At 39.6% G+C, this 144,179-nt stretch overlaps 9 protein-coding genes and 1 long non-coding RNA gene across 13 annotated transcripts; 7 read left to right on the top strand and 3 right to left on the bottom strand.

Moving 5' to 3' along the window:
• The first annotated feature begins 5,922 nt into the window (after nucleotides 1-5,922).
• LOC116504171 (olfactory receptor 1019-like) lies at nucleotides 5,923-8,052 on the top strand. The gene is made up of 2 exons (XM_032211040.1): nucleotides 5,923-5,950; nucleotides 7,013-8,052. The coding sequence occupies exons 1-2, from the start codon at nucleotides 5,923-5,925 to the stop codon at nucleotides 8,050-8,052; spliced, it is 1,068 nt and encodes a 355-aa protein (XP_032066931.1).
• A 2,147-nt stretch (nucleotides 8,053-10,199) lies between these two features.
• Nucleotides 10,200-22,032, bottom strand: HTATIP2 (HIV-1 Tat interactive protein 2). 3 transcript variants are annotated; one of them, XM_032212382.1, is made up of 6 exons: nucleotides 21,279-22,032; nucleotides 19,594-19,768; nucleotides 17,943-18,050; nucleotides 16,912-17,049; nucleotides 16,081-16,142; nucleotides 10,200-10,684 (listed from the first exon to the last, which is right to left on the bottom strand). In XM_032212382.1, exons 1-6 carry the CDS (start codon nucleotides 21,350-21,352, stop codon nucleotides 10,468-10,470), a joined length of 774 nt encoding a protein of 257 aa, XP_032068273.1. In that variant the 5' UTR covers nucleotides 21,353-22,032; the 3' UTR covers nucleotides 10,200-10,467. The 3 variants fall into 3 exon arrangements, with proteins under 3 accessions (XP_032068273.1, XP_032068274.1, XP_032068275.1); XM_032212383.1 differs by lacking the exon at nucleotides 21,279-22,032 and adding an exon at nucleotides 21,144-21,268; XM_032212384.1 differs by lacking the exon at nucleotides 21,279-22,032 and adding an exon at nucleotides 20,608-21,137.
• Nucleotides 22,033-26,384: 4,352 nt separating this feature from the next.
• On the top strand, nucleotides 26,385-27,239 carry LOC116504166 (1-phosphatidylinositol phosphodiesterase-like). The gene has a single exon (XM_032211029.1). The coding sequence runs from the start codon at nucleotides 26,385-26,387 to the stop codon at nucleotides 27,237-27,239; it is 855 nt and encodes a 284-aa protein (XP_032066920.1).
• A 19,668-nt stretch (nucleotides 27,240-46,907) lies between these two features.
• On the top strand, nucleotides 46,908-47,840 carry LOC116504161 (olfactory receptor 13H1-like). Its single transcript, XM_032211022.1, has one exon. It carries the CDS (start codon nucleotides 46,908-46,910, stop codon nucleotides 47,838-47,840), a length of 933 nt encoding a protein of 310 aa, XP_032066913.1.
• Nucleotides 47,841-56,412: 8,572 nt separating this feature from the next.
• On the top strand, nucleotides 56,413-57,345 carry LOC116504159 (olfactory receptor 13H1-like). The gene has a single exon (XM_032211019.1). It carries the CDS (start codon nucleotides 56,413-56,415, stop codon nucleotides 57,343-57,345), a length of 933 nt encoding a protein of 310 aa, XP_032066910.1.
• Nucleotides 57,346-62,414: 5,069 nt separating this feature from the next.
• Nucleotides 62,415-63,359, top strand: LOC116504149 (olfactory receptor 13H1-like). Its single transcript, XM_032211005.1, has one exon. It carries the CDS (start codon nucleotides 62,415-62,417, stop codon nucleotides 63,357-63,359), a length of 945 nt encoding a protein of 314 aa, XP_032066896.1.
• A 1,535-nt stretch (nucleotides 63,360-64,894) lies between these two features.
• On the bottom strand, nucleotides 64,895-90,856 carry LOC116504307 (lysozyme-like). Of its 2 annotated transcripts, XM_032211241.1 has the most exons (4): nucleotides 90,671-90,856; nucleotides 87,056-87,217; nucleotides 76,916-77,028; nucleotides 64,895-65,043 (listed from the first exon to the last, which is right to left on the bottom strand). In XM_032211241.1, the coding sequence occupies exons 1-4, from the start codon at nucleotides 90,702-90,704 to the stop codon at nucleotides 64,927-64,929; spliced, it is 426 nt and encodes a 141-aa protein (XP_032067132.1). In that variant the 5' UTR covers nucleotides 90,705-90,856; the 3' UTR covers nucleotides 64,895-64,926. The 2 variants fall into 2 exon arrangements, 1 of the variants encoding a protein (XP_032067132.1); XR_004254795.1 differs by lacking the exons at nucleotides 64,895-65,043; nucleotides 87,056-87,217 and adding an exon at nucleotides 79,420-79,498 and having other exon boundaries at nucleotides 76,291-77,028.
• Nucleotides 72,328-76,188, top strand: LOC116504305 (olfactory receptor 13H1-like). The gene has a single exon (XM_032211240.1). The coding sequence runs from the start codon at nucleotides 74,444-74,446 to the stop codon at nucleotides 75,386-75,388; it is 945 nt and encodes a 314-aa protein (XP_032067131.1). The 5' UTR covers nucleotides 72,328-74,443; the 3' UTR covers nucleotides 75,389-76,188.
• Nucleotides 90,857-91,017: 161 nt separating the features above from the next.
• On the top strand, nucleotides 91,018-109,154 carry LOC116504079. The gene is made up of 3 exons (XR_004254767.1): nucleotides 91,018-91,116; nucleotides 91,519-91,728; nucleotides 108,901-109,154. It is a non-coding gene; the product is annotated as an uncharacterized LOC116504079 (long non-coding RNA).
• LOC116504078 (lysozyme C, milk isozyme-like) lies at nucleotides 100,559-114,215 on the bottom strand. Its single transcript, XM_032210915.1, has 4 exons — nucleotides 114,033-114,215; nucleotides 113,120-113,281; nucleotides 111,844-111,922; nucleotides 100,559-100,863 (listed from the first exon to the last, which is right to left on the bottom strand). The coding sequence occupies exons 1-4, from the start codon at nucleotides 114,166-114,168 to the stop codon at nucleotides 100,797-100,799; spliced, it is 444 nt and encodes a 147-aa protein (XP_032066806.1). The 5' UTR covers nucleotides 114,169-114,215; the 3' UTR covers nucleotides 100,559-100,796.
• Between the last annotated feature and the right edge of the window lie 29,964 nt (nucleotides 114,216-144,179).

Raw genomic sequence — 144,179 nt, 5'->3', positions numbered from 1 at the left:
TGCGCCATTAGGTGCTTGGGCCACTAGCTCTTTGACTCCCCTGTCGCAGCCAGCAGCTCCACCCACCAGTCTCAGGAAAGTTGAAATGGTTAGGAAAATGGTCAGGAAAGTTGAAATGGAGGAGTTGTAGGAGGAGTTGAGTCCCCGGGAGGGAGGAGGTGCATTCCAGAGGAGTAAGAGGCATCTCAGCCAAGATCTTATATGTGAAAGATATGTTGTAAGTTGTGGGCTTCGTGCACCCCAGCTTCTATCATTTTTCACATCCATAAAAAGTAGTGATCATATCTCTTAATGATAACAGACATACCGAGGATCACCTCCCAATTTAAAAACTGAGGATTCTCCAAGAAAACACAAACTTCTGCAGCCAATGTGAATTATTATTGTTCATTATGTAGCTGATGGATAGCCGGAAGACAGTTCATCCCTAATAGTTCACAGGGTGTTTTGTAGATGCAGATAGTAAAGTGCTCAGTCATGCAAGATTTTGTCTATACATGAAGAACTTTTAAAGAACTGCTATGTGTTGTTCTTGATTTGGGGCCTGACATCAATCTTGTCAAATTCTTGTCAAGCAGAATTTGCCCTCTTTTCCCTATATGTGAATGAATTTGATGTAATTGTTGTCATTTGCTGTTGGTCTTAAATAATAAATTAATCAGAGCTGGTACTTTTCCTGGAATGTTATTTTGGTCCTTCCTCCCTCTCCCCATTCTTATGAGATCACAAAGGGACACTCATAGACGCATCACAGTTAATGGAGTTTTCAGGCCAGGTTACCCCTCCTCCAGTTCCTGTGAAGTCATAAATAAAAGCTCACAGATGCATCACAATTAATGGAATTTTCAGGCCAGGTTATACATCACAGATTTGTACATCTGACATAGCTCTTGCAAATGACCAGAGAAATCAAGGTCCAGAACTAAACTAAATGTATTTGTGGCTGATTTGTTGCCCCATTGGTAGCTTATTGTATTTAAGGTAAGTCTCCCAAGGAGAATGTTGCTTTAAGAGCCAGTGTATGTTGACAGTGTGGTCTTTCTTAAATATTCTTTCAGCACTGCCATAGTCACATCATTATATTAAACTCTCTTTCATACTTTTTCTTATATATGTGGGAATATTAACATGGAGTAGAAGAACAGTAAGCGAGCAGTCTTTATGTACCTGAAGAAATGTCATACAGAAGACTGTATGCTATTCACATATCATTCCAGAGTACCAGACATGGAGTACTTGTTTTTATAAGAGAAAAGGAAATTCCACTTGAAAAACTTCCTAACATTAAGAACAAATCAACAGCAGAAGCAATTAGCCATGACCAATTAGAGAGATGGTAAGCCATCTTTATTGGATGTAATCAAGAAGAAATTAAACAGCCATCCATCTGAGATGTTTTAATTTGGATTCCTGGACTAAGCAGCACACAGCAATCTTCCAATTCATGATTTTATGGATATTGCCTGAAAACCAATTATAGGTGAAGCAAGGATTATTCCAGGTCTTTATATGTGGATGGTCTAATTTTTACACTATGCAACTAACCCCAACAAGCAGATGATTGAAATATTACCTAGCTTAATGCATTATCAAGTTAATTTGGATGTTTTATTGTTTTTCATTCTTTTTATTGTTTTACAATGTTTTTAGTATTTTAATTGTAATATATTGTTTGAATTGCAAGTTGCCCAGAATCATTGACTGAGATGGGTAGTTATAGAAATTGAGTGAATGAATGAACAAACAAATGAATGAATGAGTTGTTGTACAGCTACTAATTGCATTAGACTTGTTACCAGAAGCTACTGTCAAAAACTTAAAGGATCGAAAATAACATCTATTTCTTTCACTTCTAAAATAAAAGGCATCCTTCCCCACAGAGCCAAGGATAAAACCTGTATCCTCCATCCATTGTCTAGATACATCTTTTACCACATTCAACTGAAATGATTTATGACTAGAAATGAGAGAAGGTATATCCTGAGCATCTTTACACCTCTCTATCTCCAATGCTATGATTAAGGAGAAGGCCTTTCAGAGTTATTTAATCTGGACACTTTTTACTGCTGAGGGATTTGAGGACCCAACATTTAAAAAATCTTATTATGAGGTAAAATATTTGAAGAATAGTTCATGGAATTGAAACAAATCATCCTCAATGGAAACTCAAGAATGTGCACACTGTTTTTTTTAACCTATTAATATATGTGAAAACTTCCAATGTGCCAGTGCTGGCTGGTGAAACATTCATTCTATCTTTCCCAAATTAGCATCCTTATCGTCTCAAATGCCGACATCCTCCCACCTACCCCTTTTGTTCCTTGCCAACAGTGATCTGATGATTCTTCTTTTGCAGCTTGCTGATAAATGTTCGAAGAGAAATCATGAACAGGTGAGTCAGTAAAACAACTTTATTTTACAGAGCTTAGTTGGAATGTTTGTTTTGTTTTGTGTTATGCTTTATTAAAATTTTAAAATGATTTTTAAAATGTTAAATCTTTCCAGTTTGCTTTTGAAAGCCAGTCTTGATATTCATAACAAGAAATAGATTTTAAATCAATCAAACAAAAGCCAATTTAGAATGTAATCCTATAGTCTCTGAGAGGACACAGAACCCAGTCAGATTTTCTGTAAAAAGATTTCCCCTTTACCATGACTGAAAGGCTCCATTCCTCTCACAACCTTGCTACTGACTTGATTTATTAAAAGTGAAAACAAGATATGCTAGGAACATATCAAAAACTGAGCAGGTTTCAACCTGATAGAACTAAAACCTCATTAAATTTTGAATGTGATCCCCCAAATAGAGGAGAAATCATATCAATTCTGAAGCTGGAGTAGTTAATTTTTCTTTTTGTTGGAATCAGATCCAGAAATATATTTCTGTTCAACTTAAGTTTATTGAATTAAACCTGCCCTTCACCTTATAAGTTGGTCAAATCTTGCAGGACTTCTGATCTGAAAAGATCCACCACAAATCATCTCCCTACTCTGTGGGTTTGTGTGGGTCGCTATTGCCAATCATTTAAAACAAATTCTAAAAACTGTGATTAATAGAGTTTGAAGAAATCAGTAGAATAGAAAAGTAACTATATGGCATTTATTCAGTATGTTGTACATTTTTACCCACATCATCCCTGGTTCTTTCATTTTTACCTTTCACTGGAATGAAATCAGGAGGTAGAAAAGGGTGATAACTGGATTTGGGAAAATATTCCACAAAATCTCCCAACAGAAGGAATGGAAAGAAGGAATGACTGAGCTCTGAAGCCAGCTCAAAATCTGGCGCCAAAGTTGAAGAGCAGTTGAAATCAAAGTGAAACAGGCATGAAAGCAGGGAGTAGGAATCTAAGTTCTGGAGCTGCTTTCCTTTCTGCTATCTTAAAATACTGATCATGTCTACTAAAAGTTAGCAAATCCTGCATGTAATACATTTCCAAAAATAATCAAACTTCTTTCCAACTTGACCCAAACATAGCAAGGCTTCCTGCTATGCTTCTACCTGTTCATTTGGTCTAATGGAGCAGGCAAAAACAGAGGGCTCAGCATGAGTGAAAGCTTCTGAGTTTGTGCATTGTTGGATTACCCTTGTCGTCTATTTACCCCTTGGCGGCCTTTCATATAAAAAATGTGTAGATTACAAAATACTAGCTTAAAATGAAATCTGTTAATTTCCTAGCCCGTCTCAGTGTACTATTTGTGTTGTAAGCTGCACAGAGTAGTTGGGTATGAGATGGGTGGCAAAAATATTTTATAAATAAAAAAGATGATCTTTAGTTACATATACAAATAATTCAGATGTGATAAACAGCTTTTAGGGTCCCCCCCCCACCTAAATGCATAATTAATTTGGCATATTTATTGTACAGTAACTCCCCTTTTTTATGACCCCAGAATGTCTTAATTCGTGGTAGAGTTGGGGGTGATTGGATGGAGCTGAGCATTTACTTATATATTATTGAGTGTATTTATTATACAAGAACATCATTTAGAAAACATTATTAAACTTAAGATGCAAGCTTGGCTTAGTATACTTTTTCCTTCTGGGTACTGGAGACTGTCTGTAAAAGCAGCCACAGAACTGGAGTTTAACTTGGAGCAGGATGGAACGGATGCTGGGGGCTCCAAATCCTCTCCTTTTGCTATAGTGGCAAAAATTAGCAAATTGTTTACAATGGAAAATGAAAATGATGCAAGAACTGCTTAGAATAGAATGACAAGCATTATGTTTTAAAGTAATGGCCCCCAATCTTTCGGGCACCAGGGATCAGTTTCGTGGAGAGAGTTTTTTCCGCAGATTGGAGGGGGTATGGTTTCATATGCTGCCCGCATTCAATAGATGGGGCTTTGCTTATTTGCAGGGCCCAATTTCTGGCATGCTGGCAAGCGGTGATGGACCACGGACCAGGGTTTGGGGATCCCTGTTAATGCCAAAGTTTGTAGACTTACATTTTACACTTAAATTGATGAGTTGCTGGTGAAGAACATCAGAAAGACTAAATGATTTTAAGTGGATGCATACAGTAGTTTGAATAGAATAATTGATAGGCAACAATGGGAGTATCAAGAGAAGAAAACTTGTCAAATTTGCAGCCAATATTTATGAGCCATTCATAGTAGACCGGATTTGGAAACCAAAATCATGCAGGGTAATATTATTTTTATTATAAGGTTATAATAACAGAATCTTGCAAGTCTGAAATGTGCTCCCCCCCACTCCCTTTGTCTTCATGAGAGGCAGGGAGGATCTAGTCTGAGATGTTTTGTTAGGTTATAATTCTTCTTTGGACTTTTATCAAAAAGTTTCTTTTATCTGTTGTTAGCAGTGACTTTTCTTCTTGTCCCTCAAGGTCATTCCTTCTGTCCATTACAATACTGGATACAGAGAAAATTGGTATAAGATGTTCTATCTATTACTCCAGTGTTGATTATGAAAATAGGCAACTCATTACGCAATTTGGAAATGTAACAATCATGTTGAATCACTTTTTCATATCAGTTAATAGTGTTGTAAAACCCAGTGATTTTGAAAAATGATTGGTCAGAGAATGAAACATATTTTAAAGGTGAATTTCTTCTCTCAGCTTGTTATTTTTTTTAGTTGAATATTATTAATACTAATATTCCTACAGAGAATACAAAACTAAAATTTTACATGGTAACAACTGCTAGGATTCTTTATTATTCTTTATTCTTTCTTTCTTATTGGAACAATCCTTTCTGCAGAAGAATAATTCATTAAATTATAGAGGCATGCACTGGTGTCAAAAGTAATTTCCTATCTGAAAAACAAATCTGATATAGAATGTAAATTTGGAAACCAGTTTTGAATTAAAATCTTATAAACAGTTGTATTATAACCCATGTTTGTGGTTTTCCGCACATAAATTAAAATGTTTAATTATATTACCATCTGATAAACACCCCCTCCCCAATTTTCTTGACTAGGCAGAAATTACTGTAATTTTTAAAATCACAGTCTATAACTTACAGATTGAATAATCTTTATTACAGTTGATTACTGTCGCTTTAAGATTTTACTTATTTTAGTACTGATTTAAACCTTCAAATTGATATGCCATTCAGAATGAGCTGAGGTCAGGCTGAGCTAGTTGCTGCCAGAGCCTCTAAAAAGCCTCTTAAAAAATGCCCTCTAGAGGAGGAGGCAGGAGAACGACGTGCCTCATCTACGTCAGGAATTTTTCGGCTTTTAACCCTTGCTTAGCTCTGCTCGAGTGATCATAAAGTCAGACTAGATGAGGCACCTCGTTCTCCTGCTGCCTCCTGTAGAGGGCACTTTTTAAGAGGCTTTTTTAAACAGTTAAGCACTAAACAGAGTCATCCATGGTGATTCTGGCAGCAACTAGCTCAGCCTGACCTCAGCTCTTGCCTTTTTCCTTTTACATTTTTTTTCTTTTCATGATGACAGTGGTGAGGCTCTGCCTCCCCTGCCTCCCCTGCCTGCACATCCCTGGCCATTCTAATATGCAGATTTATATCTTTATTAAGTCCCTTTGTTTTGTACCGCTGAGTTGAGGCTGGCCTTTGCACTGCTCTGTAATGCAGCCTAAGGGGCTGCTTGCAGACCCAGAATGACACAGAATGCCGGGGTTGGGATTTATGCTGTGGTGCAGCTTGGGGGCTTCTTGTAAATCCAGAGCCACAATGCGCAGAAAGTACCCCTTTTATGCTTCCTGAGACACAGCAGCAGCTTTGTGCCATACTGCTGGGGCTTCCCAGGGCACAGGAGCCTTGCGATGAGCTGCTGCAGTGGTGGGTTCCTATCGGTTCGGCCTGGTTTCAATGAATCGCTTAGTGATTGAAATTCCAGGCCCAATTGTGATCATAAATTGAGGACTACTTGTAGATCAGCTTCCCCCACGTTTTGAGGGACCAATTCCGTGCCAAAAAAAATTTCCACGGACCCGTGGGGGGGTGTCATGATTTTACATGCTGCCTAAATTCTGTGCATGCCCATGTGAAGATTCAACACTTGCATGGCCTGGTTCCAGTCCACAGCTTGGGGGTCAGGAACCCCTGTTGTAGACAGATATTTCTCTGTAGACTGATAGTGTCTTGTTCACTTACTTCAAATTTTCTGGCTTGTGTGTACGCATCTCTGTGTATATGTGTGTGTGTGTCTATGGCAATGGCGGGATTCAAAATGTTTAACTACCGGTTCTGTGGGCGTGGCTTTCTGGGCATGGTGTGGCTTTCTGGGCGTGGCTTGGTGGGCATGGCAGGGGAAGGATACTGCGAAATCCCCATTTCCTCCCGATCAGCTGGGACTCGGGAGGCAGAGAATAGATGAGGGTGGGGCCAGTCAGAGGTGGTATTTACCAGTTCTCCGAACTACGCAAAATTTCTGCTACTGGTTCTCCAAAACTGATCAGAACCTGCTGAATACCACCTCTGGTCAAGGGGCAATTTAATACTTACATAATCTAATCTCCCAATGCTTCTACTTTACTTCCACCTTCTTTTATGGAAATATCTTTGCTGGTATTTTAAGTTTTGCAATTACTTTTAAGCTTATGCCTATTTATTGTGATGTACCATGGCTATGGTTTTGTCTTAAGATCTCATAGGCCCAGCCACAGTTCCTCAGAATGCGAAAACAGAAGCACTGTGACCACTTTCATCCTCCTGGGCTTTACAGAGAGACCTGAATTGAATCCTCTGTACTCCAGCATTTTCCTTCTCCTGTATGTGCTGACAGTACTGGGCAATGGGTGGATGGTGACCTTGATCAGAACTGAACGTCGTCTGCACACTCCAATGTACTTCTTCCTCAGCAACCTCTCTCTCCTGGATCTTTGCTATTCCTCAGTCATTGCACCCAAGGCTCTGGAGGTTCAGCTACAACAGGGCAAGGCTTACATTTCCCTTCCATCTTGTGCAGTTCAGATGTTTTGTTTTACTACTCTGGTGACAACAGAATGTTTTCTTCTGGCTGCCATGGCCTATGATCGTTTCCTGGCCATTTGCCACCCTTTGACCTACACCTTACTCATGACCCACAAGAATTGTGTTTGCCTTGTGCTGGGGGCTTACAGTTGTGGTTTAGTGGGTTCCATCGTCCAGACTAGTGGAGCTTTCCGGTTGTCCTATTGTGGGCCAAACCATATCAACCACTTCTTCTGTGATATCCCTGCTGTCCTGAAGCTCTCTTGCTCTGACACTCAGCTTTCTGAAGTAATCCTTTTTGTTTCCACAACTGTCATTGCCATAGTAACCATCACCACCATCTCTGTTTCTTATCTCCGGGTCTTGTGGAATGTCCTCTGGAGCCACTCTACTCAAGGACGACAAAAGGCCCTCTCCACTTGCTCTTCCCACCTGACTGCTCTGAGCCTCTTCTATGGCACTGCCATCTTCATGTATGCCCAACCAAGGAACAAGGATGGATCACAAGATCAAGACAAGGTGGTCTCTCTGTTTTATACCCTGGTGATCCCTCTTCTGAATCCAGTCATCTACAGCCTGAGGAACAAAGATGTGAAAGAGGCCATGAAGCATCTGTTCAGCAGGAAGATCCTGGCCATGAGGTAGCTTGGAAGTTGGAAATGGTTGAACATCAGCTATAAGTTTGTCTTATGACAGTCTCAAGCATAGGCTGGTGATGAGAGAAGTCTCGTGAACCAGTTATTGCTTCTCCCCTTTATCTTTGTTTATTCAGAATCTCTATAGTCCATATGCAAGTGGCTAAGAATTAGACTTCTTATTTCTGAAAGTTTGTTGAAGCTTGGGTTTTTTCAGGGCTCTAGAGTAATTTAGCCCTGAGGGTTCCTCCTACTAGGGCTTACTATCACTACTCCTTTCCAGGAAGGCATCAAAGCCAATCTTAGGTTTTCTTTGAGCTGGCAGCCTTTGAACTCTATTCAAATTAAGCTCAGTGGAAACACTTTCAGCTCCATTTCATGCTCTCATTCATTTCAGCCAGTGTGTCCAACAATATAGTCCAAACTAAGAAACGGGTTTCAGTTTAACAGCTCTAGTAACAAAATCTTGCACGTCTGAATACAGTGTGCTTTCTCCTCCCGCACTTTATTTTTTGTATGAACAGGGAGGGGCTTGTCCAAGACATTTTCTCAAGTTATTTTCTTGGTCTGGGCTCAAGCCCCTCTTATTTGACCATTGACTTGTTAGTGGCTCTTCTTTCTGTCCTTCAAGGCTACTCCCTATATCCTCTATAGCAGAGCCTTTTCAACTTCTCTTTCACCTCTGTGCTGATCTGAAATTTGTTCTTTGATCTTGAAATGCTGTCATGATTGGTAGGTAGGATTCTTTCAAATGAATGGAGGGAAATAAGGCTACAGGGTCATGCTTTTTCCAAGTAATGAAGGCTTATCTTTCTTAGCCAATCTATAGAATAAAACCTTAAATCACCAGCATTGATGAAAGGTTTCTTTAATAATCTTAATAAATCCAAATCTCTACCTGATCCATGATGTATTGGTCATTTTTATACTTGTTCCATGCAGCTTGAGATAGGAATACAGCACGGAACTAACAGGAGAGCATGCAAATCAGACAGCCTGCATTCAGAAGTTTTGAAATAATTTATATAGTCAAAGAAGACCACATTGGCAGAGGAGTGGTGATGATATGGTTAAGGATTGGGCAAGAAAGCAGAAGCGATCTGCACTGTGGAAAGAATTGTGAAATGCAACTTATCTAATCTGGTTTGACATCTATTTTTCTGGAAGTACCAGCTTAAAAGGATTCCCTGGGAGGAATGAACTTGTCTGGGCAGATCCGGTATAACTGAAACAACTAGCCGTGTCTTACTTATTGCAGGTATTATAAGGATGTGACGATTAAAACCTTTTGTCTATGGAGATTTTCAGTCATCCAGGTCATGGTTGTCCCAAAGGTGCTTTTTCAGGAGGCAACTGGACTTTTTGGGTTTTCTTTGAAGACTTTTTGCTTCTTATCCAAAAAACTTCTTGGGCGAGAAGCGAAATGTGTTCAAAGAAAATCCAAAAAGCCTAGTTGCCTCTTGAAAAAGCACTTTTGGGACTTAAAACCTTTTAAAATCAATCTTTTCCTTGATCCACAAAACATGATTATTTGATCTTTTTACTACCTCCCTTCTATGTTTAGCATGTCTTGGTTAGGGATCATTCACAAATACAATGGTAATAAAAATAATTTCCCCATTATTACATGTATTTATTAAATGTATTTATCATCCATCTCGCCACAAGGCAACTCATTTACAATTTTTGTGCACCTGACAACAAAGTCTATCAGAGTGAGAGTAACATTGGTAGCACAGTATGAGAATTTTTAGATGGCTGTAAGGAGTGGACTTTCTTTCTTCCCTCAAGTTAAGTCATGTATTTACTTAATGACCATTTTGCTTAATGGCCTGGTTGCTGGACCGGAACTCAGTCACTAAATGAGGGGTTGATGTATTAGACCTAGGCACCTAGGCAACAAATCAGCCAGTCTCTGCAGCAGCCTATAAGGCCTGAAATGAGATTAATAGAAGTTCTTCCTAACATTCCTATAAAACCAGTGAATTTTGTTACAGGGAGCCTCTATATACAGCAGCTACTGTGTAAATATTTTTGCTTTCTGCTTGATATTCCCAGATTTTGATGATAATAAAGTTTATACCTTCATTCACTCCACAATACATTTCTAAGTTTCACTTTTAGTGTGTTAGTGTTTAATCAAGAGCCCCCACACAATTCCATTGGCAATTAATTTTATTAAGAGGCAGGATATACGTTTAAAGCTTCTGAAACAGCACCAATGACATTAAGGCTTTTAAAAAAGTCATTTCTGGATCACATGCTTCTGAGGCAACAATCATATCAAATGTAATTCAGAGGTATTGATATATTCAAAGACCCTCTGAAGTATAAAAAATATATGATTAAAGCTGGGCTTTGGGGAATCGGTGAAACCCCTTCATTATAAAGCTATCCAAAAAAAAAATCCCTTCTTCTCCGTTGATCACTTTGACTGACCGAGAGCATGAATGGCTGCATTTTCCAGCACCTCAACTTTCTCCCCGTCTTTTGCTGGCATCACTGCAAGATTGACCATTGCTCGGGCCACTGTCGTGGTAGGAATAGACATATATGTGGGAAAGAAATGGGCTACCACTCCTAGGGCTTTCCTGGTCACCCATTCACCAGGCCGAGATTCCTGGCGATCACATAGCAGCACCCTATGGCAGAAAGGCAGAAAAAGAACTTATTTTTTTCCTCAGTTATACAGTATGATACCTGGATTTTATTGCTCTCAACATAGCAGCAACAAGAAGGTAATATTTTCTTATTTTCAACAAAGATGTGCGAAGTAAGATAAATGCAAAACAAGCCACAGGAGGATGAGATAGGAATAGTGGGTTTTAGTATAGCAATAGCAATAGTAGTTAGACTTATATACTGCTTCATATCTCTAAATGGTTTGCAGAGTCAGCATATTTCCCGCAACAACAATCCGGGTTCTCATCAATGTACATGATGAGCCATCATTATAATGAATTATTGTTTGGTTATTGATACAAAGCTCGGTAAAATTTGCCTGCCTGTCAATAGAATATACTGAAAAGTTTGATTACAAGTGTAACATTATACGGTACCATACTAATGCTCAAGATGGTGCTTCTAGCTGAATTGATTTTTGTCCCAGAGCAATGCATTGGCTCTTTTGTATGAATGGAAATATTCCAATGCAACTCCTTGATTATATATTAGAGGGAAAAAGCACATTTCAATAAAGCTCTAAGAATTTTGAGACAGGAGCTGACGTCGCAACAGTTGATTTTTTTTGCTGCTGGATGGTGCTTTTGGACCTAATCCCGAAGAGACAGTGACAGGGAAGAGTACGTCTTGCTGATCTCAGGGACATTGCAAAGTCCCTGATTGATCCAAGAGAATCTCTTCTTGCCAGTGACAAAAGCACAGCCAAAAGCTGCTGAAGTTGGGACAGCTCCGCAATGGGAGGAAAGCGGAAAGAGAAAGTGTGTCCATCTGGTGAGGAAATTTTATTGTTATAAAAGAGACTTCCCCCCCCCCAAAAAAAATCAAAGCTAACTTAAGCTTGCAAAGAAAAGAAAATAAGCAGTGAAATTAAGCTATATTGGACAGTGTGATCTTTTTTTTTTATGGATGGAGATTCAAGGAGAGAAACTTTGACAAAAGCACTCCTGATAACCAAAGATAAGCTGATTAAAGAAGCTGACGGAGGGTCTCAAGATTTTACAAGGTATGTAAAAAGCAACAAGTTGCGAAGAAATTTGATTAAGGAAATAATCAGAAGATTAATTCCACAAATGGCAAAAGACATAAGACTGCACTATTACTGGAAAGACACAGGTTGAGATATGAAAACTAATAACAAAATATTAGTCAAATTTAGTTAAAATTAGAGCATTATGTTAAAAATGAAGTGATAATGGATAGTTAGATAATTGATAATGATAACAATGTACACATATGTATTGGTTTGATAAGAGGAAATTTGGTATAAATTCTAAAGGGTGATGATGAAAGGAAGTTTAGAAACTCTGTTATGTATGAAAGCTTATAATATTAAAAAAAGAGTAAGTTAAATTTAGTTAAACTAAGACCAAAAAAAATATATGAAATAATGATGGATATTATTAAATAAATGATTGATAATGATAATAATGTAATATTTGTATTGACATGATAAAAGGGAAATTGGATATAAATTGTAAACAGTGATTAAGAAAGGAGGTTTAGAAACTTTGTATTAAACATAATTAATTTTTATTTAGAAAGTTTTATAAAGATGTAATGTTGCTGGATGATATTGAAAATGGATAACGGAATGCCATCATGTGGTTTTGCTTTCAATTTTGGAATATTTTATATAAAGGGATGTAAAAACAATCATAGTCATATGAAGATTGAGATATGATGATAGTAATATATATATATATATATAAATATATTTTGATTTAAAATATATAATTTGATATGAATTGTAAGTGATGACTATGGAAGGGATGCACGAAAGCTCTTTGTAATCAATTGACACACTTCTTACAATTTGTAATGGAAGATATTTTTGTGGTGTTTGTTGTGTTTTGTCTGTGTTTATTCAAAAATAAAAAAAATATTTTGCTGCCCGTCTGCCCCCTCCCTAAGCAACCTCGCAGGTTTTCAAGATCATTCGGAGAGGCGTTTTTTAAAAAGAAAACCTTGAAAAAGCCGCAAGATCTGGAGAGATGGGCAGGCGGTCTTTTGGGGAGGGGGAAATCCCCAGAACCAAGTTGCCCAGCCAGCACCCTAAAGAGGTGCATGAGGGGCTCTGGTGGCTGCAAAGCATGTCATGAGGGGCAGAAGTCCCCGAACCCAGCGGGGAGCCTAAGCAAAGGAGGAGGCGGAGAACTGGGTGGAGGAAGGGGAAACTACTGCTACTGCTGGAGCTGTATTGCCCTGCTGGGTTCGGGGACTTCTGCCCCTCGTGCCGTGTTTTGCAGCCACCGGAGTCCTGGACTGACTTCTTTGGGCAACCTGGTTCTGGGGAGGAGGGATTCCTCCCAGCACCACAAAGAGGTCTGTGCAGGGAACCAGTGGGGGGGGGGGAACACCCTGGAATGCCTCCATGCTTTGCTGGTGGCCACGCCTCCTAGGCAAGTTCGGGGAGGTCCTAGGAAGCCGATCGCACCACATAAGGGCGGGAGAAGTGAGCGAGGGGGGTGGGGCAAGTGTTCTGTGACGAACCTCTTCTAACCGGTTCAGTAGATTTCTGGAACCTCCTCTACCGAAGAGGTTAGAACCGGCAGAAACCCACCACTGGTCACAGATATCTATTCAAGCTGGAAAAAGACAGCTACACCATGATAGTTGCATATTCAGTTCAGCTTAGAAAGCAATGGCTCTGGGAGAGGCTGTTGATAATTCCTTCTATTAGTCTGCGTGGTTCAAATGATATCTTGAACAGCCACAGGTGAGGGAAAATGGTTATCTGTGACCTGCAGTGTGATGTGGATGTGAATTTGGGATTTGCCTTGGAAGGGCCAGGGGATAAATTTCTGCTCATCGATAAAAAACAAAATAGGCTAACCACTCATTTACTTATTCATTTATATGTTAATCTACTTCACAGCACTGTGGCTTGGACTGCATTCCCAATTACAAACAAAATTAACTCTTGAATCTGACATAAATGATGTCTGTGGATTAGGTTCTCAAATTTACTCAAAACCATCGCTGGTATTAGTTTTGACCAATTTTCCTAGCCATGTGTGAATGGAAACATACTTGTACTTCCATCAAAGCAACATTTTGAAATCGGACACATTAAATGAAACCTTTCTACGTCTACGTTGCTTATTTGGTATACTTTTGACTTTAACAGCCCACAAGAGGACTGTGAAGTTTTTCAGTAACAACTAAACTAGCAGTTGAATTAATTAACTAATTTTGTTACAATGAGAAACTTCAAATCTTTACTAATAAGCAACACTCACAACTAATACAACTTCCTACTTTACTTTTTTTTTACTTTTATTAAACATTTATAGGCCGCCCTTTTCCCTGAGGGGACTCAGGGCGGCTTACAATAATAGGGGAGGGAAGTGCAGGACAAAACACAAAAAGAAAATGTGAGTAAAAATAATTAGCGGTAAAACACAACATTCACTCAACATTCGGGAGGGGCGAGAGTAAAGTCTTATTCCCAGGCCTGACGGGATAGCCAGATCTTGAGGGCTGTGCAGAAGGCCTGGACGGTGGTGAGGGTGCGGATCGGTGTTATGTGGGCGAACCGTGGTGCTCCCACAATCACTCGCGCGGCTGCATTCTGGACTAGCTGAAGTCGCCAGATGCTCTTCAAGGGCAGCCCCATGTAGAGCACATTGCAGTATTCCAGCCTAGAGGTCACAAGGGCTCGAGTGACTGTTGTGAGGGCCTCCCGGTTCAGGTAGGGCCGCAACTGGCGCACCAGGCGAACCTGGGCAAATGCCCCCCTGGTCACAGCTGACAAGTGATGGTCGAAACTCAGCTGTGGATCCAGGAGGACTCCCAAGTTGCGGACCCTGTCTGAGGGGTATAAATTTTGACCCCCCCAGCCTGAGTGATGGAACGTTGGCCAAATTGTTGGGAGGAAAACACAACAGCCACTCGGTCTTGTCCGGGTTGAGTACCAGTTTGTTAGCTCTCATCCAGCCTTTAACAGCCTCAAGACCCCGGTTCATCACGTCCACCGCTTCATTGAGTTGGCACGGGGCGGACAGATACAACTGTGTATCATCCGCGTATTGATGGTATTTTATCCCGTGCCTCCGAATGATCTCGCCCAGCGGTTTTATGTATATGTTAAATAGTAGGGGGGATAAGACCGAACCCTGCGGCACCCCATAAGTTAGGGGCCTCGGGGACGATCTCTGCCCCCCCACCAACACCGACTGCGACCTGTCCGAGAGGTAGGAGGAGAACCACTGCAGAACAGTACCGCCCACCCCCACCTCCCGCAGTCGTCGCAGAAGGATACCATGGTTGATGGTATCGAAAGCCGCTGAGAGGTCAAGGAGAACCAGGATGGACGCGTGGCCTCCATCTCTGGCTCTCCAGAGATCATCGGTCAATGCGACCAAAGCAGTTTCTGTGCTGTAACCGGGCCTGAAGCCGGACTGGAAGGGGTCAAGATAGTTAGCTTCCTCCAAGGTACGCTGAAGCTGGAAGGCCACCACCTTCTCAACAACCTTCCCCACAAAGGGGAGGTTGGAGACTGGGCGGTAGTTATTAAGAACGGCTGGATCCAAGGACGGTTTCTTCAGGAGGGGTCTCACCACCGCCGCCTTGAGCGCGGTGGGGAAGTGCCCCTCCCGAAGTGAGGCGGTAACAACCGCCTGGATCCAGCCTCGTGTCACCTCACTGCTGTTGGCAACCAGCCAGGAGGGACACGGGTCCAGTATACAGGTGGAGGCACTCACAGCTCGCATAGCCTTGTCCACATCCCCAGAGGCAACATCCTGAAACTCAACCCAGAGATGGTCTGCCAAGTCATTCCCTTGTGTCTCGGCTGGATCTGCGGGAGTGGAGTCCAGGTCCGACCGAAACCGAGCAACTTTGTCCGCCAAGAACTGAACATACTCCTCAGCCTTACCCTGTAAGGGGTCCCCCGTCTCCCTCCTATTTAGGAGGGAGCGGGTTATCCTAAACAGGGCGGCTGGGCGGGACTCGGCGGACGCTACCAAGGTGGCAATGTGTGTTCTTTTAGCTGTTCTTAATGCCCGAATGTATTCCTTGGTGCATGCTGTCAAAAGTGCCTGGTTCGATTCGGACCTATCGGATCTCCACAAGTGCTCTAGGCGTCTCCTCCGGCGCTTTATCTCCCGGAGCTCCTCGGTGAACCAAGGAGGCCTCCAGGAGCCGCTGACCCGGAGGGGCCGTAGTGGCGCAATCCGGTCCAGAGACTCTGATGCTGCCGAGTGCCAGGCAGCAGCAAGAGTCTCCGCCGAACTGTGGGCGAGAGTATCAGGAATAACCCGTTCCTATGTGGTGGAACGGTCATCCTTCTACATGCCCCTGAACTAACAGTTTGTCCTTCCATCAGATTCATGATTTACACATCCAATATACTTACGCTGGCCTAAATATGGAGAATCGTTCAAATCCAAGTGCCTTAATCCTGTTTTCTACTTCACCCTAAAAAAAGAAAGAAAAAACAACCTCCACTGAATGAGATCTCTGTCTTGTACATAGAAATACACAGAAGCTGAAAAGTATGCACCTCAAAATAAGGCAGAAGGAAGGATTACTGAAGATCCTCATATGACGGAGGAGATATACCTTCTTAAGCACTATTAGTTTCCACTCTTAGAATTATAAGCTGCAGACAAAAACTAACTTGCAGGCTCTGTAATGGTAAAATTTGGCAAACCATAGATCCTCAGCCAAGGAATGTCTTTCTTGTGAAAATGTATTGCCGCCTATGCTGCAGGTCATAATGTAGCATTTTCCTTTGAACAACATGGAATAATAATTGTAATAAATAACAGTATCTTCTGGAACCATTGCTGTAAATGGAACTTGTTTCCTCTGCTGAAGCAATATTTATTGGGGCTGTTGTGACTTGCCACTGAATGTAGCTAGAAGGCATCAAGTTGCCTCTTATGGAATTAGAGTGGTAGACTATGCTTGGGAAAACCCAAATTCAAATTCCCAGCTCTGCCTAACTATTTCACAGGGAGTTGGCTTAAATTAAGAGTAAATAACCAAGTATATAATCATGATTTCCTTGGAGGATACATTAAATAAGCCTCTTTCTCTGTCTAATCCCAAATGGCAATAGAATGGAAGATTTGGCATTTTGTATATCAAGATTAAACAGAACCTGGCTTCAAGAAACCCAACTCTGAAATCCGGTAGTTCTCTCACCCATTGCTTATCTCATTTTGCAGCCCATCAGACATACCTTGGTCTTTAGGTAGAGGAAACTGCTGGAGCTATCTGCACCTTTGCTTGACTCTAGGATAAAGTGATGGCAGCCACCAGCTTTGGCTAGCTTTGCTGCATGTTCAACATAATCACGGTCAACACGCACAAATCCATCCTGTTTAGAAAGTAGCATTTACTTATTTGAAAAAGTCACCCCTTTACAATCACCTGGAATAAGTTAGTGCTTATTTGAAGTATCAAGAAATGATCTATCAAGAATTATCCAACTTGAGACTTCATAAGCCGTGTTTACGACAATCAGGCAACTCAAAAATTGCTATTAATTTTAATGTGGAAGAAGGAAAAAAATAAATACATGCTGATCTGAGAATAACATAATACATAATCATGCTTAATTAAATTGTAAATGTAAATGCAAATTAACTGAGATCAAATTTGTTTTTTTGATGTGTTGAATTCTTCTCCACCCTTGTCATGCATTCAAATTAAGTGCAACCTTTGGTTCTTCCAAGGTGCAAGATAACTCCCAAAAAATTAAACTTGTAAACGGCCAATACAATGCACAACTAGGGTGACTTGGATAAAATTCTGTGTTAACTATGACAATTCGGAAAGATTGCATGCAAATTGGGTTACCATGGGCAAAAGATAAGCTAAGTTGATATGCATGTCTAGCTCCTTGGAAGAAACATAGTAGAGTCAAACTTCTAAACTCTTCACACCTGTTCATCATCAGCTAACTCATTCCCTCAAAATGCCAAGTACACAGTTCAATATCCTATCTCAAGTTCCCAAGGAACTTATCTTTTCCAGTTTGATTCCTCCAAGTATACTGAAGTCCAATTACAATCAGTCGCTTGAGTCACTCAAACTATAGTCCAATATAGTTGGAGAATGCCAAGTTGGGAAAGATTGAAACAATCCATGAAACCCAATTTACCAGCAAATTCCACACTAGGATGTATTTTATACTTCTTAACTTCCTCTCAGTCTTCCACCTTTCTCAATTCCTCCCTGACCCAGGTATTGCCCCCTTTTCCTCCTCACCGCTCCAGCTTTGGCTCTGCTTGTCCCCAAGCAGCAAAATCCTATGTCATGTCCTTGGAAGGCAGCAGCAGATTCATCTAGCTTCTCAAAGTCAACAACTTCTTGGACCTGGAAACAGACACCCCAAAAAATCAGATGTGAAAGAAAGAACAGGAGACTCCAATGGAGAAAATGAAATTTACGTGTCTCCCTGCTTCCCAAAACAAATGAAGACAGAACATCTCCTGACTAACAATGAAATTTCAAATCATGTTGAGAAATTATCAATCAATAAATAAAATGCACATATTAAAATGCACAACTTGGACATCAGAGAAGGAATGCTGAAGTTTCCATCCAGATGTGGTGTGATAAGAGGGAGTATAGAAGCAAATGTTTTCTGCTAGGCTCCCTCCTTGTATAATAAACTATACTCTGAAATAAGAAAAGCACCTTCATTGTTGATGTTAAGAAGCTAGCTAAGTTATGGTTATTCTGGACAGCATTTAGGAACTGAAGAATTGAATAGATTCATGTATCTGAGATAAGTAATGGATATTGGCAATAAATTACTGTGTTAGATTGTGTTACGGTGTTGATTATATATTACGTACTTGTTCTTTTTAATTTAACTTTACTATATTTTCTTATATTGTCTTGTATATTTATGTCTGTTTCCAAAGCACCTGAGGGCAGGACAAGAAGCAATGGATGGAAACTAACCAAGAAGAGACTTAACCTAGAACTAAGAAGAAATTTCCTGACAGAACAATTGATCAGTGGAACGACTTGCTTCCAGTAGCTGTAGGTTCTTCAACACTGGAGGCTTTTAAGAAGAGATTAGACAACCATTTCTCTGAAATGGTATAGGGTTTCCTGCTTGAGCAAGGGGGTTGGATTAGAAGGCCTCCAAGGTCCCTTCCAACTCTATTATTCTATATATCTATATCTAAACAGTTATGTAAATCAGTTAGATTCTTTTATTTTTATTTCAGACTTTTATTTCAGACACTTCTATGCTCCTTCTTTCAGTTAAAAGTGCCAGTAAGCTAACTTAAGAGCTACACCATATAAAAGAGGCTCCAGTCTCTTGAAATACAGGCAACTTAGTATGATGGAAAAGACTGAAGAAGACAATTTGATTCCTCCAGTTCATTTTTTATATGGCAGTTTTCTTTATGGCACTATATTCTTTACATTATTTATGTACTATATTAAGTCCCACAAAATTAATTTCTATTTTTTTTAACCATTTGAAGAAAGTGTTGGTAAACAAATAATCATTCGGTATGCATTTAAAATTGCTTGACTGTTTTATATTTTGGATAGAGTATTCATTAATATTTTCAATTATTTATGTTTTTGAGAAACTTTTAAAGTATGTAAGATATGTAACATAAAATTTATGATTACAAATATATTTCACCCACATTTCTGCCAAGGAATATTGAGAGATAAGACTGGATTTTCAGGTAGCATAAATTTACAGTAATTTTTCTGAGCACTAGGTTGAGGTTGACTATAATAATATATATCAAAAATCCACGTGGTATAGCATTTAGAATGCAAATTAGGTCCTGAGAGACCCAGGTTTAAATATCTATCAGTTCTAAAGGGAATGAGAAAGGGGACAAAAACATAATTTTTAAAAAAAAAATGTTTTGTTTCATACCACATTATTGTAAAGAGACCCTTCAAAATTGAGCTTTCGGCGGCCAATGAGGGTCACTCGAGAGAATTTTTGCTGCTTTAAGATTTCAAGTAGCAATTCTTTCCCAGTTTCTCCAGAAGCACCCAAGATGAAAATGTTTTTTTTCTTCTGTTCTTCTGAACTGGGAACCGCCATACTGTTGAGTAAGAAGCAGCAATGACTTTTTTAAAAAAAATGCCATTTACAGTTCAGTTCTCTACATAATGCAGATGTTAAGTCCCAAGAGGTTCAGTGACAGCTCCTCTCCCAAATAAAACCGTACAGGATTGCAGCTTCAACTTCACAAGAAATCAATTATTTGAAAACTGATAATGAAAATGAAAACATAGCCTTGTTGGAGCAAAGTAGTGTTTAATTTCTCCAAAACAAATCAAAGCAAAGCCATATTGTACAGCAAAAATCCAAAAAACTTTTACAATTACTGCCGGCTCATCATACGATCATGGCATGCCATATGCAAGGTTTATGACCTGAAATAAGGATAAGATTATGCTGACAGTGAACTAGGCATTATTATAGCTATATACAGGTAGTCCTCGACCTATGACCACAATTGAGCCCAAAATGTATGTTGCTAAGTGAGACATTTGTTGAGTTTTGCCCCATTTTATAACTTTTTTGTCACCATTAAGTGAATAATTGCAATAATTGTTAAGTGAATCTGACTTCCCTGTTGACTTCGCTTGTCAGAACTCAGAAGGTTGCAAAAGTTGACTCTGGGACACTGCAACCCTCATAAATATGAACCAGTTGCCAAGCATCTGAATTTTGATCACATGACCATGGGGATGCTGCAAGTCATAAGTGTGAAAAACGGTCATATGTCACTTTTTTCAATGCCTAAATGAATTGTTTGTAAGTAGTAGAGGATTACCTGTACTGGTGTAAGCTGTTATATAGTAAGATTATAAGAACAGCCCAAACCAGTATATAGCTGTAAGATTCTGTATTTCGGAGAAAATTACTACATTTTACCTTTCCATAAGTGAAGAATGGGCATTTTTCTTTTTTCTTAGAAAGCGTACAGTATTGTATTCCGCATTTTTTTTTTAAATCGAAGAGCGACCCAAGGAACCAAGAGGTTTCCCAGACCTTGTTGAACTACATATCCCAGAAATCCTTCCCTACCGGCTTGCAGCTGCTGGGAGGTGTTCAGCAACATCCCTAGAAATCGCTCCGGGCTGTCATTTGCAACAGGGAAGGGCCGATTGCAATAATAAACAAGGAGCTACTTTTCCTTTAAGAAAATATTTCGCTGCTGTTAAAAGTCACTGAAGACAGGTCTCGCTGTCTTTCTTTGACAACTCAGTTTCCCCTGAGAAAGGGGACCCGAGGGGGAATATCGTTCTCGCACCAGGCGAAGAACCCTTCCCGGCTTCTCCTCGCTGCCCTTCCCATTTTAATTCAGGCAAAACATCCAGCAACTCTCCCCCTCCCCTCCGGGGCTGCTATGGAGAGCCTCCTACCTAGCCTAATTAGATAGACAGAGAGAGAGAGAGAGAGAAACAAACCCTGCTGCAACCCTCTTTACACTCAGAAATACGGCGCCTCGTTTACGCGCCAGGCTCGCCAGTGGCATTTCAGGCGTCTGGACAGGCCACCCACGGGAGGGGGCTTCGCTAGCGGCGGAAGCCCCAAGCGCTCACCTGCGAAGAAAGCCTCGGAGAGACGCTCTGACAGAGGCGGACTCCCAGGTGCCGCCTCCCGCAAGGAGACGCATGCGCAGAATCGTCCTGCCGCTTTGCTTAGAAGGGATTCCCCCGCCGTGAATTGGGGACGGGGTTCCTCTGTTTTTTTTTCTCCCAGGGAAGAGACGAGGTCGCTGCTGGTGGCTCTTCCTCCGAGCGGGTTTACCTAAAAGACGTCACGCTCCTCTTCCAAATAATTGATCCTTTTGGATTTTCTGGGAATAACCGATGAGTTTCTCCTCCCCCCTTCCCCCTAATGTTTCGTTTATGACCGAGATTATCTGGAGTTTGCAAGGCATCCAGAGTCTCATACAGAGGAGAGCCGTAACGAATTTAATAAGATAAACTTAGAAGTTTTCTTTGAAAATAATTAATGAAACATAGAACTGTGTTTTTTTTAATCTGCAAGGATGGCTACTATAACTGCAATGTAGCAATTATTATTTTTTTAAATCTAGCTGTTATTAGTTTTTTTTCTTTGTGAAAGTCAAAGGAAACGCTGTATGCAGTTGTACAGCTAAGAACTCTTAATTTGGAGACAAGTTAATTGAAATTAATTAAATTGAAATGATTACATTTTCTGTGATCAGACATACAAAGTTAATTTATCTTATTTTTTTTCTCTTGTTTTTTTTTTTTCTAGCCATGAAATGCAACTCCAGGACAAAGAACAACATTTAATGAAATGCTGAGAATTAAAATGAAATTTAATTTGTATGTTAAAGCTACTATTTTCCTCTCATATTGTACTATTTGGTCATTCATACATTGTTATTTGGAAGTTGGGAAGAGTTTCTTTAATCTATTATTCTTAACATTTTAATCTACTTTTAAATGGATAGAAATTTTAAGTTTTATTATTTTTCCAAGGTAAGTAAAAGGAAACATAATAAATCTTCCCAAATTGGAAATAGTCCAGTTTGATTCTTCTGTTTGTTCAACCTAAATAATTTGTTACAAGAAAACTGCAAACATCTCTCTAAATTAATTAAGCAAATATATCAACATTTAGAAACATTTCATTCTGTCAAGACTCATATTAAATACAGTAAAATAGCAGCTTACATAAAGCTTCAAAGTGTTTTCCAGCCCTCTTCAAGCAGTTTACAGAATCAACAAATTAACCCCAATAATCTGGGTCCTCATTTTACCGATCTCGGAAGGATGAAAGACTGAGTCAACCTTGAACCAGTCAAGGATCAAACTCCTGACAGTGAGCAGTGAGCAGAGTCAGCCTGCAATACTGCATTCTAACCACTGTGCTACCATGGCTCAAATGATGACAGGTAGTATATCAAAATAAAGAATTGCAGATAGGATCTTGGGAACTGTTGAGCCACCTCAGCAGCCAAAAATTAATTGGAAGCCAAATTAGAATGAGTTGAAATCCATAAACATAATTTAAACTCTAGAGATAAACCTGAGGATATTGGAAGAGATCTAGAAGGAGAATTGAAAAAATTTACTCAAGACATATCCTAACCTCAACATAGATAAAACTCTGGAAATTGAAGATATCCATAGAATAAATTATTGGGTAGCATATAGGAGAAAATTGCCAAGGAATAAATCTGTTAAAAGTCACATATTTCAAGGCTATAAAGATTAACTGAAAATTAATTAACTGCCTTAAAACTTGGTGATACAATTTTAAGATTTTATCATATGTATGTGTAGATATAGAGTAGATATGAGATTTTAACAGCTGTTCTTCAGAACACAAAAAGTTTAGATAGAAACAGACAGCTAAATTTTGTGTGAAGGTCTTTGTGAATGGAGGCAAAGCTTTTGTATATTTTTTTCATGATGCTAACAGAATGGTTGAATCTTTATTGGTAACAGGGAAATAAAGATCAAGAACAGGCAGACCAAATATTGGGCCAAAATAAAAGGCCCAATGGGAATCAAGACCAAGAACAGACACAGTATCAAAAACAGGTCCAAGCAGCTGGTGCTTCTTCATAAATTAAATGTAGAACAATCATCATCAGTATCAAATATTGTTAATAGTAACGAGATGAATAACCATTCAAAATTTTAAAAACCTTGGTGAACAAAGTGTGTTTTATATGCTTTCAAGAATTACATATTAAAAATGATGGTCTAGGTCTGTTGGAATGTAATCATCTTGGTCAAAAATGTGTGGCCTCTGGTAAATGGAAAAAAAATGGATATAGCTATATGTTGTGACTCAGCAGACGTCTCCTGTGAGTCTTTTCGGGATGCAAGCTTAACAATGCAGCTGGGGCTCATTAGTGGGTCTTCTGGTGTTAAAAGGACGGATGGTGCCATGCCCTGGTTGCAGGAGTCAACGTTCCATCGTTCGTTCAACATTCATTGATCATCAGTCGTGGTTTATTTGAAGGACACTTGGAGAAGTGATTGGTTTTCTGTAACCCTGATTCAAGGAGACACTTGGAGAAGTGCATTGCTTTGTAAGAGTTTTGGTTTGGTATTCTGTTATCTCGTCAGAGACTTTATTTATGTTTATTTTTGGGCTCGCAGCCAGTCTGAGCCGAGAACTGATAAAGTGAGTTCCTTTTACGTTTGTCTGCCCGTCGTCTGTTAACGAGCGGAGAAGGGGGGACAGAACAGCTATATATGTGAAAAATTTACCATGAATTCTAGAGAAACAATTCCCATATAGGGAATATTATTCATTCAGATTGAATCTGGGGGAAAAGGCTAGAAAGTAGATGCACAAATATCTGGGAAGTTACATAGCCCTGTATCTAAGTGATTGTTCCATATTTGTGTTGTTGAAACTGTCAGCCCATTGTTTGGATAGCTGCTCTTTAATTTTAAAGACAACTTTTTACAGTTTTCCCCCCTTCTGTCCTTCACAAGCTTTTGGTGCTCAGGATCTCCATGACAGAACCACAAAAGCAACTAAAATGGTATACTGATAGTCCTCAACTTACCACAGTTCATTTAGTGACCTTTCAAAGTTACAACATCACATTGTAAGTGGGGAAAAAATGACGACAATTTTTCACACTTATGATCATTGCACCCCCATAGTCACATGATCAAAATTTAGATGCTCGGCAGCTTATTCATATTTACAAGCCCTGGGATCATGTAATTACCTTTTGCATCTTTCTGACAAGGAAAGTCAACAGGGAAGCCAGATTCACTTAACAATTGTGGCAAGAAAGGACATAAAATGGGGCAAAATCCACTTAACAACTGTCTCACTTAGCAACAGAAATGTTTGGCTCAATTGTGGTCATAAGTCGAGAACTACCAATACATGCCATCTCTGAAACAATGAATTGCATTCTAACCGCAGTATCTCCCGGCTGCTTACAATCCACCCCACTTGGAAATGATTAAGTTAATCATTAAAATTAAAATAAAAGGGCGTTGATCTGATATTTCAAGATAATTACAAAGCTCTGACAGGTTTTGGCATAAGCTGTCAAAAACGAACCAGTTATACCAGCCCAAGTCTGCTAGTTGACACCCACTTAATGATGGTTTGTTGATTAATTATTTTATAGCGTCTTAGCAAGTAAATCCACCTCTGAATTTTGGAAGCTGGAAGACAGACAGATAAGAGAGGAACGCGATTTCCAGGTAGGTTAGTAGACTTCAGATAGAAGTTGGGATTTGCCGGTAATTCAAAACACTGAAAACCTCTTGGCTGAACAGAGATTGCAGCAATATTAGATAAGATAGAGCAGACTTGAAAAGGGGCAATAAACCCAGATTTAAAAAAAACACTTGCGCTATAGAAAGCTGTGGCACTGAATTTGAACTTTGTATAGTTAGGTGGTGCTTGTGTGGATGACGCATGCATTAGTCGTTGGGATATATGTGGATATGTATATGTAAGATAGTCTCAAGTCAATTTCTGATGGATAAATGCATACAAGAATGCAGTGCAACATTACAGGAATTTTAATCCTTTGCTTTCCTTTCGGATTTTTTTTTAAAAACTTCCCCATTTGACATATAGCCCTGCAATTTCCTGGTGGTCTTTCATCCGAGCCCAATGCAGCTTGGATTTTGAGCCCAGGCAAGATCAGTGAAATTGTTGCCAACTGCTGAGACTGCATCACATTTTGGTGGTTCTATGCAAGTTAGAAACTTTTTCTAGAATTCAAAAATTATCAAATCCTTCTAAAGCATTATGTTTCTAGTGTTCTCAACATTGATATTTAAATGTTCAAAATATTTTATTTAGCTCTTTTGTAACCAAAACTTGAGACTTCATTTCCCCTGTCCTGCCCATATTGTGTTACGTGACAGGTGACAATTATAGCATTGTGAATTAATTGACAGGAGGGACATTATACCAGTCCTGTTAATATCGACTATCTATGCACTTCATGCCTGCTTACACATCTTCAAATACCTTCAGTATTGAACAACGGATATTCTCCAGAAATGTGATTCTTGCATTAGCAGATTAATTCACAGTCTTTCATAAAAAGAGGCATGATTGGTTCTCAATTCCAAATGGAGAATAAAAAAGAATAGGAATAAGTATCTTAGCCAACTGGTTTTTTTTAAAAAGTTTGTTTTCAAGTCATACATGCTGTTGTTAGATAATATTTATTAGATAGCATATACCAATCTTCTCCAACAATGTTTGGGAGAGTAAGTTCCATAATATATATCCTACATTATACAGCCCATACACCCCATCCCATGTTACATCCCTACATTTATTTTATACTCTTTTAATTGTTTTTATGCTGTATGCCTCCCAGAGTCACTTGTTGAGATGGGCGGCTATAGAAATCAATAAAATAAATTAATGTTGATTCCAAAGTTAGAATTCCGAATCTGGAGGACACTGGGTTGGGAATATTGTAGCTTTTTGAATCCATGCGCTGGTACATTGATCAAGTATCTATATTTGAAGATGTGCAGTGAGAGAAATGGGAATTCTCTGATTAAACAGCCAACTGTCCTCAAGTATGCTGAGAGATGCTGACCAATTGCCAGTAGAAGTGCATTCAGTTGGAAATCTTTCTTAACCTCTTAGCTGACATTATAGCAGGATGCTTTCTGTTCTGCAGAAGATCATGATATTTTTTTTTTCAGATGGACACTATGGAATGTGGAAAGAGGCAGCAAACAGAGGCATTTGACAATACCTTCTGGCCTGCTTCTTCTCTCTCTGACTGGATGTCTGGCTTACCTGACCACCTTTCTCTTTCCAAAATCTCCATCCCTGGCACCCATGACTCCATGAGCGTGCTTGGAAGCCTACAGATCCGTTGTCAAACTTGGCCACTTGAGGCTCAGCTAGCAGCTGGCGTGCGTTTCTTGGATATTCGCTGTAAGCTGGAAAATGGCCGTTTCCTTATTTACCATGTCAACACTTTCCAGGAGGCAGACTTTTCTGATGTCCTGGCAGGAACCTTAAGCTTCCTCAACCAACACCCAGGGGAAACGGTACTTATGCGGGTTAAAGAAGAACTCCCATTTATTCCCAGTGTAGATTACGCTTCTCGCTTCCAACGTTATTTAGCTGAAGAAGGCCAGAATAGAATTTGGACAAAGGAGGCCATTCCCACTTTAAGGCAAGCTCGGGGGAAGATAATTATCTTGGAGGAACTTGAGAAAGAGGTGCTAGGTGTTCCATATGAAGAATTGAGTGTCAGTGATGTGTGGCATGTTTTCTGCCCTGAGTGCAAATGGGAGCAAGTGAAGGAGCATCTTGACTTGGCAACCACTGGTGACCCAAATGTCCTGCACCTTACCTTTTGTTCTGGTAATGGCCTCTTCACAAATCCTGAGAAATTAGCCAGAGACATCAACCCACGCTGTTATCAGTATCTCAAGTCTCAAGCTGGACCAGCTCTGTGTTGGGGTGTGGTAATCCTGGATTTTCCTGGGACAGGATTGATTCGAACTATTGTGGAAAGTAACTTCGGAACACAGCATGACGATATAACTCTTTGACATTTGTGATGAAACAGTAGAAGGGGAAGATTCTAGAATGATGTGCATACTATCTTCAGAAGCTTGGTAACAGTTATATTTCTTCCCAACAAACATTGAAAATCAAGCTTGTTTGAATGTGCCTTCTTTGTCCTGATCTGTAAACTCAATAATTATCCTGTTTCATCCTGAATTATGGATTTGGAAGAAGCCTCAAGAGTGACCTTGGCCACTGTTGGCATTGCAACATAACCACAGCAGCATCCCTAATAGATGGGTATCCATCAAAACTTGAAATAAAGGAGAGTCGATCATTTTCAACACATTCTATTCCATTTCCAAATAGTTCAGGTCATTAGGAAGGCCTTTTTTTCTTGCTAAAAAGTGTCTTGTAATTCTCTGTAATTCTCTGAAACAAAACAATAATTATCAATAGTAGAACTTCAGCTATTACATTATTTAATTTTTAATAACGCCTTTTTCAAGTTATGCACACACAACTCTCAATATTTCCTAAAAGAATTTGATTTTCTAATATCTCTCCAGTTTCAGTGTTTTTCCTTTCAGCCATTTCAACTGTCTGTCTATCTTTCTATCATAAGGAAAACACCAGACCAAAACATTTGTTGGATTATTCACTTGCTGTTCATTTCATTCCTTCTCCGCATAAGTTGCTTGTCTCAAAACAGAATGTACTGATAGACAACGCAGCTCACAAAATAGAGAAATTACATAGGTACACTGCTGCATTTTGGAAGAGTGCATCTGTCTTCAGGGGCGTCTCCAGTTACAGTACATTGTAGTAGTCCCATCAGAGGTGACTAAGATGTGAGTGACTATAACTAGTCACTCGCTTGGACAATAAATGTGCACAATTGATGTACAATTGATATAAAGGATTTCTTGGCCACAGCTGCTACCTGCTCTTTAAAAATGGCAGGAAGGGGTAATGACGCATATAATACAATCATTTTGATTTGTGGTTAAGGCACCAGGCTAGAATGTGGGAGACTGAGTTCAATTCCAACCCTAGCCATGAAAGCCAACTGGATGATTTTGAGCCAGTCACACTCTTTTCGCACAATCCACCTCATAGGGTTGTTGTTGGGAAAATAGGTGGGAGAAGGTGTGTTGGATATATTCACTGCTTGTATTTGTAAACATAATAAAAAGGCAGGATATAAAAGAACAAATAGATAGATATAGTTCAACATTCTACTTCCTGTCCCTGGTTTTTGGCCTGAAGATGAGCGTTTGGTGCCAGGATCTAGATATTTTGTTCATATCCATAAAATTCTGTTAAGATTTCAGTTTTGAACACTTTTGTTTCAGATATCACTGCAACCCAGTCCTAGATTGTCTGATCAAGTGCCTTAGCTGAACTAAAATGGTTTTGGATAATTGACAGGAGAAAAAAAATGTTTGATTTGATTGTGGAGAAAAAGCAGAGTTTCTTCTTGAACATGATTGAATTTCCAATCAGTAAGAGGTATCAAGAAAGATCCTTGAATATCCTTGGAGAATAATTTTAAGCTAACTTCATATTCTTGTTTTTTATATCTACATTTACTTTTTAATTTATACATTTTTATATCTCCTAGCTTTTTATATTTTTTAGGCTCCTGATATATCCTTTGTGCTTTTTATTGACTATATCTTATTTTCTCTTTGCTGGTCTACGGCAGTGATAAAAAATTTAATTGAATAAGTAATTGAATAAGTGGAGTGCCCGAAAGCTGTTGAAAGAAAGAGAAGGGCTGTTGGTATAAGGAAAGAAAACAAAAAAAAACATCATATATTTCAGCCAAAAAGCACTGAGCTATCAGGGCTCTATCAGATTTCCTTTATTCAAGTTTATAAAAATAGGTGTAGAATTGCCTTTCAATTTCTAATGCAATTTAGAGATAGTAACCATTTTCACTTTTAATGCTTTCTTTTCTGCCTTTGTTGTTCAAGGTATCTTGTAAAAAAGGCTTTAAAAGAAGTGTCCTCAGAAAGACAAAACCAAAAACTAGATGGCCTACATTTAACCCCCATTCTTTGAAGAAGAAAACATGGTTTAAAAACACATATCTTCACAATGCAATCAGTTAAGTTAACAGGGAGAAACTAGTCCAGGATCAGTTAATGAACATTCTTATTCTGGCTTTATGGGATTTGAACATACTATGCAACACATTTTTTCCATCCTTTTAGAGAGTAATACTTTTTTCGGGGAGTCATTGCTCATTCTTATACAGCTACATGAAACCTGGGATTTCTGGAAAATTAGGACTTGGAAATCATCACCATCTGAGCCCTTAAATGGATGTCATGTATTTACAACTTTGCAGGAAATATCAGCCCGTTCTTCTATTTAGAGCCGTAGTGATGCAGTTGTTGGAATGCAGAATTGCAGGCTGACTCTGCCCACAGTCAGGAGTTTGATCCTGACTGGCTCAAAGTTGACTCAGTCTTCTATCCTTCCAAGGTGGGTAAAATGAAAGCCCAGTTTGTTGGGGAGCAGTATGCTGACTCTGTAAACCACTTAGAGAGGGCTGGAAAGCACCATAGAATGGTATATAAATCTTAACATCTGTTGTTATTTATGAATGGACTGAGTTTAGAATAAGGAATACCTTCCTCTTATATTACCTCCAGACTAACAATTTCTACCGTAGGTAGTTTGGGCATTATAGCTGCTAAAGTTTGGTCAGTGGAATGATGAATTTTCTTTGAGGAAAAAATATGAGTAAAAATAATTTGGCTTCTGACCGTGACCCGACAAAACAGCGATCGTTAAAATAGCGCCGACAACAACGCAACGTCAAAAGCGCGCCCACAACTTCGCGTCGATATAAGCGCGCCGACCAAACCGCGATGAAGGAAAGGTTTATTTTGTTGCATCAAAAAGATAACTTTGCTAGCTTTGCTTTTTGTGTATGGAATCTTTAATTTCCTCTAATGTCTACTGTAATTGCTAAAATGCTAAAGTCTCAAATTTATGTATTGACTTTAATTTACAGAAAACCCCTCAGTTTTGTTGACTATGTCAAGCTGCGGTATATTGAAGCCTTTGAATGCTAGTATTGAAGAAGGCTCTTGAGAATACCATGGATAGTCAAGAAAATTAATAAATAGATCCTCGAACAAATTAACCAGATATTTCATTTCAGGAACAAATGACTATATTTTGGGCATAATCTATGAAGGCCATAGTACTGGGTAAAGTTAAAAAGTCAGCAGTATTATACAGGTTTATTATAGAGGTTTTTTCTTTCTTTTCTACTTTCCACAGCGCGCGATTGTGTCGGCGTTTTAATGTTTTAACGAGTGTTCCTGTGTTTTGATTTTAAAGGCACAGCGCGATTGTGTCGACGCGCACATGTCAGCGCGCTACTGCCGCATAACAATTAGCGGTTAAGAGGCCGCAGATTTGTCCCCCGCGGTTCTGTCAGCGCAGAAAAGTCTTTCGTGCATTTGTCGGTGAACCGCTTCTGACAAGCCAAAGGAAAAATAAATGACAGGACGTCACCTTTTATATTATTTCTAGGGTAGAGGAGAATATCTCTTTTTCTCCTGGAAAAGCTGAGATAGTGGCAGAGACTACTTATGCTTTCATTGTAAGGAATAGGGTTGTTCAAGTTTCTCTTACCGTACCTAATTGTAAATCTGGTTAGAGATAAAAATGGAGGAATTGGTGTTTATAGTGCAAACACATGAGCATTATAGTGAAAATTTGCCATTGTACCACCTCAACAATCGTGAGAAGGGAATAACCATGGAGGATGTGATTGAGAGGCACTATCTTATAATGTGCCAATCACAAGGGGAAGAAGTGAGATAGAGCATTAGGAATTCCCTCTCTAAGTCCTCTTTGTTATCTCTTACCCTGCTAACTCTTTATGAGATTCAGGCACAAGATCCTTTTCTTCCCAAGCCTTCTTTTTCCTCTTGAATTTTTTTCCTGACAAACGCTAAGGAACTAAGTGCTGGGTTTGCCTCATTTCTTTCCTGCAAACAAAATATCTTCCTGTTACATGTGACAAAATCCGATTCAATTATCTCTGTACAAGCTGGACCCCCACTCTCCAACAATAACATCTGTGACCACCCTGCTTTTAGAGGGGGGGAAATGGAAAGAATTCCAATGCTGTATTAATGGCTTCTGCCATAAGGCAGTTAATGTAATGTTTGCCCATTTGCAATGACCAGTAATTAGCTCCAGTGTTCTTTGTGTATAGTAGAATGATTGCGGTATAGTGCAATGGTTAAGGACTTGGCTCATAGAAGTGATGGCTTATCTTTGGATTAATCACTGCTGCTCAGTATCATTTTTCTTGCAGAGGTTGTTATTGCTGACATAGAATTAGGAAAGGCCTTCCATTAGCTGCTAGAGGAAAGATATACATGTAATAAATACATGAATTAACAAGAAAGAAGAATAGGCAGATTTAATTGCAAAAGATCAGAAGAATATGCACAGGATTTTCAACTCAATCACACCATTTTCCTCAATATTCTCTGAAAGTCTTTTCTCAAACTGGCACCTTTTAAATGCGCTGGACTATAGCTTTCTTCTCCGGCCAGCATAAATTGTGATCATTGTGGAAGATGGCAATTAATATCAGATAGATTGTGAGGGTGCTATGTTGGGAAGACCTACTGTAAAATAAAACTTAAAAAACTAAAACTACTAATAAAACTATAATGCTAGTATGTTCTGCAACAGAATATATTTTAGATCGCTATTCATCCATTAAGGAATATTTCCCTTACTCTCTGTGTAAGAAATTGGTGGTCCGGAAATACTAGGTACTATTTTAGATCCAGCAATTCATTCTCTCTCTCCCTCCCTCTTTCTCTCTCTCTCCCTCCCTCCCCCCTCTGTGTGTTTGTGTGTGTGTGTTGGGGGGGGACACAGCCATATTTGTGTGTGAATAGATTTCCAACTATAGAATACATGCATATGTGTATTTACACAAATAACAGAATAACAAAGTTGGAAGGTACCCTGGAGGTCTTTCAGTCTAACTTCCTGCTCAGGCAGGAGACCTTATAGCATTCCAGGCAAATGGCTGTCCAGTCTCTTCTTAAAAACCTCCAGTGATGGAGCAGCCACAATTTTGGAAGGTAGTAGGTTCCACTGGTTAATTGTCCTCATGGTTAGGAATTTTCTCCTTAGTTTTAGATTGTTTCCATCTGTTGTTTCTTGTTTTGCCTTCTGATGCTTTGGAAAATAGGTTGAACCCCACTTTTTTTGTTGCAGCTCCTCAAATTGGAACACTGCTATCGTGTCACCCCAGTCCTTTTCACTAGACTAGATATACCCAATCCCTGTAACCATTCTTCATATGTTTTAGCCTCCAGCCCCCTAATAATCTTTTTTGCTCTTTTCTGCACTCGTTCCAGAGTCTCCACATCTTTTTCATGATATGATGACCAAAACTGGATGCAGTATTCTAAGTATTCTAAATCTTACTATCCCCTCCCTCCAGTGGTGAGTTCCGGATCCCGTTCCAACCGGTTGGAATGGGCCCGGTGGCATCCACATGGATGTCCGTAGTATGTGCATGCATCTTACCACTTCCACTAGCCTCCGTGATGCTCCAGCTGCTCAGTGGAGCATTGCATAGGCGCTGAACGCGCCCTGCGCATGGGCGGAAGTGCTGAAGACTTAAAAGATCGGTAAGGAGCTCGGGCGGGTGGGCCCTCTGGAGCAGTATCTGGTGCTCCGGGCAGGCTCCAGTACACCCGTACCTGGGCATACCGCCTGCAACCCACCACTATCTCCCTCCCTCCCTCCTTTTCAACATATTCAGTTCATATTTCCTGGACCTTCAGTTTCTAATCAATTTACTAGCTTATTGTGGGCAAGCACATCAATGGCAACCAGGGCTCTAACATGGAGTTGTGTTCACAAAAGCTTAATTGTTCTTTCTGTGTGGAGGCTCTTAAGGCATTTGGGCGTAGTTCATGCCATCTCCTCCCCCACTTCTCTAGCTGAGGCATTTCCGTTGTGTCTGCTGCAATTAACAGTCATCTAGAACTGGTCTGGGAGAAACAAAGCTTCAAAGAGAATCCCCCAGTAGAAGTGTCATCGGGGTCCAGAAGTGACTCAGAAAGTTACACAAAATGTGCTAAGCATCTTTTTGAAAGTTGAACTCCCCCCTTGAGGGTTTTTTTTTGGAATTCTGGGGAAAGGGGTGTTTGAAAAGTGAAAAGTATTTGCATGTAATCCTTGACTTACAACATTTCATTTAGTGACCATTCAAATTCCCAACGGCACTGAAAAGAGTGGCTTATGACCATTTTTCACAGTTACTATCTTTGCAGCACCCCCATGATCATCTGATCAAAATTCAAATGCTTGGCAACTGGTTCATATTTATGACAGTTACAGTGTCAAAATGCAATTGCCTTTTGCAACTTTCTGACAAGCGGAGTCAATGGGGAAGCCAGATTCACTTAACAACCAGGTTGCTAACTTATCAACTTCAGTGATTCACTTAACAATTGTGACAAATAAAGTTGAGAAATGGGGTAAAATTTACTTAACAAATGTCTCATTTAACAACAGAAATTTTAGGCTCAATTGTGGTCATAAGTCAAGGGCTAACACCTGTACCCTAAATTCTTTTTTCTGAGATGCTGGAAGCATACCGTACATCAATCACTTAAGGCAATTGCCACGTCCTTTAGAAATGTTTCCTGCATTATTCTCTAGAAGGCTCCTATAAACTCCTTATGAAAGAGATGTATCTGATTATATCTGTTAGCATTAAACGATATAGTGCCAATGGACTGAGTAAGCAAATCTCCCAAAATCTCAAAATGAGAAAAAAAAAGAAAAGGGGGAACTAAAAGAATATGTGGCAGTCAGTCACATTATCTATGTTAGGCCATAAATTTAAATTGGGATTGAGAAAACCTATTGAGAAAACACCTCTTAAATCATAGCATATCAGTGGTGGGATTCAGCCAGTTCGCATCAGTTCGGGAGAACCGGTTGTTAACTTTCTGAGCAGTTTGGTGAACTGGTTGGCGGAAGAAATCATTAGGGCAGAGAACCGGTTGTTAAATTATTTGAATCCCACCACTGCCCCACCCCCATCTATTCTCTGCCTCCTGAGTTCCAGCTGATCGGGAAGGAATGGGGATTTTGCAGTATCCTTACCCTGGAGTGGGGAGGGAGTGGAGATTTTACAGTATCCTTCCTCTGCCATGCCCACCAAGCTATGCCACGCCCACCAAACCAAGCCCACAGAACCGGTAGTAAAAAAAATTGAATCCCACCATTGTAGCTTATGTATGTCTGCATTAAACAAAAGTTCTCTGCAAAGATACTACATCATTAATTTGAAAACACCAAGAAAAATAACTATTTAACATTGTCTCCAAAAATATTTCTGAATAATCAGTATAATTCCTTCATCCTTGACTTCTGCCTTTACTAATATCCAGCTTGTTGCTATTTTATATTCATTGTCCTTCTTACATGGATTGATAGATGCAATGACAATAGTTATTAACTGCAGAATGAAGAGAGAACGAAAGCGTGGAGACTGGATTTATTTTCCTAGCATTCAACACTAATGGAACTTTGCAGAGTGTGGGTTTTTTACTTTATTTTTTTCTCATGTTCCTCATCACACTGTCAGGACACATCACTGTTTTGATTGTATCTTTAATTGATCCTGCTTTTTACACACCCATATATTTTCTCCTGTGAATCCTCCCTTTTATTGTGATCTGCTATACTCTGGTCGTGCCCCAAATGCTGGTCAACTTCTTGGTCAAGAATAGAAGAATCCCTTTGTGTAACATGTGCTACACAAATAAATTGCCTTTAGGGATGTGGAAATGTGTGGCATTATGCAATCCATTGTGCTATACCTTTATCATGAGCAGAAAGGTCTGTGTGCAGTTTTTGGCAACAGCTTACGCCAGTGCATTCACAATCTCAATGGGACTCACTATGCTGATTTTTGGTCCTCCATTTTGTGGCTCACATAACAATCACTTCCTCTACGATATCTGGCCAATGCTTGGTTTTGATGTGTAGTCACACAAATACCAATGAAGTGGCTGGTTTTGTTGTCTGCCTGGAAAACATGCTTATTCAATTCCTGTTTATCCTGGTTTCCTGCATTTTTATTGGCAATTCTATCTTCAAGATCAAGTATTATGAAGGCCGGAAAATGCCTTCTCTACCTGTGTTGCTCACCTGGTTGTGGGTATCCTCCCCTATGGTTGTGTCATTTTCATCTACATCTGTCTGGAGGCCAATTACTGTCTAGGACATAGCAAAGTGATCTCTTTGATCTATACCAATCTCATACCTGTGTTGTACCTTATAATTTACAGTCTCTCAAACAAGGAAGCTGAGGGAACACTTAAGAGAATATGGGAAAGGAAATTGATTTTTATGGAAAGACAGTAATTATACAGCTAGTTTTTCCAAGAAGGAACCGAGGAAGCTGGTAGACAAGAAACAAATGGCTTTATATTTGTAATACTGGCCTTTTACAGTAGTTACTTGAACAAAAGAATTCTGAATAATTCCGATAGGATGATTTGACTCAAAAGAACTAATATGCCATATTTATTTATTCTTTGCAAATACACTACAAGTAATCCTCGAGTTATGACCATAATTGAGCCCAGAATTATGGTAATAAGTCCTTGCAGTCATTAAATGCGTCTCCATATGACGGGATCCAATTTTACAACATTTTTTGCCATACTAATTAAACAAATCCCATGTTGGTTAAGTATATCCATTTTACCAAATAACTATTTGTAACCTGGAATTAAGGAGAAACTTCCTAACACTGGGGACAATTAACCAGCGGAACTGCTTGCCTTCAGAAGTTGTGGGTGCTTCATCACTTGAGGTTTTTAAAATGAGACTGAACAGCCACTTATCTGAAATGGTATTGGATATCCTGCTTGAGCAGGGGTTTGGACTAGAAGACCTCAAAGGTCCCTCACAGTTCTATTATAATTGATTGATAGATAGTTTTTGCTGGAAATTAGAAGTAAACACCAGAAACCAGTCAAAAATGTCAAAAATTGCAGTCACGTGACTGCAGCTTGTATGGCAGTCCCACAATGTTCATCCAGTTTAAGATGTGAATCACAACTAAATGTCTTATTTAACATGGATTTGGTATCAGGTTCAAATCTGCTTGAAAGCAGCATACTTAAATGTCTAGTTTGCTTTTAGGTATGATGAACATTTGTATATTCATGAGGATGATTGCAGTAGTTAATAACATTTGAAAAACTATGAATGCTCTGCTCCTCATCAATGAGATTTGATTCTTTTGGAAGACTCAAAGCAGTTAGCAAACAAACAAATTGACAAAATTAAAAATTCAGAATCTCTAAGTACATTTACCAAAAATACTTCCCACTGGATTCAATGGGATTTATTTCAGACTGATCATCGATGGGAATCTGTACCCAAATTTCCAATTATCTAAATATTTAATCCAGAGGTGAGTTTCTGTCAGTTCGGCCCGGATCAGGCGAACTGGTAGTGGTGGCAAGAGACAGAAGTGTCGGCCCACCCACATGCAGGCGCAGGAGCAAACCGGTAGTAAAAAAATGGAAACTCACCATGGATTTAATCTCTTGTAAGACTTTTAAAGACTGCTTAGACTTGCCTTCATCCTTTGGAAGTGGTCATGTAAATGTAGATATTTGCCGATATGGCAATGAGTTCAATGCTTTAGAAAAGAAGTATTTTCAAATGTTGAATCTATAGACTGATTGGTCTGGTAGCTGTCTGTCTGTCTAGTCATTTTTCCACCAGTCCATCCATCCATCATCTATTCCTTCCTTGCTGTAGTCACAGAAAGCGATACCTATCCTGTAGCATTAACAGTGGAAATTTGTTACGTGCTTACTGTTAAAGAGGTTCACAGAAATAGGTACAATTGAAAGCATGGTGGGAAAGGGGAAAATTTTGTGTAAGTACTGTAAATTAAAAAGAATTTAAGGGTTAAAAGCAGATAAACATCCACTATCTTATTCCATGGTGGCCAAATCTCCTTCCCCACCTTTTAACTAAAAGTTTCCAGACTGGCTGTGGCGCCATTTGCTTCATGAAAAGAGAATCTGTCTAGGTAAAAAGTAGTTTTTGTTGCATAGTCTTTGAGACTAAAAATAGCCTTCTGTTTCTTTAGGTGGGATAGTTACTGCTAATTTAAGCAGCTGATTAAAATGCTTATTTGGGTTCATTTGCATGCACTTCATACAATGGTGACCTTTCTTTGGCCCCTTCAAATCACTCTTGACTCCTGGTATCTGCCCTAGACAAGTTCCTGCAATTTCTTGGCAAGATTTTGGAAGTAGTTTGCCATTACCTACTTCTTACAGCTGAGGGAGTATGATTCACCCTGGATCACCCAGCTAGCTTCATGCCTAAAGTGGGACTAGAACTCAATCCTCTAGATTTAAGCTGGTGCCTTAACTCCTACACCAAGCTGGTTCTCTAATGGTAACTTGGACATACTTATTTTGTCCAGATATCTATTTCTAAACCAAAATTGTCCATCTTGGGGAATGGAAGGAATGGATCCCACAACTGATTGTTAGCCACTTTATACACCTCAGTTCCTTCTGTCATGAAAAGAATGCAGATCAAGATTTCTGAGGGCATGTCAATGAATGGGGAGATATTTGTGAGGTTTTTCCCTTTTTTTTAAGGTACTGCCTGTAATTCTGCGCTGGAAGATATATTGGATATTTCCAATTTCACACCAAGAAAAGCTGAATTATGTTTTGAAAACCAAGGGGACATATGGCATTCCCTCATTTTTGTGCTATAGTACAGGTTTTTCCTCCAACGATGTCTTTCTCAGGCAAGTTATTTTTGGGATGGAGTAAGGTCTGAGCAGCGACAGACAAACAGACACTAGAACATTCAATTCAGTGCTGAATGTAATATGTTTGAACCCATCTCATATATGATCCACAAGGGTTAAGGTCTCAATCCTGACTCAAATTATTTGTATAATGCATGAGAAAGTTGCATATGGTCCTTGAATCGGGCCCTGAATATTTGAAGCTTTCTATGGAAACTCCATTGATAATTCTTCATAACCTACCAAACGATTAAAAATTATAACTTGAATCCTAGGCTCAGCACCAATCAGAATAAAGAGCTCTTAAAAGAAAAATAGAATTGTGTTTCTATAATTTTGGAACAATCACTTCCTACATATAGGCTTATCTAAAAACACACACAAGCAAATAACTTTTAACATTCTTTAAAAGCTCTATAGACACTATGTAAAGAGAATTGAAAAGGTAAGCGCCAAACAGATTATAAATTCCTCTGATCCTGGGCAACAAATATGAACATTATTGGTGGCAGACATGTTTACATCATTTTTATTTTTACTAAAATCTAAAATCTAAAACCTGCTATGCAAGAATGAGGTATTCAAGGGCATTATTTCAGAAGTCACAAATTTGTACTTATTTCATCTACCCTCATCAACTTATTTAAATTTTATTGATTTAGAATTTTCTAGGACCTTTAACAAATATAAATGTCAAAACAATAAAATCATCTGATCCAGATTCAGTCTGGGGCTGAAGGCAATAACAATACCTGAAAGTCTTTGAGTGAGATTGGTGATGAAAGAAATACATGAGTCAAGTGTCTCTGGAATAAGTTAAAACCAAAAGCACAGGTGGCTTTGAAGAATTTTAGAAGTCAATGGTCTTAGAACACAGAACATAGTACATCAGAGTTGGAAGGAACCTTGGAGGCCTTCTAGTCCAACCCCTTGCTCAAGCAGAAGACCATATACCATTTGGGACAAATGGTTGTCCAATTCTTCTTAAAAACCTCCAGTGATGCGCCCACAACGTTTGAAGGCAAGCTGTTCCACTGGTTAATTGTTCTCTCTGTCAGGGAATTTCTCCTTAGTTCTAGGTTGCTTCTTTCCATCCATTGCTCTTGATTTCTGGTGCTTTGAAAAATAAGTTGACCCCCTCTTCCTTATGGCTGCCCCTCCAATGTTGGAACACTACTATCACGTCACCTGCTAGTCCTTCTTTTCACTAGACTTTTTGTTGTTGGTCACGAAGACATGTCTGACCCATCGCAACCCTATGGACAATGCTCCTCCAGGCCTTCCTGTCCTCTACCATCCTCTGGATGCTCGTGCCTATTGCTTCAGTAACTCCATCCAGCCACTTCATTCTCTGTCGTCCCTTTATTCTTTTGCCCTCAATTGTTCCCAGCATTAGGGTCTTCTCTAGTGAGTCACTTGACTAGACATACTCAACTGCTGCAACCGTTCATATGGAGAATGGTTTTTGATAAGGCAATTGAAATGTTTCATCTGAAAAATAATAAAATCACTCTATTCCCTGCAGTGCGGAAGGCTCTTCTCTTCCTACACTGAGGAACATATTTCATTCTACAGAAGATGGACCATCATCATATCCAGGGGTGGGTTTCTCGTCCTGTTCCAACCGGTTCGGTTGGAACGGGGCTGGTGGCGTCCTCGTGCATGCGTGCAGTGCACGCATGTGTACTAGCGCCTGTGCGATGCTCCAGCTGCTCCTGGTGGCCAACCAATCTCTCCTCGCCCTGCTCGGAGTCGGCACCCTGTCCAGGGTCCTCCACCTCCTCCAGGGCGGACTCATAAGACCCCTCGTTGTCGGAGTCTGCTCCAACAGCTCCTGACAGGCCACAACAGGTTGCTGAGGAAACATGGTGGGTATAGAATCATAGGTCTTCTAGTCCAACCTCTTGCTCAAGCCAGGAGTCCTTATATCACCCTAGACAAATGTTTGTCTAAACTTTTCTTGCAAACCTCCAGCAACGGAGCAGCCACAGCTCAGGGAAATAAGCTATTCCATTGATTAATTGTTCTCACTATCAAGGAATTCTTGCTTAGTTCCAAGTTGGATCTCCTCTGATGAGCTTCCACCAATTGCTTCTTGTCTTGCCCTCAAGTTCTATGGAGAATAATTCCATCCCCTCTTCCCTATGACAGTCCTTCAAGTAAAAAATGTCTATCATGTCACCCTTAATTCTTCTTTTCCTTAGGCTAAACATACCTAGTTCCCATATCTATTCATCATATGATTTATCCCCCAAACTCTTTATCCCCGTTGTTTCTTTTATCTGCATTCTCTCTAGGACCTAAGCATCTTTTTTTGTGTTATGGTGATCAGAATTGGATGCAGTATTCCAAGTGTGGCCTCTTTAGTGCAGTATAGAGTGGTACTATCACTTCCCATGATCTTGATGCTGTCCTTCTATTGATGCAGCCTAGGACTGTATTGGCTTTTTTGGTATCTGCAGCACACTGCTGACTCATACTTAAGAGGTGGTCTCTCATAGACACTACTATTGAGCCAGGTACTGGCTACTCTATACTTGTGATTTGGTTTTCCTTGCCTAATTGCAGGATCTTACTTTTCTCACCGCTGAACTGCATCTTGTTGGATAGGGCCCATTCCTCATGTCTGTCACCTTCCTTCTGACACTTGAGTTTATCTTCCAAAGTGTTAGCAATTCTTTCTCACATGGTGTCATCTGCAAAGTTAGTGAGTGTCCCTTCAATCCCCTCATCCCTCCATCATTTATGAAGATCTTGGAGAACCCTGAGCCCAAGACAGAACTTTGAGGTACCACACTGAACCAGCATAATCAACAAGTAAGAAGACAAATAATGTAGCCTGCACTTCAAATCAACTGAGGAAATCCACAAGTACAATTTAGTTATGTTGTTAGTGTTATCTGATTCTTCTATCTTATAGTATTTTTCATAATAGAAAATCACATTAATGTTACGTCCTCCCTTAGTTATAGTTCTCATTTGTTCAAAGTTGCCCAAAGAATTTTGTTAGGAATTTAAGGTTGGGGGTAACACATGAACAAGTAATTCATATTAACAATGTCTCCATTAAGAATCAATATAGTATTTTTCTGAAATGTTGATACAATTACAAATAAAAAGAACAAGATGTACCCAAATGGTTATATTAGCAGGTGACATGTTTAGTTCTTTAATTGCATATGAAGGTGGAGTACCTTAAAATAGAAAATAAGACTTCTTAGATCTTTAGAAATATTTTTTCACAGAATAAAGAATAGATATTATGGAAACATTTAAATTAATAAGCATACATAAAGTCATAACTTCATGCAAGAATACCGTGTTGTTGCTTTGATTCCATTGAGACCATATCCCATGATGATAATTAGTTGAAGCAAAACAGCATTCCTCATGTTAACTTCTATGGAACTTGAAATAAAATAAAATCAATATGACTACAAACTCATTAAAGGCCATTCAGTAGCCTGGCTCACACATAAGCCAAGATAAGATTTATTATCTTTTCACTTGAATTACACTTGGACAAACCAGGGTTTAGTTTGAAGTGGGAACCATAAATAATGCTGTTGTTTCCCATGTACTGATATCTAAATCAATCACAGGCAGTCCTTGTTAAATGACCACGACTAAGTCCAGCAACTTGATCATTAAGCGAAGCAGTCACTAAGTGAAACCATAACTGTGCTTATGATCTTACTTCATCATTCCTTTGGTTTACAGATACAAGAAGTTTGTGAATGTGAAAATTGGTTCTAAAGTTCCCTTTTCATCACTGTTATACCTGTGACCAGTTGCTAAATGAGGCAGTCGCTAAACAAGAGATTGTTTAGTGACTGTTTCTGTCACTAAATTGAAAGCTACATCAGCTATTGCTAAAACATTATATGTATATGCAGGAGACAGTATGCTCATAATAAAGTCATATTGTGCAATAAGATTGCCCTGAATCTGTAACCATTCTCAAGACTAGGAAAATGGGTGAGCCCATTCTTGATTGTATTTATTGGGGATGTCTGTTATGTGTTCTTCACAGCTATTTTATGTTATTTATAGTTTTGCTTTCTCTTTTTTGTTTATTTTATTTATATCCTGCCTTTATTACTTTTATAATAAAGCATATAATATGCAGCAAACATAGTAATACTTTTCCTCCTATTTCCCCCACAACTCTGTGAGATGTCCCAAAGCTGCTTTCCCAAGAGGCAATTTGATTTTCAGAACAACTCTGTGAGATGAGTTGGGCTGAGAAAAGAGTGATTGTCCCAGAATCCCCCAGTCAAATTTCATGCCTGAGGTGGAACTAGAAATCCTGCTCTTCTGGCTTCTAGCCTAGTGCCTTAAATACTAAACCAAACTGGCTCTTTTTTATTTTAATTATTAGCTGCTTAGAGTAATGTATTTGAGATGACTGGGCACTTACATTTAATAAATAAACAAATAGTTATCCACAAATGCAATCTTTCCACAACCTTTCTCAAGAAGGAAACTGGGGGCAGGTCAAACTGGGGGCAGGTTGGTGTAAGGATGGTTTATTAAGGAGACATATCACCCCCTCTTTTTAGGAAAGAGGGACAACACCCACACTCACCTCCTAGGTAGCCTTGACCAAGCAGGAGGGGCCAGGACCTAATGCAGAGATATCCAAACTTGAAAACTTTAAGATTGGTGGACTTCAACTCCCTAATTTCCCCAGCCCACATGTCTGGCTGGGAAATTCTGGGAGTTGAAGTCCACAAGTCTTAAAAATGCCAAGTTTGGAGACCCCTGACCTAATGTATAAGTCACAGCCCTAACACTGCTAAAGAACCTGTCTATTTCCTTGAGACTTAGAGTTTCAAACTCTTCTCAATAGGACAGTGGTTCCCAGCCAGAAGAGCTAGCTGGAGAATTCTGGGAGTTGAAGTCCACAAGTCTTAAAGTTGCCAAGTTTGGGAACCACTGCAGTAGGACAAAAATGTTCCTCAGTCAACTCTGCAAGACTTCCCCAGCCAGAATCCAACTGAGTGATCTCATCCAGTGCTACACCATTTGTTATCCAGTACAATCCATTTCTGCTGCCTATTGTGCCTTAAACAGGTCTATTGTAAACCTCCCCTGCTGGGATTCTCAGCACATCAGTCCAGCTGCTGCCATTGCCAACCAACGACTATGCCAGCCATTTCTCCTAGGAGACTATCAAGGCTTGCTACTCTGTTCCTCTGGTGCCCAATGCTTCATAACCCTGATGTTCCTACTCACTACCAGCAAGAGACTGTCTAGCAGATGCCAACTCTTTATTATCTGTTGCTTTTTCTCTGTCATTGTTAAATTTACTTGTTCCTGACAGTTCCAGATCTCTCATTACCTCTGCTCAAATTTTGCAGCCACAACAAGCCACCTACAATTTTTGCTTATTATATACCCCATTTTGGATTGCCTCTGACTTTTCCACTATCAGTGTCTCCAAAGGTCATCAACAGGTATAACCAACACTGTCTCCGTGCTGTCTCTTCCTTGCCCAGTATTGGCTCTGCTTAAAATTCTGTTAAGCAGAGTTGTGTTATAATGATGCATATTTGTAAGGCATTTTTAATTCTGTGAATGATTCCTACCTCAATGCTGCTAATGGATGCGAAAGCAGAAGTTTTTTTATTGCCCAATTTTAGGAAAATGTAAAGCCAAAAAACAGGGTAAGTCTTCTGCCTTAAAAGCAAAGTGTGTGTGATTTTCCACAGAGTCCATTTAAAGTCCAGTCCTTGAAACCATTCTGGGCCAGCCAGTCTTACTGTTAAGTGGACCATCAGCAGTAGCAGAACTTGTCAGGAATCAGGGAGTAGCTGGGCAAAATTGTTATCTTTTCTAACTACAAATGTGGAAGCTTTTTTGGTCAAGGATGAACAACAGATCATATTACTTTTTTTCTCTATGAACCTATTTTTGAAAACATCTGCTGTAATGAGCTTTAACACCTCATCCTACCTTTCCCATTCATATTGTATTTCTTTTGTGATTGGCACTGCTCAAATGCCAATTCTTTTATTCTCTACCAGCATTTGGAAATAAAGGGAGGTTTCTGATCCAGATCTATTGGTATTGACTTTTGAATTCAACATAACAACTGACAATGTGACCTGGATTTATTTTCTGAAATGTTCCAAGTAGCTGAGATTTCTCTGTCTCTGTCTTTCTCTCTGTCTCTCTCTGTCTGTTTCTGTCTCTGTCTCTCTCTGTCTGTCTCTCTGTCTCTGTCTCTGACTGTCACTCTGTGTCTGTGTCTGTCTCCCTGCCTCTGTCTGTCTCTTTCTGTCTGTCTGTCTTTTTCTGTCCTCTCTCTCTGTGTCTGTCTCTGTCTCTGTGTCTGTCTCTCTGCCTCTGTCTCTCTCTGTCTGTCTGTCTCTCTCTTTCTGTTTCTCTGTCTCTGTCTGTCTGTATCTGTGTCTCAGTCTGTCTCTGTTTCTCTCTTTCTGTCTCTCTCTCTCTGTCTCTCTGTCACTGTCTCTCTGTCTCTTTCTGTCTCTCTGTCTCTTTCTGTCTCTCTGTCTCTGTCTGTTTCTGTGTCTCTGTCTCAGTCTGTCAGTCTGTTTCTCTCTTTCTGTTTCTTTGTCTCTGCCTGTCTGTCTCTTTCTGTCTGTCTGTCTTTTTCTGTCCTCTCTCTCTGTGTCTTTCTCTGTCTCTGTGTCTGTCTCTCTGCCTCTGTCTCTCTCTGCCTGTCTGTCTGTCTCTCTCTTTCTGTCTCTCTGTCTCTGTCTGTCTCTTTCTGTCTCTCTTTCTCTGTCTGTCTCTGTCTGTCTCTTTCTGTCTCTCTCTGTCTGCCTCTGTCTCTGTCTGTGCCTCTGTCTCTGTGTCTGTTTCTCTGCCTCTGTCTCTCTCTGTCTGTCTGTCTCTCTTTTTCTGTCTCTCTGTCTCTGTCTGTCTCTGTCTGTCTCTTTCTGTCTCTTTCTGTCTCTGTCTGTGTCTGTCTCTCTGCCTCTGTCTCTCTCTTTCTGTCTCTCTCTGTCTGCCTTTGTCTCTGTCTGTGCCTCTGTCTCTGTGTCTGTCTCTCTGCCTCTGTCTCTGTCTGTCTGTCTCTCTCTTTCTGTCTGTCTGTGTCTGTGTCTGTGTCTGTGTCTGTGTCTGTCTGTGTCTGTGTCTCTGTCTCAGTCTGTCAGTCTCTGTCTCTGTCTCTCTCTTTCTGTCTCTCTGTCTCTGTCTGTTTGTGTCTGCCTGCCTGCCTACCTATCTCTGTCTCTCTGTCTGTCTGTCTGTCTGTCTGTCTGTCTGTCTGTCTCTCTTTCTCTGTTTCTCTCTTGCTCTTAAGCTCAGCACATAAGGCATCGGGGCTGTCTATAGAGTAGATAACTTTGTACATTGCAGAAAGTAAAATAACTCCCTTCTATTTCTATTATAAATGTTTTCCATCTAAAATAGATGGAATGGGGTGCCTGATACTGGATTTATTTAACAGTTGTATAAAACAATAGGTTGGACCTGACACATCATTTTCTGATTCAGGGGACCTTTATTATATTCTGGGTTCATTTCCCCCCTTTTCCCTCAGTATTGAGGGATGAGTCTTTCTTGTTACTTGAGATATTTTTTTCCAGTAATATAGGTTTGCAATTTAAGTATTTCTATAGGTTTTTTTAAAAAGATAGAAGCTGAGTGTCAGAGTATATGCAGCTATTTGCAATCAAACATTTCAATAAAGCATTGCAAACGCTGTCCAAATGCATATAAATTGTGGCAATTGTGCTTATTTTGTAATTGGTCTGAAAATGTGGATTTAAAATGAAAAATTTACAATCCCTAAATTTGAATAAAACTGGAAAAGTTTCAAATTAAGTTGAAAGGTTGCAATTAGTCATTTCAATTCTCTAAGGTTTTTGGAGTCATTTCTCTATTTTACATCACTAGTAATAAAATTGTTATAAGAAAGGAAAAAAATAAACTAGGCTTAAACATTTCTAACTCCATGCTGTATTCAAATCATTGAAATCACTGGACTGAAATTCCAGACATAGGAAGATATGTATGGTATCTCTAGTTGAACATCCTTATTGAACCTCTGTATTGATTCCTTCACTTTCATTCTTTTTATAAAAATCTTATTTGTTTTTCATTAAAAATTTCTGGCTTTCCAAAGGCATGAATGCTTTTTGGCTCCAGAGTTGTGGGTTCTCCGACACTGGAGGTTTTAAAGAAGAGATCAGATAGCCATCTGTCTGAAATGTTATAGGGTTTCCTGCATGAACAGGGGGTTGGACTAGAAGATCTCCAAGATCTCTTCCAACTCTGTTATTCTGTGTAAAGAGACTTAGTATGACTTAAGAATAAGAAAATAATACTATTGAACAATATTTAAGGTAGCATTCAGTAAGTTATCACCCATTTAAAATTTAAGTTCTTTTCTGGAATTGTTAAATATTGAATTACTATTTTGAAACTTGATATGCAGAATTATCCTGATGAATTATAATGCATAGCCCAAATATGCTATTAAAAAAGGAAGAAAGGGATAAGCCATCATTTGTGATTTTGGCTTTTCTACTAAATGTATCACTGTATAACTGTTCAGATTTGTGTTAATACATAAAGTTGCCTATCTTTATTTACTGTTTGAATGTCAGACCAGTTGAAACTGAAATGCTGACTTTTACTCATTTTAATTAATCAACACAGCATAAATTTCTATTGAATAAAATAGGATTTCTTTCAGGGGTTGAAATTAAGTCTTATATTGAGGATCTTATTAGACATATCCACCATAGGAGTCAACTTGTTTTGCTCCCTCTCTTGTATTAACAGAAATATCTAACACCTCCTTTAATCTAACTTTATTCCTTCTTCCATGCAGAAAGAAGAAGTATATAATATTGTTATGGCATCTACAAATGAAACCGTGGTAAGAGAATTCATCTTAATTGGATTATCTGACCAACCCAGAGCCCAGATGATCTTCTTTTGGCTCCTGTTGATGGCGTACCTTGTTAGTCTTCTTGGCAATGGCCTCATCATCACATTAATTATTGTAGACTCCCAACTTCATACCCCTATGTATTTTTTTATTTGTGTCCTCTCCTTGATAGACTTCATTCTCATCAACAATGTACTTCCCGAGGTTCTCATCAACTGCTTCATTTACAGGCCCACCATTTCATTCTCCAGATGTTTGTCTCAAATGTATCTGGGTCTGCTGCTTGTCTCAACAGAGTGTGTTGTCCTTGCTGTCATGGCTTATGATCGTTTTGCAGCTATATGTAAACCTTTACACTACATGCAGGTCATGAGTTGGCGATTATGTTTTTGTCTGATGGCTGTGTCTGTAGGTTTTCCTTCTCTGACAACTCTTACCAATGCACTATTGCGACCCACTAACTTTTGTGGTCAATATGTCATCAATCATTTTGTATGTGAATTGCAATCTTTCCTTAAACTGGCTTGCTCTGACACACAAATTAGTGAGATCTTCATGCAAATTGTCACCTTCATGCTTGTAATCCCACCATTTGGCTTCATAGTGATGACTTATGGGAAAATAGGTCATGCTGTATGGCATATCCATTCATCCCAGGGTCGTAGGAAGGCCTTCTCTACATGTAGCTCCCATCTTGCTGTAGTCAGTGTCTTTTATGGGACAATTATGATCATGTACTTGATGCCTCAAGGAAAAACTATTTCTGACAAGGAAAAGATCTTATCTGTAGTCTATGGAGCTCTGACTCCTATGTTGAATCCTATAATTTATAGCCTGAAAAACAAGGATGTGAAGGGAGCTTTTTGGAAAGTGATTGGACAAAAGATGATAGGATAGATTGGAGGCCCCTGTTTTGTACAATGCAGAGACAATACTATTTATCGACTGTTAGTAAACATTATTTCCTTCCACCTGCTTTGTATGGTCATTTCAACCAAGATATACTTCCTAATAGCAATCAGGTCTAATTGAAAATGGTGAAATTCCTCAGGTGTGTTAGAGAAAGATTTGTGACAATCAGACATCAATAGTTTTCTCAGGCTAAAAGCCATTCTCTCCATCATAGGCAAGTAGTTACCAGATGACTGTGATAATTGCTTCCTATTCATGAGAACTGCAAAACTGAGATCATATTTGAGATCATAAATAAAACCACATTTGAGAAGGATATCCAACAATCTACCCTCCTGGAGGCTGTTCCAGAAGTGAGCACCATTTACTATAGATTTAGCCTGGTGAGATTTTGTATAAGCAAATAAAGAATTGGACTTGACTAGATCTGACAGTCTCAATTCTGGGCTTGGATCTGACATCTGCACTGTTGGTTGAAATATGTTTATCATAAGTAAAGCTTCTGGAAGACCATTTTGATTCCCTAGTAGTTCTTCTTATTGATGATGATGTTGAGATCTACTACTACTATTATTGCCAGTTTGCCACAAATGAGGAACTTAGCTGGTGAAATTTCTGCCTTTTGACATGCCCTTGAAAGATGAAAACCATATTTGCAAGTGATAACAATTTCTTAGCTGTCACTCTATTAGTCCAATTTGCTAATAGCTGATATCAGGTGAGAATGCAGTACCTATTGTTTTTAGTTCCCAAGATCAATCTATATCTATCATCTATCTATCTATCTATCTATCTATCTATCTATCTATCTATCTATCTATCTATCTATCTATCTTCTATCTATCTATCTATCTATCTATCTATCTATCTATCTATCTATCTATCTACTATCTATCTATCTACTATCGATCTATCTATCTATCTATCTATCTATCTATCTATCTATCTATCTATCTATCATACTATTTCTTTTGATAGACAAAGATAGAGAAAAATGTGTACTGATATGAATGGCTTACTCATATACAAGGCATTTTTCCAAGGATGAATTAACTTGCAAAAACCATGTTAAATCATTGAGTATGTTTTGAATATGAGCCAAGGTAAGTTTAATAACAGTCCATCCTTCTGAGCAGGGAAATAAAGTAAATCCTTTAGCTCAGGCATCTCCTACTATGGCCCATGGACAGGATATGGCCCGCCAATGCAAAGTATCCGCCCATGGAGTGGTGGGATGAAAAGCAGCTGTCAGATTGTAAAGTAGTGCTTTAAAAGTCTTTAAAAATGCTTTAAAAATAGCCTTTCAGATATTTTTCACAGCCATGTGATCCAGAGTGGGTAGGTGAGTAGGGGAGGGGGTGATGCTGGCTGGCAAAGCAGCTGTCAGCTTGTAAAGTACTGCTTTAAAAGTCTTTAAAAATGCCTTAAAAACAGCCTTTCAGATGTTTTTCACAGTCATGTGATCCAGGGCCAGTAGGTGAGTAGGGAAGGGACTGCTTTTGAAGTAGTGCTTTAAAAGTGGGTGGGTGAACATCAATGGTATCAACTCACTGGCCAAGCGAAAACAAACATTAACAAGACTCATAGACAGAATATGGATATTATCTGCCTACAGGAGGGCCATATCAAAGAAAAATATGGTAATATTCTAGAATGTCCCAAATTAGGAAAGCTGCATTTGGCATTACGACAAAATAAGAAAAGAAAGATTGCAGTATACATAAAAGATTGGTTAAATTCGAGGAAAATATTCAGTGATAGAGAAGGCAGATTTTTAATGAGGGAAATAGCAAATCAAAAAGACTTCTGTTAGTGATAATCTATGCTCCAAATATAAATAAAAAAGAATTCTATAACAAATTACACAAGAAAATAATTGAATCAGATTGGGAAAATATCTGTATAATAGGCGATTTCAATGCGGTGGCAGACAACAAAAAAGATTATAAGAATACAAAAAAGAATAAAAAGAAAAGATGCCAACTACTGAGTCCTTCTTTGAAATGGTGCAAGAATTAAATTTAAGGGATGCCTGGAGACAGCTAAAGCCAAGGGAAAAACAGTATCCCATATTTTTTGGAGTATAAGATGCACTGGAGTATAAAACGCACCAAAATTTTGAAGAGACAAATTTTTAAAAAAAGTTTTTGCACTCTGTAGACCTCCCAAAAAGAGCATGGGTTGTTTTTTTGTTTTTTTTTTTTTTTTTTTTGCAAAAATGGGTCTTTTTTTTTTCAAAAAAAAAAAAAAGGGCATCACTAGACTTTAGGAGGCTTGTAGAGTGCTCCTATTGGTGGTTGGGTGGGGCACAAATGAGCAAAAAATGAGCTATGCATGTCTTTTTTTGTCAAAAAGGGCATGCCTAGCTTTCAGGAGGCTTTCAGAGTGCTCATGGGGGTGGAGCAAAATTGAGCAAAGAAATAGCCCATTTTTCACTCATTTCTGGCCTCAGCCGCTCAAACTAGCATCAGTCGCCCCGTGTTCAGCAACTTGCAGAAATGGCAAAGCTAACAGTTTGATTAAGGAAAAAAGATAAAAAAGATTTTTTTTTTTCGTTTAAAATATTTTTATTCATTTTCATTTTCATTTTATATAATCACATATATACTGTGCAAGATTGAGGCCATATAACATTAAGCAATAAACATAACTCTTCTTATATTCCAAAATACAAAACCAACATAACGCTTCAACCCTCCATACACCCTTTCTTTCCCCCCTCCAACTTTCCTTTCTCCCCTTCAACATTCCCCTCTTCTACTTCCCCTCCCCCTCTAACATTCCTTTCTCCCCCTCCCTTCCATCTCCCCCTCCTTCCATTCCCCTCTCACTCCCTCTCTGCCCCTCCCTCTTCTTTCCCTCTACTCCTCACTTCGGTGTATTTCTACTATTCATCAATGTATTCGGCTTCTTATTTTATACTAAAATTAAAAGAAAAAAAAAGCAACAGTATACAAGTGCGTTCTTATTGTTTTAAAAATTGACTATAAACTATATTTCCCCCCTTCCCCCTCCCCCCTATGATCCCCCCCATTCCTTCCCCCCTTGCGACTTCCCAGATCCCATACCCGGTATAACTTTTTATCAAACACAGTCTGGAGTATATTAGAACCAAGTAAGTTAAAAGTTAAAAGGAAAAAAAAAAGAGTAAAAGAAAAGAAGAATAAGAAAGAAAAAAAGTCAATAAACTCTCTGCTTTGAGCTCAGCTTCTTATCACTACAAAAAATTAAACAGTCCTAATCTCAATTAATTAATTACTTGCAGGTTTTCAGACTATGTTAAAACCAAGTAAGTTAACCAAGTAGAATTCTTCTCTAGCTAGAGGCCTTATCTCTTTATCTAAATATCTGTCTGTTAAACCCTTAATTTGTCCCTTTTATGCCTCCTTCCTCTATGACACAATTTAAACACATCTCAAATTCTTCTCTCAATTTCCTCTTCCAGCTCTTCTCGTCTCTGCCTCTATCCGTATCCATATACATATATATATATACACACACACATATATATGTATATATATATACATACACACACATATACATACACATACATATGTTTTATATTCATCCGTGCTCCTCTCATATATGCTCCGCCTAGATCTCCTGCAAACTCCCTGGATGTATCCTTCCAAACAGTATATTCAGATAACAATTTTTACAAACATCAATAAAGTTTCCATCTCAAAATAAGCTCTCATTCGACCTCTACTACCCTCGACGTCTACACCACACCTCCCAACTCCATCCGAACTGGACCGCGATCCAGGAAAATCACCACGATCTCCGCCCTCCTCACCCTGGAAAATGAGTCATCAGTAATTTATATAAAAATTCAAAATTATCCATCAAGTCTTTTTAGATCCCATACAATATATCTTCCAAAGAGATCAGCATCAGTTCTTTCAGCCTTAATGTCTCTTCATCAATATACAACTATACCATTTTATGCAAAACAAAAGTCACAAAATATTGACCAAGTTCAAAGTTAAGCAAATATTTTGGATCAGTTAATTTAATATAATTTTCTTACAGAGAAGTTATGTCGTTTTTGAGCTGTTTGATATAGCAAGATGTTTACTTTCTCTTTTATAATGGTTTCGTAGATATCTCCTTAATCAATGGCTGATAATCATAGATGTTGCTGTGATCCACCTTATTTTCCATTCGTCTGGGAGCACGGCTAGGTCCTTGTTCTCTGGTCTTCTGCTCTTCCAGGAGGGGAAAGTGATACTTCCTGTCTTGTGATTGTGTGTTTTGTTGTTTCTCTTGTCCTTCTCTTTGTCTTTCTCCGGGTCCAGGTGGTTCAGGATGTCCCGCCTTTAGGGTCATAATAAAAATCTCGGGCTTCCCATACAGAGTTGAGACGATATTTTTGCTCACCGAATGTAATTATAATACCAAATGGTGCATCCCATCTATACTGTATTTGACAATTTCTGAGTTCTTTAACTAAAAAAGCATAGACTCTCCTGGCTCTTAACATTTGGGGTGGTATTTCCTTGAAAACAATCAAGTCCTGTCCGTCAATTCGCAGCCTGGTATTATAAAACTCTTGTAATATCGCATTTCTGGATTCTCTTGTAGCAAAATATATAACTACATCTCTCGGAAGCTGTCTCTGTTTTGCCACCCACGAATTATGACGGTAGATTTTTTGGATCTGCCAATCAAAGTTGAGTCCCGGACTTCCCATCAAACGACTGAAAGCCTCTGAAAAAATCTGTTTCAAGTTCTCCTGTTCGTTTTCACGCAATCCCCTAACTCTTAATGCAAGCTCCATCTTTTTGTAATTTGTCATAACAAGTTGTTTTTCTGCGTTTTCAACTTTCTGTTGCAGCACTTCAATTTTAGATATCAGGTTGGTGTTGGCTTCCTCCAGGAGCTCCAACTTATCTTCCATTCCAGCAACATAATCTGTCAATACAGTTACAAGTCCCACCATATCCTCCTTTGTTTGAGCAATCTTGGTATCAAGCTTATCACATAAGTCTGTAATAAGTTGCTTCATCTCCTCTCTAAATTCTTTAAGAGTCTCGAAAAGAAATTTTTTTGTTAACAAATCTCCAGTAGGGGGCGTAGAAGGTAAGGGCTGCAACTTTGTAGCAAATGTCTGAGATGTATTGCTAAGAGGACGTATCCCCTTTGATTTTGGTGCCATTATAGAAAGGAAGCAAACAAAGACTCTGCTCACGTTGATTTCAGATAATATAATTTCAATAAATTTTTAGAGGTTGATAAGAAAAGATCTTCAAGGGGGCTAATTAAATTGTGAGAAATTATTCCTTTGATTCTGTGCCAGGAAGTTGGAGATATATCGTTATAACAAATGCGGAAGCTAAAAAGTCGCCATTTTAAAAACAATTAAACAAAGGAGTTTTTTATAACATTGAAGCTGGTATTTTGATAGAAAAAAAAATAAAGAAAAGTTCACAGGTTTGGTCTCTGCTCGTATCTATTTTCAATGGCTTAGTTTCAAAAGAATGTCCTGAGCGGGGGGGTTCCTCACCTTGAGCTGAAAAAAAAAAACAGCTGAGAAGATCTGGCCGGAGTAAATGACTCAGCTTAAGGTGATCCTCCTTCTCCGTTTACAGCCAAAAAAACAAAACAAAACTGCAAACTACAAAGAAGGATCTAACCGACTGGGTCCCTCCCTGCTTTTTTCTTGCCTGAAAAAAGAGATATCTATAGATGTTAAGTAGATATACGAACCAGAACTCTGGGGGCAGCTCAGTTAAGCTGCCGACGATGGCGAGCCCCTCCCCCGGAAGTCCAAAAAAGATTTTTTGTTGAAGGACTAGAAAACCTATATGTACTTTTTTTAACAAAGGCTGAATTGTGATTTATGGATTTGGGAACCAAAAACAGCTAAAAGAAAGAGCATTACTAAGTATGAAAAAAAAAGGAGGAGAAACAGTAAAATGATAATTTCATATAGAAAGGAGGAGAGAAATCATAATTCTATTCCTCCTCCTGGAGATGGTTGTTTAAACTTTTATTGTATTTAAAATTCTAATAATAAATAAATAACCTCACCAAATAAGGAGGAGACATGAAGGTTTATTCATGTTAAACATTGATTCTGTGTCTTATGCCGATCACATTGCTACCTGTAGTTGCAAGATAATTAGGGGCAGTTTTGCATAGTCCCTAAAGTTCAGGAAAGTGTATAATAGCAAGTAATCCTGGAAAGTAAAGAGATTCCTCATGGAGTTCAATTAGAGTCCAGTCCATAAATAACGTCTGGGCCAACACTTCTTACTCCATGTGGACCATCATCAGTAAGAGTGCTTATGACTCATTAAGGAATAGCTGGGATCAAAATCATCATCTCCTTTTTCTAGAAATGCAGAGAGCTTTTGTTGGGGCAGGAATGAAGAATGGATCATGTAAGTATTTCCATCCCTCCCAACCTATTTTCAAAATCTCTGCTATAGTGAACAGCAATATCCATTTTTTAATTTAAGCAGTGTTTTTCTTTTACAACTGATATTGCTGCTCAGCAAACATATTGGTGTATCAGCCCTAATCTTCTTCTCTTTCAAAAGTGTTTTGGATTAAATTGTACATATTACAGAAGAACTGAATCTCATCTCAGGGTACCTTTGCTGAAATGAATATTAGGTAAATGATTCCACATTTGCAACAGGAATATGACAGCCTACCACTACAGACCTATACCTAAGTGTATGCCCCATATTATTGAATAGGGGATTATTTCTAAATAAATGAGTTTCTATAATTACTGCATAACTGCCACTTTGGCTTGCATTTTATTAAGTTCTGAATATCATTTATTTATAAACTTTCTGTTTATACCCTTTGGCAAATGTTCCCTAAGAAGAAACCACTTATAATTTAAACTTGGAGTTGGGGACAGCCAGTAAAGTAACAGAAGCCAGGGACAAGACCAACTTCTTTACTAGACTGCAACACAACAGATTCTTTTCCAACTCTGGAAGGATGACATCCTGCACCATGGCCTGAAGACAGCAGCAGGTAAGCTTAGGAAAAGGAAGTAAACCGTATAATTGCAAAGAAATACAATCCTGTCCTTAATGCATTAATTCAGTCCTTGAATTTTTCATCACACTTTTTTGCACTACCTAAGATTCAGACTGAGTGGACCAAACACAGGTCTTCTCTGTTGAACTCTTCAGATTTGGGAAAAGGTTATAGGATCTATGACATTTGTGTATTGATTTTTTAAAATTAAAACTAATTGGGAAAAAATGATAAGACCAGAGTTAAGATCCAGATTTGGGGTCTGAAAGGTTAAGTAAGAGGGGTCCCTTTGCTGAGTAAACAGTTTTCCACAGCTTGTAGAAATTGTCATACAAATATGTAATATGTCATGGTGGTAAGGCTAATGCAGGATGCTTCAAATCACTCCTTGCTTCACTTCTACAGAGTGAGAGCATCCCTCAGTCTGACTCCACTGTAGATTTGTTTTCATGGAAGAATGAATATTGAGTTGATTCCATAGCATTTGTCCTTCCAAGGTACTACAGGCCAGGAACCACCCATGTTTGTGCCCCTAAAACTCTGTGACAGAATGATTTTTAGCTTCAATTCAAGTCATAGAAATTGTGATTTATCAATCTCACATTATCACACATTTATCACTTCAAAACCTTGAAATGATTATGATGTGTTCTCTTGAAATGTATGGTAAATGTATATCATAGATGACCCCTGTTGAGGTGTCCACCTGGTATCCAATTTCATGGGTCTATGAAGTTTAAGACAATAATTATAAGTGGGTGAAGCCTGACTCATTATGGCCTCATGTGTCCATGAATATTTGTTACCAGTTTTCTCTGTTTTTTTATCGCACACCAGTCCAGCCTCAAGCTCAGTGATTTTTCAAATGTCTCCTATCCAAGTACTATCAGAATCTGCTTATCTTATGTTCTCAGTCCAACCCAGCTTGAGCCTGAGCTATGTTTTCAGAATATATTACTCTCTTATTACTCTTCAGAATTGTTCCAATTAGGAAACATATTTAACTAAAACTGAAGAGTTGATCAGACTGGAATATTGATCTGAATTGGAGTTCTACTTACTTGTATTGATCAATAGATCTACAGTTTTACTGAACAACTTAGAATATTTTACCCAGATCCAAAGTAAACCCTAAATTAAACATGTATTGTATTATATGCATCCATTGCACTCACTACTTTCTTTAACACAGAGACATTTCCATTCATCAAATATGCATAGCATTATCTAATAAGTACTATAAATACATACTGTATATAAGATAATTTCCTTGTGGTTTTAGATTTTTTTTGTTGGAGTATTTTATCAATGAACTAATAACAGTTTATACATAACATGCATACTTTTTCTTCACTGCGAATAATGGGGAGTTTGATGGCCACATTTATTTGTAATCACTGAATATTTATTTGCAACCACTGAATAAAAAGAAAAAGATAAAGAAAATGCCCACCTCTTTTAAAGATTATCAATTATCTTAATTTCTTCTACAGTCACCTGTAAAAAGTATTTATCCTATCCCTCCTACAGGAGACAGAGAACACCTAATGCTACTATGGCATCAACAAATGAAACAGTGGCAGTAGTATTCGTCTTAATTGGATTATCTGACCAACCCAGAGCCCAGGTTATCTTCTTTTGGCTTCTCCTGATGGTGTACCTCGTTAGTTTTGTTGGCAATGGACTCATCATTGTATTGATTATTATGGACCACCGACTTCATACTCCTATGTATTTCTTTATTTGTGTCCTCTCCCTGATAGACTTCATTCTCATCAACAATGTAGTTCCTGAGGTTCTCATCAACTGCTTCATTTACAGGCCCATTATCTCGTTCTCCAGATGTTTGTCTCAAATGTATCTTGGTCTGCTGCTTGTTTCAACAGAGTGTGTTCTCCTTGCAGTCATGGCATACGATCGCTTTGCAGCGATATGCCAACCCTTACACTACATGCAGGTCATGAACTGGAGCTTATGCACTTTGCTGGTAGCCACCTCCGTGACCCTTGCTTTCACGTTTACCTTGATCAATGGGCTTTTGCAGCCCACTGACTTCTGTGGCCATCGCGTTATCAACCATTTTGTCTGTGAGCTGCAATCTTTTGTCAAACTGGGTTGTTCCAACTCACATATCAGTGAGGTCTTGATGAATGTTTCCAGCCTCTTTCTCTTAATCCCTCCCTTTGGCTTCATAGTTGTGACATACGGCCGCATAGGCCGGGCTGTAATGCACATTCGCTCAAATCAGGGTTACAAAAAGGCCCTTTCCACTTGCAGCTCACACCTTGCTGTTGTCAGTGTCTTTTACGGGACAATCATCATAATGTACATGGTGCCGGAAAAAGAATCCGTTTCTGACAAGGGAAAGATCCTATCTATAGTCTATGGAGCTCTGACCCCTATGTTGAATCCTGTAATTTACAGCCTGAGAAACAGAGATGTGAAAGGAGCTTTTTGGAAACTGGTTGGAAAAAAGATATCAGATTAAATCAGTGTTCATCTCTGTCTATTACCCAGAGGCATCTGCAGCTGGCAGTTATTCATAACTACTGGTAATTATTGTAGGTAGTAAAAATTAGCTTTCCCCCCTTATCACTGCATGGTGTTTCAGCCATGGAACAATAACCTACAAAGAACTGATATCTGGCTGAAAACAGTGAAATCTCCCGTCTCAAGAATCAAGAATATATTCCATTTTTGCAGTTGAGAGTGAGGTCTTCTGTCTATTTATATATAGTAGCTTCAGTGGTGGGAGAACCGGTTGGTAACTTTCTAAGCAGTTCGGAGAACCGGTGGTTGGAAGAAATCTCATTTTGTTTTTTTCCCCACTTTACAGGGTTAATCCTATAAGGAAGGCAGGAAGGAAACATTCTAATGTTGTTTCTAGCCTAATCTTTATTGCCCTGCTTACAGAAACTGCCTCTCTGGTTAACCCTTATACCTTATGTTGAGAGCTTTTACATTATTTGTATACGCTCTCCCTTGAGTGAGAATGGCCCATTAGCCACTTCCAATGAAAATATCCACATTACATTGTAATAGCTAAGGTGAAGCGCCCATCAACGTGAGTGATGTTGAGTTGGCCATGCCCATCCAGTAACATGACCACCAAGCCCCACCTACCCTGCTGGTCATTAGGGCAGATAACAGATTGTTAAATTATTTGAATCCCACCACTGAGTAGCTTGCTCTACATGTTTTGGTAGGGATTTAGTTTTTTTCTTGGTGATTCCTTGATTAGAGCATTGTAAATCTAATAAAGTTCAGATGATACCTGTTTTGATATAGCAATAGCAATAGCAGTTAGACTTATATACCGCTTCATAGGGCTTTCAGCCCTCTCTAAGCGGTTTACAGAGTCAGCATATTGCCCCCAACAATCCGGGTCCTCATTTTACCCACCTCGGAAGGATGGAAGGCTGAGTCAACCTTGAGCCGGTGAGATTTGAACAGCCAAACTGCAGAACTGCAGTCAAAGGGAATGTAAAATAAAATAAATAAAATTCTGACCATTTGAAGTTCTGGGTGGCCTTCAAGGGCCGCCCCATGTAGAGTGCATTGCAGCAATCCAAAGGGGGAAGTGACAAATGCATCATGAGAGAGACCTTGCAGTTCAGGAAGGGATGCAATTGGCACACCAGATGAATCAGTGCAAAGCCCCACCCTACTAGAGGCGGTATTCAGCCAGTTCTGACAGGTTCTGAAGAATGGTAGCGGAAATTTTGACTAGTTCGGAGAACCAGCAAAGTCCTCCCCATCCAGACTTTTGCTCTTGACTCCTGCTCTGCAACTGAAAGATATTGTAGAATTTGAAGGGCAGGAGAACACGATTCATTTCAATGATTCAAAAACAAACACACACAAAATACCTCTATCTCAAATTGCATAACCACTTATATAAATCAGTGTAATTCTGTGCTACTCCACTGTAGTGGATACCTTTAAAATTGATCAGGACATTGCTCCCAATCAAATTCCAAAATTTGGGATTTCAAATAGGACGCAACTGTTCAGAAGGCTCTGAGGTGGCTTTTCATGTAATGGATTGTGTTTCGTGGGGCTGAGATTTTAGCCTGAGGGCCCCCAATCTCAACCTCAGAATATTGCATGTTAAAACTGTAGGTCAACAGCACAACATACACCCAGTCCAAATGAGTGGTCCAGACACTGAAGGGCAGCAAAATTTAGAGCAACATGACTTCCTTCTAGAATGGGAGGGGAACATGGGGAAGCAACTAGATTGGGATGGTTTATTCAGAGACATTCAGAGTAAAAAGAAATGACAAACAGGCCTTCCAGTGTGATCTCCAAGCTGCTTTGGTTCTCTGTCGAGTATTGGAAATCCAGATTAGAATGTAGCTTTATAGGTTCCACCACAAATGCACGCACAACAAAAGCGCGCCTGACTAAACCGCGGTGTCTAAAGCGCGGTGACAAAACCGCATGACGAATGAGCGACGAATTAGCCCTAAAGCGCGCCGACAAAAGCGCGCCAACAGAAGCGCGCTGTAACGTAACCCTAACCCTAACCCTAAACTTAACCCTAAACCTAACTCTAAACCTAACCCTAAACCTAACCCTAAACCTAACCCTAAACCTAACCCTAAACCTAACCCTAAACCAACCCTAAACCTAAACCTAACCCTAAACCTAACCCTAAACCTAACCGTAAATCTTACCTTAAATTAAATCGCGCTTCTGTCTGCGCGCTGTTGTCTGCGCGCTGTTGTCTGCGCGCTTTTGACATCGCGGTTTTAGCACCGCGGTGTTGTTGGCGCGCTTATGACGTTCGCGCTTTTGTCGGGTCACGAGCTTTATAATCATTCTCATTTAAGAGACCCTGGGAATAGAAGGAAAGGGAGGACAAAGGTGACAGAGAGAAAAAAAGGCAATTTTAATATTTATACAGTAGTATTGTGTTGAGAGCTTTTACATTATTTGTATACACTCGCCCTTGAGTGAGAATGGCCCATTAGCCACTTCTAATGAAAATATCCACATGCTGCTATTACTTGTACTTCATCACCCATCTGCAGCTGAGGCACCCTGAGGATAGCTTTAAGCAGTGGTTCTGTAAGTGATGTTTTCCCTCATCGCATCCAACCTTCAGATTCTACCAAGAGAAAATTGATGTGAATAAGGATAAAGAATTTGAAATGAAGGATTTCATGTCAACAAAGGTGTGTCTCCCATTGGTTCTACCAGCTTCCTGTGCGACAACCACCATTCTATGTGGTCATTAAACTATTATCCCATCTCTGAATTCTCGTTTGGTTGTGAAGAACACCAGAACACTGGCTTCTACAGCCATTCTATGTTATAAATGTTGTCAGTCTCTGAGAAACTAAAAAAAACAAACGTTGGTTTTGCTGTAAAGCTGCCTTTCTCGAAAAGAATGCCATAGTTCAACTTAAATGATGAAATAATTTATCTATTCGACTTTAAACCTAATGGGAACTTAATGGAAATTCCCTTGAAATTCAATTAAAGACATGTCCTTGGACTTTTATCTCGGCCTTCTTCCAGCAGAAATGCCATTTATTAGCCACTGGGGAAAAGATTAGAATTAAAAAAAAACCTCAACCTTTTACCTGAAGGAACTGGCAGTGTTGTTCTCAATGCCAAGGCAAAGAAAGATCTAAGACACTATCCTTCCCCTGTATTTCCCCTTTATATGCTTGTTTTTCTTCTGGAGCTGTTGCTCAGAAGTAAAAGCAACCCAACGAGGAACACTACACTTAGCAAAAATACACAATGCAAAGATAGTATGACTGAACGATGCTAGAAAACTTCACACCACAAATCTGGATCTAAACTTCATCAAATCCCCAGTTTCTTTGAAAGAAAACAGCACCATTTTTCCCACTTGGCTATTCACAATTACTTTAGAAGACATTTTAAAAAAACATTTGACCATTTATTACTGGAAGAACACTGGGTAAGCAAAACTTCAGAGATAAAAAGACAAATACAGAACATAATTTAAATTTGGTAAGTTGTTTTCTGTTTGTATTTGTAAAATAGATACAAAATAAATCATGGAGTCCTTGATCCAGACAGGAGACTTTGAAGTCATGTCTTCAGAAGGAGCTTTGCCTGGTGTCAATCATATGCAGTTGCTATGAAGTGAGCACAATGAGCAGATGTCAAACTCCATCGTATCTGTGGGTAGTGTGGGAGTGTTTGAGTGTCTGTATTTCTGTGCGCATTTACAGGCATAGCAGGACTATGTCTTATGTTTGCCACTAAATGATGAGATAGAAATAGGGTAAATGACCTTTAAATTATGCAGCTGAACAAAGGCTAATTCAAAAAGATAAAAAGGGACAGAAAAAGGAAGTCTAGATGTAAATTTTAATTAAAAAGAAGACTGATGCAAAAAAAAAAAAAAGGAATGAGAATGGAACTGTGACTGAAATGTATTGTGTTGTGGTCTGGTTGTTCTAATGCTGATCTTTCTGATAAGGTTGGACTTGTTGCTAGCATCTCTTCTCTCTCTACCCTCTTTACCTTTCATTCCAAAAATGTTTTTCTTTTTGTGAAATTTAGTTCTCTAACCAACCTTTATTCTCAATCTTAATCTTTTATGAGTAGGAGGCCAAGAATTTGCAAAATCTGCTTTGGATTTTGGTACAGCAGAAAAAAAGGTCTCCTGGATAGTTTGGGAATGGACTGCATAGTATATTGTTAGTTTTTCCTAAAAAATGCATCAGCCTATTTTCTATTCTGAATAGTAACATAATTGTCTTGCAACCTTTCCACCCTCCCAAAGAATGAATTGTGCCATTAAGTGAAATTCTGATCATCGTTTAACTAACAAAAATTCCAAAGTATTATTGTTAAAATATCAGTGCCCTGCTTATAACATAATAAAGCAAAGAAAAACAAATCTTTATCTTAATAGTGATACCTCATGTTTAGTACATTATGCCCTGCAACAAATTGTACTTGGTTACAAGGTTACCCTGCGTGCCATTCCTTTTTTTTTTTAGGGAGGGGGGGGCTTTGTCAAGTCCAAAAAAGAAAGGATGGTGTTCTTGAGATCAGCATTGATTCTGCTTTGCTTTGGGAATTATCTAAACATGACCTCATTGCTTCTAATGAGTTGACTCAGGACATTTTTGTTCAGTTTCTACTGCCCTACTAGTAAATCAGGGATGCTGATGAAGCTGCCTGTTTGCTGCTTTCATTACTTTTGAAAAAGGATTTCTTCATCTTCTCTCTGGGGTTGGATCTGAATACCTAGCTATGAGACAGAGGGTAGCTTATTGAGTTTTGTCTTAGCAGTTTATGCTCTCATTGCAGTTTGCACACAACATATTCCTTAATGCAGTGTGCGAACCTACCCATGTGGGAATCCAACAATTGTATTCAATAAATCATGGTTAAAACAAATTCTATCTAAGCATGATGCACAAAGCAGTTTCCAATCAGTTTTTATTGCATTTTTATTTTTTCTATACCAAAAATCGCAATCTAAACCCTTAAAGTGAAAGTATTGCATCTCTCTTGAATGTACTCAGTAATCACACTATTCATTCTTTTCTGCAGGAGAGAATGGGAGAAAATAGAATAGGAACTTCAAATGAATCACTGGTGACGAAATTCATCCTGATCGGACTTTCAGAATATCCCAGAGCTCAGATTATTCTCTTTTGCTTCCTCTTGATGGTGTATCTCATTAGCTTTCTTGGCAATGGACTCATCATCATGTTGATCATTGCTGAATCCCGGCTTCATACCCCCATGTATTTCTTCATTTGCGTCCTTTCCACAATAGACTTTATTCTTACCAACAATGCACTTCCTGAGATTTTAGTGAACTGCTTCATCTACAGGCCCACAATTTCTTTCTCCAGATGTTTGGTCCAAATGTACATAGGCTTATTTCTGGTTGTAGCAGAGTGCATCATTTTGGCAGTCATGGCATACGATCGCTTGGCAGCTATATGCCAGCCCTTATACTACACACAGATCATGAGTTGGAAATTATGCTTTTATCTAGTAGCCATGTCAGTGGCCCTTGCCTTCATGACAACATTGGTCAACGTGCTCTTGCAGCCCACTGACTTCTGTGGCCATCACACCATCAACCATTTTGCATGTGAGCTGCAATCTTTACTGAAACTGGCTTGTTCCAAAGCAGTCAGTGAGCTCTTTATGCATATCTCCAGCTTCTTTCTGCTATTCCCTCCCTGTGGCTTCATAGTTGTGACATATGTCCGCATAGGCCTGGCTATACGACGTATCAGTTCTACCCAGGGACGCCGAAAAGCCTTCTCCACTTGCAGTTCTCACCTTGCTGTGGTCAGTGTGTTTTATGGAACAATCATGATCATGTACTTGAGACCCGAAGGGAAATCCGTTGCTGAAAAGGACAAGGTCATATCCTTAGCATACGGGGCTCTGACTCCCATGCTCAATCCTCTGATCTACAGCCTGAGAAACAAGGATGTCAAGGGGGCATTTTGGAAGCTGGTTCAAAGAAAAATCTTGATATAATGTACATGTATTCTCACCATGCCCCATGTAGGTTTTTACTTCTGACAATCTCTGTTAACCTTAAAGGTTAATAGGTGCCAAAATACACTCCTAAATACACTGCTATTTCAACTTATTGTACATATAGTAATACTTTTAAAAAAAAGATTTGTTATCCCATATGAGCTCACAGATAAGCCATCCATTAATAAATTGATCCTTGATTTTCTAAGCAAAATACCTGTGCTGGAAAATAATGAGGTGGATTTCAAAGAGGGAGGGGCCGTATTTCATAGGAATAAGAGGTGATTCAATCCAGATATTTTGTATGAGAGAAAGATGGGTGACGACAGCCGCTCCCTAATATTTTGCAGACTATGGTAAGTTGTAGAAGTTGACAGTAGCATTTTTAATATGAAAGATTTTGTCTGTAGCTGTGAAACAATAAAGAACTTGCTGGCAAAAATTACCTTGTGTCATTCTTGATTTCGAGCCTGAAATTTTTATGCATAGTCAGTTTAGTCTCACAATTAAGGCACGAGGCTAGAAAGCAGGAGACTGTGAGTTCAAATCCTGTCACAGCCATGAAAGCCATCTGGGTGGGTTTGGGTCAGTCACTCTCTCTCACAGGATTGTTGTGTAGAAATAGGAGGAGGAAGACGTGTTGGATATGTGCGCTGTTTTGAGTTATTTGTGAAAGAATAAGGGTGGGATACAAATAAATAAATAAGAATTTCAAGAAAGTTTACAAATATTGTATGAAGAGATGCATCAGTATCTCTGTCAGGTGAAGTTAATCGTTCAACCTATAACATTTGTGGTTGTATAGATCTGCTGTGCCAGAGGAATGATTGTAGCCTGTTCTATTATGCAGGAATCATGAAGGATGAAAGAAAATTTAAAGAAAGAATGAAACAGGGAAAGGCATAATGCACAATACACATTTTATTGAAGCTGGTTCCCTTTTCCCCACCTAGAAACCTTTTAAAAATCATCATTTGTATGCAAAGAAATCAATTTATCCCAACATGTGGGATACAAGGATAGAATCAAGTTGTTAAACATTGGTTATATAAGAAATAGCATCATTTTTGTTAGGTAAGCTCCCCATTGGGAGAGCGGGTACGTTCAGAGAAGCGTTGTGAGAGTTGTGTTGGAGAACACACAAGCCAGCATACAGAGACACTGCAGTTTAAATAGGCTTTTACTTTTGTGGAAATAGAAATATCAGAGTCCATCAAACAGACCAAGTCATACACGGATGAGACAGTCAGTCATCAACATCTTTCAGTTAAGGGATAACCCAAATAACATAGTACATAATCATACAAACAGTCCGGGACTCAAAGTTTGCTAGCAGTTGCAAAACTTACAATAGCTCACAGCACTTTCTAACAGTCAGCTTCCAAAACACTCAGATCAGATCAGCCCAGCATCTAACAAACAGAGAACTAAGTCATTCTGGCTCCCACTTATGGTCGATTGAGGAAAACAGCAACCAATCACATTTTATGGTATGATTTAAAGAAATAAGTATAGCATTGTTACATAATTTATATATTGCCAACCCAACTGTTGGATTATATTCCTAACAGTTTTCATCCCAGGAGGAGGAAGAGAAATGCAGGAAGATCAGTCTCAGAGGTTGCAGCTCCGAGTCCATTTTGACAGATGTCTTCCTTGGCAGTTGCCGTTCCAGCCGCACCTAGGAGTAAGAATAAGAATATTGCTTTCCTTTCTACATCACACACATGATTTTATTTATTTATTTATTTTATTTATTTGAAACATGATTGTTTCTTTGATGATTACTTCAAGAAATTCAAGAAGTTTCAAGGGGGGTAGTTTTTCATTGAATGTCCTTTTCCCCATCTTAAAATCAAAGGAAAATAATTGTTTTAGATAAAATAGTCCTGAGTTTCTATTTCTCACATTAAGGCTATATGCCACTGATGCCCAATAGATAGTTTGGACTCCCACATAATCTTGCCAGAATCCTTGTTAGGGCTGAAGAGACTTAAAGTATGTGATGAGTGCCAAAATCCTGCCCAAAACTTCTCCGGTCTGGCTGCACCCGAGCTGGTGGACCATCCGCAACCGCCGGCCCATCGCCAGGGAGACAGCCAGTGCAGGTCAGCCTCTGAACAAGAAAAATGTATTGGGGGTGTTGTGTATTCTGATACATGCAAAAAGGGCCAGCAACCGCTCTGCTGAGCCCTGATTGGCCAGGAGGCATTGGAGGCTGTTGCTAGCCTTCCTGAAACAGTTAATCTCCCCTGATTGGCCGAGGTACTGCATCAGCAGTTGCTGTGCAGTACCCGGCCCATGATTGGTTATTGTGTTGTTACAATTTCTATAAATACGGGGCGCGATCTGTTCGTATTTGAATTGCTGTCACTTACTTCTGTGTAATAAAGACCATCTTACTGGCTATCCATGGCTCCTGCGTTCCCTTCACTTCAATACTTAAAACTGGCGACGAGGATGGGATCCGCGATTCCCGCAGGGCCTGGAACAAGAAAAAATAGCCAGTCGCAGCACAACTCCAGAGGCTACCCGAGCTACCTTCGCACAACTCCGAGGCTACCTTCCAGCAGCAGCAGCAGCCGTAGTCACCGCCGTTGGAGCCTGCCAGCGTCTCCGCCAACTTGGCATCGATCAGACGCGGCCTCCATCCGCCCGAGGGGGGGTTCCGCACCCACCTTGGACGGAGCGCCGCCGATGCGCAAAGACGAGCAATGGACCGCGAGGCTCAACCGCGGAGAAGAGCCCGTGAAGGACCCGCCGGAACCCAAGGCCAGCATGCGCCCAGCTGAAGCAGTTTCCAGCAACCGAGGAGCTTCAATCTGCGGAAGCCAACCTCAGCCGGAACTGTCTGGGCCCGTAGCCGTTGGGCCTTCCGTGCACCTCACGGAGCCAGCCAGCTGTCCCGATAGCCCAAACTGCTTCGCGAGGTGGCCACTCAGCCTGCCTGCGAAGTCTGCCTGCCTCTCTGCTGTGGAGGCTGCCTGCCAGCCAGCCTGCAAAGCATCTTTGCCTTCCGAAGAGCTGCCTGCCTTCTCGCGAAGTCTGCCTGCAGCCGCGGCCTTCCGTTCCTGCCTGATTTGCTATCTGCCATTTACAAACCGCGCCGAGCTGACGTCGCCTCGACCGGTTTCAAATTCAATATGCTGCCTGCGAAGCTCAACCCTCTGGCGCACCAGTAGATCGATGTCCCTCAACCTGCTGACACGCGTCGAATTGAGGTCGCTTAAGTCCTCTGCCTGCCAACGCCAAAGCAAGTCAGTGTTTCCTGTGAGACTCGCTTCCCAAGAGCCGCCGTCACGATGCCTCCCAGTCTTCCCTATGCCTCCAGGGCTCACTAATTCCTCCCTGGGAAGCCTGCCGCGTGAGCTCAATGCCGGGCCACCGCCTGCCTGCTTCCTGCCTCCCTGCGATGTCGGCCTCCCAACGAGAAGCCCGAGGGGCTCAGGAAGGCCAGCGCCTCCCCGCTCAGCCGCTGCGCGCCCGGCTCCTCTCGCACCAGCCTTCCGCGGCCACTGCGTGCTGCATGACCCAGCCTGCCTTGCCTCCGCTGCCTGCTGGTCCTCCCAAACCGCCGAGGCCCCGCGCCCTCACCGCCTGCACAGCCGGCCCTGCCGTCTCTACCCATTCCGAGCCTCTACTCCTCCCAAAGCCGCTCGTTTGCATGCCTTCGGCGCCTCCACCCGTTCCAAGCTTCTACTCCTCCCAAAGCCTCTCGTTGCGTGCCTTCGGCGCCTCCAGGCCTTCGCCGCCGCCTTCCTGGGAAAACTGCAAACCTCCCAAGGCCACCTGTCTCCCCTTCGCTGCCTCCAGGGCAGGTGGGCTAATTATAATCTTAAACTATTTTTGGCTTACTATACAGATAATTTAGTGCAAAGCTATGCACAACAGTATTAGATTTCCGTGGTTTTATCTTCCTTGGTTGGTTTTGGGAAGAGCTATGGAACGTTAAAACAAATGCTGTGTAACAAGCGTGAAACATTCCTTTTGATTCATTGGAGAATTAAAACCAAACCTTATTTCAAAGGAGAGAAGTTTCATATCATGCAACTTTCATCAAAACTGTTTCACATGCCCTTAAATCTTGGGTGGGGGGGGGAGGGAGACAATAGTGAACATCGAGGAAGTAGGGTAGTAGTGGCAAATATCTTAGAATAATACTTTGATACAACTATTATAAATTGTTCAGCAATGATTTAACTAAAAGAATTGTGCATACTATATATAAATTGTTACTTCTTAGCAGGAAGTCCAATATTTTTTTCTTTGGATTTTTCCATTTGGCTGAGTTTTTCAGTAGTCCAACATACTATTCTTTTTTATTGGGGTTATATTTATGAATGTATTTTTTAAGCAACAGGCCAGAACCTATTCATATTAATAAGTAGGAAATCTGTTGGACATCAAAGTTATTTTAAAAGTATCATTATGTAGAATTTTTAGTAGTCTGGATTATGAAAGAATTGCAGGAAAATATTAGATAAGACAGAAATAAGCTAAAGTAGGGGTGGTGGTGGTGAATCAACTTCTTGTTTCTTGCCCATATTTTCTTACAAGGTACCCCAAAACCAACCAAGGAAGACTGCTGCCTGTTTTTTTAAGCAATAATGATTACAATGAATATGAAATTAATATATAAAGCATGTGATATGGTTCCAGGATCAGAGCTAGTCTATATTTGAATGGCCTGAAGGTGTGTTAACATTCAATGAAGCTAAAGCTGCAATCTAGGAAAGGCAGTTCTTGGCCCTCTAAGTACTTGGAAAATAGACCACCTGGGAACCATATGTAAAACCACCCTGATTGCCGTATAGAAGAAAGTGTGAAATAGGCTTGTATAAATCATTTGGTGGGATTTCAAAGCATTGGAAAGTTGTGGGAATACTTTGGAACATCTGCTTCATTGACCAGATCTGGAGGAGTGCTCAGAGCCCTGTAAAATAATTTGCCTAGCTTTAGTACAAATGCTAGGACTGAATGGTACTTTGGATTCTATTCCAAACAAAGTACTGAAGAGAATACAAGAATGTAAATATAGTACCCCACCCACAACTCTTTAAAGTAGATATTTCATGAATCCAGGAAAAAGGTGCCGCTGCTTTAAAAAGTACCAAGTAGATGCTGTGGGCTTTACATTCCTATATATTGAAAAACAATGCATAGCCCTAACAACATTATTATTTAATGAATTTAAATTATTGCCACTGCTTTGAAATTAAATTCAGGTGTATGGATGCCTCTTTCTTTTCTGTGTAATTTATACCTCTGTCTTGACTGGGAATGCTGACATCATCTTGGTCACTCCCACTCAGTCACATGGCTGGCAAGCCACTCCCACAAAGCAGGCCACACCCAAAGAGTAGGTTCCAAAAATTTTTGAAACCCACCACTGATGTAGAGAAAATTAACAGGCTGAAACAAGTGAGAGAACTATATTTTTTTATTGCTTTTCTTGCCATATTTACCCTCCCTGAAGGCACAGAAAGTAGAAGAGGGAAAAAGGGAGAGAAAGATGGGAATGAGGCTCTAATTTTGTGCTTTCTGTTCATTTGGGAATACCTGACATGGATGTGTAATGAATTCACATCTTCTAGGATTTGGCAACTCTTAACAGGATAGTTTATTAAAAGCTTTTTTAGAACAAAGTTTGGTGGGACAGGACGGGACCAGGGGTGGGTTCCTGCAGGTTCTAACCAGTTCGGTAGAAGAGGTTCCAGAAATTTACCGTGCTGGTTAGAACCCATTCCACTGGTAGACCGGTACTGAAATGTCTCCTCTGGCCTGGTCACTTGCTCACCCCTGCCCATCTGCTCACCCCTCGTCTGCTCACTCCTTCACCAGTCCGCACTAAGCTAGCCCAGCCCGCCACTCACTGAATTGGCTGGAGTCCAGCTAATCAGAAAGCAGGCTGGAGTCACCCCACCTGCATCTAACACCCGTTTAAAAGTGCAGTGCCAACAGCCTACTTTCCTCTTTTGAAAAGAGTCCTTCTGTTTTAAAAAAAGAGTCCTTCTCCGAGCAGGTGTCACATCACGCTAGCTGATCGGGTCCCCCCTTCACTTCGCCTTCCCTGCTGCTCTTGCTGCTTCCTTCAGGTAAGCAACTAAACGTGAGGGTGGGGGGCAGCAGCAGCGGGAGGCTAGGGTATGCCAGCCCGCGGCTTTTGCTAGGGAAGGCCTTCAGGCCATTCCTCATGAAAGCCGCAGGCTGGCATACTCCATGTGGCCGAGAATGGGTGGGTGGCAGCAGGAGGCTAGCGTACGCCAGCCTGTAGCTTTCGCGAGGGAAGGCCTTCCTTCCCTCACAAAAGCTGCAGGCTAGCATATGCAACGTGGCTGAACGGGGGTTTCCTGCTACCCCGCGTCCCCGCCCTAGTCCCCAGCCTTGCCTGTCTAGCTAAGCCTGCCAGGCGGTGGGCCTAGCTGACCCGGTTGACCCTTGTCCCTTCAGTCCAGGTTACCTGCTGCCTCGTCACCTGCCTGCCCTTCTCCCTGCTGCACCCATCGCATCAGAGATCTCCTGATTCTGCATCCTGGTAAGTGACTCGTTTTTTTCTTTTATGCTTTTAATGTTTTTTTAAAGAATATTTTATTTATTGTGTATAAAATTTTTAAAAATTGTTTTATTTAAAAGTATTGAGTATAGAATTTTTAAAAATGATTTATTTTAATTTATTGTTGGTAGAATCTTTTTTAAATTGTCTTAGACTATTTAAAAAAATATTCTATCAACAATAATTAAAAAGAAATCATTAAAAAATTCTATACTCAATACTTTTCAAAATATTCTATATTCAATACTATATTGTGTATTGAATATTCTGAAATGGTTTCAGTATTTTGAAATGGTTTATTTTAATTTATTGTTGATAGAATCTTTTAAAATGTTTATCTACACATTACTAATGATCAAGTACTAATAATATTTCCTTATACATTTTAGTGACCTTTCCTTACATAATTGGTGTTTTCATCCATACTTTTAGATTTCTAATTTCTGTTTCTGTTAGTTAGCCATTGGTAAAACAAACCCCACGTGAAAAAGTATTCGAAGCCACCTTGATTTTAATTGTCAATTTATTCATTCTTGCACATTCTAATATTTATTCATTTTCATATCTTTGTTTTTCCACTGTTGAGCAAATGCAATTCCAGCAGCTGCTAACATGTGTAAAATTAAATATATATTGTATTCCATTTGAAATACCCAACAAAATATTTCTGGTTTTAAATCCATATCTTGCTTTACCATTGCTTCTAACCACTAACTCTTGAATAGCTACTTGGACTGACCTAAGTACTGAACCTAATTCATATATTCCTGTTTTTTGAACTGAGAAATAAATTTCAGAAAAAGAAATTTGTATTGCTCTGTGAAACTACCTATGAAATTTGGTTGTGGCCCGGCAGGAGCCGTTGGAACTGCCGCCAGACTCCGACAGCGAGGGGTCTTATGAGTCGGCCTTGGAGGAGGTGGAGGACCCTGGACAGGGTGTCAACTCTGAGCAGGGCAAGGAGAGACTGGTTGGCCACCAGGTGGCAGCAGAGCATTGGATCAAATGTTCAGGAAAACATTTGGGAGTTGTTTCAGGATGCACGCAGGCGCAGGGCTACTCGGCGTAAAGAACAACGGAGTAATTACAGGAGGTGATTACGAGCAGCTGATGCTGATTAAGATCCTCTCCTGATTATAAAAGGGACTGTTTGTACCATGCCCTGGTTGCAGGACTCAATGTTCTTGTTCACGTTCATGATTCAGAGAAATCAACTTGGATAAGTGGTTTGCTGTGAGAGCTTGTTTAATTGCTGCCAGAGAGCTTATCTCTTTGTTTATTTTGGGCTTGCAGCCAACAAGAGTCTGGATTGATTAAAACATTCTTTTGTACATCTGTTTTGGCTTTCGTTCCTGGATGGAGAAGGGGGGGGGGTCAGAACAAAATTCATTCTTAATCTAACTTCTTAGATGAAAGACTATATCTTTCCTGTTTGTTGCGGGGCATTCTTCCTGAAAAGACTATACATTGTTAGGTGAAAACAGAGGTCCCTTCTGTTACCTGTAGTCCTCAGTTTACAACCATAATTGAGTCCAATATTGTTTTATTTCTTTTGCAGTTAGTATTATTTACCAAGATGAAGAAGAGGCAACAGAATATGACCGCTTTCTTCTCCAAAAAAAACAAGAGATGAGGAATCAGCTGATCTACAACAGTCACCATCACCATCACCAGCACCACCACTTCCACCACTTGAAGTCAGAGAAAGCAGCAAGTCCATCTCCAGATTCTCCTCCACTGAAGTTCCACAAACTTCCTGACTGCTGGAGTTTGCAGCAATACAGAAACTTCCAGGAGAAGTATGATGGACTGGCAGTATCCGACAAAAAGTTAGGTTGTGAGTACTGTGCAAAACCCATGTTGTCATTAGAGAGAGGTATTCATGTTTCTAGAGAGTGGAAACATTTCCAGGTTGTGCCAACAGGATCAACCAAGGAGAATCAACAAGCATCGCTCAGAAAAAAATTAAAGGAACATTTTCAATCAAAAGCACACCTTATTTGTTTAGAAAGCAGTAAACAACGGGAGCAGGATGCTTTAACCAAATCCATAGGTAAGTCAACTAACAAACATTTGTCCAGTACTTGCAAAATATTTTCTACTGTTTATGATCTGGTGCAAAGATGCAATCCATTCTCACACATCGAAGCACAGGTAAATTTGCTAGCTATGGTTGAAGTAGATGTGGGAGTTGGCTTGCATTTACGGAGATCCGGAGTGAATATAGTTGAATTCATTGCGAATGAAATCAAAACTATCGTGTTTTCAAGGATTATTGCAAATTATTGTGCCTAATAATTGATGAAGTCTCAACACTTTCAATGAAAGGCTCCTTGATGTGAGTGATGGCAAGTTGGCCATGCCCACCCAGTCCCATGACCAATCAGCCATGCCAACCCAGTCACATGACCATCAATCCATGCCCACAAGACAAGCCATGTCCACAGAACTGGTAGTAAAATTTTTGACCACCACTGCTACAGACTCTACAAAGAGAAAATTGATGTGAATAAGGGTAAAGAATCTGAAATGAAGCATTCCATGTCAGCAAAGCTGTGTCTCCCATTGGTTCTGCCAGCTTCCTGTGTGACAGCCCCCATACTATGTGGTCATTAAACTATTCTCCCACTTCTGGGTTCTCATTTGGTTTTGAAGCACACCAGAACACTGGCTTCTACAGCCATTCTATGTTGTAAATATTGTCAGTCTTTAAGAAACTAAAAAAAACATAACTATAAAGTTGCCTTTCTGGAAAAGAATGCCATAGTTGAACTTAAATGATGAAATAATGTATCTTTTTTACTTTAAACGTAATGGGAATTTAAAGGAAATTCCCATGAAATTCAATTAAAGACCTGTCCTTGGACTTTTATCTCGACCTTCTTCCAGCAGAAATGCCATTTATTAGCCACTGGGGAAAAGATGAGAATTTTTTTAAAAAATCTTTTACCTCAAGGAACTGGCAGTGTTGTTCTCAATGCCAAGGCAAAGAAAGATCTAAGACACTATCCTTCTGCTAACATTCTTCCCCTTTAAGTGCTTGTTTTCCTTCTGGAGCTGTTGCTCAGAAGTAAAAGCAACCACAATGAGGAACACTACACTTACTTAGCAAAAATACACAATGCAAAGATAGTATGACTGAACGATGCTAGAAAACTTCAGACCACAAATCTGGATCTAAACTTCATCAAATCCCTAGTTTCTTTGAAAGCAAACAGCACCATTTTTCCCACTTGGCTATTCACAATTACTTTAGAAGACATAAAAAAAATATTTGACCATTTATCACTGGAAGAACACTGGGCAAGCAAAACCTCAGAGATAAAAAGAAAAATAAAGAAGATAATTTAAGTTTGGTAAGTTGTTCTCTGTTTGTATTTGTAAAATAAATGATAGAGTCCTTCATCCAGACAGGAGACTTCGAAGCCGTGTCTCTGGTCTGGTTATTCTAATGCTTATTGGTTGGAATTCTTGCTAGCATCTCTCTCTCTCACTACTCTCTTTACCTTTCATTCCAAAAATGTTTTTCCTTTTGTGTGGTTTAGTTCTCTAACCAACCTTTATTCTCAATCTTAATCTTTTATGAGTAGGAGGCCAAGAATTTGTAACATCTGCTTTGGATTTTAGTACAGCAGAAAAAAAGGTATCCTGGGTAGTTTGGGAATGGACTACCTAGTATATTGTTAGTTTTTCCTAATAAAAGCATACCATATCTGAATGGTAACATAATTGTGTTGCAATCTTTCCACCCTCCGAATGAGTGAATTGGTGCCATTAAGTGAAATTCTGATCATTCTTTAACTAACAATAATTCCAAAGCATTATCATTAAAAAATTAGTGTCCTGTTTATAACATAATAAACAAATATGTATCTTAATAGTGATACCTCATGTTTAGAAACATTATGCCCTGCAACAAATTGTATTTGCTTAAAAGATTACCCTGCGTGCCATTCCTTTTTTTTTTTTTTTGACTTTGTCAAATCCAAAAAAGAAAGGATGGTGTTTGTGAGATCAGCATTGATTCTGCTCTGCTTTGTGAATTATCTAAACATGAACTCATTGCTTCTAATGAGTTGACTCAGGACATTTTGGTTCAGTTTCTACTGCCCTCCTGGTAAATTAGGGATGCTGATGAAGCTGCCAGTTTGCTGCTTTCATTACTTTTGGAAAAGGATTTCTTCACCTTCTACCTGGGGTTGGATCTGAATACCTAGCTATGAGACAGAGGGTAGCTTATTGAGTTTTGGCTTAGCAGTTTATGCTCTCATTGCAGTTTTCAGACAACATATTCCTTAATGCAGTCTGTGAACCTACCCATGTGGGAATCCAACAATTGTATTCAATAAATCATGGTTAAAACAAATTCTATCTAAGCATGATGCACAAAGCAGTTTTCAATCAGTTTTTATTGCATTTTTATTTTTTCTATACAGAAAATGGCAATCTAAACCCTTAAACTGAAAATATTGCATCTCTCTTGAATGTACTCAGTAATCACACCATTCATTCTTTCCTGCAGGAGAAAATGGGAGAAAATAGAATAGGAACTTCAAATGAATCACTGGTGACGAAATTCATCCTGATCGGATTTTCAGAATATCCCAGAGCTCAGATTATTCTCTTTTGCTTCCTCTTGATGGTCTATCTCATTAGCTTTCTTGGCAATGGACTCATCGTCATGTTGATCATTGCTGACTCCCGGCTTCATACCCCCATGTATTTCTTCATTTGTGTCCTTTCCACAGTAGACTTTATTATTATCAACAATGCACTTCCTGAGGTTTTAGTGAACTGCTTCATCTACAGGCCCACAATTTCTTTCTCCAGATGTTTAGTCCAAATGTACATAGGCTTATTTCTAGTTATAGCAGAGTGCATCATTTTGGCAGTCATGGCATATGATCGCATGGCAGCTATATGCCAGCCGTTATACTACACGCAGATCATGAGTTGGAAATTATGCTTTTATCTAGTAGCCATGTCAGTGGCCCTTGCCTTCATGTCAACATTGACCGCCGTACTCTTGCAGCCCACTGACTTCTGTGGCCATCACACCATCAACCATTTTGGATGTGAGCTGCAATCTTTACTGAAACTGGCTTGTTCCAACACAGTCAGTGAGCTCTTTATGCATATCTTCAGCTTCTTTCTGCTATTCCCTCCCTGTGGCTTCATAGTTGTGACATACGTCCGCATAGGCCTGGCTATACGACGTATCAGTTCTAGCCAGGGACGCAGAAAAGCCTTCTCCACTTGTAGTTCTCACCTTGCTGTGGTCAGTGTCTTTTATGGAACAATCATGATCATGTACTTGAGACCTGAAGGGAAATCCATTTCTGAAAATGACAAGGTCATATCCTTAGCATACGGGGCTCTGACTCCCATGCTCAATCCTCTGATCTACAGCCTGAGAAACAAGGATGTCAAGGGGGCATTTTGGAAGCTGGTTCAAAGAAAAATCCAGGTATGATGTACATGTATGCTCACCATGCCCCATGTAGGTTTCTACTGCTGACCATTTCTACTAACCTTTTAAAAAGGAATTTAATAACCAGCATTACTGCTCCTAGTAAACCCATGAGGGCATAAGCAATACTGAATGTTAAGGGGGAATGTGTTAGGACTCCAAGAATTATAACTCACAATGCTTTTGGAGAATATCAGGCTGGGGAATATATTCACAAATAAGCTGAGAATTATAGGTGCCAAAATACACCCCTAAATATACTATTGTTTTAGCTTATTGTATATAGCAATACTTTTTGAAAAAGATTTGTTATCCCATATGAGCTCACAGATAAGCCATCCATTAATAAATTGATCTTTGATTTTCTAAGCAAAACACCTGTGCTGGAAAATAAGGAGGTTGATTTCAAAGAGGGAGGGGCCGTATTTCATAGGAATAAGAGGTAATTCAATCCAGATATTTTGTATGAGAGAAAAATGGGTGAAGACAGCCGCTCCCTAATAGTTTGCAGACTACATTGTAGAAGTTGACAGTAGCATTTTTAATCGGAAAGATTTTGTCTGCTGGTGTGAAACTATAAAGAATCGTGAAGGATGAAAGAAAATAAATAAAGCATGAAACAGGTAAAGGCATAATGCACAATATACAATGTATTGAAGCAGGTTTTGAAGGTTTTGTCTGCAGGTGTGAAACAATAAAGAACTCGCTTCCTTGATTTCGAGCCTGACATTTTCATGAAAATACCAGTTTGGTCTCACAATTAAGGCACCAGGCTAGAAGGCAGGAGACTGTGAGTTCAAGTCCTGTCATAGCCATGAAAGCCAGCTGGGTGGGTTTGGGTCAGTCATTCTCTCTCAGTCCTATCTACCTCACAAGGTTGTTGCAGGAAAATAGGAGGAGGAAGATGCATTGGATATGTGTGCTGTCTTGAGTTATTTGTAAAAATAATAAGGATGGGATACAAATAAATAAAGAACAATTTCAAGTAGGTTTACAAGTATTATATAAAGAGATGCATCAAGTTAATCGTTGAACCTATAACATTTGTGGTTGTATAGATCTGCTGTGCCAGAAGAATGATTGGATATGTGTGCTGTCTTGAGTTATTTGTAAAAATAATAAGGGTGGGATACAAATAAATAGATAACAATTTCAAGTAAGTTTACAAGTATTGTATGAAGAGGTGCTTCAGGATTTCTGTCAGGTGAAGTTAATCTTTCAACCTATAACATTTGTGGTTGCATAGATCTGTTGTGCCAGAGGAATGATTGTAGCCTGTTCAATTTTGCAGGAATCATGAAGGATGAAAGAAAATTTAAAGAAAGAATGAAACGGGGAAAGGCATAATGCACAATACACATTTCATTGAAGCATGTTTTGAAGATTTGAAAAAGCAGACTCGTTCCCTCTTCCTCACCCAGAAACCTTTTAAAAATCATTATTTGTATGCAAAAAAATCCATGCACCCCAACCTGTGGAATACAAGGATAGAACCAAGTTGCTAAATGTTGGTTATATAAGAAATAGCACCGTTTTCCTCCTCCGAGGAGAAACAGAAATTGAAGGAAGATCAGTCTCAGAGGTTGCAGCCCCGAGTCCATCTTGACAGATCTCTTCCATGGCAGTTTTCTCTCCAGCCATACCTAGGAGTAAGAATAAGAATATTGCTTTCCTTTCTACATCACACGCATGATACTTTCTTTGATGAGTACTTCAAGAGATTCAGGAAGTTTCAAGGGAGCTAGTTTTTCATTGAAAGTCCTAAAGCCTATATGCTACTGATACCCAATAGATAGTTTGGACTCCCACATAATCTTGCCCGTTTGGGCTATAGAGACTTTGAAAAAGGTTTTATTTCTTTTAAAAAACACAAATATTTCATCATTCGTCAATCATTAAAACATTGAAGTACAATTTTTTTTGTATCCCCCTCCCTCCCTCCACCCCCCCAACCCCCCTCATCCTTCCCCCCCCCCGACTTCCCAGAACCCGTACACGGTATGGATTTTTAACTAACACAGTCTAAAATCTATTGAGAAAAAAGAAATAAAGAAATTAATGACATTCTACATTGACCTTAGCTTCTTCTTACTGAACTAACTTTAAACAGTTTAAATCATTTCTGATCTTAAGCATAGGCTAACTGGAATTTCTTGGTCCCGTATTTATTTTGTATATAGTCAATCCATTTTTTCCAGTCTCGTTTATATCTCTCATTTGAGTGATCTTTAAGATATGCTGATATTTTAGCCATCTCGGCTAAGTTTGTGACTTTCAATGTCCATTCTTGGATTGTAGGCAAGTCTTCCTTCTTCCAGTATTGCGCCACCAAAAGTCTTGCTGCCGTTATTAGGTGCAGAATCAAGTTAGTCTCTACCACTGTAAAGTCAGTACATATACCTAGTAAAAATAACTGAGGAGTAAACTTTATCCTTCTTTTAAAAATATTTTGCCTAACCCACCAGGGCTATAGAGACTTAAAACCTAGTGTTATCCTGAAAATAAGACAGGGTCTTATAAAATAAGTCCAAATGCTTATTTTGAGTATCAAAAGAAAATAAGACAAGGTCTTATTTTCTTTTGACACTCAAAAGAAGCATTTGGACTTATTTCCAGAGAGGTCTTATTATTTTTGAGTTGCATGAGGTGGTGAGCATGGTCACCTCATGGCTGATACTGTGTTGTGTGTTGCTAGGCCTGCCACTCTTTCTGCGGTGGCCATTAGCATGACAAAAGAAGTGTGGTGGCTACAGTTGCAGGAGCAGCTGTTAGGTAAGGGCAAGTGGGTTGCATGTGGTATGTTCCCCCTCCCTTTCCTCCCCTCTGGCCTCGCCACCTCACCTCGTGTTGTTTGCGTATCAACCAACCAAAGGAAATGGCGGGGACCGGCTGCGCACACATTTAAATATTTTTGAGGAGGGCTCATTTTTTGGGATGACTTATTTTAGTGCATGTACTCAAAAACTCAATTGGGCTTATTCTCTGGGGAGGTCTTCTTTTCAGGGGAACAGGTGACCAGAGGCTCACAAAATCCTGCCCAAAACCTTACAGTGTCTCAGAAGGGCACACAGCCGTGTAACTTTTAGATAACTCTAATTGTTGATCACACACTGTCTTTATGAATTGCTTTTAAATGCTGATTGTTGGCTTTAAGAGTTTCCTATCGAATGATCTGCTGCTGTAGCCCCCTTTCCTGCCCATCGTATAATTGGAGGCTTCACAAACTATCTCTCCCTGGTTCTCTTACTACTGTGCTGTTCAAAAATCGACTTTGGATCCCTTGGAGCTTATTCCAAGGTGGTGAGCTGTGGTGATGAAGTGGTTAGAATGCAGTACTGCAGGCTACTTCTGCTGACTGCCAGCAACCTGCAGTTTGGCAGTTCAAGTCACACCGGCTCAAGGTTGACTCAGCCTTCCATCCTTCTGAGAAAGGTAAAATGAGGACCCAGATTGTTGGGGGCAATTTGCTGACTCTATAAACCACTTAGAGAGGGCTGTAAAGCACTATGAAGTGGTATATAAGTCTAAGTCTGCTATTGCTATTCTTGGGATCAGAATCCTGGTGTTTAAAGGGCCATTTGCAAATTCTTTTCCTGTCTGTCCCAGCTCGGTGCTAAACCTCAATGGTGAACCTGCGTTTTAAAAGATGTATAAATAGTCAGCAAGCAAAAACTGGATAATGGATGTCAAATTACTGGGAAGAAATTTTCCAGCCTATAAAAATAGGCCTCAACATTCACCCGGCTAATCTGTGTGCCAATTAGCCACCTTTAATCTACTTTTAATCTACTTTCAAATCATGATTTAAAAGACCATTAAACCCAAATTCAAAAGGCTGTTAAACCCCTATTCTAAAGCAACCAGAATTGAATAAAAGCAATAAAAATACAGTGTGTCGTATTCTGAAAGTATTTTTCTCCACCAATGTTAAAGTTGTACAATAGTCTAAAGAAAGATAATTATCCTTCATGAGCAACAGTTGATTTGCTACTGAATGCCACAAGTAGAAAGATTTTAATGAGAGATTGACTCACCAGACATTCATCCCATTGGCATCACGCACAACTCTCTTAACACAAGCAATATCATCTGTGATATCATCATTTAAGAAATCTGATGGGAGAAGCAAATAAAAATATGTCCCATCCCATATATTTGAAAGTTATTTTCAAACATTTGCATAAAATTATTATACAAAGCAAAAAAAAAGTAGGAGAAATTCTGAGGATATTGAGCCATGTGGGACACTAAAAAAAGTAGGAGAAATTCTGAGGATATTGAGCCATGTGAGACACTAGGACCTCATCAAATATGAGTCTGGTGCTCATTAAAACTCAGACCACACTGGATTGGGTGATGTAGAGGCACAAAGTCAGATATGTCTTTGCAGGGGAAGGTAGACAACTTGTGAGAAGCTTAAAAATGGGATACTAAGTGGAGGACCAGATTGAGGAAGGATAACAGGTCAACAAAAAACAATATGTCTAGTTATTATTACAAATTATGACCCAAGTAGGAACTCGAAACAATTTTGTGTGGCAGGATGATTAAACACGAATCTCCATGAAGTGATGGGTGCAATTGGACAATTACAGAGACCAATAAAGAAGGAGGATTAGAATGTCCCTACAAAATTTTCAATTGAGTTATTTGGGACATTTCACCTTTTTGCTTTTCTAATGAAATAAATGTCAACCCTTGATAGTAGATCAGGTCAGGAAGCGAACAGTAGAAGGATTGTGGGAATCTAGAGGGGGAGCAGCCAATGTAGCAACGATACATTGTGAGGATTTGACTGTCCGAATCTGCCGATGACACTTTTGCCCCTGGACGGTCCGGCAGGACCTAAACCGTCCCAAAGAGGCGGTGACTGGGAAGACAAGACCGTGTTGGTCACAGGGACATTGCAAAGCCCAAGGGAAATGCTTCCAACTGGCGGCAAACAGGCAGCCCTGCCCCAGCTGACATAGTTGGAGACGGCTCCAGGAAGAGAGAAATGAAAGTGTTTCTATCTGGTGAGGTTTTTTTTCTTTTCTTTTAGAAGATTGCCCTCAGAAACTTTTTTCTTAAGATTAATTAGTCCATTAAGCAAGAACAAAGTGGTGTATTTAATCCCTATTGGACTGCCTTAGAAAGTTTGCTCTTGCTTGTAATCTTTTGTGGAATGAGTGATTACAATGCTTCTGTTTATTCTGCTTGAGGTGAAGAGATTCCCCCCTCTATTTCCCTTTATTACTTTAACTTTTTTGGCTTAAATTAAAACTCTTTTTACTTTAATAAATTTCTTCTACTTGTTACAATATTATATTAAAAATACTTAAGGAAAGAGGTTTTAAAAGAATTGAATCTGCCACTTGGAAGCCCAAGTCTGAAGCTTTTTTTCCTTTGCTGTTGTAACAATGTTTCTTTTGTTCACTCTTATCTGACTATACTGACTGTGCAAAAAAGGGTTTGGAACGACTCTTTAAAACCTGACCCAAAGTCACAAATAGTGGTGTGAGGAAAATATTTTGACAAAAAGTGGAAAAGGAAAGAAAAACTTTAGAACCCTTCTTCTATGAAAACCATAAAAGAACATTTGTCTAAAATAAAAATAGATATATTCTTCAAAATCTGTGACAGGCTAGAGTGGCAGATAGTACCAAATTCTTCTTCTTGCTCTTTCTCTATATTTTTCCTTACTCTAAAAAATGGAACAATACTCAGATGAAGAAAACTTGTTAATTCAAAACAGTTTGGCTGGACTTCAAAACATCTCAGAAGGACTTGAGAGATTTGACAAGAAATGGGACAGACTATGGGATATTACAAAAAAAGATGATAGGGTTATAGCCCCAGAAATTAAAGAAGTGAATGAAAATACAGAAAACAAAGATCAGAACTCAGGTGAACTTATAAATGGAGTATAAACGTGAGTGAAAGTGGAAAGAAAGGAAGCTGGAAAAGTGACTGATAATTTGGTGTTCCACCCCAAACTCCAAGATATAGGAGAAAAAGAAAGAGCAAAAAAGATGGAGTTAATAAGACAAATCTATTCGGAAACAAACCTGACAACCAAAGTTAAGCTTACATTAATAACAACTCAAGGGCAACAAAACCACATGAGAGATCGTTTAAGCTTCAATGTGCAGAGACAAGTCTTAAACCCTGGAAAGGTTCTGGATATAGAATTGACACAACTGGCGAGAGGTGAAAGACCATTTTGTTACTGGAAAGATACTGATTAATAATGCCAATTGTTGGGAAAAAGCTAGTTAATTTTTGATGATTATTAAGTAGAGATTTTAGTACTTTATAGACTGTTTTAAATTACCACTGAATGTTTATCCATTAACATAAATTTACTATGATAGTAATAGAGAAATAATAACCCTAGTTAGGATAAATAACCAGGCCATAGAAATGCTAATGTACATTCTGGGTGAATGTCAAGTAAAAATATTAATATTTTTTAGGTTTAGGTTTAGGTTTTAGGTTTTAGGTTTTATTGGGATTTATATGCCGCCCTTTTCCCTGAGGGGACTCAGGGCGGCTTACAACCACAGGGGAGGGGAAGTGCAAGGTCAAAACAAACACTTTGTGAACAAAAGAAAAATAATAAAACACAACTTTCATTCAGCAATCAAACACTCGGGCGGGTAATTGGAAGCCTATCCCCAGGCCTGCTGGGAGACCCAGATCTTGAGGGCTGCGCGGAAGGTCTGGATCGTGGTGAGGGTGCGGATCTCCATGGGGAGCTCGTTCCATAGGGTCGGGGCAGCAACAGAAAAGGCTCTCCTCCATGTGGTCGCCAGTCGACATTGACTGGCAGATGGAATTCGGAGGAGGCCCAGTCTGTGCGATCTGATTGGTCGATTTAGGGAGGTAATCGGCAGAAGGCGGTCTCTCAAGTACCCAGATCCACTACCATGGAGTGCTTTAAAGATGGTCATCATTATCCTGAAGCGCACCCGGAGACCAACAGGCAGCCAGTGCAGCTCGCGGAGGACAGGTGTAACGTGGGCGAACCGAGGTGCGCCCACTATCACTCGCGCGGCTGCATTTTGGACTAGCTGTAGTCGCCGGATGCACTTCAGGGGCAACCCCATGTAGAGCCCATTGCAGTATTCCAGTCTAGAGATCACAAGGGCTCGAGTGACTGTTGTGAGGGCCCCCCGATCTAGGTAGGGCCGCAACTGGCGGACCAGGCGAACCTGGGCAAATGCCCCCCTGGTCACAGCTGACAGCTGATGGTCAAAAGTCAGCTGTGGATCCAGGAGGACTCCTAAGTTGCGGACCCTATCTGAGGGGTATAAAATTTGACCCCCCAGCCTAAGCGTTGGTGTATTAGCCAAATTATTGGGGGGGAAACACAACAGCCACTCGGTCTTATCCGGGTTGAGCACCAGTTTGTTAGCACTCATCCAGTTCTTAACGGCCTCCAGACCCCGGTTCATCACGTCCACCGCTTCATTGAGTTGGCACGGGGCGGACAGATACAATTGCGTATCGTCCGCATATTGATGGTATTTTATCCCGTGCCTCCGAATGATCTCGCCCAGCGGTTTCATGTATATGTTAAATAGTAGGGGGGATAGGACCGAACCCTGAGGTACTCCACATGTTAGGGGCCTCAGGGACGATCTCTGACCCCCTACTAACACCGACTGCGACCTGTCCGAGAGGTAGGAGGAGAACCACCGCAAAACAGTGCCTCCCACTCCCACCTCCCGCAGTCGTCGCAGAAGGATACCATGGTCGATGGTATCGAAAGCCGCTGAGAGGTCAAGGAGAACCAGGATGGACGCATAGCCTCCATCTCTGGCCCTCCAGAGATCATCGGTCAATGCGACCAAAGCGGTTTCTGTGCTGTAACCAGGTCTGAAGCCGGACTGGAAGGGGTCAAGATAACTAGCTTCCTCCAAGGCCCGTCGAAGCTGAAAGGCCACCACCTTCTCAACAACCTTCCCGATAAAGGGAAGGTTGGAGACAGGACGAAAGTTGTTTAAGATGGCTGGATCTAACGATGGTTTCTTTAGGAGGGGTCTCACCACCGCCGTTTTGAGCGCGGCGGGGAAGTGCCCCTCCCGAAGGGAGGCGGTGACAACCGCCTGGATCCAGCCATGTGTCACCTCCCTGCTGTTGGCCACCAGCCAGGAGGGACACGGGTCCAGAATACAAGTGGAGGCACTTACAGCTCGGATGGCCTTGTCCACATCCCCAGAGGCAACTTCCTGGAACTCAACCCAGAACTGATGTGACAAATGATCCTCCTGTGTCTCAGCTGGATCTACTGCGGTGGAGTCCAAGTCCGATCGAAACCGAGCTACTTTGTCCGCCAAGAATTGAGCATAATCCTCAGCCCTACCCTGCAAGGGGTCTCCCGCATCCCTCCTATTAAGGAGGGAGCGGGTTATCCTGAACAGGGCGGCTGGGCGTGACTCGGCGGACGCAACCAAGGAAGAAATATATGATCTTTTTGCAGTTCTTAATGCTCGGACATAGTCCTTGGTGCAGGTAGTTAAGAGTGCTCGGTTTGCCTCGGACCTATCGGACCTCCACTGGTGCTCTAGGCATCTCCTCCGGCGTTTCTTCTCCCGGAGTTCCTCGGTAAACCAGGGAACTCTCCGGGATCCACTGACCCGGAGGGGCCGTAGTGGCGCAATCCGGTCGAGAGACTCCGACGCCGCCGAGTACCAGGCGGCAGCCAGAGTCTCCGCCGAACTGTGGGCGAGGGTATCAGGAATAACCCCAAGCTCCGTCTGGAACCTCAAAGGGTCCATAAGTCGCCTGGGGCGGAACCACCTGGTCGGTTCCTCCTCCCTACGGTGGGGGTTTGGCCTCCGGAAGTCAAGCCTCAGTAGGCAATGGTCTGACCACGACAGGGGTATGATCTCATTACCCCTCAGACCAAGATCACACATCCACTGCTCCGAGAGAAATACGAGGTCGAGCATGTGACCCGCTGCATGGGTTGGGCCCCGAATTACTTGGGTCAAGCCCATGGCTGTCATGGAAGCCATGAACTCCTGCGCCCCTTCAGAGCGTTCACCGAGCGATGGCAAGTTGAAATCCCCCAGAACTATAAGCCTGGGGAACTCAACTGCCAGCTCGGCTACTGACTCGAGGAGCGAGGGGAGGGATGCTGCAACGCAGTTGGGAGGCAGGTACGTTAGCAGCAAACCCACTTGACCCTTGAGGTCCAACTTTATCAGCAGAGACTCACACCCGACAAGCTCCGGAGCAGGGACCCTACGAGGTAACAGAGACTCCCGGATTACAATAGCCACACCGCCACCCCTTCCCTGGGCTCTCGGCTGATGAAGCACCTGAAATCCCTCTGGGCACATCTCTACAAGGGGGACTCCTCCTTCTGTGCCCAGCCAGGTTTCAGTAATACATGCCAGGTCTGCCCTCTCGTCAACAATTAAGTCCCGGACGAGGGGAGCTTTGTGAACAACAGACCTGGCATTTAGCGACAACAGCCTGAGACCAGGGTCCTGACTACTCGCGCCATCTGGTCTTGGAGTGGGACTCCTAGGGCCGGAAGGAGGGATCTCTGTAATGTAGCGAACCCTCCTTCCCCGGTAATGGCCAGCCCTAAGGTCCCCGCCGTATCTGCCTCTCCCTGTCACGACCGCTATGCTCCGACCCACTCCCATGTCCATGGTCCCCCCAACCACCCCAGTTCCTCCCGCCTTCCCCAGCAGGTCCTCCGAGTCAAGCATTCTCATTTATCCACTCTAACAAATCCCACGTAAGAATTTAAAACATATAAAATACAAAGGTAACAATTACTAAAAGTGGGCATTCATTCAATTCCAAGCAACTCCCATACACTCAACATTCTAATTAAAATTGCGCAGTTATAATATATAATAATATGGAAACAGTGGAGGAAGCGATGGTCTGCTCCTCTCCCTTCTTATGTCCTGGGGAGATGTCCTTAGCCACCAAGTCAAAAGTACGTAGTATATAAGGTGGCTGTAGACAAACAAGATTGAGTATAAAGCTCCAGAGTTCGTAGACGGCTCCCATATAGTCTTGCCCCACTGGTGGAGGTTAGCGGGCTGTATATTCGAAAGTCTCTTTCTCAAAGATATATAAGGGCCCCAATGTAGGAGGCCAGAGTTCGAGGCTAACTTGCACCGCTCTTGCAAATGGAAGGAAAATTGCTGGTATTTTCGGGGCTCAGTCCTTGTCCCTGCTGTCGCCATCCTCTATTCCTCCTTGCCAGTTGGCCACAGTCCTACTCCTCTTAATAATTAAGTGAGCAGGGAGCAAGGTCCGGAGGGGGTTACAACGATAATAAATAGCAAAACAGCAGATGATAAATAATAAATTAGGTAACAGGTAGCAAAGTGAGCAGAGATAGATCCGAGGGGGGGGGGGGCGTCTAGGGTAGTAGCAAGCACGACCATTCAATCTATAGATTCAGTGCAGCCTCCAACAGCTTCCGACAGCCCCCTTCTTTAAAGTAGACTAAGTTAAAAGTTCACCCCTCTTAGCTCACTAGTCACTCACTAGTCACCAAGACTCACAGACACAGTCACCACCACTCAGCTCCAGCATAGTCAGCAAGCTGGCCGGAAAGGAGGATGTAAGAATGTAATGCTGTGAGTCAGCTGTTTGGCGCCGCCATTTCCTCCATGCTTTCCTCCACGTTTTTCTTCTAAGCTCAGCAGCCGCTGTTCCGCTGCTCTGGATGACTGATAGGACCAGGGGCCAGCAGGTAATCGGCCAGGGGGGCTCACCAGCAGCACCAGGGGCTTCCGAAAAAGACCAGAGATGGTAAGGTGGTAGGGGAGGTAGATTGTCTTAAATGTCTAATGTTTATTTTCTTAGCGCGTAATTAACTAATTTGGGATTGAGGGAAAGTCCTATAAATCTTATTAATAAATCATTGTTTAAAGACGGTTATAAAGTTATAACATTGTGTGGGCCTGGAGAAGAGAGGTGAGGTCATCAGTAAATAACCTTTAGTTAACTACAATAATAACAATGAAATGTTAATGGACAATATTTAATGATACATACAGGTGTGTTACGGGGGGTGGGAATGCTTAGATATCTTACTTAACCAAATTAATTTTAGAACATGTCATAAAGGTGCAATTGTATTGGAGATCTATTGAAATTGCAAATGAAAGCCAGTAGGTGGGTGTGTCTTCTAATATAAATGATTTTAGATAAAAACATGTTTAAACAATGGTAACCAAATGAGAATTAGGGTACAGGGATAGTAAAATACATAACTTTTCTTGACTTAAAATGTACAACATGATTTGAATGAAGTATATGTAAGGACTGTGGAAGAAACGCACGGAATATATTAGTAACCAATCGATATGCTTTCAACAAGATGTAACGAAAGATGGGTTTTTTTCCTATAATTTTTTTTGTTTAACTAAAACAATAAAAAAAATTCTCAGAAAAAAAAGGATTTTGAGAATCTATACTACTTCATTGTCGTAGACCACAATAATAAGAATAGAATTTTAAAAGCTTCTCTCTCCCACCTCACTCACAAACAGGATGAAAGTGGGGTCATTTTCAATCTCTTTCAGATCCTTCCTTCTTTCCCAGGACTGAGATGTCATTCCTTTCTCGTCAATTTTCTCTTAATAGTTCTCCTCACAGCTCTTGCATTCATTTATCAAGATTATATCTCTTCTACTCTGCATAACTTACCACTACAAATCTTATTGCAGCCAGTAGATGTACGGCCCCGGTTATGGTTGCACCAATAGCGGCTGTTTATTTGGAAAATCCCATAGTCGCGACTGCCATTCCTGTTTATCCTACCCACAGCTTGGGTGTCAAAGTTGCTCTCATGAGCAACCATACAGATCCCTGGAAGAAAGCAAATGAGAAAAGGCCTACAAAAGGACTGTGCTGTAAATGAAAAAGCTGTCCTGGTTTCTCACACGGAACATTTAAAACAGAATATTTAACTATCTTCCCATTTTTTTCCCCAATCAAGGAAGGAGCCAAGAAATTCAATACATTTTGGAAACCTTCAGGAGAATTTGGAATAAGCTTGATTGCTGTCTCCAAGATATTCCTGGGGTTGTTAATGGGATATAAAGCCCCTCTCTCTCCTTTTTCTCTCTTTTTTATCTAGGCCATCCCGGGAGGAGATACTTCTGGATTGTGGATCTTTTGCACTCTGTACCTTTGGAAAATCTTCTGGGATGGCTCCTTTAACCATATCTGGAATTGAAATGATTTGGGGGTGTAGGAAGTTAGCAACCAACCATCTCCTAGAAAAATGAAATATCCTGGGAAATATTGAAAAGGCAAAATATATTTCCCTGGATAAGAAATGGGGAAATATGTCTTTACGCAGGAAACAGACTCACTTTTAATGCCCCCCCTTTTTATTTGAACATATTTTTATTTCAATTTCATAACATACAATCACATGTATACTATACATAGCCAATATCATATAGTATTAAATAGTAATTGCATCAGTTCCTCTTGTCCTCAACGCCCCAAAAAGATTAACACCCATTATTAGCTCTTCTACTCTCCCTACACCTCTTTCTTCTACCTCTCTCTTATTTCCTATCTTCCCTCCCTCTTCCTTTCCTACTCTATTTCCCCTTCCTTTCTCCTTCTTCTCTCTCTACATTCCACTCCTCCTTATCCCCAACCTCCTCATCTTCCCCCCTTACCCTCTCTCCTATCCCTCCCTTCCCACTTTTCTTCTCCCTTCTGCTTCCCACTCTTCCTTTCGTTGGTGTATTTCCGCTTCCATACTACTCTATTTCCTCTTCCTTTCTCTTTCTACTCTCTCCCCTTACCACTCCTCCTTATACTCCTCATTTTCCCCCTTCACCCTCTCTCCTATCCCTCTCTTCCTATCTTCTGCTCTCCTCTATTTCCAACTCTTCTATATCCTGACTTCCCTCCATCATTTTCTACTCTACTTTCCCTTCCTTTCTCCTTCTCTTCTCTCCCTTTACCACACCTCCTTATACACCTCATCTTCCCCCTTCACCCTCCCTCCTACTTAATGTGTTTCGGCACCCCCCCCCCTTTTGTTAATGGGCCATTAAAAAGAAAGCCTGGGCCAGACTATTTACATAAAAAAGATCTCCCCTTTCAGATCCATGGTGATGGGATTAAGGCATGATAGTATTAGCCCTTTACCCAACTCACAACATGGCATCTGAGAACTCAACCAAACCTGGACTCAAAACACAGCCTAGAGAGTTGCCCCTGTATGGCCCCATGGGAGTCTGACAACCAATCATAATACATTTTTACACAGGAACAGGAAACGGAGAGGGGGGCCAAACAGAGTATAAAAAACTCAGCAAGTACCTTCTCTCGCTCTCTCCCTCTTCGCCCAAAATTTGAAAGCATGTGATCACCTTTCCCCCCAGCATCTCAAGTCATGTGATCCTGTGCACCATTAAACCATCTTTCCAAGCAGCTTCCATGTTTCCAGTGTCTTTTTCCCCACTTGAAACTGAACCCAGATGGACATTTCTTTCAACAGGGGAATCCGAAGGAACTTAACGTTTGAGAGGATGCTTGTAGCTGCCTATCTGTCTATATTAGTTAAGCCAGTTATTGTTAATAGGCAATACAGTGTTCTAAGCAAATCCCACTTCTGCTCTTGCCCCAAACAGGTGACAAACTGGAGATCAACCACCCTCATTAAAGTCAGAATGCGAATGCAGGTTTAAAAAGGAAAGGCTTCCCTGTCCAGTCATTTTTGATTCTAGAGTGCAGGATGAAACATAAAATCTCCTCAGTTGTGATGGGAAGAAAGGGCATTTTCTCATTCTAAGAAGATAGAACAGAGCTTTTTAATCACTGAGTGGGCTGGATGCAAGCTACAATGCAACAACCTCAACAATCACCGGCCATTGATCAAGGAGTCACAGCAACAAGCTCAGAAGCCATGGGAGAAGCTAGGCCAAAGGTTAAACAGACCATGCAGGAGGCTCTAAAAAAAGCTTCAGGCGACCAAAGATGACAACTAAGATTTTGACATGGAATGTCAATGGACTGAACTCTCCACAGAAGAGAAAGAAAATATTTCACTATCTTAAACAGTTCAAGAATGATATAATTTGTCTGCAAGAAACTCATATCAAATCAACTGATCAAAAATATTTGTTTAACCCCAAACTTGGTCAACATTTTGTGACCTCTGCTATGGAAAAGAAAAATGGTATAGTTGTATACTTAAGAAAAGACATTAAGGCTGAACTAATTGAAGCAGATCCCTTTGGAAGATATATTGTGCTAGACCTAATCTTAGAAGGGAAAAAGACATTACTTTGGGGAATTTATGCTCCTAATCAACAGCAAGATGGATTCTATAGAAATCTTCATGCTAAATTAGTACAGTGGGACTATAAGTCTTGTATACTATTGGGTGACTGGAATGGCGTGATTGACATTAAAAGAGATAAGAAGACCTCTCGCCCAAATACTAAAACCCGAGCTAAGCTAAAACCTTTTTTTGACATGATGGATGACTTTGAATTGAGAGATATTTGGCGAGAAAGAGACTGAATGAAAACTTATTCAGATATGAAAAGTACATTAATGATTGTAAAAAATTGTTATCTGAATCTGTTCTGAATATGAATAAGGGTACACCAATGGAATTTGTATGGGATGCAAGCAAAGCGTATATGAGAGGAGTACTGATGAATATAAACAAAATACATAGACATAAACAAGGGCTAAAATGAAAAGAATTGGAAGAGGAAATTAAAGGGAAAGAGTTGGAGTTAACATTGAATCCAGGCGATACAAAGGTTAAGGAAGCAATTACCATATTAAAATCCCAATTTGATATGTTGATCTCTGACCAGCTAGCCACTAGTTTATTATATGCAAAACACAACACTTTTTGTAACGCAAATAAACCGGGCAGATGGCTAGCTTATCAGATTAGGAAAAAAAGGAAAACTCGAAATGTAACCAAATTGATTTATAGAGGGAAGGAGGTGTTTCAACAGGAGGAGATTCAAAAGGCATTTCGGGAATTTTTTACAGAATTGTATAAAGGGGACAAAATTAAGGGTTTAGATATAGACAAATATTTAGATAAAGAGAAATTACCCCTAGTTAGAGAAGAGTACAGGCAAAAGTTGAACCAACCAATAACCTCAGGGGAAATCTTGAAGGTAATTAAGCAACTAAAGCTAGGGAAAGTGCCAGGCACAGATGGCTTGACAGCGGTTTACTATAAAAATTTACAGTTAGAAATGGTAGAACCTCTTAGAGAACAAACCTGAATATTTCTAAGGTGGAGAAAAAAGAGAGTAAACTCACAGTCTTCCAAGCTGATATTGCGATATCCATCCATGCCCTTTCGTTTCAGAAGTGAAGCCAGTTCACATCTGGAATATCATTCGGCTTCACTGGCTGCAATAAGGAGGAAGAGGAGGGTGAGCACTAATGCCTTCATTGCTGCGGCTCCTTGGAGGACGATGTCTGACTTCTCCAGGACAGCTATGGGATTTTATAGTCCCAGAAATTGGCACATCTGGAGACATTGTAAACAAAGTATGTAGCAACAATAATTCTGAAACCTGAGGTAATTATTCACTGGTCAGCAGAGAGTGGAAAGGGCAAAAGCCAAAGAGAAAGAAAAACACAATTTTAAATGTCATTTCAATTGAAAAATCAAACACAACCAAAATGGGGAAGAAGCATTTTTGTAACCTGAAAGATCCTGGGTCAAGGGAGTCTGCATAAGGAGTACCAAAATTGTAAAAGTAAGCATTGCAACTGTGTGATTGAAGCCCCAATCATTTTATGTGTCTTGCACTCAATGCACATGAAAAAGGGACTGGGTTTTCATTGTGTGGTGGCTTCCGACATCTTTATTTTTCTCAGTCCAAGCCCATAGACATTCCTCTCGGGGGGGGGGGGGATTGCTTATTTGACTTTTCTGTTTGTTTGTTTGTTTCAGTTGCAACTGTGGTTTCAGTGTATATTTCTTTTGTCAGGTGAAGTTTGAAGGAAAAAAAACACACTGAAACAACTGAGAGAACTATATTTAATTTCTTTCTTTTTTTGCCATATTTACCCTTCTTGAAGGCACAGAAAGTGGGAGAGGGACAAAGGGAGAGAAAGGTGGGAGTGAGGCTCTAATTTTGTCCTTTCTGTTCATATAGGGATACCTGACATGGGTGTGTAATGAATTCACACCTTCGAGGATTTGGCATTTCTTAACTGGATGCTTTATTAAAAGCACTTTGAGAACAAAGGTTGGTGAGGCAAGATGGGAACCTTCTCCTTCAGTTTAGTTTACCAGAGAGAAATCCACTGAATCTACCGCACACACCCTCCCCCAACTGGACACAGCCATCTAAGGAACTTAGAGGGTAAGTCCATGTTGCTCTTTTTCCAGTCCAGGACTGAAATGGCTTCTAACAACCAAAGCTGCCATTTGTCTAACAGAGCAGAGACATGCTTACCTGGACCAGAATGCCACTTCTGGGTGGAGTCCTAGGATTTGGAAATTCTTAACAGGATGCTTTATTAAAAGCTTTCTGAAACACAATATTGGTCCATTAATTCATTTTTATCTTGAACTGGATTGGATTGGATTGAAGTTTGTTTTGCAGTCATGCTGACATTGCTGAGAAAAAAAACCCTTACTGTGACGATACTAAGGATATAGAAAAAATGAAAGCCCAAGTTGTATCCAAAAATATCTTTACTGCTCTCAGAGCAGATAGCATTTTAAATGTATCTTGGTCTGCTGTTTGTTTCAACAGAGTGTGTTCTCCTTGCAGTCATGGCACATGATGACTTTGCAGTTATATGCTAACCCTTACACTACATACAGGTCATGAGTTGGAGTTTATGCACTTCACTGGTAGCCACATCTGTGACCGTTGATTTCATGTTTACCTTGGTCAATGGGCTTTTGTAGCCCACTGACTTCTGTGGCTATTGCATTATCAACCATTTTGTCAGATTGGGTTGTTACAATTCACATATCAGTGAGGTCTTGATGAATGTTTTCAGCCTCTTTCTCTTAATCCCTCCCTTTGGCTTCATAGTTGTGACATATTGTCAAGCCAGCCTCTTTAAGCAACCAAGAAAGAAAACACTTAACTCAATTTTTTAGAATTAAGAGTACTTTTACTGGTTATGAAAAAATAGCAGCTAAGTAAAGCAAGGTCTGAGGCAGAAACGCGTGAAATCATACATATCAAACATTTGCCCAGCCCCTTCCCCCAATAACCCCCATCCCATTGCCCAATCTGCAAATCCCTTAGGTGTCATGTGAGTGCACCTTCAAGAAACATCATCAGGTTGGTATGCAGGACGGTTGGCCTTGACCAACTCCAAACATCAGCCATCCGCATGCACAGTAGATGGTGAGAACTAAACTCCCTTTTTTATTATCACTCCTGTCTCAATACTTCCTAGCCCAAGTACCATTCTCCCCCTCCCCGTTTCCATAGCAGCCGAAAGCAAGAAGCGAAGCAGAGGCTGATATCCGGCCCTCCTTTAGGAAGAGAAAGTCATCCCTGCAGGAAAAACTATGCACATGAAAAAAATTATCAAGGCTTAGCAGGGCACTTAGCGTAGAACTTCTGCAAAAGTCTAGGAGCCCTAACATGAGATTTATCAACCCATTCAGTATGGGAGGAGGGAAAATGCTTCCAGGACACCAGATACTGAATATGACTCCTATATTTTCTGGAGTCCAAGATGTCTTTAACTTCAAAATGCTGTTCTCCCTCAATAAGAAGAGGAGCAGGGGGAGCAGGTTGAGGCGGACGAAAGGAAGAAGTGTGCTCAGGTTTCAACAGGTTCACACGGAACACAGAATAAATCCAACTAAGGTTCTTAGGTAGCTCCAATCGTACGGAAACAGGATTCATAATTTTCACTATAGGGAATGGACCGACATACTTCGGCCCCAGTTTTTTCAATTTTGGGGTGGTTTGCAGAAACTTGTTGGACAAAAACACTCGGTCCTCCACTTTGTATTCTTTCGGCTTCACCCTCTTTTTATCAGCCTGTTTCTTGTGCACCTGGTGAGCAGCCTCCAATGCCTTGCAAGTCATGGGGCCAAAATTGGTGAAGTTGATCACTCCACTCAAAGAGGGACAAAATTTGTGGTTTCTCTTGGGGAAACTCAGGAATCGGTACAAAATCCTGTCAAAACACAACTGTAAAAGGGATCAAGCTGGTACGCCACCTCAGCATGTGGTAACAGTTCAGCCCAATTATCTTGATAATTGATAAAACACCGGAGGTACTGTTCCAAAACAGAATTAGTCCATTCACAAGTGCCATTTGTCTGGGGATGGTGGGTGGAACTTAGCCCCTGGGCAGAGCCAATCAACTTCAGAAACTCCTTCTAAAAGAGGGAGGTGAATTGGACCCCCCTATCTGAAATTATGCATGTAGGCACTCCATGTAATTGATATACATATGAAATAAACAACTTAGCCAATGATTTAGCTGATAGGATTTTGGAACAGGGGACAAAATAAACTTCTTTGGAAAACAGGTCGGTGATAACCCAAATCACAGTGTTTTCTTGACTCTCGGGCAACTCGACAATGAAGTCCATTGATATCTCCTTTCATGAGGCCTCAGGGCGGGCAACACCCTGGGGTTTCCCTGGTGGTCGTTTTGTGGCTGCACAAATGGGACAACTGGCTATGAAAGACTCAATGTCCTTTTTCAATGAAGGCCACCAAAATTGACACTTAATCAAATGTAAAGTCTTCACAAATCCATAATGGCCCGCCATTCTTGAATCATGGGCCCGTTGAAGACAACAAGTTTCGGTTAGTAGGAACATACAATTTAGCTCCTACCCAAGCCAGTCCATCTTTCATGGTGCATTCGTTTGAATGTTTCTTGAACCAGTCATCGGACTCAAGGCCCGCCTTGAGATTTTACATTAGGTCCGTGGTGACCTCTAAATTTGCTGTGCCTTGGCTCCTAGTAACCACCGGGGCAGCTAGACTTTTTGCTGGGATGACTGGGTGAACAATGCTTAGCCTAGAACTGTTGTACCGGGGAAGCCTAGACAAAGCATCAGCCATAAAGTCCCCCTCTCCCGGAATGTATTTGAGGGTAAAGTTGAAGCGGTTGAAGTGTTCTAAGAAATGTCGCCATGTCCTCAAAGCCCATCTGACCGTGAAAGCTTCCTTCTCCCATATAGCCCATCTCCTCTCTGTCTCTGTAAGCTTAGCAAAAATACACGATGCAAAGATAGTATGACTGTATGATACTAGAAAACTTCAGACCACAAATCTGGATCTAAACTTCATCAAATCCCCAGTTTCTTTGAAAGCAAACAACATCATTTTTCCTACTTTGCTTTTCACAATTACTTTGGAAGACATTAAAAAAAAACATTTGACCATTTATTACTGGAAGAACACTGGGTAAGCAAAACCTCAGAGATAAAAAGACAAATAAAGAAGATAATTCAATTTTGGTAAGTTGTTCTCTGTTTGTATTTGTAAAATAGATACAAAATAAATCATGGGGGCCTTGATCCAGACAGGAGACTTTGAAGTCATGTCTTCAGAAGGAGCTTTGCCTGGTGTCAATCATATGCAGTTGCTATGAAGTGGGTACAACAAGCAGATGTCAAACTCCATCGTATCTTTGGGTAGTGGGGGAGTGTTTGACAGTCTGTATTTCTGTGCGCATCTACAGGCATAACAGGACTATGCCTTATGTTTGCCACTAAATGATGAGACAGAAATATGGTGAATGACCTTTAAATTATCCATCTGAACAAAGGCTAATTCAAAAAGATAAGAAGGGACAGAAAATTTTAATTAAAAAGAAGACTGATGCAAAAATAAAAGGATTGAGAATGGAAATGTGACCGAAATGAATTGTGTTGTGGTCTGGTTGTTCTAATGCTTATCTTTCTGATAAGGTTGGACTTGTTGCTAGCAAGTCCAAGAGAAGGAGACCAAGCATTTGATTTATAACATCTGCTTTGGATTTTAATACAGCACAAAAAATGTGACCTGGATAGTTTGAGAATGGACTATCTAGTGTATTGTTAGTTTTTCCTAATAAAAGCATCAGCCTATTTTTTATTCTTTTTTTTTTTTTAAATATATTTTATTCATTTTCACATTCCATTTGCAATCACTTATATACAGGGTATTTGCTATAAGAAAAGAAAAAAAAGAAATAAAACGAACAAATAAAAAGGAAACACAACTCATCATTCACAACCCCACCTAACACTTCCATCCTCCATACACCCCATCTACCCCCTCCAACTTTCCTTTCTCCCTCTAACACTCCCCTCCTACTTCCCTTTCCCCTCAAACCTTCCTTCTCCCCTTACTCCCCACACGCCCTCCTTACATTCCCCTTACTCCTTCCTTACTCCTCCCTCTTCTTTCCCTCTACCTCCCTCCTTGGTGTATGCCTTTATTCGAGTGTTGTTTAATCTGATAAAAGTAAAATAAACCAAGGGGGGAAAAAAAATATGTATAAAGAAAGAAAAAAGAGAGAAAAGAAAAAAAGAACCACCGTATATAAATACATTCTTGTTCTTATTGAGACTATGTTAACACCCCCCCACCCACCCCCCACAAATCCCCATCCCTAATCCTCCCGACTTCCCAGGGCCCACACCTGGCACTACCTTCTGTCTAAAATATCTTGTATACGTATGGATTAAAAATAAAAGTAATATGTCAAAAGAAAGAAAAACAAGAAAAAAGAAGAAAGAAAAGAAAAGAGAAAATAAAAAAAATAAAAAAAGAAACCACTCTTTGTGTTGATCTCAGCCCCCCGTCTTTATCTATGCTTAAATAGTATAAATCATTCTATCTATATTTTATTCTCGTCTCTTACTTCTTTGTTATTTACCCCAACCTTCTGTAGACTCTCCCGTTCCTCTTCCTAAACCTTATATTCAGATAAACATTTATACAAATTTGTGTAGGCATCAATATACAATCTAACCAAAAATGATCCCTTCCGATAAAATTTAAGCAACGTGGTTCATGCCACATATTCAAATATAACTTTACAGAAGAATAATCAAACTTTCCCTTCTAATAAAATTTAAACAGCGTAAATTATCTTTCTTAACCTCCTTTTCAAACAATAATTCAAAATAATCTAACCAAGCTTCCCCTTCTTAGTAAAGTTTAAGCAGCGTAGATCAATTATTACTTTACACAAAAATCAGTTTCTATCTTAAGATAATCCCAACCGACTTTCTCTTCTAATAGGATTTAAATAACGTAAATCATTCCACATGCATTTTACCCTCATCCCTTGCTTGTCTGATATTTACCACTATCAAATTTATGCAGACATTTGTTTAAGATCTAGCTCAAAGTAATTTCAACCAACTTTCCCTTCTAATAAGAGTTAAATAGCATGGATCATTCCACATATTCAAATAATACTTTCAGCAAGAGTCAGTTAACCTTCTGTTTTAAAATAGTCCCTTCTAACAAAATTTAAACAACATAAATCATTCCGCATTCTTTTTACATCTATCTTAAGATAATCCCAACCGGCTTTCTCTTCTAATAAGCTTTAAACAACGTAAATCATTCTGCATATATTTTACCCTCATCCCTTGCTTGTCTGATATTTACCACTATCAAATTTATGCTGACATTAGTTTAAGATCTAGCTCAGAGTAGTTTCACCCAACTTTCCCTTCTAATAAGAATTAATCCGCTTTTTCTACCGGAGAGAGGTCTCAAACCCCCATTCAGTCCTCAACTTTGGCAAATATTTTGAAATGTCTAAATTCTCGATCTCCGTTTTTCTGCTTCTCCGAGGGAGGAAAGGCTACCCCCTCCATCTTGCAGCCACGCGGCCTGCCGCTTGCCTTCTCCTTCCGCTTGTCTCTCCTCTCTTCCAAGTGAATCAGGAAGTCCCGCCTTCAAAGTCCTACAATAGAAATCTCGGGCCTCCGAAACAGAGTTAAGACGAAATCTTTGATTCTCAAATGTAACCGTAATGCCGGCAGGGGCCTCCCATCTGTATCGAATCTGTTGACTCCTAAGCTCTTTAGTTAAAAAGGCGTAGTCCCTTCTTGCTCTCAACATTTGGAAAGGTATATCTTTGAAGACAATCAGGTCCTGGTCATCAACTCGGAGACTGTTATTATGAAACTTTTGCACAATCGCGTTTCTAGATTCTTTTGTAGAGAAATATATAATTATGTCCCTCGGGAGCTGTCGCTGTTCCGCTACCAATGAGTTCTGGCGAGCATTTGATTTATAACATCTGCTTTGGATTTTAATACAGCGCAAAGAAAAAGAAAGCTAAGGTTGATATCTTAATGGAGATACCCCAGGTTTAGTAACAACATTATGCCCTGCAACAAATTGTACTTGGTTACAAGGTACCCTGCGTGCCATTCCTTTTTTTTTTTTTGGCTTTGTCAAATCCAAAAAAGAAAGGAAGGTGTTCTTGAGATCAGCATTTATAAGCCAAGGTGGTGCAGTGGTTAGGGTGCAGTACTGCAGGCCACTTTAGCTGACTGTGATCTGCAGTTCAGCGGTTCAAATCTCACTGGCTCAAGGTCGACTCAGCCTTCCATCCTTCCGAGGTGGGTGAAATGAGGACCCGGACTGTGGGGGCAAGTTGCTGACTCAACTTGCTAAAAAAAAAAAAGTAAACCGCTTAGAGAGGGCTGAAAGCCCTATGAAGCGGTATATAAGTCTAATAAATAAATAAATAAAAATAAATAAAGTTATTCTATTTTGCCTTGTGAATTATCTAAACATGAACTCATTGCTTCTAATGAGTTGACTCAGGACATTTTGGTTCAGTTTCTACTGCCCTACTGGTAAATCAGGGATGCTGATGAAGCTGCCAGTTTGCTGCTTTCATTACTTTTCGAAAAGGATTTCTTCACCTGGGGTTGGATCTGAATACCTAGCTATGAGACAGAGGGTAGCTTATTGAGTTTTGGTTTAGCAGTTTATGCTCTCATTGCAGTTTGCAGACAACATATTCCTTAATGCAGTGTGTGAACCTACCCATGTGGGAATCCAACAATTGTATTCAATAAATCATGGTTAAAACAAATTCTATCTAAGCATGATGCACAAAGCAGTTTTCAATCAGTTTTTATTGCATTTTTATTTTTCTATACCGAAAATGGCAATCTAAATTCTTAAAGTGAAAGTATTGCATCTCTGTTGAATGTACTCAGTAATCACACCATTCATTCTTTCCTGCAGGAGAAAATGGGAGAAAATAGAATAGGAACTTCAAATGAATCACTGGTGACCAAATTCATCCTGATCGGACTTTCAGAATATCCCAGAGCTCAGATTATTCTCTTTTGCTTCCTCTTGATGGTCTATCTCATTAGCTTTCTTGGCAATGGACTCATCATCATGTTGATCATTGCTGACTCCCGGCTTCATACCCCCATGTATTTCTTCATTTGTGTCCTTTCCACGGTAGACTTTATTATTATCAACAATGCACTTCCTGAGGTTTTAGTGAACTGCTTCATCTACAGGCCCACAATTTCTTTCTCCAGATGTTTGGTCCAAATGTACATAGGCTTATTTCTAGTTGTAGCAGAGTGCATCATTTTGGCAGTCATGGCATAAGATCGCTTGGCAGCTATATGCCAGCCCTTATACTACACACAGATCATGAGTTGGAAATTATGCTTTTATCTAGTAGCCATGTCAGTGGCCCTTGCCTTCATGACGACATTGGTCAACGTGCTCTTGCAGCCCACTGACTTCTGTAGCCATCACACCATCAACCATTTTGGATGTGAGCTGCAATCTTTACTGAAACTGGCTTGTTCCAACACAGTCAGTAAGCTCTTTATGCATATCGCCAGCTTCTTTCTGCTATTCCCTCCCTGTGGCTTCATAGTTGTGACATACGCCCGCATAGGCCTCGTTATATGACATATCAGCTCTACCCATGCTCTAGCATGTAGATGTATGCTCACCATGTCCCATGTAGGTTTCTACTGCTCATAATCTCTACTAATCTTTTAATAAGGAATTTAATAACCAGCATTACTGCTCCTAGTAAACCCGCGAGGGCATAAGCAATATTGAATTTTAAGGGGGAATGTGTTAGGACTCCAAGAACTAGAACTCATAATGCTTTTGGAGAATATCAGGTTGGGGAATATATTCACAAATAAGCTGAGAATTTTAGCCGCCAAAATGCACCCCTAAATATATTATTGTTTCAGCTTATTGGTGGATGGGCTTCTCCTCAAATATATACAGTAATACTTTTAGAAATCTACTTGTTATCCCACAGATAATAGATGCTCACAGTTAAGCCATTCATTAATAAGCTGATCAATTTTCTAATGCAAAATACCAGTGCTGGAAAGTAATGATGAGGTGAATTGCCAAGAGGAAAGGACTGTATTTCATAGGAATAAGAGGCGATTCAGTCCAGATATTTTGTGTGAGAGAAAAATTGGTGACGACAACTCATCCTTAATAGTTTACAAACTAAGTTGCAGAAGTAGATAGTAGCATTTTTAATTTGGAAATATTTTGTCTGTAGGTGTGAAACAATAAAGAACTCGCTGGCAATAATTATCATGTGTCATTCTTGATTTCGAGCCTGACATTTTCATGAAAAGCCAGTTTGGTCTCGTGGTTAAGGCACCAGGATAGAAGGCAGGAGACTGTGAGTTCAAGTCCTGTCATAGCCATGAAAGCCAGCTGGGTGGGTTTGGGTCAGTCATTCTCTCTCAGTCCTATCTACCTCACAAGGTTGTTGCAGGAAAATAGGAGGAGGAAGATGCATTGGATATGTGTGCTGTCTTGAGTTATTTGTAAAAATAATAGGATGGGATACAAATAAATAAAGAACAATTTCAAGTAGGTTTACAAGTATTATATAAAGAGATGCATCAAGTTAATCGTTGAACCTATAACATTTGTGGTTGTATAGATCTGCTGTGCCAGAAGAATGATTGGATATGTGTGCTGTCTTGAGTTATTTGTAAAAATAATAAGGGTGGGATACAAATAAATAGATAACAATTTCAAGTAAGTTTACAAGTATTGTATGAAGAGGTGCTTCAGGATTTCTGTCAGGTGAAGTTAATCTTTCAACCTATAACATTTGTGGTTGCATAGATCTGTTGTGCCAGAGGAATGATTGTAGCCTGTTCAATTATGCAGGAATCATGTTGGATGAAAGAAAATTTAAAGAAAGCACGAAACAGGAAAAGGAATAATGCACAATATACATTTTATTGAAGCAGGTTTTGAAGATTTGAAAAAGCAGACTCGTTCCGTCTTCCTCACCTAGAAACCTTTTTAAAATCATCATTTGTATGCAAAGAAATCAATTTATCCCAACAGGTGGGATACAAGGATAGAATCAAGTTGTTAAATGTTGGTTATATAAGAAATAGCATCGTTTTCATCCCAGGAGGAGGAAGAGAAATGCAGGATCATCAGTCTCAGAGGTTGCAGTCCTGAGTCCATTGTGACAGATCTCTTCCTTTGCAGTTCTTTTTCCAGCCTTCCCTAGGAGTAAGAATAAGAATATTGCTTTTCTTTCTACATCACACACATGATTGTTTCTTTGATGATATAACTGTACCTGAACAGATTCAAGAGATTCATGAAGTTTCAGGGTAAAGTAGTTTTTCAATGACTCTCCTTTCCCAAGGTTAAAATCAAAACAATTGTTTTAGCTAAAATAATCCTGATTTTTTATTTCTCATAATAAAGTCTACATGCTCCTGATGCCCAGTGGATACTTGGAATCCAACATTAACTTCCCAGAGTCCATGTTAGCCAGGACTGAAGAGACTTAAAGTCCAAGGTATTTGATGAACACAAGAGGCTCACAAAAGCCTGCCCAAAACCTTAGCGTGTCTCAGAAGGGCACATAGTACAGTAACTTTACTCAACAATTAGAGTAATTCTAGAGGGAGGAGCCAATGTTGCGATGAGATGGTTGTGTGGTCTCAATGCTCTGAGACCACAACCAATACTTTTGCCACAGGGTGGTCCAAACAGACCTAAACCGTCCCCAAGAGATGGTGAACAGGAAGAATACATCTTGCTGATCTCGGGGATATCGCAAAATCCTTGAGAGAAGCAAGAGAAGTTCTTCAAGCCAGTGACAAAAAATCCAGCCACTGGCTGACAAAGTCGGGGCGGCCCAAAACGGAAGGATATGGAAAGAGAAAGTGTTTTTAGCTGATGAGGAATTTTTATTGTTTTAAAAAAGAGTCTGCCTATAAAAACTCAAAAACCAATTTAAATTACAGAATAGAAGAACCAAGCAGGGGAAGAAGGCGGGGCTTAGCAGTGAGAAGATGGACTTTCAGGCATCTCCTGAATGACCATCTATACCGGAGTCTTTTCTGGAGGATTCGTTTGAATCTAAGCTGTCCCGTAGAGACAGTGACGTGGGGGGAACTCCAGTGGTCCCAGAGATGTTCGCAAAATCTCTGGGAACCTAAGGAAAGCCTTCCTAATCCAGTGACTTCCGGATCGGCTCTATGCCGACTGCAACTGCGATAGCCCAGACAGAGAGCTGGATATGGACATGTCGTTTGATGTGAGTTTTAAATCCTTTTTTCTTGTTGGAAAGAGAACACTCTAAATTTGGAAACTTAGTTTAAAATAAGGCTGATAAGTGAGAAAAGCGGCGGTGATAAATGTTTGCCATTTGGAAGTTTATTTTTCTGTTCCTCTTTTTTAATCTTTGGAAGCCGGGCTGGACTTTCCTGTAATTTGAATCGGCTTTTTGCGTTCCTTCTCTTTGTTGTCGATACCTTTAACTTTGAATTGAATGGGGCACTAAATCTCAAACCTAAAGTGCTTTGAAGATCTGGGTTTTTTTTGTTTGTTTTTCTTCATTGCCTTTTAGCCCTTTTGATGTTTTTTTTTTTTAACAATTAGTAATTAACAAACGCCACGACGGACTAAAACAAGCTGTAAACTACAAACTACAAGCCAACACTGCCATCTTGTGGACTCGAACTTTGTTATTAAAATCCCCCCTGTAATGCATTTGATTTACGTGTTTACGCAACTGGGAACCTGTGAGATAAAACAGCAAAGCTGAGCGTGACCTTGAAGAGACTCTTATCTTAGGGGGGGGGGGGGAAAGAGTCCGGAAAAAATCATTTGTTTTAGCTTGTTGGCATCCTTTCATCTCCCAACACTATTCTCATATTACCGGCTGTGGAGACATCGACATTGAATTTTTCTTTTTTGATCATCACCATCGACCTTTTGATCTTTTACATTTTTTTTTCTTTTCTGTTTTGATTATTCTTTTTAACCTTTGGATCACCTCTTGACTATTTACATTTTTTCTGCTTCTTTCTTTTCTCACTTGTAACTGAAACACCCCTTCTCCCCTTTTTGGAGGGGGGGTGTCTTCCTTTTCTTTTTTACTATTTCATATTCTCTTATTTATATATATATATATATATATATATATATATATATATATATATATATATATATATATATATATATATATATATATATATATATATATTATTGCATTCTTACTGCATTTCATCTTTGAAACAAAAAAAAAGTTTCCTTTTCTTTCCTTCCTTTTCTCTCCCTTCTCTCTTTTCCTTCCCTTTCTCTTTTCCCCCTTTTCTTATCTCCCCCCCTTTCCTCTGTGTACTTTACGTACTTAATCCACCATACCTATAACCCTCCACCCTCTAATACTAATTGGCTATGAGTAGAAAAGCAGCTGCCTCTGGCTTTACATCAACCCCTGCCCCCTCACCTGCGGGAGGCCAGAGGACAACACAGACGATGTCCCATCAGGAAAAAGAGAAGGAAGCCAACTTTGAAACACTTATACAAATGAAGCAGAAAATGCAAGCAGGAAACGATACCCTTGTAAAAAAAATGGAGGCAATGGAACAACAAAACCAAAGCATAGTGCAAAAAGTTGATAATATGGAAGGAAAAGTAGAAAGTATACACAACTGGATGCTGAAATACAAAAATAGGATTCAAAAAATTGAAAATAAGATTCAAGAAGGAGAGAAGAAAACTGAAAAGCTAGAGATCAGACTAAGTGATGTAGAAAGAGAGAGCAGTGGAATATTAAGATGGGAGATGGACAGGTCTGAATTTTTTTTAAGATTTCAAAACATAGAAGAAGAAAAAGGAGAGGACTTAGTTCAGATAATTTCAAATATTTTGATAGATGTTCTGGGGATGTCCCAGGACCAAATAAAAGAAACAATTGATGAGACTTTTAGAGTATACACAAGATATGCAATGAGAAATGCTCTTCCAAGGGAAGTGCATGTAAGATTTACTAAGAAAACAATTAAATCACAAATTTTACAGAAATTGAGAGATAGAAAATTAGAATATAAAGGTAAGGAGATTGTAGTACTCAAACAAATCCCAAGAGAGGTGAGAGAGAGGAGAAGAGAATATCAATTTCTGACCAAAGTATTGATTAAAAAAAAGGTGTTAACTACAGATGGCTCATACCGGAAGGTTTATTATGTACTTGGCAAGGACAAAGACACAGGATAGATACAACTGAGAAGGCAGAAGCTTTCTACGAAGAATACTTTAGAGAAACGGCGGAGAAAGCTGGGAAAGACGATGCAGTGATACAAATACTGGAACCACCTGTAACCACGACTGAAAAAATAGAAGGAGCAGTAGGTGGAAGTGAGAAAGAAGGGGAGACAGGGAATGGGAGCCGCAAAGAAAAACGAGAACCTAGATCCACTAGAGCGATAAACCCTGTATATAAAGCATAAACATGGAAGAAAGAAAAATGATTACAATTAACATTAATGGACTCAATTCGGTAACTAAAAGGAAGAAAGTATTCCATAAATTAGAGAAATTACAACTTGACATAATCTGTCTGCAAGAAGTACATATTCAAAAGAAATATGAACATTTACTAACTCAACCAAAGCTTGGGAAAATGTTTTCATCATTGGCAAATTGTAAGAAAAGAGGAGTGGTCTTCTATATTAAAGGCAACATCCCAACAAAAGTAGTATACGCAGAGGAAGAGGGAAGAATTTTGATGGTGGAAATTATGGATACCAAAAAGACACTCCTAATTGGAATCTACGCCCCCCCAATGAAAAACAAGATGAATTCTACAAAAAACTACACAAAAAAGTTTTGGAACTAGGCTATGCTGATATTTGTATGATGGGAGACTTTAATGGCATTGTGAATCAAAATATGGACTATAAAACACATAAAACAAAAAAATTAAATAGGAAGCCTCTGCCGAAATCTTTTTTTAGGATGACAGATGAACTAAATTTAAAAGATATATGGAGAGAAAGAAACGCTAAAAAAGAACAATATACCTTCTACTCAAATAGACATTCTTCATTCTCTAGAATAGATATGATATGGGTCTCAGCGGAGTTGAGCTCCAACATAAAAGAAATTGAGATTGAAGCAAGTACCTGGGTGGACCACAATCCAATTTTAATTAAATGGAAAGGCCAAAGGGCAAGATCTAGATGGACACTAAATAACACTATATTGAAAGAAAAAGAGTTTGTACAAAAAATGGAAAAATAGCTTTTTTTTAAAGAAAATAGGAAAGAAGATACGTCGTTGCAGAATCTCTGGGACACAATGAAGGCTGTTATCAGAGGTTTGACAATAGATTACACAAGGAAGAGAAACTTAAAAAAAAGACAAATGCATAAAGCTTTAGACAATGACTATAAAATACTTGAAAGAGACCTACAGAGAGCACCACAAAAAAAAAGATGTTAAAATAAAAATGGACATAATTAAACACAAAATGGACCTATTAGAAAAGGAAGAACTGGCACAAAAAATTAGAGGTGCCAAACAGAATTATTTTGAAAATGCGAACAAACCAGGCAGGTGGTTAGCATATAAGATGAAAAAAGAGAGAGAAACAAAGAAAATACCTCAACTAAGAGATAAGCAAGGAGAAATTCAATATGGAAATACCGAAAAAAAATATATTATACATGATTACTACGTTAAACTCTATGAACAAGAGAAGGTGGAGGAGGGACGAGTCAAAAAGTATTTACAAGATGCCAATCTCCCCCAGGTACCAGATGAAATAAGAACAATGTTAGAAAGAAAAATAACAATGATGGAACTAACAGAGGCTCTTAAAAAACAAAATAATGGGAAAGCCCCAGGACCAGATGGCCTACCCGTGGAATTCTACAGAACATTTGAAGAAATATTGACCCTCCCACTCCTACAAGTCATGAATGAAGTGATGACTGAGAACCAAATGCCGAAGTCATGGTCAGAAGCGTATATCACATTACTACCCAAGGAAGAGACTGATTTAACACAAATCAAGAATTATAGACCAATTTCTTTATTAAACTCAGACTACAAGCTATTTGCATCTATACTAGCTGAGAGACTTAAAAAATACTTAAATGGCTTCATCCATTCAGATCAAAATGGCTTTTTACCTAAAAGACAAATCAAAGACAATATGAGAATAATTTTGAATACCTTGGAATACTATGAGGCCCACCCAGAAAAACAATTGGCACTGATGTTCCTCGATGCGCAGAAGGCCTTTGATAATGTGAATTGGCAGTTTATGTTTTTGCAACTGGAGCAGATGAACTTTGGCAAGAAATTCACTCAAAGTATACGAACGATATACCAGAAACAAGCAGCAAAGATAATGGTAAATGGAGAACTAACAGAACCGATTGAAATAAAGAGAGGTACAAGACAAGGCTGCCCACTATCACCGCTACTCTTTATCTTAACACTAGAGGTCTTAAATAGAAAGATCAGAGAAGAAGAAGAAATAAGAGGAATGAAAATTAAGAGAGAAGAGTATAAACTGCAAGCGTTCGCAGACGACTTAGTTTTCATTCTTGAAGATCCATTAGAAACCGCACCCAAATTGTTAGAAAGAATAGAGGAATATGGAGAAGTAGCAGGCTTGAAAATAAACAAAGATAAAACAAAGATAATGACAAAGAATATCCCAGCTACACAAAAGGAACAGTTGTCAGAAATGTTGCAGATTCAAAACACAAGTAAGATTAAATATTTGGGGATACATTTATCACCTAGATGTAGCACTCTTAAAGAGGATAATTATACCAGATTAAAACGACAAATAGCAATCGATTTGGAGAAATGGGAAAACTTGCATTTATCAATGATGGGAAGAATTTCCACAATTAAAATGAACATTCTACCTAGAATTCTATATCTGTTTCAGACAATCCCAATTAGACTGGGTAAGGATTTTTTTCTAGACTTAAATAAAATAGTTTTGAAATTTATTTGGCAAGGGAAAAAAGCTAGAATAAAGCTTAAATTACTACAAGATGTTAGATCAAGAGGAGGTTTTGGTTTACCCGATTGGGAGCTATACTATCAGGCAGCAAACCTGATGTGGATTAAGGAGTGGATATCATTAAAAAACTCTAGATTATTGAACGTAGAAGGTCACGATTTGCTGTTGGGATGGCATGCTTTCTTATGGTATAAGGGAACTAAACCACATGGTTATTTTAGAAGACATTATATAAGGGAGGCGTTGTTGTTAAATTGGGAAAAGATTAAAAAATTACATTATTTAAAAATTCCAGTCTGGACATCAACAATTGAAGCATTCTCGTATCCGATAATACATAAAAAGGAACAAACAGTTAGATATATAGAATTATTGAATACAGAGGGTGAGCTCAAATCTAGTCAAGAGTTGAAGCAAGAAGGGATGGAAATGAACTGGTATTCATATGTACAGATACAATCTAGATATAATGAAGATAGAAAAACTAAAGGTCTCTATAATAAAATGACTGAGCTAGACAAAATTCTAACAGGTACCGATGAAAAAGTAATTAAAAAACTATATGGATATTTATTGGAGTTTAAATTGCATGAAGAACAAGTTAAAGAAACTATGATTGCTTGGGGGGGGGAAATTTTAAGTATGGGATTGATTTAGAGAATTGGCAGAAATTGTGGTCTCAAAATTATAAAATGACAATGTCTACTGCATATAGAGAAAACTTGTATAAGATGTTTTACAGGTGGCATCTACCCCCAACCAGAATCGCAAGAATGTTCAAGAATAAATCAGAAAAGTGTTTGAAATGTCACCAGATACCTGGCTCATACTACCACATGTGGTGGACTTGCACTGAAGCCAAAAGATACTGGACTAAAATCCACATGTGGTTGGAGAAAATGATACACAAACAAATAGACTTTAAACCAGAGGTCTTTTTATTGGGAATTTTACCAGAAACCTACAACAAAGACTTAAAATATTTGATTGTAAATGTGTTAACAGCAGCCAGAATTGTATTTGCAAAAAACTGGAAAAATGAAACAATACCAAAAGAGGAAGAAGTCATTCGAAAAATAATGGACTGTGCTGAAATGAGTAAATTGACATTTGAAATTAGAGAGCAAGAGGATGAACAATTTTATAAGATATGGGACTTGTTTTATCAATGGCTAAGGGGAAAAAAACAAAATTTTGGAAATGAAAAATGATACACTTATGTCTTAATTGGAAAAAGTAAATGATGATATAATTATGATGTGAAATAATTCAACAATGATATAAGGAAGTACTAATATAAGGTCTGGTGATATAATGTATAAGGTTAAGAACTTACTATAATGATATTTCGCTGCTGATAAGGCAATTCTAATAGGGGAACAAATGAAAACTGGTATATATAGGCAGCGATGCCTTGTTGAACAATGAAGGAATAAGATCTCTGTTTGAAGGTATGAAATGCAAGGTTAACAATGAATAGAAGTATATTCTCTGGGGGAAAACAATGCTAATGTTAACTGAATATATATTGTAGAAGGAAAATGAGACCTTTAGTTACATTAGAGGAAATATCTGAGATGGTAAACATTATTTGAAGATGTAGATGTTAAAACAACCGTAATCAAACGACATGCTGTATGTGATGATGGGTTTTTTTTGTTTTTGTTTTTGTTTTTTTGTTTTTTTCCCCCTTTCCTTCTTGGACCTTTTTTTGTCCTTTTTGGCCTCTCCCCCCTCCCCCCACCCTTTTTTTTTCTTTTCCTCTCTCCCTTGTTTTATTTTGTTGTTTTTTGTTTTTTAAACCCTAATTATTGTGGTGCTTATTAAATATACAATAGAGAGATACGGGATGTATAAACTTAGTAGGGATGCACCTGTGATTAAACGACATATTGTATGTGAAGATGGGTTTCCCCTCCCCCCCTTTTTTTTCTATCCTCTCCCTTTCCCATTGTTGTCTGTGTAACAAAAAAAATAAAAATAATTACAATAATAAAAAAAAAGAATAGAAGAACCAAGCAGCGGAATTGAATTTGGAATGGTTTTGGACAGTAGTTATCCTAGCCTTTTGAAATGGATGGATTAAGTTTTCTTCTTCTATCTTCTCTTTGTGACTCTCTGTAATTTACAGACTAAAGCTTTCCTTTTTATTGCTGTGGGTATTTACAAAAAGAAACTCTCTGCTCTGGAGGCTAGGAGGTACTTAGAGTTTGAGTATTCAAAACAGAATGTTTTTTTTTCCTTTTCTTTCACAGATTGCTTTGACTTGGCACCTCAAGGTTTTGTTTTGGCTACACATTGATAAGAAAGCACAGATGTCTCTTTGAAATTTGACCAGAACGGAGGAAAAAAATGTTCTTTGTGAATCCATGCTTTAATATTGTTGATCTTTAAGATAGGGTTGCTGTGTTTGTCAGAATGACACAATCCCAAAGAAAATTAGAGGTCTTGACTTTGCAAGATATACTTTCAGAACTACAGAAATTATTAAATAAGGAAGAGAAACAACTGGAATACTTAGAGCACATAACAAGAAAATATGATGAAAAAATTGAAAATGTTCAAATGCAAAACGGGGTGTTTAAAACTCAAAACACCGGAGTGGAAAATGAATATAAAGAGACTAAACCTGCTGATATCTATGGTAATTGGTTTGTTCCTGAAAATGGAAAGAATGGAACAGAGAAAGAGGAATTAAATGGAGAGGAAATCTACTTCAAGGGTCAAGATATAGAAGAAGATAAAATTAAAGAACCTATGGACTTAAAGAAAGAAATTCCACCAGCAAAAGTTTTGATAACACTGTTGACAATCAAAGACAAACTGAATAAGGAAACAGAAAGCAGGCATTAAGATTATATGAGCGATCTTATAAGCAAGGAGTTGCTAAGAGAAGTCCATACAAAGCTGATCAAGAAGATGACTAGAGGATTGATACCACAAATGGCAGAAGATATAAGATCATTTTGTTATTGGAAAGATACAGGTTGATAGATAGAAGAATATAACTTAAAACTAGCTAAACTTAGTGAAACTTAGTAGTAATAGATATAGTTAAATAAATAATTGATCACGAGAATAATGTATACAATGTGTAGTGTTATGATAAGTAATAATTGGATATGAATATTAAATGGTACTCATGAAAGGAAGATTAGAAATCCTTTTGGATTATATACAAAGGTTAATAAAAAAGAATTAAGTTAGATACAGTTAAGCTTTGATTATTAGGGGTAAAATGTTATGATACAGGATATAGTCAAACAAAGGAGGGATAATGATGACAACCTATATACATATATATGAGTATAATATAAGGAAACTGGATGAAAATTCCCAACAGTGATTTGGAAAGGAGGATTAGAAAAGTCTGTTATTAAATATTATGGATGTTTAGCTAGAACAGGACATAAGAATTTAGTGTTATTGGAGGATTTTAGTAATATTAAATGAAATGCCAGTATGTGGTTATGCATTAAATTTCGGTATATTTTATGATAAAGGACGTTTAAATAATTATAGTCAAATATAAATGGAGATATAAGGATAACATGTATAAATATTTCAGTTAAAATACTTGAGTCAATATGAATTATAGTTGATGACTGTGGAAGAGATGCACGAAAGCCTTTTGTAACCAACTGATACACTTTCTACAGTATGTAAGGAAGGAAGATTTTATATGTTGTGTTTGTTTTGAAAAATAAAAAAATAAAAAAAAACAATTAGAGCAACTCTAATTTTGACCACTCTAATTGTTGGCGATACAACTTCTTCATGGTTTGCTTTTAAATGCTGTGTGCTTAAAAGTTCTCCATTTAATGATCTGCTGCTGCAGTCCCTTTTCCTATTCATCCTATTCCTGGAAGCTTCACAAACTATCTCTCCTTGCTTGTCTCACTACTAGATTCTTTACAGATCCAGTTCTCAAATCCCTTGGGGCTCAGTTGTGAGATCAGAATCCTGGTGTTTAAAAGGCCGTTTGCCAAATTCTTTTCCTGCCTGTCCCAACTGAGTGCTAAATCCTGATGGTGAATATGTGCTTAAAAGGATCTATAAATAGCAGAAAAGAACAAAACTAGATAACAAATGTCAAATTGCTGGGAAGAAATTATCCAGCTATAATAGGCATCAACCTTCCCCCTTCTTAGCTGTGTGCCAATCCACTTTTAATCTACTTTTAAACTGGGATTTAAAAGACTGTTAAACCCAAATTCAATAAGCTTCTAAACCCATATTCTAAACAACCAGAATGCACGTATAGCAGATGTGGGTTGCTGCTGGTTTGGCCTGGATCGGGCGAACCGGTAGTAACAGCAGCAGGAGTTGAAGTTTGAAGTTTGAAGTTTTATTTTATTTGTATACCACCCTATTCCCTAAAAGGGACTCAGGGCGGCGAACAACTCCAACGGGAAGGGGAACATGCAAATACAAAATAGACGTTTAAAATGACCAACAACCACACCTGTTGAGAGGGGAAGGGAGCTCATCAACCCCAGGCCTGCCGACACAGCCAGGTCTTAACGGCTTTTCGGAAAGCCAGGAGAGAGTTGAAGGTCCGAATCTCCTCACGGAGTTCGTTCCAAAGGGCCGGAGCTGCAACAGAGAAGGCCCTCCCCCGGGTTGTAGCCAGATGGCATTGGCTGGTGGATGGAACCCAGAGGAGGCCAACCCTGTGCGATCTAATGGGTCTTTGGGAGGTAATTGGCAGCAGGCGGTCTCTCAAGTACCCAGGTCCAATACCATGAAGGGCTTTATAAGTAATAACTAGCACCTTGAAGCGTATCCGGAGACCGATTGGAAGCCAGTGCAGCTCGCGGAGGATAGGTGTAACGTGGGTGTATCGAGGTACACCCACAATCGCTCGCGCGGCTGCATTCTGGACAAGTTGAAGTCTCCGAATGCTCTTCAAGGGCTGCCCCATGTAGAGCACATTGCAGTAGTCCAGTCTTGAGGTCATGAGGCTCCATCCACCCGCCTGGAAGCTTCTGCACCTGCGGGAGCGCTCCTGAACCGGTAGTAAAAAAATTAGCAACCCACCTCTGACGTATATCAATACAAATACAATTGCCATATCAAGAAAATATATTGTACACCAATGTTAAAGTTGTGCAATTGTCTAAAGAAAGGCAATTAATTTTAATTCAGTTGTTACTGAATACTACAAACAGAAAGATGTTAATGAGAAATTGACTCACCAGGCGTTCATCCCATTGTGATCACTCACAACTCTCTTAGCACAAGCAATATCATCTATGATGTCATCATTTAAGAAATCTGATGGGAGAAGCAATTAGTATACTACTTCAGATGTTTCAAAGTTATTTGCAAATATTTCATAAAATTATTATATAGAGCAGAAAAGCACAAGTAAGAGAGATTGTGAGAATATTGAGCCATGTGGGACACTGGGACCTGGCCAAATATGGGTCTGGTGCTCATTAAAACTCAGACCACACTGGGGTAGGTGGTGTAGAGGCAGAAAGTCAGATATGTCTTTGCGGGGCGGGGGGGAGGTAGACAACTTGTGAGAAGCTGAGAAATGGGATACTAAGTAGGGGACCAGATTGAGGAAGGATAACAGGTCAACAAAAAACATGGTGGCTAGGTACTATCACACATGATCCAGATAAGAACTGGAAACAATTTTGAGAGACAGGATGATTCAATATGAATTCATGATGGATGCAATTGGACAATTACAGAGGCCAACGAAAGAGAAGAAGAAGTAGAATTTCCCTACAAAATTTACAATTGAATTATTTGGGACATTTCACTTTTTTGCTTTTTTAATGAAATAGGTATCAGATCCTCGTGGCACGACATAACCGCGAACGTCAAAAGCGCGCCGACAACACCGCGGCACTAAAACCGCGATGTCAAAAGTGCGCCGACAACAGCGCGCCGACAACAGCGTGCTGACAACAGCGCGCCGACAACAGCGCGCCAACAGAAGCGCAATTTAACTTAAGGTAAGGTTTAGGGTTAGGTTTAGGGTTAGGTTTAGGGTAGGTTTAGGGTAGGTTTAGCGTTAGGTTTAGGGTTAGGTTTAGGGTTATTTTTAGGGTTATGTTACAGCGCGCTTCTGTCGGCGCGCTGTTGTCGGCGCACTGTTGTCGCACGGTTTTGATGGTGCGGTTTTGTCACCGCGCTTTAGTCACACGCGCTTTAGTCTACCGCGGTTTTGTGGTGGAACCCAGATCCTGGTAGTAGATTAGATCAGGAAACAACACTACAAGGATTATGGAAGTCTATACTACTTCATTGTCGCAATAATAACAGAATTTTGAAAGCTTGCCAAATCTTTGCTTTCCCACCTTATGCACCCAACAGGATCAAGGTGTTATTGTTTTTTTCTTTCTCTTTTGGAGCTTCCTCCTTCCCCAGGATTGAGTTGTCATTACTGTCTCTTCAACTTATTAATAGTTCTTTCAATAAATCTTGCATTCCTTTATAAAGATTATCTCTGCTTACCACTGCAAGGCTTGTTACACATATTATGCGAATGGCCCTGGTTATTGTTGCACCAATAGCGGCTGTTTATCTGGAATATCCCATAGTCACGACTGCCATTCCTGTTTATCCTACCCACAGCTTGGGTATCAAAGCTGCTCTCATGAGCAACCATACAGATCCCTGGAAGAAAGCAAAGAGGGAAAGGGTTACAAAAGGACTGTGCTGTAAATGAAAAAGCTGTCCTGGTTTCTCACACAGAACATTTAAACAGAATATTTAACTATCTTCCCATTCTTTCCCCAATCAAGGAAGGAGCTAAGAAGTTCAATACAATTTGGAAACCTTCAGGAGAATTTGGAATCAGCCTGATTGCTGTCTCCAAGATATTCCTGGGGTTGTTAATGGCATATAAAGCCCCCTTTCCTTTTTCTCTCTTTTTTATCTAGGCCTTCCAGGGAGGAGATATTTTTCCATTGTGTATGGAACATTGCTGCACCTGTAGAAAACCTTCTGGGATGGCTTATTCAACCATTTCCAGAATTGATATGATTTGGGGGAATCTAAAGGATCTTACCTTTGAGAGTATATTTATCCTAGGATGGATATCCCCCTATTCTTAACTGAATAAATAAAATATTAACAAAGCCAGTTATTGTTAAAAGACTACAAAGAGATTGAAGTGATCAAAGCAAACCCCAGTTCTGCTGTTCTCCCAAACAGGCAACAATAGGTGATCATTCCCCCTCATTCAAATTAGGGTGTTAATGCAGGGTGAAGCATGGAAGCTCCCCAATCATTTGGGATGGGAAGAAAGGGTATTTTGAACCAAAGTTCATTGGGTGATCTTTTTCTGGAAAGGAATTGGCCCATTTTGCATCCCTCTTGCAAACCTGGATTTTCCTAATTGGAGAAAAAAAGAGAGTAAACTCACAGTTTTCCAAGCTGACACGCTCAAATCCAGCCATGCCCTGTTGTTTCAGAAGTGAAGCCAGTTCACATTGGGAGAATTGTTTGGCTTCACTGGCTACAACGAGGAAGAAGAGGAGGGCGAGCACTAATGCCTTCATTGCTGTGGCTCTTTGGAAGATGATGTTTGAATTCTCCAGGAGAGCTGCGGGATTTTATAGTCCCAGAAATTGGCACCCTTGGAGACATTGTAAACAAAGTATGTAGCAACAATAATTCTGAAACCTGAAGTATTTATGCACTGATCAGCAGAGAGTGGAAAGGGCAAAAGCCAAAGGGAAAGAAAGAAAAATTCACTGTCATTTTTAATTTTATAAAAAGTCAGAAACAACTAAAACGGGTGAGAAAAGCATTTTTAACGCTCTGAGTGATCCTGGGTCAAGGGAATCCATGAAAATGGAACAAGACATTCATTGTGTGGTGGCTTCTAACGTTTTCAGATCTCCACCCATTGACATGCCTCTCTATGGGACTCAATGCTTATTTCTGGTTTCAGTTGGTTTTTTTGTTTGCTTCAATTGCAACTCTGGTTTCAGTGCATTTTTCTTTTGTTGGATGAGGTTTGTAGAGAAAAGAAACATGCTGAAATAAATAAGGAGATTGTATTTTATTTCGTGATTTTCTCGCCATGTTTACCTTCCTTGGAGGCACAGAAAGTGGGAGAGGGACAAAGGGAGAGAAAGATGGGGACGAGGCTCTAATTTTATACTTTCCGAACACATAGGAAAGCTTGATATGGATGCACAATGAATTCACACCTGCTAGGAAATGGCTATTTTTAACAGGATGCTTCACAGGTAGTCCTCAACCTATGACCACAATTGAGCCCAAGTGAGATATTAGTTAAGTTGACTTCTGCAAGAAGGGTGGCACAAGCAGTCTTTTTTATAGTCTGGAGAGGAGCCTAATGACCATCAGCTGAGCGTAATTACCTCCTGTAATTATGTAATTGTTCTTGACGCCAAGTATCTCTTCGACGGCCTGCATCCCGGAACAACTCACTGTTGGTTTCTGGATCACTCTCCCTTGTCTCCTCCCCACTGACCCAAGGCTCAGGCGCCACCTGGTGGCCAACTAGTCTCTCTGCACCCTGCTCGGAGTCGGAACCCTGTCCAGGGTCCTCCACATCCTCCAGGGCTGACTCATAGGGCCCCTTGCTGTCGGAGTCTGGTCGCAGCTCCAACGGCTCTTGCTGGGCCACAACAGATAGGTATATAAGAAAGAAAGTTATCCTATAGGTCCATTACAGCGAACCTATAGCATGCGTGCCAGAAGTGGCATACAGAACCATCGCTCCGGCCACACCAGCCATCACCTGTTGCTCTTTTGGGTATCGGCGGGCAAATGTACGCCGGCCAGCTGGTCTTGGCACTCACAGGAGTACCGGAAACTGGAAGAACAGCTCCCCACCATGCATGCACACACTGGGAAGCTGAGCTTTTGGTTTCCAGCATGCGTGCATGCCAGCTAGCTGGTCTTCGCTTGCACATGATGCACAAAAATTACGGTGCTCCTGCCTGTGCGCACACATGGTCTCATTTTGACATTTGGTGCCAAAAAACTTCACCAACACTGCTATAGATTGTTGCTGTTTAACTAGTGTACAAACTTAATCCCTTTGGAGACTCAGAGAAATTCAGTAGCAATTATTTCCCCCCCCCCCAAGTGAACACAACATTGCTTTGTGAATATCTCAGGCCAACTCTTGGCCCAGCTCTATATGGGGCTCAGTTAAGTACCAGTATTGAACTTCCTGGGAGGAGCCTGCTGATGGTGGCAGCTTAAAAATTAGCTGTCCCCGAATTCCTGGTAACGTACCTGTTTAGATGATCATCCATCTGACGTCTTAACAGGTTTTCTTATCCTTCAGGCAAGAAGGGAAGAAGAATAGTTTTGCTGGCAAATGCCCTTTGATTTTTGCAGCTTTTGTGCCTGCAGAGAGAGGGGGGCCAGCCCAAAGCAGAACGGCGTCCATGCTGGGAACTCCAAACTGCCTTGTGCGGTACAAAGTAGGTCTCCCCCACTCAGTTCAAAGCTTTGATTGATTTGATCTTATCACGAGCTGAATCCGTTTGCATGGACATTAATTGTTTATCAAGATTTTAGCTTCTTTTTTCGCAATAACTTCTTCTGAAAATCTATTTACTTAGAAGCTTTTAAAATGGCGCCGAGCAGGCTGGATTCTCCGGTAATAATGATTATCTCCTAAACTTTTTGTTAAATGTTACAGAACTCTAAAATTTCAAAGGAGCGTCCTTATCACTTGTTTTACAATCGGCCAGCAGAAGCTTTCTAATTAGTTTCACTTTTACAAGACTTCCATTCTCTCATTAATCTTGCTTATCTGGAATTTAAATGGTGATGAATCTGCTGAACTGTCTTGTTACAATGCTTACTTTCTGAAAGTTTTGCCAAGCCTCAAATTTCAAAGTAAAGGGAGAAATTCAGCATCTTTACTTATAGCTGCATAGTCAGGCAGCAGAGTATTATTAATTGCTGGAACATAAATTTTGGAATGGCCTCAAAACCAAATCCTAATTTGAAACCGTCACCCTCTATTCCCAGGGGCGCATCCCCAGTGCCTGCCACTAGGTTGCAGTCTCCGCTCCCTACGCCCCCTGCTGGGGATTTGTTAACGAAAGAATTCTTCTTGAACGAACTAAGTGTGGCTCTTAACGCACAGACAATTAAAATGGAAGATAAACTTAGAGATCTTAAAGAGGAGATAAGACAGGAGATAAAACAGGAGAGAAAAGAGGAAATAAAAGAGGAAATTATAGGTGAAATAAAAGGACTTAAACAGGAGTTGTATGAGAAAATCGATGCCAGGGTTGTTAAAATTAAAGATGAAATGCTGAGACTTGTAACTGTATTGACAGAACATGTTTCCGGAATTGAAGATAGTCTAGAGGATCTTAATGAGGCCAATACCAACTTAACGTTGAAAACAGAGGCGGTGGAACAAAAAGTGGAAAATGCTGAAAAAGAAATTATTATGATACAGTATAGACAAATGGAGTTCGCATTAAGAGTAAGGGGGCTGCGTGAGGAGAAACAGGAGAACCTGAAACAGATTCTATCAGAAGCCTTTGACCGCTTGGTGGGAAGACCAGGGACCAACTTCAACTGGCAAATTGACAAAGTTTATCGCGTTAACTCTTGGGTGGCAAAGCAGAAGCAGCTTCCTCGAGACATCGTTATATACTTCACCACAAGAGAGCTTAGAAATATGGTACTACAAGAGTCTTATAACACTAAGCTTCAAATTGGCGGTCAAGACCTGATTGTTTTGAAAGAGATACCAGCTCAAATGTTAAGAGCCAGGAGAGACTACGCTTTTTTAGTCAAAGAACTCAGAAATCGTCAGATACAGTATAGATGGGACGCACTATTTGGCATTATATTTACATTTGATAGGCAAAGATATTGCCTCAACTCTGTATGGAAAGCCCGAGATTTTTATCATAATATTTTGAAGGTTGGATATCCTGCATCATCTGGACCTGGAGAAAGACCACAAGAAGGACAGGACAGGCAGCAAACTACACAACCACCAGATAAGATGGAGCATCTCTCTCTTCTAGAAGCGCAAGGTGTTATGGAACAAAGACCTAGCCGCATGATTACTAGACGAATGGAGAAACAAGCTAAAAAGCAACAACATCAACAATCACTGGCCATCGATCAAGGAGCTACAATAACAAGTCTGGAAGCAGTGGGAGGAGCTAGGCCTAAGGTTAAACAGGCCATGCAGGAAGCTCTAAAAATACTTCAGCCAACCAAAGATGACAACTAAGATTTTAACATGGAATGTCAATGGACTGAGAAGGTCTTGGAGATTGAATGAAAATTTATTTAGATATGAAAAGTATATTAATGATTGTAAAAAATTGTTATCTGAATACTTCATTTTGAATATGAATAAGGAATATGGAATTCATATGGGATGCAAGCAAAGCGTATATGAGAGGAGTGCTGATGAATATAAATAAAACACATAGATATAAACAAGGGTTAAAACGAACAGAACTGGAAGAGGAAATTAAGAGAAAAGAGTTGGAGTTAACAATGAATCCAGGTGATACAAAGGTTAAGGAAGCTATCACCCTATTAAAATCTCAATTTGACATGTTGATCTCTGACCAGGTAGCTACTAATTTATTATATGCAAAACACAATACCTTTTGTAACGCAAACAAACCTGGCAGATGGTTAGCTTATCAGATTAGAAAAAAAAGGAAAACTCGAAATATATCTAAACTGATTTACAGAGGGAAGGAGGTGTTTCAACAGGAAGAGATTCAAAAGGTATTTCGGGAATTTTTTACAGAATTGTATAAAGGGGATAAAATTAATGGTCTAGATATAGACAAATATTTAGATAAAGAGAAAATACCTTCAGCTAGAGAAGAGCACAGGCAAAAATTGAATCAACCAATAACCTCGGGGAAAATTTTGCAGGTAATTAAGCAATTAAAGTTAGGGAAAGCACCAGGTACAGATGGTTTGACAGCGGTTTACTATAAAAATTTACAGTTAGAAATGGTAGAACCTCTTAGAGAATTATTTAATAATATTCAAACGGAAGGTAAAGTGCCCCCATCTTGGAAGACAGCGTTCATATCTTTGATACCCAAAGAAGACCAAGATACTACCCAACCAAAAAATTATAGACCTATCTCATTACTTAATGTAGATTATAAAATCTTTACTAAAATACTAGCAAATAGGTTAATGCTGGTTATTCAACAATTGATACACACTGACCAAACAGGTTTTATACAGGGGAGACAGATGAAAAGTAATGTCAGATTAATTATTAATGCATTAGAATATTTGGAAAAGAACAACCAGATCCCTGCTGCGTTCATATTCCTGGATGCTGAGAAGGCCTTTGATCGAGTTAATTGGCAATTTCTGTTGAAGATATTGCAAAAAATGCAGATAGGAGATAATTTTTTACAGTCAGTTAAAGCAATATATTAACAGCAAACAGCACAAATTATAGTCAATGGAAGTTTAACAGACTCCTTTCAAATTGGAAAAGGTACAAGACAGGGCTGTCCTTTGTCCCCGCTATTGTTTATTATAACTTTGGAAGTATTGTTGAATAAAATACGGGGCTTGGATGGTCTAAAAGGGATCAAGATTAGGCAGCAAGAGTACAGAGTGCGCGCTTTTGCGGATGATTTGGTCATAATATTGGAACAACCTCAGGAATCCAGTAGGGTTTTAATGAATACGATTAATCAATATGGACAAGTATCTGGTTTTAAAATAAATTTAGGAAAAACCAAAATATTAGCTATAAATATGAATACTCAACAAAAGGAAGAACTAGGAGGGACACTAGGATGTGAAGTGGTCAAAAAAGTTAAATATCTTGGAGTCAATATTTTAACCTCAAATGGGAAATTATATAAGCATAATTATGAACCACTTTGGCATAGTATACAGATAGAGATGAAAAAATGGGAGAAATTGCACTTATCTTTGCTGGGTAGGATAGCAGCAGTCAAAATGAACATTTTACCAAAATTTTTATTTCTCTTTCAAATGTTACCTATACTTAAAAAAAGATGCTAATCTTTTAGAATGGCAGAAGGGTATCAACAAATTTGTATGGGCAGGAAAGAAGCCGAGGGGTAAAAATGAAAATAATGCAAGATGCACGGGAGAGAGGAGGCTTGAAATTACCTAACCTAAAATTATATTATGATGCAGTGGTGCTATCTGCAATTAGTGATTGGACTCATTTAACTAATGATAGAATATTGAATATCGAGGGATACGATCTGGTATATGGTTGGCATGCTTACTTGTTGTTCAACAAAAAATTGGATAGGAAGTTTAAAAGTCATATTTTAAGAAATGCTTTACTGCGGGTCTGGAAAAAATACCAATATAAATTAAATGACAAAATACCTATGTGGGCAATTCCTAGACATACAATTGAAAATATGAACATAGCACAAAAACAGGATAGAACTACCTATAGACAGCTTCTCATTTTGGATAGGGGGGTACTACAACTAAAATCTTTGGAGGTATTAAAAGAGGAGAAGGTAGTTCAAACATGGTTCCAGTATGGGCAATTACAGGCCAGGTGGAAAATAGATCAAAAAATTGGTTTTATTCAAGCTGAAGATAATTTGTTTAAACAAATAAGAGATCAAGGCTTAATGCATATAAAGAGGATATACAATGTATTAATACAGATGGATTCAGAAACAGAATTAGTTAAAGATTGTATGATAAAGTGGGCTCAAAATATTGAAGAACCAATAATGTTGGATACATGGGAAAGAATATGGGTAATAAATGTGAAATTTACACAAGCTCAAAATCTGAGAGAAAATTTTTATAAGATGTTCTATAGATGGCATTTAGATCCTAAAAAACTGGCTTCCATGTATCCGAATGTACAGCCTAAATGTTGGAGGTGTGGTTCTCTCGATGCTACATATTATCATATATGGTGGACTTGCCAAAAGGTTAAGGCATTCTGGATAAAAATATGGTGGATTATGCAAAATATCTTTAAAAGAAGGATAAAGTTTACTCCTCAGTTATTTTTACTAGGTATATGTACTGACTTTACAGTGCTAGAGACTAACTTGATTCTGCACCTGATAACGGCAGCAAGATTGTTGGTGGCGCAATACTGGAAGAAGGAAGACTTGCCTACAACTCAAGAATGGACATTGAAAGTCACAAATTTAGCCGAGATGGCTAAAATATTGGCATATCTTAAAGATCATTCAAATGAAAGATATAAACGAGACTGGAAAAAATGGATTGACTATATACAAAATAAATATGGGACCAAGAAACTCCAGTTAGCCTATGCTTAAGATCAGAAATGATTTAAATTGTTTAAAGTTAGTTCAGCAAGAAGAAGCTAAGGTCAATGTAGAATGTCATTAATTTCTTTGTTTCTTTTTTCTCAATAGATTATAGACTGTGTTTGTTAAAAATCCATACCGTGTACGGGTTCTGGGAAGTCGGGGGGGGAAGGAGGGGGGGTTGGGGGTGGAGGGAGGGAGGGGCATACAAAAAATTGTACTTCGATGCTTTACTGATTGAAGAATGATGAAATGTTTGTTTTAAAAGAAATAAAACTTTTGAACATTAAGTACCAGTATTGATGATACTTACCAGGAAGAGTGCAAACTAATTTCTTAAACAAATTGTTCAAATAGGAAAAGGCATTCCAGTGCAGCCCTGGGGCAGGAAGTAGAGCTGCAAAGAGATGAAACACAAGCAAGGCTTAGTGGTTTTTAAACATTCATTAAAGATTAATTTCCAATTCCAAGTCTTGACTCCTATTGCCAGAAAATTGCTGTTCCTCTTCAAAGATCGTATTGAAGATAAACTTCCAAAATTGGGATTTGTGCCAGAGCTGCTCTGATACACAGTGGCCAAATATACTCTGCTATTGGAAAGAGAACATCCTAGTTTCTATTCACAAAGGGAAAGGTGCCCATCCTCCAGAGTTACATACAGTCACTGAAAGGACTTCAGCCTACAAGAGGAAACGTGATATTAACTGCATTCAAATAAATATAAATGAAATTATTGGAAATTATTGGAAACCAATTCAAAATGGTTTTGCTCCTAGAACTATTAGCTGGGAAGCCTACTATTCTTCATTATAGAATTCATGGTCAATAAAGCCAAAATTACAGACATCCACTGGCAAAATAAGGCTTTGGGACAAGCTGAAACACCTAAATCTCAAAGCTTGAGCGTCAACTTACAGTTAGTTAGATCTGTGCTCTGCTAAGGTGTTGTTTCTCATCACCTAAATTGGCTTCCATGTTTTCAGAGAAAGGGCTCAAAAAAAGCTTTCAGGCAATAGAATTGTAAAGATTATAAACTACCCTAAACCACAACATATATATTTTAACCCTAGTCAGATAGATTTACTTTATAAACCTCCTGTTTACTTTTAACTAAAAAAAAGATCTTTAATCCCATCAAATTGATTTCTTATAATGTTCTCTTTGTCTCCTTTCAGGAGCAGAATATAGCATACAGAATAACAGTTGATAGGGAACTTGGAGGTCTTCTAGTCCAACCCCCTGCTCAAGCAGGAAGCCCCATACCATTCCAGACAAATGGTTATCCAACATCTTCTTGAAAACCTCCAGTGATGGAGCATCCACTGATTAATTGTTCCAACTGGCAGGAAGAATTTCTCCTTGGTTCTCGGTTGCTTCTCTCCTTGATTAGTTTCCATCAATTACTTCCTTTCCTGCTTTCTGGTGCTTTGGAGAATAGATTGACACTCTTCTTGTTTGTAGCAGCCCCTGAGATATTGGAACACAATTTTATTAGAGTAGCACATTTTTCTTGTAAATTGGAGTAAGCTATCCAAATTACTCTTCTGATTCATTATTTGTATATCCATTTTTATTATGAAGACATTAGCTGGTTTCATTTGTAAATCCATTTTAGCATCTTTTTCCATATTACTTTTATGCTCTGGAATTTTTAAATCCAGTTTCAGATCCACAAGATATTTTTTCTATATCACCCTTGATTTTTTTAAAAATCAATTCCATATTTAAATTAGCCTCAGTCTCTATTTTATCTAATAAAATGTTGTTCTACATCCTCTGTTATAGTATCAGACAATCATGCAAGCAATTTCTGAGTATATTGTTCCCAAACTGCCTTAATTTAATCAACCTTAATGTTCCCTCTTCCAAAGGAGAGTTTCTTACAGTTAATTTATATATTGTTTTGTAAATGTTTAAATACCCCACAGGAAATATTCTATCCCCTAATGTTCCAAAATGAACATTCTAGCTCCCTCCACCCCGCCTTTTTTTTTTGCTGTTTTCAGGAAATGGGTTTCATGCAACTCCCTTGAGTCCTTACTTGTGTGAGGCTCACAGCCAATCAAAGAATGAAGGTCAGATTCCAAAACTGGGAATATACATCTTCATCTCAATAGGATCTCCCTCTCTCCCTCCCTCCCCCCCCTCTAGCTATCATCTATCCCAGTGTTTTTCAACCTTTTTTGTGCAAAGGCACACTTTTTTCATGAAAAAAATCACGAGGCACACCACCATTAGAAAATGTTAAAATTTTTTAACTCTGTGCCTATATTGACTATATATAAAGTAATTTTCCCACGGCACACCTTACACTATGTCACGGCACACTAGTGTGCCGCGGCACAGTGGTTGAAAAACACTGATCTATCCATCCATTCATTCATTGAGATGCGGTGGCTTAGTGGTTCATTGACTGGCCTGAGATGGTCTCAGCTCCATCGGTTCAAGCCCAGACCCTGCATGGCAGGATAAGCTCCCGTCACCCTCCTCAGCTTCTATCCACCTTACATTTCAAAAGCATGTTCTGTATAAGTAGATAGATAGGTACCACACTTCAGTGGGGAGACGAGCTGGTGAGCTTTGCAGACTGACTGATTCCTGATAGCTCTGAAGCTTCCTGGCTGCAATGCCCTGTTACAAGGTAGCTCTGGGAAGTGACGGGGCTTTGGGTAACACTGCAGGAAAACCCGCTTGTCTTTTCACTGGTGTGAAGCTAGCTTGCCCTCCAGTGGCACAACTTGGGAAGTGTGCAAGTATGTCTTCGATCTGGTACCTTGGCAAGACAAATGACTACTCTGCAATAGCTCCTGGCTAGTGTAACAACACCATACGCTAATAATCATAATCATATTCATAATTCATTTCACTCATGCACTCATTCAACCATGAAGACAACTGTTGTGGGAGAAGGTCTTGGGGAAGGATTATCTCTGCCATTTAAAGCAAAATCTTTACTTATGATAAATAGGGATTAATAAAGTGATAAATTGAGAAAAACCCTGAGAAAATCTGCCTGGAGAGAGTAAATCCAGCATAAAAGTGTTCTAACTGAAGTCTCCAACAGTGGCTGTCAAAGCTGCCGCCTGTTACATTCTCTGTGCCTTCCAGCATCCAATGAAGAACAACACTTTGCAAAGAGTAATACTTCTCTTGGTACATCTAAATGAGTCGCTTGTCATTGGGTCTATATCAAAGAATAGCATCTCACTACTTTACATTATAGAATATGTGCAGGTTTCCTGATGGGAAACTAGGTTCCACCACAAATGCGCGTACGAGAAAAGCGCGTGTGACTAAAGCGCGGTGACAAAACCGCGCCGTCAAAATAGCGGAGATGAATGAGCGCTGAAGCACGCCGACAACAGCGCGCCGACAGAAGCGCACTGTAACATAACCCTAACCCTAACCCTAACCCTAACCCTAACCCTAACCCTAACCCTAAACCTAACCCTAAACCTAACCCTAAACCTAACCCTAACCCTAAACCTAACCCTAAACCTTACCTTAACTTAAATCGTGCTTCTGTCGGTGCGCTGTTGTCAGCGCGCTGTTGTCGGCGCGCTTTTGACATCGCGGTTTTAGCGCCGCGGTTTTGTCGGCGCGCTTTTGACGTTCGCGGTTATGTCGTGCCACGGGGAAACTATTTAGCCATTCCTTCCTTCCTTCCTTCCTTCCTTCCTTCCTTCCTTCCTTCCTTCCTTCCCTCCCTCCCTCCCTCCCTCCCTCTCTCCCTCCCAGTGATCTACTAATGTCAGTTGAAGTTCCTGCTGTCCAAATCTCATGAAAAACAGACTATAGTATCATGCTACATGATATGTTTCTTATTGCTGACATTACCAAAGACATGCTGGCTAATGGGACTATGTATTTATATAATGTTAAGTTTAATCCAAAGGGCAGAGCTTTTCTTTTCTTTTTTTAAATTAGATTGCGATCCTGTAGACATTTTAAATACCGGTAAGTCTAATTGAACTCAATGGGTCTCGGTTCTCACAACTCCACATACTGTAGTTTGGGTTGCTTGTGAAGAGGTTTCAAGGAGATGCTTAGAGGTTATTGTCTGAAAATTAAAGAAAGTCAGAAAACAGTTAACTATAACTGCAGTATCAGTAGATCTTGGGGGGCATTTTGGGGAAAGTACAAGTGTTTCAACAAATTGGAATGATAAATAGAAGTCCAAGTACACAATTAATTAAAAATCAATCAAAATCCAAAAGATGAATGCCCTTGATTCCAATCCAAACAATTTCATTTCATAATCTTTATTTCTTGGCTGCCAGCAATAGAGAATTGAGAGTGCTCTTAACCAGGCAATTGGCTCTTAAAACACACTCAGATACACAAAATCCACCTGATTTCAGGAATGAGGAAATTTTTGACTTTTGTTTCCTGATTTGCCTTCCAGGGACAGAAGAATTTATTCACTGCATTTTTTAAAAAAAATTTTTTTTTATTTTTGAATAAACACTAACAGACAAAACACAACAAACACCACAAAAATATCTTCCATTACAAATTGTAAAGAGTGTGTCAGTTGGTTACAAAGAGCTTTCGTGCATCCCTTCCACAGTCATCACCTACAATTCATATCAAGTTATATGTTTTAAATCAAATATATTTATATATATTACTATCATCATACCTCAATCTTCATATGACTATGATTGTTTTTATGTCCCTTTATATAAAATATTCCAAAATTTAAAGCAAAACCACATGATGGCATTCTGTTATCTATTTTCAATATCATCCAGCAACATTACATCTTTATGATACTTTCTAAATAAAAATTAATTATGTTTAATAACAAAGTTTCTAGACCTCCTTTCTTAATCACTGTTTACAATTTATATCCAATTTCCCTTTTATCATATCAATACAAATATTACATTATTATCATTATCAATCATTTATTTAACAATATCCATCATCATTTCATTTTTATTTTTTATTTTTTGGTCTTAGTTTAACTAAATTTGACTTACTCTTTTTTTAATATTATAAGCTTTTATAAATAACAGAGTTTCTAAACTTCCTTTCATGATTACCATTTAGAATTTATACTAAATTTCCTCTTATCAAACCAATACATATGTGTACATTGTTATCATTATCAATTATTTATCTAACTATATCCATTATCACTTCATTTTTAACATAATGCTCTAATTTTAACTAAATTTGACTAATATTTTGTATATTAGTTTTCATATCTCAACCTGTGTCTTTTCAGTAATAGTGCAATCTTATGTCTTTTGCCATTTGTGGAATTAGTCTTCTGGTTATTTCTTTAATCAAATTTGTGTGGACTACTCTTCGCAACTTGTTGCTTTTTACATATCTTGTAAAATCTCTAGACCCTCCATCAGCTTCTTTAATCAGCTTATCTTTGGTTATCAGTAGTGCTTTTGTCAAGGTTTCTCTCCTTGAATCCATCAATTCTTCTCTTTTTTCTTCTTCTATACCTTGAAATCTGGGGTAGAGCTCTTCCATATATCTTCCCTTTCCATGTTCCACTCTTTCCATCTCCAACCAGACTCAGTTCACTGTCAGTATCCACAATTATCTTGCCACTTTGTTCATTTTTCTGTTGGTTTTTTAGGACTCTAACCTCCACTTTTTCCATTTGCTGGATATCTTCAATTTTTCCATCGAATTTTACTGCATTGCAATCTATATTTTCTAATCTCTTCTCAATTCTCTTTGTTGTTTCTAATAAAGTTAAAATGATCAAAGAGAAAAAAGAGAAAGCAATATTTCCAGGACTTAACCTCCAACCGCTAAGTGGCAGTGTAACTTCTTTTCCCTCTGATGTTACTACTCTCTTTATATTACGTTTATATCTTCTTTATATTCCAGGCTTAAAAGAAACAAAATTCTCAAATGGAGCAAAATAAAGAGAAAAAAACCATCCAAACCAATATTATAAAAAATAAAGAAAAAGGTTTAATCCATAGGTTAAAAAAAGAAATAGAAGAAGAAAAACCAATACTTTTACTTTAAAAAGTAGGAAATATTTGCAAAACTTCCATCCATTAAAAAAAAAACACACACTGTCCAATACAGCTTAATTCTGCCACTTATTTCCTTTTCTCTACCAATTTAATTTAAAATCAATCTTTTTTGGGCAGTCTTTTATAACAATAAAATTTCCTCACCAGATGGACACACTTTCTCTTTCCGCTTTCCTCCCGTTGTGGAGCTGTCCCAACTTCAGCAGCTTTTGGCTGTGCTTCTGTCACCAGCAAGAAGAGATTCTCTTGGATCAATCTGGGACTTTGCGATGTCCCTGAGATCAGCAAGACGTACTCTTCCCTGTCACCATCTCTTCAGGATGGTTTAAGTCCAAAAGGACGGTTCAGCCGCAATAGTATTGACTGAGATCTCGGAGCTCTGAGCTCACACATTGTACCATTGAGACGTCAGCTCCTGTCCTTATTAAATTAAAGAAAGTCAGAAAACAGTTAACTATAACTGCAGTATCAGTAGATCTTGGGGGGTATTTTGGGGAAAGTCCAAGTGTTTCAACAAATTGGAACAATAAATAGAAGTCCAAGTAAACAATTAATTAAGGATCAATCAAAATCCAAAAGATGAATGCACTTGATCGCAAACCAAACAATTTCATTTGATAAACTTTATTTCTTGGCTGCCAGCAATAGAGAACTGAGAGGGCTCTTAACCAGACAATCGGCTCTTACAACACACTCAGATACACAAAATCCTGATTTCAGGAAGGAGGAAATTTTTGACTTTTGTTTCTTGATTAGCCTTCCAGGGACAGAAGAACCTATTCACTGCATTAAAGCAATATGCTTGCTTAAGTTAGTTACATATCTAGTTACTGAATTAGTACAACATGATAGTTTTGGTTAGCTTTAAAATTTGTTAAAGGTTTGCTTCAATGTATTGTTCAATGTCATAAAATGGGTTGAGTAACCAGGTTATGTGTGAAAACAGTCTTCAGTTTCTTCTGTGCTAACAAGTTTCCAATTCAAGAAGACTTCGAATTTAGGCTTAGAATAACTTTATTGTCACTTTGAATGTAGGCTAATCAGCATACATTAAAATGAAATTTCATGGCATATAGATCTCAAAGGTCACCACTTCCACTATACATTACATAGATATGACAAGATAAATAATATATATATATATATATATATATATATATATATATATATATGTGTGTGTGTGTGTGTGTGTGTGTGTGTGTGTGTGTGTGTATTTGTGCTGATAAATAAATAAAGGGAGACTAGTATAGATCTATTTCAAGCTATTTAGCTCTCATCAGCTAGCCATACCCTTACTGGGATTTGAACCTGGGCTATATTACATCCTAGGCAAACTTCTTAGCCATTAGGCCACAGGCTCTTATCCATTATCAGCGAAGCCAGGGTGAAAGGTATCTATTAGATTTTTTACAACCCCTGGTAAGCCCCAATTATGGGAGGAAGCTAACTGCTTCCATCATCTGTCTATCGGCTCGTCACAAGAGTCCATCACGACAGAAACCCAATATTTTTACTGTTGCCTTTGTTATATTTGTGTTTTTTTATTTGTGCTGATAAATAAATAGCAATAGCAATAGCAATAGCAATAGCAATAGCAGTAGACTTATATACCGCTTCATAGGCCTTTCAGGCCTCTCTAAGCGGTTTACAGAGAGTCAGCATATTGCCCCCAACAATCTGGGTCCTCATTTTACCCACCTCGGAAGGATGGAAGGCTGAGTCAACCCTGAGCCGGTGAGATTTGAACCGCTGAACTGCTGATCTAGCAGTAGCCTGCAGTGCTGCATTTAACCACTGCGCCACCTTGGCTCTTAAATAAATAAATAAAGGGAGACTAGTATAGATCTATTTCAAGCTATTTAGCTCTCATCAGCTAGCCATGGGTAATCTATTACTGGGTAATAGATACCTTTCACCCTGGCTTCGCTGATAACGGATAAGAGCCTGTGGCCTAATGGCTAAGAAGTTTGCCTAGGATGTAATATAGCCCAGGTTCAAATCCCAGTAAGGGTATGGCTAGCTGATGAGAGCTAAATAGCTTGAAATAGATCTATACTAGTCTCCCTTTATTTATTTATCAGCACAAATAAAAAAACACAAATATAACAAAGGCAACAGTAAAAATATTGGGTTTCTGTCGTGATGGACTCTTGTGACGAGCCGATAGACAGATGATGGAAGCAGTTAGCTTCCTCCCATAATTGGGGCTTACCAGGGGTTGTAAAAAATCTAATAGATACCTTTCACCCTGGCTTCGCTGATAACGGATAAGAGCCTGTGGCCTAATGGCTAAGAAGTTTGCCTAGGATGTAATATAGCCCAGGTTCAAATCCCAGTAAGGGTATGGCTAGCTGATGAGAGCTAAATAGCTTGAAATAGATCTATACTAGTCTCCCTTTATTTATTTATCAGCACAAATAAAAACACACACACACACACACACACACACACACACACACACACACACACACACATATATATATATATATATATATATATATATATATATATATATATGTCTCCACATATATATGAGAGAAACAACACAGTCTATTCAGATTTGTACATTTACATGGCAAGATAAACAAATATTGTGAGTTTGCCAGATAGTGAACTGTGCACATGCACGCATTACAAAACATGCCAGCAATGGCAGCAGGGACCAGGGAACTGGTTCGGGGGCGTGGCCAGCCTGGGTCGCTACCGGTTTTGTGACCCAGGCCAAAAAACCACTACCGGGTCAGCCGAACTGGGCTGAACCAGGAGGAACCCACCTCTGATGCATGCTTCACTAAGGATGACATATGGAGAGACCAATTCTGATCGCTGGTTATCTGAAGTAACTGAAAGAGTAAATTTGTAGTTTTAATTGAAGCTTTATTTCCTGGGTTTCTTTGTTCTAACTCAGTTATTTCTCAACAAGTTTGTTTGAGAGGGCAATATCAGGAAAGAGGAATCTAGCAAACATTGCGGTTCTTAAGGAATAATTAATATGCTGGGTAGCCAAGACATCATATGATAGATCATCCATCACATTTACCTCTGAGGTAAAAGATCAGTAGTGAGTCTCAGGAAAGCTGATCAACTGTTTATTAAAGACATGATGAATCTCTCTTTTCCTCTAATTTCTCCCCTATATTTCTTATATTTTCAGATTTACTTCAGCAAAGTAGTAACACACACACACACACACACACACATACATACATACATTTAATGTATTCAGACCACATTCACTTTTGCCAATTTTGTTATGATGCAGCCTGATTCTACAGTTGTGGAAATTCATTTTTTTCCTCATTAATCTACATTTAATACCCCATAATGGCAAGGTGAAAACATAATTTTAGAAATGTCTGTACATTTATTAAATGTTCAGGGGATCTGAATATTTTGTGAAAGCACAAATAAAAACACAAATACACACACACACACACACACACATATATACATACATACAAAAAGATGAATCAGATGAATTCAAAATTAATTGAAGTGATGACTTCATCAGAATTAGATGAATTAAGACGACAAACATTTCAATCAATCAATCTTCTTACCTGCGAACCTTCTTCCCCGTACGGATTGAAATCTCACTTCCATTTCTCCACTTCTGATATAGCTGAGATACATTTCAAAAGAGCAGGTTTACCCATCTTACTAAACTCTGAACAGCCTTGCAAAATTGCATATACATCAAGAATAACCAGTTCCAAAATATTACAATTTTAGTTATGTAAATGAGGTTCAAGCAAACATGCTGCAATCTCATCAGATTTCATATCACATTTCTGCATTTGTGCAGTTTTGACATACCTGGGGAGAATGTTTTCCATTTTATGAATAATTGTTCTATTTTAGGTGCAACTTAGGGACCTAAATAAGCTTGGTCCAAATTAGTGATGCCAGTGGCTATTTTATAGATATAGTTTATAAAATATTTTATAAAGGTGATGACAAAATTCATTTTGTCTAGTTTTTGAGGCTGATGAACTGGTTTGGAATATGTGGGCATTATTATGATGAAGATGAATTGTATGTTACTTTAAAATAGTTCTATTAAAACATGGTATGTAATAATAAAGGATTATATTAAGATAGGATAAAATTGTCTTCCAAATTGCTGCTCAACTGCTGTTGGAGAGAATTTCTGTGATAAAAATGAGTGTTTTGATTAGAATGATTTTTTGTTGATTGTTGTTTTAGACAATACTTGTTGTGACAATGATGTACCATTCAAGCAATGGCAAACAGACATATCTAAATTTGGATGGCAAGAGAAAAACCATGAGATAAGTATAAAGGCAAGATGCAAAAAAAACAAAAATATAGAGATAGATGATAGATAGACAGACAGACAGACAGAGAATTTATCAATTTGAAATTGTATTCTGCAGCTTGTAGTTTGGTTTGGTTTGGATGAAAGAATGGTTGTTGCTGAGAAATAAAAGACTTTTAGAGTTAGAAGACCATGACCTGAAGTATGGATATTTATAGTAAATGAATGCATTATGCTATATAGACAAATAGTTGGTGAAATTGACATTATTTGCCAAGATGGACAAACTGACTTCTTTGATTAGAAAAAGTTCATTATTAACATTCATCAATGACTGAAAACTTCTTATCGACTTTCTATGTTAAAAAGAAAATGATTTTATGACTTATGGTTGAGATTAAAAAGAATAGGTTATAGCAGGGGTGTCAAACTGGTGGCCTGCAGGCCTGATGTGTGATACACAGGCCACACACACACCCTAGTTCCGCAAATGGGAAAAACATTGCAAAACATCATGTGAGAGCAACGTGATGCGGCGAGTTTGACACCAGTGAGTTATAGAATGAAAGGAATCATGATGTCATCTTAGAGAAAGAGGTTTGATAGAATTGTAGAAAAAGATTAAAAGTCAAAGAGAGAATGAGAGAGAAAGTATTCTGTTCATTTATTTCTGCCCTCTTTTTCCTTCTTTTCCTTGTTATTTTCCTTTTCTGTTTTTCTTTTCCACATTTACTTTCCTTTGAATGTATTTCATTCATTCAAAAACTAGTTTTAAAAAAGAATCTTGGATTGTATTGTTGCTCTATCTACCAATAACATTGTAAACCACCCAGAATCACAGGTGAGATGGGTAACATAGAAATTTGATAGATGCATAGATGGCTAGATAGATGATAGATGATGGACAGATGATGATGATGATGATGATGATGATGATGATGATGATAGATAGATAGATAGATAGATAGATAGATAGATAGATAGATGATAGATAGATCAGAAAATCAGAAACTTGATTCATATAACCAGATCATATAGAATGTATATTTTTGCTAATAGTTGCAGTTAAAATGTTTGTATCCCAGCAATACTAGGTGATTTATAACAGGCTTATAAAAGATTTTAAAAGATTTTAGTCCTTTGAAAATAATGATTATATCCGCCTCATAAAATGATATGGAAACGGCCCCTTTATCAAAAGATTTATCTTTCTAATATAAAGGCTGACCTTCCTTTTTATTTTGTACTATTCTTTTGGAAACCCATGTGGTACAGGCACCATTCCAAAATTCATAGAACCAGTTCTATTCAATATTTTTGACAGTATTAAAATTATGGCTAAAGCCTTTGAACTTGCCTGAGAAATCTCTGAAAGATTTTTAAATTTTTACTTTTTAAAAAGATAAATTTTACTTTTCACTTAATAAAAACCCTAATAATATTGCTTGACAGGTAAGTATATAATTGAAAGATAGAGTTATATATAAAATTGGATGGATAGGTAAAAGCATTCACACAATCAGCAATTTTACTATTTACTATGAGTTGAGAGGGAGCTTTAGTGATTTGTAGTGGCATGAATGACTGGTAATTTTAGAGTATGTGGGGGGGGGGAATGTATTTTCGGGTAAACAGCTGAACTCTTCTCAAAACTCAAATCATCTTTAGAGAGATTGTCTTTCTTTCCAGATCTTCACAATGTAGGTAGTCTAGTGATTCACTATGTGAAGGTATTAACTATAGGTATGGTAATGAGGAAACAATTCCTAGTGTAGCACCAGCTGAAGATCCCACTACAAATGAAACTTTTATGAGATTTTGTGAGGAGTTCAGAAACTGGGACCTATAACCTCATGGTAGGTGCATGGTGCAATACATTTAGTTAGAAACTCATAAAGAATAGAGGAAGGAAACAAAACAAATAGTAGACTTACCTTCTACTATAAATAAGAAAAGGAAAGAACACTGTGGTAATTATTAATCTTTTATCTGACCTCTGGCGAAATCCAGAGATTTTTCTCAAGAATCAGAAGCATTTATTGAACTTTCCCAGAGGTCAGATGAAAAGATTATTAACTACCACAGTGTTCTTTCCTTTTCTTATTTCTAGCAAACTGTCTTAAATCTACCACATACTGGCTTCATTACCCCATCCTTCCTCCTTACCACATCTTACAGTTATTTCAAAATTGGGAAAAAGGGGAGTCAGGTTTGGCTACCTGGCTCATTCATTAATTTTGGCATTGGGAAAACGTCTCAATAGCAATAGCACTTATACACCACTTCACAGTGCTTTACAGCCTTCTCTAAGCAGTTTACAGAGTCAGCCTCTTGCTCCCAACAATCTGGGTCCTCATTTTACCCACCTCAGAAAGATGGAAGGCTGAGTCAACCTTGAGCCTGGTGAGGTTTGAACTGCCAAATTGCCGGCAGCCAGCAATCAGCAGAAGTGGCCTGCAGTACTGCATTCGTTGCTGTACAACTGTGGCTCAAAGGAAATGCATCAGAATCAGAATCGCTAAGAGGAGAAAAAAATAGCATGAAATCGCACCAAATACCTCTTCAGACTATGCATTGTCCCAACTGGCCAGCCAGTCAGTTAATGCATATGAAAAGTCTTTATCTTCATAATAGGGGGAACTGGGGTTACCAAATGAGGACTACCCCACTGTAGCTTTGTGCCTTACATATGCATGTATTTTATTTCCTAATCATATAACTAAGAATTAGAGTTAGAGGAGGGAAAGATAAGTCCCCCTTATAACTCCTTCCCCTTTGGTAGGAATACACTTGAGAGGGATAAATTTTACAGGAACAGGAAGAAATTCTGCTTGGCAAGTCTCTGGGGGAATTAAACTTTTTAAAATATATACTTATTTCATAATAGAATATAGACAATAGCCAAGTACAGTGCTATTCAGACTGGAGGCATTGACAGTGTAATGATTTAAGTAAACGGACACTTTCAAAACAGAACAAATATATCAAGGTCAAATATAATTTATGAGATGTAAATTTGCTTAATTTGTCCAGCTAACCCTAATATAATCTTGAAGAAAAGAATTGTAATGATATGTAAACTGAAACGTTCAAAACAGAACAAATATATCAAGGTCAAATATAATTTATGAGATGTAAATTTGCTTAATTTGTCCAGCTAACCCTAATATAATCTTGAAGAAAAGAATGACTGAATGAGTTCATTGGTCCCTTGAAGGCAAATCAACAAACAAAAGTGGGAAGTTTCCTCATTCCTGAGCCCAGGTGCTTTTTGTGTATCTTTGCGCATGTTTTAAGTACTGTTTGCTTGGTAAAGAGCGTTGTCAACTCACTGTTGCTGGCAGCCAAGAAATAAAGATTACGGAATCTGTTTAAATTGATTGTGTGCAATTGCATTCATCTTCTGGACCTTGATCCTTAATTCATTTCCTCATTTAGATACTTGGACTTTCATATTTATATTTCCAGGTTCTTTGTACTTTCCTATAAATGGCCCCAAAGCCAATGATACTGGAATTATTTAATTAACACATGCATTTCCTGACTTTCTGTAGTTTTTTTGAACACTGACTACCTACTAAGCATCCTCTGAAAACCTCTTCACAAACAACCTGGAAACTATGCGGGGTTGTGAGAACTGAGACCCACGGAGTTCAATTAGATTTATTTAAAAATGTCCAGAATGTTTTAAATGGTTAATGCAATCAAGTGCATTCATTTTTTTGGATTTTGACTGATCCTTAATTAATTGTGTAATTTAAATACTTGGACATCATATTCATATTTCCAATTTGTTTAAACACTTGTGCCTTCCCAAAAACGCCCCCCCCCCCACAAGACCAACGATACTGCAGTTATAGTTAACTGTTTTCTGACTTCGTTTAGTTTTCAAACATTAACCTCTAAGCATCTCCTTGAACCCTCTTCACAAACTACTCAAACTATGTGGAGTTGTGAGAACCGAGACCAACTGAGTTCAATTAGACTTATTTAAAATGTCTACAGGATCACAATCTAATTAAAAAAAGAAGAAGATAAAAGCTCTGCCCTTTGGATCAAACTTTATCTAAATAACATTATGCAAATACATAACGGCCATTAAACAGCATGTCTTTAGTAATGTCAGTAATTTACATAATATTTACATGTGCTTCTTGATGTTTCAACAGTAGGTAATTTCCAGAGAGTTTTCTCATCAGAGTTGGTTTATGTTATATAACGTAAACATGATGGGAGAAAGCAGGATGCTTTATAATTAGTAACCGTATTATAAACATGTTCCTCATAATGACAACATTGGAGATTCCTCTCCTGGGAGTGCTGCAGTGAGCCAAGATAAGAAGGGAGGTTGGCATTCCTTGGAAACAATTCACAAAGATGGGCAATCACTTTTAGTGGGTGACTCAATCAACCTGCAAAAAACAACAACAACAACAACAACCCACTGCTGGGTTCTGGATTCCTATTAAATTTTCCAGATTAGCCAGACCACAACTGCCTACACCTGGTTCAACTAAACCCTTTACCATAATGTGTTTGGTCTACACATGTAAGAATCCACCCTTTCTGGTTCATGCATGTGTTTAGGATTACTAGGGCCAAGAGAAGTGTGTCTAGGATGTAGTTAGTTAGTTAGTTTGTCAAACATGTACAAGATAACAGGTATAAGTATAAACATGGACATGAACACAGGAAATGAATACAAATAAATGGGGACGGTAGGACAGGGACGGTAGACATGCTGGTGTGCTTATGCACGCCCCCTTACAAGACCTCTTAAGAAAGGGGTGAGGTCAACAGTAGACAGTTTAAGGTTAAAGTTATGGGGTTTTGAGGCAGAGGTGGGTTTCAAATCCCGGCGCTACCAGTTCATTCATGCACATGTGTGCACTTGTGTGTATGCGCAATGCTTCTGCGCATGTATAGAAGCATCTGGGTGGGTGGGTGGAGCCTCCCGCCACCACCACTACTGGTTTGGCTGATCTGGGCCAAACCAGGAGCAACCCACCTCTAGTTTGAGGATGTAACAACAGAATCAGGTAGTGCATTCCAGGCATTGACCACTCTGTTGCTGAACTCGTATTTTCTGCAATCGAGATTGGGGCGGTTTACCTTGATTTGGGTATACTCAACCGTTAAACCTTTTGTCAGTTTCCTACATGATGGTTTTCTTTTTTAGTAGTTTGTTTATGAAACAGTGAGAGGATGGTTTTTTTTTCCAAAACCAGGAGAATGATAAAAAATAAACATAAGGGTAGGTTCCTCATTGCTGGATCTGTCCAAGCAGAAAATAGACAACACCCACCAGGGATTCATCGCTTTGGATGAGTGTACTGAATGTAATGTACCCCAACAGTCCAATTGAAACAGAGGATTCTAGCCAAACGTGGGGCTGGTTCACAGCCTCTTTTTACTAGTTTGGGATCCTGTAAATAATGCATAATACATACTGAGAACAATTTATCCTCTTTCCCATTGCAGAGTACTGCATATTTGGTCACTGTGTGTCAGAGAACCTCTGGCATAAGTCCCAATTTTGGAAGTTTATCTTCAATACGATCTTTGAAGGAGAACAGCATTTCTCTGGCAAGATAAGAAGGGTCAATATTTGGGACTGAAAATTAATCATTTATTAATTTTTTAAAACCACTAAGTCTTGCTTGAGTTCCAGCCTAGCAGCCATACCTCCTGCCCAAGGGCTGCACTGGAATGAATTATCCTACTTGAACAGTTTGTCTCAGAAATTAGTTTGCACTCTTCCTGGTTAGTATCATCAATAATGGGAATTAACTGATCTCCATATGGAGCTGGGCCAGGAGTTTGACCTGAGATATTCACAAAGCAAAGTTGTGTGCTTCTGGAGAAAAAGAAGCAAGAATTATTGCTGAATTTCTCTTGGTCTTCCAAGGATTTGAGTTTGCTCAAAGAGATTAAGTTTCTAAACTAGTTAAAAAGCAACAACGCATAGCATATTTTTTTGTCTTAGATAATTTTATACCCTGAAAAATAATGAAAGGCCATCATGGTAATGTTCCGCAGCCTTTATTTATTTGAAAGGCATGGAAATTTTGTTTTTATCAAATTATCCTTCCTCAAAATGTCATGCCTGAAACACTCTAGAGAATTCATGGCAGAAGAATTATCATAAATGTTTGCCAAGGCTTGAAAGGGAAAAGGAAGGAATTGTTCTAATTTCTAATAATTTCTCCATTATGGCTCCTTCTCTAATACAATCACTACATTCTGATTCTTATCTAATCCATCTTTTCATATTCCTGTTTTTTTAAAATTTAATGGCAGAGCAGCAAGTGAGGTAGAAATTTCTGTGTCCACAAAAAGAAAGGCTTTTTGGGCAAAATAGCCTTCTTTTTGGGCAAAGAGAATTTTCTTTACCCCTTTTGTAAAATGTATTGGCTGTCCAACTTACTCAGGGTAACTCTGGTTGACTTTCATAAAAGATAAATCTGTATAAAGCTAAAGACATGAATAAAATACTACAAAACAATCTAATTAAAAGATGGGAAGGGTAGGAGCAGAATGGGGGAGAAGGTGGGATCTGTTGTCAATCTCTCAACTACCTCCAAGGTAATGTGTTACTGACAGAGTTTATACCCCACTAGATGCCCATATACCTCCTAAAACCTAGGAACGTCACTTTTGGAGAATGCATGAAAACTCCTCCAGAGAGAGTTTGAAGGATTTACTTGAATGGCCCACAGTTTCAGAGTCCAAAATTAAATCTGTCATTGGCCAACTCAGGAGCGGGAAAGCCCCAGGATCTACCTTCATTTCTACTGAATTATTAAAGAACATTTTGGAATGATGGATACCAGTTCTGGCGGCGCTATTTACTTATATTGACTCCACTGGCCATGTCCTAGAAAATTGGGGCTTGGCAATCATTGTCCCAATTTTTAAAAAGGCAAAGAGAGATGACCCTGCCAATTACAGAACAATGAGTCTGCTAAATATAATCAGCAAATGTTATGCCAAACACCTCCAAGATACAGTTACCAGGACTAAGGTAAGGGAGAAGCTGGAAGCTGCCTCAATTGACCACAGGTTTCTTCATCTATTATGTGCCTTACATTAGCGTGACCAGACATCCCGCATCTGGCGGGATAGGCATGCCTTTTCATAATTTTTCCCACGTCCCGGGCCGTTCTCAAAAAACCCCGCTTTATTTTGGCTCCCCCGCCCATCAGCTGCCGCTAGCTCGCTCGTTCCGTTCCCCCATCTATTCTATTCTACACTAAAAATCTAAGCCAGCCCAACCTGCCACTCACTGATTGGCCTGGACTCCAGCCAATCAGTGAGCTGGCTGGGATGGAAAACTTTAAGCACGCCACGCGAGTCTTCATTTCATTTCGCCTTCGCCGTTTGCTTTTGCTGCTTCACTGGTGAGTAACCGGTGGGAATCAGGAGGATTCGCCACTTCGGGTGAGCGGCGGCGGCCTTTAGCAAGGGAATGGCCTTCCCTTGCGAAGGCCTTCCCTAGGGAGGCCGCGGCTGGCAGTAGCCGCCACGGTCTGGCTTCCCCATGCCTCCTCCACTAGCCTTTGTCCCTCTACAGTAGGGCGGTTGTGGGGAGGAGACGGTCCTCCTCTCCTCCCCCTTTGCGGAGTTGGGCGGGCGGGCCATCTCCTCCCCCCAGCCACCCTACTGTGGAAGGCTAGTGGAAGAGGCGGGGTGGGGGGTAAAGCCAGCCCGCTGCAGCTACTGCCAGCCCGCGGCCTCCCTACCCTGAGAGAGAAACCCGGGAGAAAATGCGGGGAGGGGGGGAATTTGCATGGGGCGGGCTGCAAGAGGGAGTGAGTGAGTCTGGATTGCTGCAAAGCAAGTCTTGGGAAGTCCTTTGCGCCGGCTAGAAAAGGTCTTCATTCACTCTAACTAGTGTCATTCGCCCCCGTGTCGCCCCGTGCTGTCGATTGGTTAAGGGCCTGTCCTTTTCCCATGTCTCTTGCTGGTAGAGCCGGGTTAGTGGGGTCGCGGATGGAGAGGCGCTTTCTGCCAGGTGAGGACCTGGGTTGGGGAGAGCCATCATCTTCTTCCCCCCGTTCGCTTTGCTCAACGGCTCGTGGGGACTTGGGCGGAGGGCTAGAGGCATTCTTCCTGCTGTTTCGTCCTGCCGCTTGCTTAGTTTCTTTAATCTGAGGGGAACTGAGGTGAACTTGCGTGACTACACTCTTGCTGGGTGAATAAAATGTTGTCTAAGACCTTTTGGAGAACAACAACCTTGAGAATTGAGACCTTATAAAGTCCTTCTTCATGCGCTTTTCCCTCCCAACTGCACCCCGCTCGCGTTGTTTGGCCTGCTGGACCAATGGGGGGCCGGGGTAGGCGGAGCCCAGCGAGCCTCCCGGGCTGAGAAATTGGAAGGAGCGAAGTTGCGAACGCTCCGAGGAGTGAGTAAAGCACCACGCTCGGAGGAAGTAGCGGTGCATGACTGGAGCGGGAAGAGGGGCTGAGTTGGGGCATCCTCAGCATCCCCCGGGTGATCTCCGGGCCTCCGGCTTCCTCATCTCCTCTCCTATGGGGAGACGTGCATCATAATGTTGTAAGCCACCCGGAGTTACCTGTGTGTGAGGTGGGCTGCCCTATGCATTTGTGTCTGTGCGCTGGAGAGAGAGTGAAAAAAGAGAGGGAGAAATAATTATATTAATTAGATAGATCAGTGTTTCTCCACCTTGGAGACTTGAAAGTGTGTGGACTTCAACTCCCAGAAAGGGAGTTGGGAGAAAGGGAGAAAGGAGGAGAGAATGAAAGGAAGATGGGGGAAAGAAGAAAGAGGTAAGGAGAGGAGGATGGAAAGGAGAGAAAGAGGAGGGGAGAGGGTAGAAAGGGGAAGAGGGAGAGCAAGAGTAGGAGAAAAGTACGGGAAGAAGGAAGGGGAAGGAGAGGAGGAAGGAGGAAAATAGAGAAGGGAGGGAGGGAGAAAGGAAAGGGAAAGGAAAGGAAGATGGAAGGGAGAGAAAAGGAAGGAGAGAGGGTAGGAAGGGAAAGAGGAAGAGTAGGAGTAAAGGAGAGGTAAGGGAAGAAGGAAGGGGAAGGAAGAAAGTAGAGAAGGGAGAGGGTGAAAAGAAAGAGGTAAGGAGAGGAGGATGGAAAGGAGAGAAAGTGGAGGAGAGAGGGTAGGAAGGGGATGAGGAAGAGCAGGAGTAGGAGAAAGGTACAGGAAGAAGGAAGGGAAAGGAGAGCAGGAAGGAAGAAAGTAGAGAAGGGAGGAAGGGGGAAAAGAAAGGGAAAATAAGGTGGTGTTATAACAGGAGGAAGGGATGGTAAACAAAGCAGCCCAAACTGTATATTATTAAATGAAATAATAAATGTATAAGAATGATAAATGTTAAAACACTTGTAACCAAACGACATGCTATATGTGATGATGGGTTTTCTTTTTCTTTTTCTTTTTTTTGTTTTTTTTTATTGTTGTGGGTATTTGTCGTCTATGTAACAAAATTTTTTTTTTTTTTTAAAAAAGGTAGAGAAACACTGAGATAGATGATAATGAGATGAGGGAGGGAAAGAGAGAGAGAGAGAGAGAGAGAGAGAGAGAGAGAGAGAGAGAGAGAGAGAGACCATAACTAGATAGACAGATAGGCAGGCAGATAGATGGATGGAGAAAGAGAGGGGGAAAGAGGGAGAGGGATACCATAACTAGATAGGCAGGCAGATAGACAGACAGACGGATGGATGGATAGAGAGAGCGAGGATGTGTATAATTAAGGTGACCAGATGTCCCTAGTGAGGCCCCGGGCTGGCAGTAACCGCCGCGGCCTAGCTCCCTCCCCCCCCAGTCAATGGTGTCCCCCTTTACCAATATGAAAATCTGGTCACCTTACCTTACATACTAAAACATCCCTCAAGGTGAAGTACAATATGCAAGGGTCACTCTCAAAGTCAGTCAAAACTCAAAAGGGGGATAAACAGGCATACAATTTGGCCCCCTTGTTTTTCAACTTCTATATAAATGACATGGTACAGTGTTTAATTAAAACATTACAACCCTCTCCTCAAAAAAATAGATGATCGTAGCATTGTCCTGCTGCTCCGTGCAGATGATGCTGTGATCCTCTCCAGGACACCAGTAGGCCTTAAACAGCCTTGCGAGCCCTCATCCAGTATAGTAATTATAACAAACTGATCATGAATTATGAGAAAACAAAGATTATGGCCTTTGCAAAAAGGCCAAAACTCTATTCGTGGTATCTAATTGACCATAATATAGACCAGGTAACCACTTTCAAATACCTAGGGGAGGTCATCCAGGCCACTGGTTCAAAAAAAGCACATGGTGACTATGCGGTTGCCTTGGGCCAAAGATCAGCGAGCACTATCCTTAATTTTTTCTGCACAAAGGGAGGAAACTATGTCCCTGCCACAATCAAATACCTAGGGGAGGTCATCCAGGCCACTGGTTCAAAAAAAGCACATGGTGACTATGCGGTTGCCTTGGGCCAAAGATCAGCGAGCACTATCCTTAATTTTTTCTGCACAAAGGGAGGAAACTATGTCCCTGCCACAATCAAGCTTTGTCAGGCCAGGTCTCTACCACAGCTTTTTTAGGGGACCTTGCTCATACCCTCAACTTCGTGTTTCACACCATTGGAAAAAGCTCAATCCAAATTTATTGGAGTAATTCTCCAGATGCTGTGCTGTGTCGCAGGATTGACAAAAATTGAAGCAAAAATCTGTATAGTGGCTTTAAATCTCTGGCTGAAGCTTAACTTCCTTCCACAAGGGATTGCTCCATTAATCCTCCAAGAAAAATTCTCCTCATCATGGATCAAGGCTGTCAAGATCAACTTTGTCAAACTAGGCTTCTCCCCAGCTGCAATACTCAAGTTGGACTACGACCAAGCAAAACAAACCTTGGGACAGAGGGTAGAGGACATTGAAAGGTAAATGGATTTAGGGAAAGCTCGGCTGTTTCTGGCTCCAGACGCCATTAGATATGTTGTTACTCCTGCCTGCTGTCTTAGCCAGTTGCAGTCGGCAAACCATCGCAAAGCATTTTCGCTCATACGTTGCCATGCACTTCCATTGGCCATTCTGTACGGCAAGTATAAAAAGACACCATTGGACCAAAAGTCTCTGTTCCTGTGGCTCAGGAGAGGTGGAGACCATTGGTCACATACTCCTTCGATGTTTCTTTTAAAGAGAAATTTGAAAAAAAAAACATAACCTTCCAATTATTGCTAGGCCATTCTGACACTGCTTATCTCCAGTGGCTGCTTAAGTATGACCAATCCAGAACTACAGCACAGGTGGATATATTCTGTGCAGCAGCACTGAGGATTCATCGGACACAGGCGTCTAATCCACCGTAGCTATTTTATACAACAAATGTGGCAAATCCTTTGAACTGCTTATTCCTTTCCATTTTAGTAATAAACTGACTATGATCTAGCACTACTAAAATTGTAATTTTAGTATAGTTAGACCATATGTAATTGACAGACTGGTTTTTATCATAGATTTTATCTGTTATTTATTATCTTATTTATTATCTTATTTTAATTGTATATTTATTGAATATGTCAACTTGTAAAGCGTTGCCATGACTATTATCAGGTTGGCATTGGAGGGAGGATTCCATGCATACCTTCAGCCAGAGTCGGATCTCATATTCGTAAAACCTTGTTGGTAAATATGATTTATGACCGAGACAGAGGGGAGGGAACACAGGGAGTCAGTTTCGGCTCCACAGAAGGAAATGCCAGAATGTTGATCCTAATAAATGAATGGATTTCTTTTGAACTTTGTCTTGAGGCTCGTAAATTAATTAAGTTATCTTCTGGAAACTTCACTGTTCCCAGAAGATGACTGTTTTTATTTGTTCTAGTCTCTGGTCTATGACTGTAATAAACTGAATTGAATTGGCCACATCATCTGAATAAAAGATAATAAATATAGACCTGTTTTCCAATCATAACAATTCTCTTTTTACTAAATACTCCATTTATTGCATTGATATAATATGTAACTGAACAATGAGGCACTCAGGATATACTTAAGTCTATTGCTGATTTGCACTACATCTGAGAATGTATCAGCTGTATTGCATCTCAGCTTGAGTCTTTTGTTTATATGAAATACTTGTAAGAGGGGGAGTCAATTGTAGAAGAGATAGGTTTCTGCTTAAAGGCAGGGCCAGTTTTGGGCTAAGGCAAAGAACATGCCTGGAGGCTGTTAGGGTCTGGATGGGGGTCAACAAGCTTGCACTCAATCCGGACAAGACTGAGTGGCTTGTGTGTTTCCCTCCCAACAATTGGCCAAGTATTCCATCTCTCAGGCTGGGGGGTGAAATTGTACGCCCCTCAGACAGGGTTCGCAATTTGGGAGTCCTCCTGGACCCACAGCTGACTTTAGAATACCATTTGTCGGCTGTGACCAGGGGGGCATTTGCCCAGGTTTGCCTGGTGCACCAATTGCGTCCCTACCTGAACCGGGAGGCCCTCGCAACAGTCACTCATGCCCTTGTGACCTCAAGACTGGACTACTACAATGCGCTCTACATGGGGCAGCCCCTGAAGAGCATTCGGAGACTTCAGCTTGTCCAGAATGCAGCCGCGCGAGCGATTGTGGGTGCACCCCGGTACACCCACGTTACACCTATCCTCCGCGAGCTGCACTGGTTGCCTATTGGTCTCTGGATACGCTTCAAGGTGCTAGTCGTCACTTATAAAGCCCTTCATGGTATTGGACCAGGGTACTTGAGAGACCGCCTGCTGCCAATTACCTCCAACAGACCTATTAGATCCCACAGACTAGGCCTCCTCCAAATTCCATCTACCGGCCAATGCCGATTGTCTACCACCCGGAGGAGGGCCTTCTCTGTGGCTGCTCTGGCCCTCTGGAATGAGCTCCCCATGGAGATTCAGACCCTCACCACTCTTCAGGCTTTCCGCAAAGCCCTTAAAACTTGGCTGTTCCGACAGGCCTGGGGCTGACGAGTTCCCGTCCCCGCTCAAATT

Source organism: Thamnophis elegans, chromosome 2, assembly GCF_009769535.1.
Source record: "Thamnophis elegans isolate rThaEle1 chromosome 2, rThaEle1.pri, whole genome shotgun sequence".
NCBI lineage: Eukaryota > Metazoa > Chordata > Lepidosauria > Squamata > Colubridae > Thamnophis > Thamnophis elegans.
The sequence above is the reverse complement of the archived record's forward strand: the minus strand, read 5'-3'. Positions and strand labels throughout refer to the sequence as shown.

Excerpts from the sequence above, each read along its gene's own strand:
- LOC116504078 (XM_032210915.1), bottom strand. The coding sequence starts at position 114,168 with ATGAAGGCATTAGTGCTCGCCCTCCTCTTCTTCCTCGTTGTAGCCAGT. Across the intron at positions 113,282-114,032 it reads GCGTGTCAGCTTGGAAAACT|GGATCTGTATGGTTGCTCAT; the intron begins GTGAGTTTACTC and ends GCTTTCTTCCAG. Across the intron at positions 111,923-113,119 it reads GTGTAACAAGCCTTGCAGTG|ATTTCTTAAATGATGACATC; the intron begins GTAAGCAGAGAT and ends TTCTCCCATCAG.
- HTATIP2 (XM_032212382.1), bottom strand. The coding sequence starts at position 21,352 with ATGCGTCTCCTTGCGGGAGGCGGCACCTGGGAGTCCGCCTCTGTCAGA. Across the intron at positions 17,050-17,942 it reads GCAGAGCCAAAGCTGGAGCG|GATGGATTTGTGCGTGTTGA; the intron begins GTGAGGAGGAAA and ends CTTTCTAAACAG. Across the intron at positions 10,685-16,080 it reads TTCTCCATATTTAGGCCAGC|GGTGCTGCTATGTGATCGCC; the intron begins GTAAGTATATTG and ends TTTCTGCCATAG.
- LOC116504159 (XM_032211019.1), top strand. The coding sequence starts at position 56,413 with ATGGCATCAACAAATGAAACAGTGGCAGTAGTATTCGTCTTAATTGGA.
- LOC116504305 (XM_032211240.1), top strand. The coding sequence starts at position 74,444 with ATGGGAGAAAATAGAATAGGAACTTCAAATGAATCACTGGTGACGAAA.
- LOC116504149 (XM_032211005.1), top strand. The coding sequence starts at position 62,415 with ATGGGAGAAAATAGAATAGGAACTTCAAATGAATCACTGGTGACGAAA.
- LOC116504307 (XM_032211241.1), bottom strand. The coding sequence starts at position 90,704 with ATGGATGGATATCGCAATATCAGCTTGGAAGACT. Across the intron at positions 87,218-90,670 it reads CAATATCAGCTTGGAAGACT|GGATCTGTATGGTTGCTCAT; the intron begins GTGAGTTTACTC and ends GCTTTCTTCCAG. Across the intron at positions 65,044-76,915 it reads CTCCTCGGAGGAGGAAAACG|GTGCGGCTGGAACGGCAACT; the intron begins GTGCTATTTCTT and ends TCTTACTCCTAG.
- LOC116504171 (XM_032211040.1), top strand. The coding sequence starts at position 5,923 with ATGACAGTGGTGAGGCTCTGCCTCCCCT. Across the intron at positions 5,951-7,012 it reads GGTGAGGCTCTGCCTCCCCT|TTTTGCAATTACTTTTAAGC; the intron begins GCCTCCCCTGCC and ends TGGTATTTTAAG.
- LOC116504161 (XM_032211022.1), top strand. The coding sequence starts at position 46,908 with ATGGCATCTACAAATGAAACCGTGGTAAGAGAATTCATCTTAATTGGA.
- LOC116504166 (XM_032211029.1), top strand. The coding sequence starts at position 26,385 with ATGGAATGTGGAAAGAGGCAGCAAACAGAGGCATTTGACAATACCTTC.